Raw genomic sequence first — 137,826 nt, 5'->3', positions numbered from 1 at the left:
GGTATCCCAGGGTCAATAGCTCCTGAAACCAAGTGGGGATGGGGGATTGAATCTTTCTCCCTCTGAGAGGACACTTCTGGATTTGACAGGAGGGTGGGACACAGTCACATTAGGGAAGGAAGGCCTGTCAGCTGATGGGTACAACTGCTGATGCTGAGGGTAACTTGGCCTCAAGCCAGCAGTGGAGCAGGGAGGGGTAGCTCTAGAGCCAGTGTGCCCGGGGCTTCCTTGGTCATCAGTCTGCCCGGCCTCACTTTCCCTTGGAGGAAGTCCAAGAGTCAGGAAACTGGGGTGTGTTCACATGGTTGTTTTTTTTGGTAAGAGCTCTAATTGGATCCAGCTGGTGGGCTGCACCTCAACCTCCCCTCCCCACAAAGTCAGGGATTGGCTGGGTCCCAAATAGGCTGCTCAGATGTCAGAAGGAATCCTCACAAAAGCAGACCAAAGAGGGTGCCTGCTGCCCCTAGCCTCCTTGGATTCCTTGTCAATGCCCGAGCAGGAACTGAGCCCAGAAGACAGGTACTGCCGGCTCTGCTGTACTGTCATACACAGTACGGTCCCACAGCTCCTGGGCTGCTCATATGACTGCACGCTGCACACACCCCTGCTGACATTCTTTTCACTTTACCTCCCATGCTCCTCACATGATTCACCACACACACACACACACACACACACACACACACACACACACACACACACACACACACACACAGAGGCATATTGACAGCACTGAATATATTCTACCTCTGCCACACACAGGACACCTCCTGGGGTATCTGGTGTCCTTTCTTTGAACCTCCACAAACCCCACAGACACATACAAGCCTGATTTGGCCCAGTCCAAAAGGTGGTATAAGGGATTTTTGTTTGTTTTGTTTTTGTTTTTTGAAACAAGGTTTCTGGCTATCCTGGAACTCACTTTTTTTTTTTAAAAAATTGTTTATTCGTTTATATAATGAGTACACTATTGCTATCTTCAGACACACCAGAAGAGGGCATCAGATCCCATTACAGATGGTTGCGATCCACCATGTGGTTACTGGGAATTGAACTCAGGACCTTGGGAGGAACAGTCAGTGCTCCTAACCGCTGAGCCATTTCTCCAACCCCCAAGGTGGTGAAAGTTTATTCCACTAACACCCATTCAGCCAGGAAAATGAAGAGGTGCAGATCCTATATCATAGTTCTCTAGGCACTAAGTCCCCTTTGTGCCCCCGAACCATGAACTCTCTGTCCTCTAGCACCTACCTGTGTGTGTCCCCTTTTGCTCACCCATCTCCCCAGTGCCCTGAGCTCCCTTCTGCTGACCCTTGAGTGAAGCAGAACCTACTGGCTTGTCAGGCATGATGCCCTCAGTCAGGAAGGACCCTCCTTTCAAAGCCAAGCCTGTGGATACAGGAGTGTTCATCCGTTTAGGAGAGAAACTTCCAGAACTCAGCACCACCCCCAGGGCAGAAGCAAGTCCTTTTTGTTGTCATCTGCTGCTTTGCTTTCTAACCACCCAGCACTAGCTCTGAGCGTTCTGGAGCTGTGATCTGCACAGGAGGCCAGCGAGCAGCACACATTCCCTAGATCTCAGAAGTGGCTCCCTGCCTGGCAATGCTCTCCCATGTTCTTCTTGGCCCTAGTAGGGATGAGGGCAGTGCTGGCTGCTTCCCAGTGGTCAGCAGGTTCGTGGCCTTGATGTTGACTGCCCTTGTGCCTGTGAGCATGCAGATGCTACCAAGGCATGAGCATGTCAGAAGAATGGAAACAAAGTCCTGTGCTCAGGTCCTCTCTGCTAGCTGCCCTAGTTCTCCTGTGCCTTCCTTCTAGGGGAGCTGGCTATCCTGGCACAGAGAGTCCCAGAGGGGTGGTCAGAGGGCTGCAGGCCTGCTCCTGGCCAGCTTCCCTATCTTCCTTCTTGCCTGGCTTCCCCTCCCCCACTTCCACCCAGCGCTCCTGCCCCAGGCCTAACAAGCAGTCCATTGTGCCTCTGGGAGTCGGCACTGGCAGCCTGCAGGCGGGTGCCCAGAGTTGCCTGTTTCCTGGGTCCTTGAGCTCCCACCCAGCTGGCCATAATTCCCTCCCACAACCTACCTTCCTCCCCCACCAGTGGGTTGAGTCAAGAGGTCCCAGGCAGTCCAGCCCAGCCAGGCTTTCCCTTCCTTCCTCCTTCTCTGCAGAGTACACACGAAGGAGCAGCTGGCACATCCTGTGTCCTCCAACCTTGACCCAAGCATGCAAGGCCTCCCTGCTGGGCTCAGCCTGGATGATTTCATCCCTGGCCACCTCCGGGCCCATATAGGTGCATCTTCCCGGGGGACAAGGGTGAGTGAACAGCAAGGAAAAAGGAACGCTGATGGGCCAGCAGTTGATGGGGACACTAGTGGGCCAGGTGGGGGGAGCAGTGGACCGGCAGTCTGAAGGAAGCTCCAGAGAACCTCCATGGCTTCCCCAGGAGGCCAGACTCAGGCTATGCTCAGGCTGCCATTCCTTCCCAGTGGAACTCCAGTGGAACCTCTGGGCCCTGAGCTTGCTGCTCCTGGCCCCTTCCCACAGGTGCCTGTGATCCGGAATGGTGGCTCCAACACCCTTAATTTCCAGTTTCATGACCCTGCACCCAGGACTGTGTGCAACGGCTGTCCCCCGCCCAGGAGAGATGGTTCCCAGCATCCAGGTGGGTCTGCTTGGGAAGATCTGCTCTAAGAACCTTACGCAGGGATGGGGCAAGTTTCCTGTGCCATATGGAAGGGAATGGATCTTTGAAGGCCACGAGAAGGTCCCCAGGGAACTGTGGAATCAGCTTAGGGTACTCTGTGATTATGCAAATCTTGAGAAAGGAACCTTGAAGAGAACAGGCTGACACAGCATTTCCCTCCCTCTTGACAAGGGAAGGACATAGTCTTAGGGGTCAAGGGAACTGTAACAGGGCCCGAGATTCAAGTGGGAGGGTGAGAAGTCTCAGCTTAAGAATGGACAGGGACTGCCTGCCCCCCTCTATGCCCCCTCCCCTCCACATACACACCCAGGATTATCATCCAATCCAAAAGGACAGCTTAAGAGTCTGCCGTCTGGGCCCTAAGGTCTCTGAGCTCCTGGGGACTCCTCAGTACAATCCAGTACTTTGAGAAATGGTGTCCTTTACTGAGCATTCATTCCCCTGAGTCAGACATTGTGCAGAGGACCTCAGTCATTTAACAAGGAATTATTGAACCCTGGACAACACTGGACAGACATTTCGCAAGCCTAACCCCATCTAATCCATCTGCAGCTAAGCAAAGTCAGGGTAGGTTATGGGCATCTTCCCAGTGAGGATCCAGTCTCAGAGATGCTCAGAGGAGATAAGGTTGCATCGAGATCCACACCCTTGACTCTTTGGCCCTGTAGCATGTATGCTGTTATACTAAACTACTTAGAAACTCAATGTTCTGTGGGAAAGCTGGGGACACAGAACACATGCCTGGGGAATGAGTTTCCCACCTCTTTGGGGGCCGTTGTCTGTATGTGCTATGTCCAGAGGCACAGACTGGAAGTCACTGTGTCTTTGCTGAACTTACTCTCCTTCTGTACAAGCAGAAACGGAGACACCACCAGGAGGTTAATGGGCCTAAACTTAAACAATCAATCAATAGGTGGTAGAGCTGGAGTCTAAGTTTAAGTCTGTATCCCTCCAGTACCATCCCTCCCATCCCCCTGTCCCTGCCAATCCCCTACAGCTCAGAATCAGCCTTGCCACACCCTAACTGGGATGCCCCCGGCATTTACTTCAAGTAATCATTCCCAGCCCTCCTTCTGCAAACTCTTAGGAGCGTCCAAGGAAAACAGAATGGGGAGCGATGGACACAGATTGCTCCAAACAAAATCCTCTTAAAATTCACTTTAAGTAATAAACAAGCAGAGGCCTGAGGCGCTGCTTCAGACATGGAGGTTTGTGGTGTCTGCATCACCCAGTCAAACAAACAAGGAGGGTTTGAAACTTTGAGCTCATAGGGATTGATGTTCTGAGGAGACAGGCAAGGTCAGATGGAGACCCCACCTTTCAGTTAATGATCCTACACTCCTCTCACAGACCCAGCATGGTATCAGACCTGGCCAGGCCCTGGGAGTCAGCCCTCTGTGAGCCCTAAGCAGCCTGCCCCCCAGAATGCCCAGAACTGGTCAGCCACATGGACCAAGGACAGCAAGCGGCGGGACAAGCGCTGGGTGAAGTACGAGGGAATCGGGCCCGTGGATGAGAGCGGCATGCCCATTGCCCCCCGATCAGTGAGTCCAGGGCTGAGGGTCCCAGACAGAGGGGGCCCGGAGACCCTCCTAAGTTCGAACTCTATGAGATCTCTATGAGTATAATAGGGGTGGGGCACGGAGGCCGACACACCTTGTGTGTCTGAGTCACTTGGATGTTATATGGTACAGATCTCAGAGATGGAAAGCCACCACTTTAAGGGCTGAACGTAGCCAGATGCCTCTGAGTTCTGGCCTAGCACCCATACACTAGGTGCCTATTTACAGCTAAGTGAGTGAGATTGCCCTGGCAGGCAGGGAAAGATCCTGTAGTCCACATTCCACGGAGGATTACCGGGGCCCTGGCCTTTCATTGCCTTCATATGTTGGGCCAGACATATTTCCTCACAGTCACAATACCCTTCCTGCTTTGTAAGGTCTAGATGCGGTGGGTTATGGGAAATGCCCTCTCTCCCTACATGTTACTTGTGTTTCCTCGTGCAGAAAAATGTAGACACAAGACTGTGGAGAGCTCTGTCAGTAAAGTGCTTGCCTTACGAGCCTGAGTTCTCATCCCTGGAACTTATATATATATATAAGCTGGGCATGATAACACACATGCTTATAATCCCAGCACAGAGGAGGCAAGGCCAGGTGGGTCTCTGAGTTGGAGGCCAGCCTGGTCTATAGAAGGAGCTTGAGCCAGGACTACACAGAGAAACCTTGTCTCAAACATTAATTAGTTAATTAATGGACAGTGCTTGAGAAATAATAACTATCCCCTGTCCTCCATGTGCACATGCATGCACATACACATACAAACACACCTACACCCACACAAACATGCACACAAGTGCATGTGCTGTGCATGCACATACAGATAAATAAAATGAGGAAAATGTAAATCAGTCTCCATCTCATAATGGAGGGCTATCATGCTATACACTGAAGAGAGTTCTTGCATGTTTCGAATTCAGACACAGCATGCCACATGAAGCTGCCACAAAAGGAGCTGGGGAGAAGGCGCAGTGGGCAAAGCGTTTACTGCATGATTATATCATAGTTGGCTGCTGCAAGTATCTGTCCTCACTCCCAGAGCTGGGATTAGGGGCCACGGGCAGATCCAACAGCTTCCTGAATTAGCCGTCTAGAGGAAACACTGAGCTCCAGGTTCCCTGAAGGATCCTGTCTCAAACAAATAATCTTATTTTTTGAGGGGTGGTGGTGCCTTTAATCCTAGCACTCAGGAAGCAGAGACAGGAAGATCTCTGAGTTCAAGGCCAGAGCAATCTACATAGTGAGTTCTAGGCCGGCCAAAGGCTATCTAGTGAAACATTGTCTCAAAAATAAAATGAAATGAATGAAGGAGCTAAAGAGATGGTTCAGTGGTTAGGAGCGCTTGTTCCTGGAGAGGTACAGGGTGTGATCCCCAGGACCCACACAGCAGCTCACAGCTGTCCATAGCTCTGCTTCCAGGGACTCTTGTACTCCCTTCTGGCCTCTGAGTATATAAGCAAAACACTCACGTACATTAAAAACCCTTTAAAAGGGGGCTGGGGATTTAGCTCAGTAGTAGAGCGCTTGCCTAGCAAGCGCAGGGCCCTGGGTTCGGTCCCCAGCTCCGAAAAAAAAAAGAAAGAAAGAAAGAAAAAAGAAAAACCCTTTAAAAGATAAACAAATAATTAGGTACAGGGTTGGCGAAAAGGTTCAAGTGTACAGGCAGTTACCGTCATCCCTAATGATCTGAATGTGATCCCAGAACCAGTATGGAAGCAGGAGAGCTCCTACTCCTGTAAACTGTCCTCTGGCCGTGTGTGTGTGTGTGTGTGTGTGTGTGTGTGTGTGTGTGTGAGATCTGCATATCCCACCCCCACTAATAAATGAAAAAAAATATAGTGGTGTTCAATTGACCCCTGGCCTGACCTCTACATGCACAGAAACAGGGGTATGTATATGCCTGCATGCACACTGGTGCACACACATGCATGCACACCAGCACCAGAGATATTCCCCAGACCCCAGCCATCTGTAGGGATTTCTAGGTGTCCAGAGTTGGCTTGTCATTGGGGAGGATGGGTGAGCGGGGGTGAGAGTGTGGGTGAGTAAAGAGACCTGATTTTAATTTTCTCATCTCAGAGTGTCGACAGCCCCAGAGACTGGTATCGGAGAATGTTCCAGCAAATTCACCGGAAAATGCCAGGTTAGACACCCTCCCAGGGCCCAGTAGACTCCCAACTATCTAGAACTTGTGGGAGGGATAGGAAGGGCGATTTCTTTGCTTATGAAATGAAAATCTTCTGACTCCTGTCTCCGTGCTCTAAAGTGAGTGGTCCTGGAAACAGGCAAAGAAAAAAAAAAGTTGCTGCCTGTAACTTCTGGTGCTCAGAAGGCAAAGGAAGTGGGAATCACAGATCTGAAGGCCAGGCTAAGCTACAAAGTGAGACTCTGCCTCAAAAATCTAAAAAAAAAAAAAAAAAGAAAAGAAAATAGGCAGGGGGTTGGGGGGAGGAAAGAGAAGAGGAAGAGAAGGAGCAAGGAGGGAATTTCTCTGTTCTACCAATACTTGGGACCAATAATGGCCTCCAGACATACTTTAGTAGATGGCGACTAGTTGAAGTTTCCCAATGTCCTCTGAGGGCTTTCTGGGATCTCTCTGGACTTGTGATTAGGCTTCAGCACCACCTGAAGCATTGGTCCAAAGGCGGCCAATCCTGAGCTGCATATGAGCACTCTAAGGCCATCTGTGCATTGAGTCAGTCCTTGCTTATCTCTGAGGACTTCCTGTGCACAGAGCACTAGAAAGATGCACGATGTACAGATGACGGAAAGGGCTAGAATAACCAAAGAAGCTGGAGGGTGGCCAGGTCAGCTAGGCCACCCTTCAGCTAGGCCTGACCCAGAACTGGCAGAAAGGACCCTGTGAAGAGGCCCTTGAACTTAGCCCAGAAAGGTGGAGAGGAATGTGCCAGCAGAGGGCGCTTCAAAAACCCGGAGGGGAAACTGCATCTGGAAAAACAGGACCAGGAAACTCTGGACTAGGGTGAGAGGGGATTCAAGGTAGGAGTTGCAGTCTGAAAGGTCATAGGGTCAGGTCTTGTGAGGCTTTGGAGGTTCCTAAGAGGGCTTTGACTTTTATTGGACAAGAAACCTGGAACCTCTGAGCCATTCGAGCAGAAGTGAAGAATTCTAACAAAGAGGGCTGGGAGGATCGCCCACACTGCTAGACACAGAAGAGAGGAGGGAACAAGAGCACCAATTCCCCTGATTGGCAGAGGGGGAGGTGGGCGCACCATGAAAACCCTGCTCTTATCCAGTCTATACCTAGCAGTGACCCAGTCCAGGGCAGTGGGATGGGATGGGGTGGGGTGGGGTGGGGTGGGAATTCCAGGGGCATTCCAAGTACAGCATTGGGATCTGCTATAATTGAACAGAAGGAGAAAGAACAGCATGGAAAGTGAATGTAAACCTGAGCAAGTTGAAGGATGAAGCTGCTGTTTGACTTCATTTTATCTTTCAGACAGGGCCTCATGTATTCCAGGCTGGCCTTGAGCTCACCAGGCTGACCAAAAGCTCTCAGTCTTCATGTTTCAGGGGTCGTGGGAGCTTGCCTGGCTTTGGTGCTGACATTTTTTAGAGATAGGGAAGACTGCAGAGGAAGCAGGCTTAAGAGGCATTTGGAGCCTGGTGGGGTAGCACATGCTGTTAGTCCCAGCACTTGAGAAATGGAGGCAGGAGTTTAAGGCTAGCCTGGTCTACAGTGAGTTCTACCACAGCCAAAATTAGAAAATGAGTCCTTCTCTCTAAAAACCAACAATAACGAAAAGACTTTTGGTTTCCAGCATGTCACACCCAAGGGGAGTAGGTAACAGAATGCCCTGGGCTAGGTCAGGGGCGAGGTCTAAGGCTGCATGTGAAATACTTGGGGTGCTAAAAAAATGATGGGGATCTCTAGTCCTAGAGAGTTCTGATGTGTATAGCCTTGGCTTGACCAGAAACTAGACTTGTAGGAACAGACAGCACTGACCTTAGAGAGCAGCTCCCTGCAAGAACAAGTCCCTTGTATAAAATGCCATATCCAAAGCCACGGATATAGGGCCCCACGGTGGTGGCTTACTCAGGAAGCTGAGGCAGGAAGATTACCGTGAGTTCTAAGATAACTTAGGCGTGATGTGAGGTCCTATGACTCAGTGGGTGAAGGCTTCCAAGCCTGGCACTCTTCAAAACCCACATTGTGGAAGGAGAGGACTGATGTTTGTAACTTGTCCTCTGACCCTCACATGCTGTGGCACACATGTGTTCACATACACACACACACACACACACACACACACACACACACACACACACACGAAACATTTCTAAAACATGAACAGATAAAACAAAAAAACCCTGAAGGGGCTGCAGGGTTAGGTGGCTGCTCTTCTAGAAGACAAAGGTTCAAGTCCCAGCCCCTGCATGGCAGCCCACAACTCTGTAACTCCCGTTCCAGTGGATCTGGCACCCTCTTTTGGCCTCCATGGGAAACTGGTTATACATGTTGTTCACAGACACACGCACACATAATATATAAAATAAATGTAAAAGTACGATAAATTTAGGTATAAGTAGTCATATTCACACATACCTGTAGACATCCTCTCATAAATCTTATAGCGTCCCCCAGATTACTTATATTTAATACAAAGTAAATGCTGAGTTAGTAGCTATATGTACACTGTATTGTGCTGCTTAGGGAATAATGACAAGAAACAGTCCGTGTACATGTGCAGTACAGATGTGACATATTTTCAAAGTGGGCCTGGTTGAATCCATGGATGTAGACCCTGTGGAAACAAGGCTGAATGTATTTGAAAAACTTTGAGACTAGCCAAGATCACACAGGGAGATGGAGAAACAGTCTTTACAACTGAGCCCCCTGAGCATGTGGGTTCGGAGAATCCCCGCCCAGGTGAGGAAAGCAGCCGAGAGACTAGAGATGCTTCCAAAAAGAGACAAGGAGAACCAAATAGTCTCCCTGTGTCCAGATAAGAAAACGGAGTTTCAGAAGGAAGAGCTGTGACAAATGTTACCACTGAGTCAAGCTAGATGATCATAAGATGATAAGTCAAGACCATAAGGCTGGGTGCTATGGAGGTCCTGATTCCCCTGGGCGTGGTGGTTGGGGCAGCAGTGGTGGGCAGCAGGCCTACCAGGAAAGAGGACTGAGGGCTAGAGATAGGGTAGTATGGTTGCTGTGAGAAAAGCAGTCACCCAGCAGCAGAGGGAGGTGAAGGCAGGCTCCTGAGAACAGTATTTGGGTGTTAGAACCATCGTCTCCATCTCACCCCCTGAAAATCCTGAACACTGAGAGGAATGGGACTGGGCAAAGGGAGAAATTAGGCATTCCAGTTGGAGAAGGGAAAGAGAAAGGGGCTGGCATGGCCAGGGCAAGCCTACAGAGGTCAGGAGAGGGTCAGTGTGTGTGAATAAGCAGGAGAACCTAGAGAGTGTGGTTGCCGCCCATTTGGCTCTCGGGGCTAAAGGCTGCCAGAGGCAGGCATTTCAAGCCCTCCCAAGGGCTGCCTTCCTAATTCCTTCCCTCCCTCAGGACATTCTTCAGGCCCTGACTCAGCCCTCAGCCCTTGCTCCAGGCAGAAGGGAGGCTGGGAGTGGCTAGGCAGGTTCCTAGAGCACCCTGTCCTCCACTCTGTGTTCCGTTGGTGACCGAGTCCTTTCTGTTCCCCAGACCTGCAGCTGGACTGGACCTTGGAAGACCCACCCAAAGGTGAGAAGTGTGGGTTCATTAGTTGGAGTCTGGAGACGTGTGGCCTGGATTTGGGTGTCTTCCTGGGTGGTATGATTCAATGCAAGAGAATCTTAAGGAGCACATCTGGGAACACTAAGTCCCCTGGTAGGCAATGACTAAGGCTACCTTCACTGTCCAAAGAGCCCTTGTTTCGCCATCTGTTGACCAGGTTTCTCTGGGCCTCTCTTTTCTTATCTGTGAAATGGGCATACCACCTGTTCCAAAGCTGTTTTGAAGAGTTTGTGTTACAAATCTCTTGAGACAGTGCCCATGTCTGTCCCTGTGAACCTGTTATCCAGGTGTTAGAATGGCAAAGCTTAAAATAACTGCCTAACACTTGTCTTTGTCTGTCTTCATTCATCTCCAGTGGTTTCCTCACGTGCCTCTTCTGCAGACCCCAGGCATCCAGGGCCCCAACAAAGACCTGCCTCCAGGCCTGGCACAACTGGGACTTCGAGCGGGTGAGCTATGGCCAAGGCAATACAGAGACTAGTGTCCTCTTGTGGCCAAACCTGGCACAACCTGGGAGCGGACAGGAAAGGGTCTATTATTCCACTGGGCTCTAGAGGGGCTCAGAGGGGCTCCATAGCTGCAGATGCTCCAGCTCACCAGGCTCAAAGATAGCCAGGGACAGAACCACTCCTCTTGTGCATCAAAAGCCAGACCCTCACAGATCCAAAGACCATAAGTGATATGTGTCCAGGGCACTAGGGATGGAAACTGTTAAGGGCAGCTTGGACATGTGGCCCTTCCACTTTAAAAACTGAGAGGAGGGCTGGAGAGATGGCTCAGCGGTTAAGAGCACCCGACTGCTCTTCCAGAGGTCCTGAGTTCAATTCCCAGCAACCACATGGTGGCTCACAACCATCTGTAAGGAGACCCGATGCCCTCTTCTGGTGTGTCTGAAGACAGCTACAGTGTACTTATATATAAAAACTGAGAGGAAAACCTATAGCATGAGTGAACCCAGTTTTCTATCAGACTGTGGCTCAGACGTGCTCTCCAGAGAGGGAAAGGAAGAAATCCTGGCCTGAGTATTCAGGGGTGCTCTGCTACACCTTGGGGACCTGGAACTCTGCTTGGTGGTAAAGTACACCAGCTGTATGTGCCTATATGGGGTAGAATTCAGTTCACCAGCACAGCCATTACTGACCTGTAGCCTTTGTCATCAGTGAGATAATGACAAGAGATCCAAGTCAATGTACTGCCACTAGTCATTCGACCTTGAGCTTCAGTGTCAGTGTCTCCATCTTGTAAGTGGGGGTCATGGGGGTAACTGAGAGGATGGAGTAAGCAAACGAATGCATCTTGCATTATGATTGGCATATAGCAAGTCTGCCAACATGCTAACACACAGGTTCCTGTATGATGAGAGCTTCCTTCTATTGCAAACAGCACATTCCATTCTTATGAACACCTTTTTATTATAGAAACGAGAACAGACTCATAATTATAGGCAACAAATCCTCATCCCGTGGTCAGACATGCCATCATTTGATAAGCCCCATTCAGTCATTCCAGACTAAAGCCAGAGGCCAGCCAAGAGAGAAAGCCTAGGTGGATGGGGTACCCCAGTGACTGAGGTGGCTACACAGGTTTTATCACTTCATCCAAGCCCCATGAACCTGAGGCTCAGGAACCCGAAACAATTTGCCCAGGTCTCCTGGGTAGAGAGGCTCTCCAGTTTTCTTTGGAGTTTTTTGTATTCTTACATCCTGGGCCATGGTTTCTAAGACCACTTGGCCAGAGCAGTCTGCAAGCCAGCTGCACAGGTACACACCATACCAAACACATAGGCAGGATGCTTTTGCCCAAGGCTCCAAGGGAGATCCTGGCTATCCATAGAGCAGTGTTTGTATAGGCCTTCTACTGGACACCTAGCACATGCTCCCTTGCAAGTCATTCCCATTTTGCTGGTGTCCAGCCCGGGCTTGCATACACCTTGCCATGGCTCCAAGGTCTATGGCACAACTTCCACAGTCAGTGGGCAGGAAGGTTTCCTCAGTGGGAATGAGGAAAGAGGTAGAGAAAGGCACAGCCCCTTCTCCTTTGGTTACATTCTCATCCAGGTCTCAGTTTTCTAAGAGGAAGCTTAAGTGGTGTTTTCTCTTTCTTCAGAAGAAACTGGAACCACTCTGAAGAGACATCTAGAAATACCTTGAACTATAATCTTGGACCATCCTCAAGGCTTCATGCCTCAAATCAGGTAGACCATTTTGCTCCCCAACACCATCCTCAGCTGCATGTTCTCTGGCCACACGTATCTGCAGACACAGCACAGATCATTCCCTGATTTCAGCTTGCACACTTAGTAATGCATCTGTGGGCATATCAGGGGAGACAAGGCCCACCTTTAGACTCTAGATACAACCCTAGTGTCCCTCCACTCAAGCTAGTGGCCACCTACCTCTATGCAGGTGCCTAGACATCGAGAGAAAGTAGAGAATGTCTGGACAGAAGACTCCTGGAACCAGTTTCTGCACGAACTAGAAACTGGGCATAAGGTAAGCATATTAGCAGGGTCCTCTAGGACTGAAAACCACCCTCAGTTGGAGCCTGACCCAGATGGGTTTATGCCCTTTGACATACCCTTCCCACCCTACAGCCCAAGAAATCACTGGTGGATGACCCTGTTGAGAAACCTGCACAGCCCATTGAGGTGAGTGCTGCCCGATGGAAATGGGGGAAAGACACCAGAGTCAACAGTAAACAAGGATGACTCTGGGTAATGTGGTCTTAGTAGCCATGGAGAGAGGTCATAGAATCAAGGCTCCAACTTGCCCTAGGCCAATACAATTTCAGCTCTATCCCTAGCACCAAGGACAGTGCCTGAACTCAGTAGATGATTAATAAACACACACAGACTAATATAGGAAAGAGTGTAAGCAGAGAATGGGGCGGGGAGTGTGTACTGAATATAGGTAAGTGCACCTGCTCAGCTCATTCCAATACTCATTGTGTGGTGGGTGGTTGCAGCAAACCTGGGCCATGGAAGGCCATGGAAGCCAACAGAAAGGAATTGGGCAGGCCCTCAGGTTCTTAAACAAAACATACTCCCCACCCCCATCTGTTTTCCTCCAAAATAAAAAAGGCCAGCAAATACTAAAGCACTTTTGACACCCTGGAGTCTTGGGTTGGGGACTATGACAGGAATGAGGTGACACCTTCCCATTAGCCTTGAACCATGACTGCAGGCATCAAAACATGTCCTGACCCCCCTCCCTGAGGCCTGCCTCTGGCTGACCAGGCTGTCAGATCTGACCTCTGACCAACCTCTAATACAGTGCACTTCCTAAGAGGATCTTATCACCCAGGTCCTGCTAGAGAGAGAACTGGCCAAGCTGAGCGCAGAGCTGGACAAGGACCTGCGGGCCATTGAGACCCGCCTGCCATCCCCCAAGGTACTAGCCTCCGGAGGGCTTCTAGAGGAAGGCTTAAGCCACAGCAGCAGGTGACAGAGGGAAGCAGGCAGAACCAGAAACTGGCGACTCTGGGCGGACTTCAGCCTTGTCCGATTTACAAAATACTGGGCGTTGACTTAAGTGACCCCTGAGAACCCTTCCTGGCCAAATCTGGTTCAATGTTTCGGCTCCAGGGCCCCCTCCCTACCTGCCCCCGCCCCCAGTCGCAGCCCCAGGGACCCCAAGAACTGACCCGGCCCTAGCTTCCCAGGCCGGGCCTCCTTCCTTGGCGCCTCCTCCCAGCGCGAAGGCTCGCGGCCGCCTCTAGGACCCCACGTCCCGCCCCTCTCCGGCCTTCTTCCCTCCCGAGCCGCGAACTTTTCCGGAGGAGGTGGCCGCACTGGCTTCGGCTGCCCTGTCCCCGGGTCCCAGGCTCTGATCGCGTCCGGTGTCCCTACGCAGAACTCTCAGGCTCCACGACGGCCCCTTGAGCAGCCCGGCCCGGAGCAGCAGCCCTCCGCCCGGTAAGTGATAGAGACGCGGGCCGGAGCAGAGGGTCTGTTCCCCGGGGGAGGGGACGTGGCGCGGGCCGGGAGAGGGGGGCGATGGCCCTGCCCACGGTGGGGGACGGGCGAACCCGGAGGAGGGGCCTGAAAATCGGAAAAGTGCCTGGCCGCATCCCAACCGCACCTCTGCCCTGAGGCCACCTGTCCTAAACCGAGGAGGACTCTAGTGGTAGTGGCTGGCGGCGTTGGAGGTGGATGGTGGAACCCAAGGCCCGACACTTCCCGCGTTTCTTCGGGCGCCCTCCGCTTCTCCTAACCCAAGGCCTCACCCTTCCCGGCCCTCTGCTGCACGGGAAATAGGACATCCTGTTAAGAGCCCCGGACCTGGGAAGACGCCTGGGAAGGCAGGGGACGGGATGGGGGTAGTCAGAGGGCCTGGGAGGTCAGTAAAATGTGCCGACTAGCTCTGAGGGATGTAAAGTTTCAAACAGGTGACTCCCTGCCTCTGTCCCTGCAGACTGTCCTCAGCCTGGAGGCCCAACTCACCGCATGCACCTTACTTCGGTTCCTCCCGACCCCTGAGCCCCCACAGAATGGCAGATGGAGGAGGAAGCCCCTTTCTGGGACGTAGAGATTTTGTCTACCCTTCCTCAGCCCGAGGTAAGATAAATCCTGTTTTTGTTGGCCCTGAAAGGCCGCCTACTGGTTCTGGAAGTTCTCTTACAGCTAGCTATGTGGTGCCCCAGGAAAGGGAGGGTGGGGGCCAGGAAGGTCACAGAGTCCTTGCTTCCCTGTGCCTGACCTGGGTGGGTTGGGGGAGCATAACCCATCCCAACCCGATCCCCCCAGACATGACCTCCCCAAGCTGAGGTGGTGCTTCTCCACAGAGCCTAGTGCCTCTGAAAGGGGTAGCAGCCCTGCGAGGAAGGAGGAGAAGAAGGTAAGAGAGTCCCTAGGGTCAGGGAGTGTCTGGGTAGGTCCCTGTCTGTCTGAGGTAGCCCACTCTGTTCTCTCTCTTCTCTCAGAGGAAGGCTGCCCGGCTCAAGTTTGACTTCCAGGCGCAGTCCCCCAAGTAAGTGCTTTTTCTCAGCCCTTCCCCCTCCACCCTGGGCAGTCTGAACTGTGAGGGGAAGGGAAGGAGCTCAGGCTTCAGTTGGAAGAAGGCGGGAGAGGGAGGGGGTACACAGGGCAGTGTCTGAAGAAGAAAGTGTACCCGGTGCTGTACATTGCTCTCCCCTACAGGGAGCTGACTCTGCAGAAGGGTGACATTGTCTATATCCATAAAGAAGTGGACAAGAACTGGCTGGAGGGGGAACACCATGGCCGACTGGGCATCTTCCCAGCTAATTATGTGGAGGTGAGTGAAGGAGATAGGTTGGGAGAGACTTAGAAACTGCAGACTCCAAGTTTCCTGTAAAACCTTGAGCGGTCTGTGCTCTCTCTTGAATGTCTTTGGCCCACACATCACCTGGTCCAGGGCTTAGCCTGTTCTCCCAACCCAGGGACAGTTGAAGAGACACTCATCCAGAAGCTACCACCATATCAGGGCTCTAGATTTTAGCAAGATTCCATCTTTCTATCCTGGTCTTAACTAACCAGAATGTGAAATGTGTGACAGTTCACTTGCAAATGTATCACCTCTTTCAGGTGTGTTACCTGTTTGTTCCTCACACTGCCGGGTGTGTGTGTGTGTGTGTGTGTGTGTGTGTGTGTGTGTGTGTGTGATAATTATCTCACTTTAAAGATGGAGGTTCCATGCTTAGTCAAAGAGTCATGGCTTTATGAGACCTACAGGTTATTTTTAGTCTCTGTGTCTTAATTTGTAGCAAACTAAACCTCTGGCATAAAGTTGTTCATAATATTCCCTTGTATTTTAAAAATATTTATTCTTGGGTTGGGGATTTAGCCCAGTGGTAGAGCGCTTGCCTAGGAAGCGCAAGGCCCTGGGTTCGGTCCCCAGCTCCAGAAAAAAAAGAACCAAAAAAATATATATATTTATTCTTGGGGTTGGAGAGATGGTTCAGTGGTTAAGAGCATTGGCTGCTCTTCCAGGGGACCCAGGTTCAGGGTCACAGGTCATTGGCAGCTCACAACTGTCTGTAACTCCAGATCCAGGCCACCTGACACCCTCACACAGACATAATGCAGGCAAAACTACCAAAGCACATACAACAAAAGATTAAATAAATTATTAAAAGTATATGTAGTCTTGTATGTGTGGGTGCAAACCTGCTATGGTGCACATCTGGAGGCCAGAACACAATTCTGGGGTGTCAGTTCCTGTCGTCCACCTTAAGGCGGGCTTTCCTATTTGCTACTGCTCTGCTTCTGGCTTTTCTGTGGGTTGTGGGGTCTAAACTCAGGTCATCAGGTTTCTACCCCTCAGTGAGCCTCCTCCCTGATGTTGCCATTTCCTGATGTTTATGGCGTAATGATTGACCTCAAGAGTGAAAGTTTAGCCTTTCTTTTTTCCTTTTTCTTTTTTCTTTTTCTTTTTACCTTTGATAAGAGTGGCACAGCAGCCCAGGCTGGCCTAGAATCACTATGTAGCCCAGGCTGGCCTCAATTTTATGGCGATCCTCCCGCCTCATGGTAGTTTAGGTGATCTATAATAATAGCATTTGATACTGTAAGTTTCCCTCTTAACACTGTTTAAGATGTTTAGCTGCATCCCACAAATAAAAATAAATAAATAAAATAAAAAATAATTGATTTTCTTGTTTTGGTTTTGTTTTGAGATGGGATCTTATGTAGCCTTGGATGGTGTAGAGCTCACTCCATAGACCAGGCTGGTCTTGGATTCACAGAGATCTGCCTGCCTCTGCCTCCCAAGTGCTTGCCATCAAAGGCATGTGCCACCAGGACTGAGCAAATTGTGATGATGATGTTATGATGATTACTATTCTTACTGTTTCTGTTAGTTAACATAAACTGTTTTCTCATTATTTTCATGATGTCCCTTTGATAACTGGGTAGGCTGTCATAATTCAGGCTCTTGGTTTAATAGTTATTACAGATTCTGTCCATCCATACATTCATCTGTTTTCTGGAGTTTTACTGAGTACATACAGTCATGTAGTCCAGCAGTCATCTACAGCTTAGCGTGAAATGGTCCATTAGCTTATTGATTTTTTTTTTTTTTTTGGTTCTTTTTTTCGGAGCTGGGGCCCCGAACCCAGGGCCTTGCGCTTCCTAGGTAAGCGCTCTACCACTGAGCTAAATCCCCAACCCCAGCTTATTGATTTTTATGAATAGGGTTAACCAAGAAAGCATGGGGATTCAGAGCCCTGGTGGGACCAAAGGGCAGGAGGGACCAGGACACTTAAACCAAGGGCCACTTGGCCCTCAAGAGTGATAAAAGATAGAATAAATTGATCCAGACCTACTGGCACATGACTTTAATCCCAGCACTTAGGAGGCAGAGCCAGGTGGATTTCTGTGAGTTCAAGGCCAGCCTATGTTACTTAGTAAGTTCCAGAAACAGCATATATATATATGCTTCAGAACAAGTTCCTCTGCAGAACCCTTGAGACATCAGGAGTTAGACTGACTCCCTACTAGGGAGAGGGAGAAGGGCCATGGCTAGGTAACAGAAATGGTGAATTTCCAAGATGGTGGGCTTCTTCCTTACCCTCCTGACTTGAGACAAAAGCCTGACAACTTCACACACAGGCGCTGTAAGCCCTTGTCCCCCCCCCTAGCAGTCCCTGCTAATAGACTGGTAAGGCCAAGGCCAGGAGGACATGTTACACAACAGTTGTAGGCCAATCAGACGTCCTAGCTTTTTCAAACTGACCAACCCTAAATCAGGAGAGAAAGACCCTTCAGATGCTAAACTACCCCAGCCCTCAGACTCTTCAGCTTCCTGTGCAGAGAGGGTCTTCATCTCTGTGTGTTTGCTGCATATGTGTGTTTCTTCAGCCCCAAGAACACCTTTCTCCAACGGCTAATTCTGTTTGCTCCTGTCTGAGGTGCTTGATCTTTCTCTGCTGCTGCCTGCTGTGCTCAAGATTTTTCCTGCCTTTTAGTTCTTAAACTAGCAGACAAAACAAACCTAACCAAGACCTCTAGACTGTATGCCTTAGTCACTCTTCTATTGCTTTGAAGAGATCATGACCAAGGCGACTTTTATGGAGTCTTATTTACAATGTCAGAGTCTTAGTTCATTATCATGATGGCCGGGAGCACGGTGGCCTGGTGATGGAGTAGTAGCTGAGAGCTACATCCTGATCTAAAGGCAGAGAGGTGGGGAGGGAAGGGGAAAGAAGGGGAGGGGAAGAGAGGGAGGGAGGGAGGGAGAGAGGGAGGGAGAGAAAGTGAGAGAGAGAATGAGAGAGAGAGAGAGAAAGAGAGAGAGAGAGAGAGAGAGAGAGAGAGAGAGAGAGAGAGAGAATGAATATGAATCACTAGACCTGGCTGAGCTTTTAAAACCTCAAAGCCCACCCCTGGAGACTCACTTCCTCCAACAAGGCCACACTTTCTTTTTTTTTTTTTTTTTGGTTCTTTTTTTCGGAGCTGGGGACCGAACCCAGGGCCTTGCGCTTCCTAGGTAAGCGCTCTACCACTGAGCTAAATCCCCAGCCCCAGGCCACACTTTCTAATCCTTCTAATCCTTCAAACAGTGCTACTCCCCACTGACTAAGCATTCAAATATACGATCCTATGGGGACCATTCTTATTCAAGCCACCATTCTGTATCGCCTTCATTTGTATCTGTGACCCATATCTGTAGCTCTGTAGTTGGACTGGCTTCTATCTCGGCCTTCACCCTCCTGCTCTGCCTGTGCTATTGCACATCACTCCACTGGAAAGTCTTCCTCCAGGAACCCTTTGGATGACCATCTCATAGTGCCTGCCTGTACTCACACTGCCACTGGCTAGGCTGTATCTGGAGTGTGTGGAAGTGACGTCTGACCTGGGCCAGCCTTGCCCATGTTGCTTCCGTATGGCTCTCTCTTCGGGAGTATAGGTGTGTATCCAGTTGCTGTCTGGTCTGAACTTTTCTCACACCTTCCCTTCAGGTTCTGCCTGCAGATGAGATTCCCAAGCCCATCAAGCCGCCCACATACCAGGTGCTGGAGTATGGAGATGCTGTAGCCCAGTATACCTTCAAGGGAGACCTGGATGTGGAGCTGTCCTTCCGAAAGGTGAGGCCAGGCAGGGCAAAGTAGAGTCAGGCAGGGGAAGACAAAGGAGATCCTGCAGAAAGAAATGAACATTTTAAAAAACGTCAACTGTACTCAGAATTTTAGTTTTTTCCTATCTCTTGGAATAGATCTCTTGATCTTTTATTTTTAACCCCAGTACTAGTGACTGAACCAAGAGTCCTATCACACAGGGCAAATGCTCTAGTATAGCCCTCATTTTATTTTTAATGTTGAGACAGGGTCTTGCTAAGTTCCCCAGGCTAGCCTTGAACTCACTCTATAGCCCAGGCTGGCCTAGAACTCACTGTATAGCCCAGGCTGGCCTAGAACTCACTCTATAGCCCAGGCTAGCCTTAAACCATTTTTAAAAAACATGAGTGTTTTGCTTGTGTGTATGTGTATACCACACGTGCAATGCCCATGGTGGTCAGGAGTAAGCCTCGAACCCCTGAATTAAGAGTAGCAGATAGTTGTAAGCCTCTATATGGGTGCTGGGAATGGAGCCCTGGTCTTCTGCAAGAACACCAGATACTCTTAACTACTGAGCATCTTTCCAGCCCACAGGACTTGAGCTTTCTATATTCTTGCCTTAGCCTCCCAAATTGCTGGAGTTATAGGCCTGTGCCATGGCTTGGCCAAATTTATCCTATTTTTGAAAGAGCAACGTCTCACTCTGTCATTCAGGTTGGCCTAGAATTCACTGCGTAGGCCAGGGCAGCCTGGAATTTCCTGTAGTCGTCCTACCTCAGCTGCCTCAGCTGCCCAAATACTAGTATTTCAGTATGGTATGAGCCATCATGCCTGACCCTACCATTGTATCTTTAATTATCTGGTTGAAGATCATACTCTACATTTTTAAAGGACTAGAAATAAATTTTGTGTGCAAAGGGTACTGTATTGAACACGAGGCCCTATGTGTGCACATACATGTGTGTGTGTATGATTTCCAAGATGTTACTGACAAGCATATTTTGTGCTAGATTATGGTAAAGAAAGTTTGAAAAATTTCTTCAAGACGAGGAACCGGTCTTCCTTTGAATTTGGGGCGAAGGCCATAGATGCCTCTAGTGAGCACCCCTAAAAAAGGCTGACTCCATAAATAGAAGGGAAGGAGGTGGGGTGGGTGGCTGGGCAGGAGAGGACTGGGCAGTGAGGGGGAGGACATCCTTCTTAGAGTAGCCTGCTGACATGCTGGCAGTTCTATACCAACCTCCATCAGCTTGTGCCTTCTGCCCTGGGAGAGGGTCACAGGACATGTGAGTCAGGCAGGACTAAGTTGGTGGCTTGCTAATCTGTCCATTGCTACTTAAAAGGCCATGCTTGATTCTTTGTCTCATAGCAACAGCAGTGGTCGGTTATCCCACTTAACCCAAGAGGAAACCAAGCTTACAGGGGCAGAGCAGCTTGACCAAGGCCACATAACTTGGACTTGACACTGGGGAACTGTAGTTGGGGTTTGCAATTAGTGATTGGAGGTAGGGATTGATAGTGTTGTAAGCTTTGGCCAGGGGAAAGAGCTGATCCAAATCTAGCACTGCCTGCTATGGGAAGAACTTAGTCTTCTACTTGTTCCTGACTCCTTTTCTTTTTAGCTGTATGACCTTAGATAACCTGCTGATCCTTTCTGAGCCTGATCTCTCGTGCATGTAGCATTAGAACTGAGTGAAATGACCCAGGTAAGCCACCCTCAGGTGTGTGATGCCCAAGAAACCCCTGCTGACAAGAACTCCTTTCTAACTCCTCAGGGGGAACGCATCTGCCTGATCCGCAAAGTGAATGAACATTGGTACGAGGGGCGCATCACGGGCACGGGACGCCAAGGCATCTTCCCTGCCAGCTACGTGCAGATAAACCGGGAGCCCCGGCTCAGGCTCTGCGACGATAGTCCCCAGCTCCCTACATCACCTCACCTGACAACCACTGCTCATCTAGGCAGCCACTCCCAACCCTCCTCAATACCTGTGGACCCCACTGACTGGGGAGGTCGGACCTCCCCCCGACGCTCTGCCTTCCCCTTCCCCATCACCCTTCAGGAGCCCAGATCCCAACCCCAGGTGAGGTGGCCTGCTTTTCACACTGCCTTCCTATCCTCTGACTGGCCCACACTGGTAATTCTTCCTGAACAGCCTCCAGAGAAGCGGGAAGTTGGGCAGAATTTAGCATGGGCCCATCTTGCTTTGGCCCTCACTCCCTTGAGGTTCTGATCTTTGATCTTCCAGCTCAGAGAGGCATGGGCAGGCCCAGCTCGGATAGCAGGCTAGACTTGACCCTCCAAGAGTTCACACCTTCAATGTAGATCTTCAGCAAGGTAGCTAGCGCTAGGTTTCAGGGCTTTGGTATTTGCGTGCTGTGTGGCCCACAGACAGTGCTCCCTGTAGAAAAGCTAAGTTTCCATCGTGGGAGACTGATGAGGCAGGTTTGCGCAAAAGTATTTGGCAGCCCTTCTCAGTGCTCTTGACCTGGGTCCACATGTTCACCCAGCCTCTCTGAGCAGGTACAGCTGCTACTGGCTCCTCCTCAGGCCTGTTTGTCCTCACTGGTGCTTAGAAGTCCAGCCACTCACGGTGCCTGAGGCCTGGGCCCACATCCAAGTGCCGCTGAAGTGAGCGAGTTAGATCGCACCTTCCTGGGCCTGGGAGCTTTGGGAAAGGGCATGCAAGCTGCTCCTCAGCTTTCCCTGTGGGACCCCAGTCTACTACTTCTCCCTATACCTCCTCCTTATGCTCCTTCTTTCTTCCCATAAACCCCCAGAGTCTCAGTACCCCTGGACCAACCCTGTCCCATCCACGAGGCACCAGCCATCCCACAAACCTGGGGTCCTCCTCCCTAAACACCACAGAGATACACTGGACTCCGTGAGTACCAGCTGGGGGCTTGCTTTGGGAGGGAGTTGATGGCAGGCAGTACTAGGCCCCGGTCCTACTGTCCCTCACCTATAGGTTGGGGAAACTCCCAGGTAGAGCTAATCTTAGGTGATGGGAACAGGGCACCAGAAGTGACAGCTCTTGGTAGAACTGCCAGCAGGTCTGGGAAGGAGCCCGAGGCCTCTGGCTGCTATGCTGCCATTTCCACAGGTACCGGGCCATGTACCAGTACAGACCCCAGAATGAAGATGAGCTGGAACTTCGTGAGGGAGACCGTGTGGATGTCATGCAGCAGTGTGATGATGGCTGGTTTGTGGGTATGTAGCCTGTGGAGGGGAGGCTGGCCAGAGAGAGGGATCTTAGGGTCCTCCTCGGGACTTCAGTGGCAGTGCTGAATCAGTATTCATAGCCAGCACCCCCACCAGCCTTCCAAATTGAGAGCCTTCTTTCCTGTCCCGAAGAGAGGCACCAGGGGCACCTGCCTCAGTTGTGTGATCAGTGATAGAGTCACTCTTGGGACAGGATTTCTGATTCCCAGGCCCCTGCTGCTTCCTCTGCATACCACTGCTTCTTCAAGCAGGTCTAATACCGGAGTGCCCTCTCCCCTGCTCCCAGCACCTGAGAAACAACATAGGCTGTCAGCCTGCCTGACAGGGCTGGCACAAGGGGAGGTGGAGACAGGCCAGTTCTCTGTGAGTTTGAGGCCAGCCTGGTCAACTTCCAGGTCAGCCAAGGCTGTCCAATAAAACCCTATCTCAAATCCCACCCACCCCCAAAAGAGATCTCAGCCCTTCATTACTGGTCTAAGACATTGTACTTCAAGGCCTTCAGACCTAAAGCTTCATGCTGATCTTGTCTGCTGCTTACCAGACTCCCTAAAGCTAGCGAATCTTGTATACCTTTGACTCCAAAGGATAGGCCAGGGAGAGAAGAGAACAACTAGAAGCCCTGACTTCTAACAAGCTGACGTCGGGGCCCAAAGGATTGAAGTGCTATCTGGGCAGAGGAGGTCATAGGGTAGTATCGTCTTCCCTTTCTTTTTTTTTTTTTTTTTTTTTTTTTCAGGAGCTGAGGACTGAACCCAGGGTCTTGCGATTGCTAGGCAAACGCTCTACCACTGAGCTAAATCCCCAACCCTCGTCTTCCCTTTCTAATCTGACTCTCAGCAGTTCAGTGCCAGGCACGCTTCTCACACCATGGCGTTAGCCGTCTTCACTGCTTGTTTTACTCATGCATTGTAGAAAAAAATTAATCTCAATCGGGGGTTTCTACCCCACCTTAGATCATTCAGTTCCCAGATAAAAGACCCACAACTTTTATATGCACAATAAGCACTAGAGCTGGGCAGACATCTACCCTCTAAGCTACCAATAACCCCTATCAATAACCCCTATCAATAACCCCTATCAATAACCCCAAGTTACAACTTCCCATGTTCCATCTGGGCAGCTCTCACTCCAATTGGCCAGCCCTCATGATCCCTTACCCCGTGGCATCTCCCTTTCTCTCCTCCTCTCTCTTCTCTCTCATGGTCCTACCTCTGACTCCAGGCCAGGGGAAAACGAAACTCCACCTATCTCTCTCCTGCCCAGCTAGAGGCTGTAGGTGTCTTTTTCAACCAATAGTTTTAAATTAAGGAGCAAGATTGCACGCCATCACTTGGTGTACGTGAGGATTTTCCCATCCCTGGGGGTGACCAATATTTAGCACTACAATACATAGCGACAGACCAGACCTCCATACCCATGCACTTTTGCTTCGGCATTTCTTTTATACCACATATGAAGCTTTATAGACGTCTATAGACAGGAAGAAAAAGGACCCTTTTCAATAGCAGAGGCCGTAATGCTATGGGGAGTGGCTTGGACCTATGCCCTCTGATATGGTATCCAGTAGCCACATGTGACCAGTTAGGTGTAGATTAGTTAAAAAGAAGGAAAATAAAAATCCTAACCCCTTCTTCATACTAGCGCATTTCAAGGGCATTCCCTTCCTCAACCCCAGGACACATGCTTCTCAGGGGGTCATAGCAAGCCAGAAGCCAGCTCTATGCCTAGGCAGCTCAGTGGCCATCTTTGAAATGAAGATGGGTTCCTCCCCCCAGAAGGCCTGTGATTCATCATCTCAATTCCTGGTTTTCTTAAAGAAGCATGGAGTTAGTGTTGGGTGCAAAGTTGTCTTTGCCTCCAACAGTTGTTGGTTGGTTTAGAAGTGCAGCTTTGTTTGTACCGCTAGGGGGCATGAGTGAGGAGAGGAAATCAAGCCCTTTCTCCGAGAGCTTGCAATTTCAGGTACTGTCAGCGGAGGGCGCGCCCTAACCTGCGTAACATCTTTTTCAGGTGTCTCCCGGAGAACTCAGAAATTTGGGACATTCCCTGGAAATTATGTAGCCCCGGTGTGAATGGTCTCCATGGCAGTATGGAGCCAACGAGGATCGGGTGGGGAGCAGTAGCACTATGGGAGGGAGAGAGGCCCTCCATATCCTCCTCCCCCAGGACCTATGCTCCCAGCTTCTGCAGAAACCCCAGCAACTTTTCCTCCAAGCCTCCTTGAAGTCCCCTGGACTGATTCCCACCCGCAAGTCACAGGCATTCCTTTGACAGCCCCCTTCACCGCCCCTCAAATACAGACATCTGCTTTCATGTGGAGACTGTCTCCAGGCCTTATTGAGACCAGACCCCCCCAAGCCTCCACCCCCCCCCCAGCATTTCCCCTAATGGGGACTGGCTCTCGCTTCACCCCCATGGGGTTCCTCTAATAAGGACCAGCCTCCTACCCTGGTGAAGACCAAAGGCCTCCTCCAGTTTCTCACCAGCTTGCCTGCTACCACTTTGCCTTCTGGCCTCCAGCTGGGCCTGCAAGCAAGGTGGGGAACACCTCCTCAGTCTTCAAGGCCTAGTGAGAGACTTTGCCTCAAGGCCTCAGGGCCTACTGGGCCCCTGGGTAGGGCCTCCACATATACCTTACCCACTGAGGCACACAACTGCCCTGGCCTATCAGAAGATTTATTTACAGGGAGACAAGCTTGCTGTCCCAGTTCCCAGCTCTTCCCGGTGTCCTGGTCCCCTCTGGAAGAGAATGTAAAATAAACGTGGGCACCAGGGACCTGTCTGCATCACTGTCCTTCGGTGGACCTAGAGGGAGGGGCTGGGCTAGGGGAGTCTGTCCATTTAGGATTGTGGGATTTCTTTCTGTCATGGGTTGTAGTCCGAGTTAGGTGGGCCAACTGTACGAAGGAAGGGAGTAAATCACTAGTCTCCTGTCTCAGCAGAGGTGACAGGCAGAATGGAGCAGCTCTGAGGACTAGAGGTGCTGAGAAGTAATGTCAGTGGGGACAGGGCAGGGCCTGGTGGAGAGTCCAGAGCTGGGGGCTGATCTGTGTTCTGATTCTGGAGCTGTTACCATGAGGTTGGTGAGCCTGATGACATTTCTAACTATTCCCCACAAGGTTTTCCTTTTCTGTGCTCTCTACACCAAAGCCTTGTGGTTTTCTTCTCTGGGCTCAAGTCTTTGAGAATCCAGTTTGGGGAAGCTGGAAGTGGGTGGAGCAGAGGTAGCCAAAGTAACTCTTCTCACCCAAGATTCGGTGGCCTCTGGGGACATTAGCACATCCTGGGCCTAGTCTTTCCTCCAGAAAAGGAAAACTCCATTCTCTTTCTTGTTGAGTCAGAACCTTACACTATGACCCAGGTTGGCCTGGAATTGGAGGTCAAACTCCTCCTTCAGCCTCCACTGGAGCCACCTCAGCCACTGATAGAAAGCGCCATTCTTGGCTGTTGCTGACAGTTGAGCAGGCAGTAAGGTGGCGCTCATGTGTTACCTCACCCAAACAGTACAGCTGGTGACAGGAGAGAAGCTCAGAGATTCAGAGGCCACATCCTTAGCTGACTCCATCCTTAGTTGGAGTCAGCTGAACCTTATCACAACCTATCTACCAAGTGCCCTGCAATTTCTTCCCAGAGGCCCCTGCAGCAGGAGAATCACACAGGGCGTTGGGAGGGACGAGGGCTGGGCTGCCTCTATATTCTTCCTGGTAGTCTCAGTTCCTTGACCTGTCACTTAAGGTGTCCTAATCCCAGGCAGAGTTGGTGACAGGCAGAGTGGTGCACCTGGTTCTGTCAGGACAGGGGAAAGCCTAGGTGCACAGAGCAATGGCCTGGCCCTAGCTAGTTCCTTGAGCCTGGGTGTGGCTTGGACCCCAGCCAGGATGGTTAAACAGCTGCTAGTAGAACAAGACCTGCATGCCATTATGTCCTACTCCATTCAGCGGCTGTACCCAGGACTCATCTTGGCTTGGCTCTAGATTGGCAAGTCCAGCCCATTTTTGTCTAGAAATGATGATTCTCTAGGGCCTGCTTTTGATCCCTTAACCTAGAATTGTATGTTCCCTGGTACCCTCATGAAACAAACAGTTCAGGGTTGAAAGACATCGCCCCACCCCCGGCAGAATCCGAGCCTCTTTGATGAGGCCCTGGATTCTCCCTCACAGCCACCAGGCAGGTCTGTGCCGTGCCCACTTTGGCACCTTGACCTGGCAAAGAGAGCCAGAGGCTGCTGGGGTGGCCCACCCATCAGACAGATGAAGGATGTGACTTGTAGCAGGAACAGGATAATTTAGAACAGGACAGATCCTTTCTGCAAGCCAGAGCCATGCCCTTGATCAGTTGACTTTACAGTGGGATTTGCAGAGCAGGGTGACCGGCAGATTAACCCCTGTGTGTTCACAGAGCCTGTCTGGTCTGAGGCATCTTTGCGAGTCTCTGAGGACAGTATGGCATAGAACCTGACACACAGTCGGTGCTCAATAAATCCTTGTTAACATTGCTTGAATCATCGGATGAGCTGAAGGTGAATTCTCTTCTGCTACCTCCCTCCCTACCACACCCTTCAACCTTTCTGCTTTGTAATTCTTGAATTTCTCCTCTGGGAAATCATGTGTTTAGCAGGAAAGTAAGATGAACATTGCTGTACGAGGGTAACTGAGGCTCCCAAAGAGCTGTGGACACTGCTTTTCCTGGCTCTGTTTCCCAGTTGCTGTGATAAAATGCTGTCAACGTCAGGGTTTCTATTGTGATAAAACATGACCAAAAACAACGTGGGGAGAAACAGGGTTTGTTGCGGTTCCACTAGTCCCAGTCCACCATCACAGGAACTCAAGGCAGGAACTGAAGCAGAAGCGGTGGGGGAATGCTGCTTAATGGCTTGATCTGAAGCTTGCGCAGCCTGCTTTACTTACACCACCCAGGACCACCTTCCAAGGGATGGAATCGCCCACAATGGGCTGGGCCCCCAAGCATCAATCAGTCATCAAGAAAATGCCCCCCCCACACACACACATACCGACAGGTCAGAGGGAAGCAATTCCCCAGTGAGGGTCCCTCTTTCCACATAACCCTAGTTTGTATCAAGTTGACAAAAAGTAAACAGAAACGGCACACTACGGAACACCATACAGTTAAAGGCAGCTGTGGCACTTGAGAATCAGACAGTGTGAACCTAAGGCAGAGGCTGCCCAACCAGAGGTCTGCTCAAGAGATTTTCAGGGAACTGAGGTAGAACTTAAAGGGAGGTCTGGTCTGGGGCCCTGTGTTCAATATCCAGCACCAAAACAAACAAAAGGCTTCCAGACTAGCTGTGGAGGGAGAACAGGTGCAGCAGACACGGGGCCCCTCCAGGAGGCCCCTGGAATTAGTCTGTGGTAGAGCCATTTATCTGCCCAAGGGGAGGCTGTGGGAGGTGGGGCTAGGGAGGTGACCCTGAGCCACACGGAAAGCGCTTTGTAGGTGAGGAGGCTGGTAAGGGTGGTGAGGACAATCCTCTTGGGGAACTCTGAGAGAATGACTCACACCCAAGGCAGGCAGCTTACAGCTGGGTCCACAGGTGTGCTCTACGGTGTGCCAAGTTGTAAGAGCAACTGAAGAGGCAGGAGGCAGCTGCGTGGGCCCGGAACTCCCCAGGGCAAGAGTTGCCAGGTATAGCTCTGGGGGACCCTCTGGTCAGATGGCTCCTCCTTCCTGAGCCTGCACCTGCTTCCCCCTCCCCCTGTTCGGTTGGCTTGAGCCATGGAGCTTGGCATAGGAGTTGGGCAGACAGGGTCCTTGGCAGTGGTTGGAGCTGGCCCATAACAGGCAGGCTAGAGGGAGAGGAGGTGCCTGGTGACCCTGCCAAGTGTTCTCCATCTTCTCTAGGTCTGGGCATGTCTCCCTGCCTAGGGCAAGCTTGCGGGGTATCTGGTGCTAAGTCACTGAGCTGGCAACACAAAGCCACGAGTGGGGCATTTGCCTGGGAAGAGATAGGAGGGTGGATGGGTGGCCCAGGTTTGAGATTTGTGGGTATCGGGAACTATATCTGCTCCAACATCGGAGCCAGGAGTGGGTAGAAGAGTCCGGCGGACTCCATCAAGCCACCGGTTGCCTGTCAGAGGTCTGGGGACCGCGGCATCGAGGGTTACTTTCCTATTGTGGGGTGGGACGCAGACTCCTCCGTATTCTGCGCACCGTGGGGAGGGTCTGTCATTTGAACCGACTCCCTGTACTCCGGACAGTCCGGAGGATGTGGACACCTCGGAAGGGTCTCAGTCTCGAGGCTTCTTCCCGTAGGGTCTGCTCTCCCAGCACGCCCACTCCCAGCTTCCCCGCAAGGCGCGAGTCAGGTGGCGGCGCCCCTGTTCGGCAGCGCAGAGGAGGCGGCTTCCCGGGCCAGGGGCGGCGGCAGGGGCGGCCCCGGGATCACATGGGCGGAGGCAGGTCTGGGAGCCCCGGGCGAGCTCTCCCTAGAGTCGGACAGACGGCTGCGGTGGAACGGCGGTGGCTCCTCGTCCTTACTCCCTCTGTTCTTCCCTCCCTCTTTCCCTTTCCTGGCGGGCCTGGCCGCCCAGCCCAACAGGCAAGCGGCAGCCAGGTGAGGAGCGCGCGCCCACCTGTACCCTCCGCGGGCCACCGACCTCGGCGATCTCCGCCTCGCCGGACCCTACCCTCGGCCCAAAGCCCCTCTTCCCTCTCTTTGGCCTGGATACCCGGTGGCTTGGGTTCACCCCTGACTCAAACACTCGTCCTCTAGTCCCAGACCCCCCGGGGTATTTTGGCCTTGGTGGGAAGAAAGCTTGAGAACTAAGCGGTGCTGGGGATAGCCATGCTGGCAGCTAGGCAATTCCCGCGGCACTTGTAGCACTGAGTCCACTGGCCGGCTCAAAGGTCCGAGAATCTCAGGGAGTTTGCAGTCTGTGATCAGCCTGGGACACCGTGGCTGGGGCTGGGTGAAAGGGAAAGCCAGTTGCCTGAGGGACAAGACAGTGGAACTGCAGGCCTGAATAGCCCCCCTCCCTCCCCTAGGCCTTGATGTTCTTGAGATATTGGACGTTCTTGCTGACCCGTATCTCCCCAGGGACAGCCTGAGGATGGGTGCTGGGCTGGGTGGTGCCCAACCTGGCATAGCAGCTTCCTGCCTGGGTTGGCTCCTGGCTCCAGACCTAGAGGCTCAGGAAATCCTAGGAGGGCCTGGTCCACAAGGACACTCCCTTGTGGGGCAGAGGGGGCTGTGGACGAGAAGCTTGTGGCCAAACTGGCAGCATCATGAACTTGCCCTGCTGGCCAGTACCAGGGTGGGTGTGGGTGTGGGTGTGCTTCCGTTGGCAGATGAGCCTTGGCCTCCTTTCTCAGGCTGCTCAGAGGGCGCAGCAGCCCCCTAGAGGAGGCAGCAAGCTTCCTCTTGCTCGTCTGAACCCGTCAGGGTTGGGCAGGCAGCCAGGTAGCCCCTCTGAAGACCTTGGTCTGACATCTGCCAGTCCCAGCCCTGGCAAACTTCTTGCCATCTAGTGGAGCCACCCAAAGGCTTGCAGTTCTCCTGTGAGGAAAGCTCTGCTCTACAGAGAGTGTAGGAAGTATCTTGTGCCCATAGTTTTGGGGACAGGAAACAGGTAGTGAAGAGGGGCGGGGTGCACTTACCCTGCTAATTTCTTCCCACAGTCCTCTAGCGAGCCCTTGTGTGGAAGTCTGGCCGCTTGTCAGTGGGACTGCTGCCTGTCTTAGGGGATCTACTAATCTGAAGACCCTAGAAGGGGGAACTCAAAGTCTCAGGACTTCCAGGGTGGAGGTGGGGAGTGAAACTCTCAGGAGAGGGAGGGACTTAGTCACTTCCTCTATCACCATCAGCCAGGCCCAGGCCCTGCTGGGCTGCTCTGAGATCTGACACCCCGTCTTCTCCCTTTGCTTTGGGGTGTATTGTGGGAGTGAGTCCTACCTCCCAGTTTTCTCTTCCTCAGGCATGGCGTTGACTGTGAATGTGGTGGGACCAGCACCTTGGGGCTTCCGCATTAGCGGAGGAAGGGATTTCCATACACCCATCATCGTGACGAAGGTAAGGCTGTTTGTAGGAGATAAGGAGCTAGCTATCCCTTGAAGGGTGTCTTGTTCCCCATGGGTACTTCCCCCAATTTGTTCTGGAGTCTGGAGCCTGCTCTGGGCAATGCTGGCAGTTGTGCTCTGTTGCATGGATCTGTGGGGACCCCTTCAGGAGGGCCCTTAGAAGATGAAAGAAAGAGGGCCAAGGACAGGGCCTGTCCTGCCCTTTGCCCTACTGTCTCAAACCTCACACCTGTTGGCAGCCATTTAGGGTAGTTACACAGGACAGGTGCTTCTGCACGTTCTTGGGAGCTCGCTAGTTTCTTTTCCACCCAGGGTCAGGCCCAGGTCCTGACTGGAAAGTGTTCATGGCAAGGGTGGTGTTTAGGCAGCCACCCACAAGGTATGATTTGCACAGGCAGGGTTCTCTATCCAGAAGTATTCCCAAGCTGGGTTCCTGACATCCTGCCATCACATTCCTTGGGAGGCCAACGTTTGAATTCTGGTGTGTGTGTGGGGGGGGGCACTCAAGCCTGTAGGGGATTAGCTGACAAGCTGGCAGACCAGGGAAGACAGACAGAAAGAGGTACAGTCCTGTTTCTGCATTTCTCAGGCAGCAGGAGGACCCTTCTGCTCCCGTCTTCTCGAGCATCTCCTATTCAGGGTGGGTATTCACCAGCCAGCATCTGGTGCCTTGTCCCTGTAGGTCACAGAGAGGGGCAAGGCGGAGGCAGCTGATCTCCGGCCTGGCGACATCATTGTGGCCATCAATGGAGAGAGTGCCGAGAGCATGCTACATGCGGAGGCCCAAAGCAAGATCCGACAGAGTGCCTCACCCCTAAGACTGCAGCTGGACCGGTAGGTCTTCTACCTCCACTGGCAGGTCCTGCCACCTTTCCCTCTTGCGTTTGCCCGTCGCCAGCCAGGCAGTCACCCTCAACCCTGTGTACAACCCCAGTACAGTCCCATCCCAGTCTTCCAAGGCTCTTCTGGTATGTCCTCAGCTCTGGGTCTGGGGTAGGGAAAAGGAAGATATCCCAGTGACCATATGAGCATAGGTGGGCGCTGGGCTGGGCATGCAGCCACAAGCGAGGCGGGGCAAGCTGGCACCAGCTACCTGGAAGCCCGGGTTTGACTGGTTCCCAAGAGTGTGAATGGTACAGGGTGTGGGCATGGAGTGGTTGAAGAGAGGCAAGTTCTGGGCAAGGTGTACCCTAGCCTGAATCTCTAGTACCCTTGTAGCTGAGAGATGGATTTTGTTTTGTTTTGTTTTGTTTTTGTAGATCCAGGTAGAGATGGGGATTAGGGACTTGCAAAGCTTATCGTCTCTTCTTGTCACTGTTTTGGGCTCTGCCATTGAACCTATCACTCATAAGGAGTTTTGTGTGTTGGGGGAGGGAGGAGGGACAGGTGGAACATCGAAGTGAGTCAGAGTTCAAGAATGCTGGGAGATCCCTTGGTCCAAAGGCTCTCTGGGCAGGCCCACAAAGGAGTTAGATGTTTGCTTCTCTCTCTCTCTCTCTCTCTCTCTCTCTCTCTCTCTCTCTCTCTCTCTCTCTCTCTCTCTCTCTTCCATTGCCTGGCTTTTTTCTGGCCCTGCATCTGCAGCCCTCCTCACCTGTGGGCCCTGCTGGTAGGTAATACTGCAGAGGCAGGCTCCCATGGTACTGGCCCTCTTTATTCCACTCTGTCCCTGAGTGTTTGTAGGAGACAGACCTAGAGGAGGAGGGTGGAGGGGACCTCATGGCATCTGGGAATGGGACCAAAATCCACAGGAGATGGCAATCAGGGGAAGATCTGCTGACTTCATTGCTTACTGTTAGGTCCTTCTTGGAGGAACCTGGCCACTGGGGAGGTAGACCTGGCCAGCTCAACACCAGGAGAGCCAAGGCTCTGGATGTCTTCATTGTTTTGCCAAGACCCCTCCCCAGTCCTCCTCCTACTTTTCCAGGAACCATTCAGAGGAACCTCAGCAGTTCTGAGGCAGGAACTCCCCTCACCCTGAGACCCTGTACTGACCCAGAAAGGCAAAGGCTCCTGCTAGCCTACCTGAAAGTGACCAGAGGCCCAGGGGTGTAGTGATAAGGGAGGGCAGGAGGTGGCCTTGGTGGGAGCTTTTCTCACCTTCACCTCTCACCCCTGATGATCTCCCACTCTAGCTCCAGCCAGCTCTACCAGGAAGAGTTTTAGAAAGGGTCCACTTGGGTCAGAGGAGCCTCTCTTGTAACTGCTGTCAGCTGTAGGTCAGGCACTGGACCTTCTTGTAGCTTCAGTCTCCGAGTCCATCTGCCCGTTTAGCAGGGAAAGGAATCCTGGTTCCACCCCTTGTTTTCCTGGGGAAGAGTCTGGGAAAGGAATTCCCAGTGACTTTCCCAAAGATAGTATCCCTCAGTAGGGCAACTGGTAGGGACAAGCCTATCAGTGAGGTAAAGTAGGTATCTGGCTCAGCCAACAATGGGCTTTGGGACCTGGAACAACTCATTTTATTTATTTTTATTTTATTCTTCTTTTTCATTATTTTTATGTATTCACTTTATATCCTGCTCACTGCCCCCTACCTCCTGGTTACCCCCTCCCACAATCCTTCCTCCCTCATTTTCTTTCTTTCTTTTTTAAGATTCATATGTTTTATATATGAGAGTGTATCTTCAGACACACCAGAAGTGGGCATTAGATCTCATTACAGATGGTGGGAATTGAACTCAGGACTTCAGGCTTTTAACCACTGAGCCATCTCTCCAGCCCCTTATTTTCCTTCTTAAGGCTTTGGTTTCTCCACAGTTTAAAAGACAAAGGGTTATTTACATGGAATTAGCCATCTTCCTCAGAATTGATCTCAAGCAGTTGCTGTCCTGTGACAGCCTAGATGAAATGGAAGAAAGGAGGGACGTGGGTCATGTGAGGAACGGCTGATAAACTGAATTTATCAAGCATTCTGCTGAAACTCTGTCCTTTCTGTTATGGTGCTGAACCTGAGAGGAAGGGTGGTTGATGGGAGTTATTTGTTTAGAACTTAACAAAGTTAAAAGTCCAACGTCCAAGTGTCTTGGATACTTGGCTGATCTGAAGGACCAGGACTAGGAACAGTGTTCAGGAAGGGTGAAATCTAGGATCCTGTGACAGTCTCTTCTCTCGTGTCCCTCAGGTCCCAAACTGCCTCTCCTGGGCAGATCAATGGGGAGGGCTCCTTGGACATGCTGGCAACTAGATTCCAGGTAAGCTGATCTACATGATCTACAGCAAGTATGATGAGGGGTGCAGCCAGCAGGGTCATGCCAACTCTCTCTTGGCCCCTTTCTCCACAGGGCTCCCTGAGGACACACCATAACAGCCAGTCTTCCCAGAGATCTGCCTGCTTCAGCCCAGCCTCTCTCAGTCCCAGGCCAGACAGCCCTTTCTCCACTCCACCCCCTACCAGCCCAATTGCCCTTTCTGGAGAGAATGTGATTGGCTGTAGGTGAGCATTGCTGGGTACCCTGGCTAAGTGGGCCACCAAGTCTGAGCCTGGCCCCTCAGGGTCTCAGTAGTTCTGTGTAGATGACCCTGGGCTCCTTCCTTCCTGGGGCAGGCTGTGTGGGCGCTGCACCACACCGTTTCCCACATGCCTCCTCATTTCAGTTTCCAGAGTCTGACACACTCTCCAGGTCTTGCTGCTACTCACCACTTGACCTACCCTGGCCAGCCCACCAGCCAACAGGTGAGGCTTCTTAAGGGAAGGAGAGGAGAGACCTGTCTCCTGTGTCATCAGCTGCTGTTGGTGCTTCTGGCAGTCCCTGAGCAGCCTGTGGGACCATCCCCTAGTGACAGGTCTATTATACCTCTGAGCCTGAGAAGCTAGCTAACAGTGAGACCACTCTGCATTCTTCTTTCCTGTCACTCTGGCCCCTCCATGCCCCTGGCTCTCTCCCTTCTCAGTGTTTCTTTTGGGCTGTGGCTGAAATAGTTTTGCTGCTGTTGTTGGGGTGACTCCCTCTCTGCACTGGCTGCATCTCTCAAAGACATTCCTCCCTGTTCCAAGCCCCCAACTCCCCCCTCCAATCCCCCCACCCCCCACCCTTGATCTTCTTCCATGAAGCCCAGAGAGACTCTGAGGGACTGTGTGGTTCTGCCTCACACTGCCCTAGTCCTGTTTTCTGTCTCCTCCCTTCTCTGCAGGCCCCCTCCCCCACAGTCCCTCTGGCCACTGCTGACAGCTTAACCCCCAGGTGGTATTTCTCCTCCCCCAGGGACAGGGGCGGGGCAGTGAAACAGCTAGATGACAACAGTTCTGGCCCTCAGCTGCTGGGGGCAGAGTAGCTGGGGACACGTTTGGCCTCTTGGGTGAAGGGAACAGGGCCCAGCTGCTGGAATCTTACTTCTCGGTTGGTTCTGCATTCCAAAGAGCAGGGCCTTTTGGGATGGAAGGTTCTGCATTCCAAAGAGCAAGGTCTTTGAGGGTGGGTAGGGGAGAGGAAGTGGGGAGGGGGGGTCTGGAGAAGGAAGGGACTCAATTTGTGGTGCTAGGCCTGTGCCTACCCCAGGGCCAGCTGGGTGTATGATGTGGCCATGGATCCAATCTTTAAGGAATTTAAGATGGGGCTGTCGAGATAAGACAAACATGCCAAACAATTTTGAAACAATTAAACATGAAGCAGTGTGGGATTAATTACAAAGGCAGGAGGCATTCTGGAAGGCGAGAGAGACAAGTAGGTTGGGTAGCCTGAAAAGGCTCTGCTAGGAATTTTGCTAGACAGTGGAGAGAGATTTGGGTAGGGGTTTGATTAGAGAATGATGTTCAGTGGTCTGAAATTCTAGGAAGTCTAGCAGGCTGAGACAAGCTGGAAAGGACCTTGGCCTAGAGTTGATGGGTGCATCCCTTCTGTGAAATTCTAGGTTGCTGGCCTAGCAGACCATGGGTGCTCCATGCTTGAGGGCAGATCTTCCTGTGGTGTCCCACCTGGGCAAACAGGTGGTCTAGGGGGTGATTATGAAGCCACCAGCAGCCCCTGAGAATTTCTGTGGGAAAATGAAGATTCCCCAGACCCCTGCCTGGACTTGCTGCAGAGTGAGAATCGGGGGCTCAGAACAGGAACTTGTGTTTTTGTTTTTTCAAGACAGGATTCTCCTTGTAGCCCTGGTTGTCTTGGAACTCACTCTGGAGAGCAAGCTAGCCTTGAACTCACAGAGATCTGCCTGCCTTTGCCTCCTGGAGAATGGGAGAGCTGGGATTAAAGGCCTATGCTGCAGCTGCTGCTACCACCAGGCCAGGAACTTGGGCTTTGACAAACTTGTGTGCTAAAGAAGGAGCCAGCCGGGGTCAGGTGATAGGCAGGTGTGCCTGGCTAGTCCCATTGCTGCTAGGAAGTGCAGAATCCTCTTCCCCTGTGGTCTTCAGGGTCAGGCTAGATTGACCCTTGGGAACTCTCTCTCTCTCTCTCCCTCCCTCCCTCCCCCTCCCAGCTGCTCCTTCTCAAGCACCCTCTGGACTCTTAAGGATGCATTCATGGAAAGAAAAAACAAAAATCCCAGAGTTCCTAAGCTCTCAGGCTGGGCTGATGTCCAAGAGGTCCACACTTCCCTCCTGAGTCACACTCTTAGCACCTCAGAGGTCTGAAGACCACAGGAAAGAAACACATTTGGTCCGATTAGGTTCCTAACCTTGTTGTGCTATGGAATTTTGCAACAAGTCCATGGAAATATAAATGTATAAAGGGTTAAGCCTATCCAGGATGGGGCTGGGTAGGCCCTCCATGCCCTTCACACAGAGGATCAGGTCACACTCTGGGCTGGCCTTTCCTACTACCCTTTGAATTCCAGCCTCTCCTGCCAGCCCTACCACCACCTCCCAAGTGTTCTGAGCAGCTGCACTCTGTAAATAATCTCTGTTCGTGCATTTGCTCTGGGACATTGAAATCCAGATTTCTTCTTCACTGTTGAATCTAGAAGCCTGTTTCTAGCCTGCACCCTTTACACACCCTTTACACACTTATATTTCCGTGGCTTTGTTGCAAAATGATTGGCTTCTAGACTTTTTCTTTCTTTTTTTCTGTTCTGTGGAACAAGAGGCTGACCACATCTCTGGACAGGCAGCATGATCTAAGTGTGTGGAACATATCTAAAGGGTGTCTGTGTGGAGTCCCCACCCGATGTCCTTGTTTTGGTCCTTGTGGGATTCCTAGGTGTAGCTTAAACATTTGTGCATCCGAACACAGGCCTCTCTCCCCCAATGAAATCTCATCCATCCTGGTGCCTTGGCTATGAGGGCAGGACACAGGGTACCTGACACCAGTGGGTTGTTGGAGGCTAGGCGCCCCCTTGCGTTGATCTTGAGAACTGCAGCTTGTAAAGCACACGGAACAAGCTGGCCACTGGGGTGGGGGTGGGTGGACTGACTCCTCCCTGCTGCTCTCCTCCCACAGGCCGGCCACAGCAGCCCAAGCGACTCCACAGTGAGGGTGCTGCTTCATTCCCCAGGACGACCCTCCAGCCCCAGGTTAAGGTACTAGCAGGTCTTGTAGAGTTGGGTGAGTTCTTGGAGGGTCTGGAAGGGACTGGTTTCCTCGAGAGGGATGGGAGTCTCCACCCCTTAATTCTTTCCTAGTCAATTGCACCGAGGTGTGTCCCAACATCCTTAATAGGGTCCTTATCCTTAGTTGTCCCTTCCACAGCAGTTTGGACCTGGAGGAGGACTCAGAGGTGTTCAAGATGCTGCAGGAGAACCGCCAGGGACGGGCTGCCCCAAGGCAGTCCAGCTCTTTTCGGCTCTTACAGGAAGCCTTGGAGGCTGAGGAAAGAGGTGAGGCCTCTAGGCTCTGAATGATGTAAGGCCCCTTGGACTCTCTGGAATGAGGCCAAAGAGACTAAGGAAGTAGCTTAAGGGTCCTTAGCAGAACTAGGAATTAGGGGAGCATATGTCAGGCCCCAGTTGTCTTAAAGAAGCTTACATTCTGGTTGGGGTTACTGGGTAACTCTCAGAAGGTGGTGGGTGATACCACTTAGAACCAGGAAAACAAGGGAGTGGTAAAAGGAGGGACTCTGGGCTGGGTCTCCAGGGAGGGCTTCTTGGAAAAAGAGGGATTTGATTTGGCCTTGAAACAAGATCCCAGACTCCGACAGCCTTCAGCCAGTGGCCTGGCAGGAACACTGTGGAATGCGAAGGCCAGCAACCAGAGCTTTGGGTTAAGTTCACTAGAAACTGGCTTGGCATGGCAGCATGGGAGGGTGTCAGGGAGAACTAGTTGTGCTGAGGCAAGAGCCTTGGGAGCCAGAACAAAGAACACTATGCCACAAGCTATCAAGCCAGGCAAGATATCTCTGTGAACAACACAATACAGTCTCCTGCCAACTGCCCATTTACTCATTGGAAATACACCAGTATGTTTATCCAGTGGAGAGATGTTAGAGTCATACCTGACCTCGACCCCTGAGGACCTCCGATTATTGGAGATATGGCTCTGAGAAGTTCCCACAGGCATGCATACAGCAGCGGGATGCATGCTGTTCCTCCAGGAAGTCATGAACGATGCCCTTTATAGCAGCAGACAAGAGCACGGTCTTGTCCACAGAGAGGATGAAGCTGGCAGAACAGGCCTTAGAGCTGCAGAATGGCCAGTCCCCGGCAGCTGGTTACAACTCTGGTAGTGCTCGAGGGCTGTTTGCTGGAACATAGGGTGCTGAGTGAGAAGGTTTCAGAATAAATTCTGCCCATCCTGTCTCTGAGGTCTCTGTCGAGAACGGAGGGGCCTCAAGGAGATTGGTAGTGGGTAGGTGAGGGGAGAAGACTCTCAGCTGAAGCTTGGACAATAGCTGCCCAATGCTTCTGCGCTTCGTCTTGGTATTTTCGCTGGCTCAGACACAATGATGCATATAAACGTCCTTTGAAATGGCTGTACAAAGACACTGTGATGTTCTTATGACCTAGTATTATCTGTTTATATCATCATGACTGGCTCACAGAGAGAGAACAGCTCCTTGTCTATGTCAAATACTAGGCACAGACGTTCCCAGGTTGCTTTGGGAAGGACAGGGTTTTTCATCAGCTTTTGCCAAGCCTCTGCCTCAGTCACCTTCTTTACCATTTTGCATTCCCACTGGTGCTATAGAGGTCTGTGTGAAAGGGCACTTTTGCAACAAGTCCTGGGGAGGAACCGAGGAATGTCATAAAATGCCATTAAGTACTGCTGGATACCTCTGTGGTGGACAAGCAGCTCTCACGAGTCTGTCCCTGCCCCTCCCAGGCGGCACACCTGCCTTTGTGCCCAGCTCGCTGAGTCCCAAGGCTTCCTTGCCCACCTCCAGGGCCTTGGCCACGCCACCCAAACTCCACACCTGTGAGAAGTGCAGCGTCAACATCTCGTGAGTATTGGAGGGCTGCGTGATGAGCATATCTGGGGCTTTCAGACAAAGCTGAGCCATTAGTCAGGGACCACAGGGATCAGCGTAGCCAAGTGGCTTCAGGTTCAAAATGAATGCTTGGCTGCTTCCTGCCTAGCCCCATATTCTCCCCTCCCTGCAAAGAAATGAAAAATGCTACCACTTTTGGTTTTTTGTACAGATTCCCCAAGCCTCTGGAAGTCTGTCCTCAGATGAAGCACCTCCCTCCTCTGAGAAGAGCTTGCTCTGTTTTTCCCTATCTGGGGCTCATTTCTCAATGGGTGGCATTATAATGTAGCCTTTCTCCCTGGTTAAAAAAAATGCTGGTACCCCTCTCTTTCTCACTGCCAACACTGAGAGTCAGGTGAACTACTTTGGGCCATGCCTTGACCTTTCCTGGCTGCTGCTTTCTCATTGGCGGGACAGGATAGTGTCCTGTACTCTGAGGAACATAGGTAGGAAACTGATGTGCAGTGGCTCTCCCAGGAGCCTGCATCTGTCCCCGGAGGGCTTATAAAGCACAGAGCATACAACTAGCTCCAGGGTATCAGTTCTGATTGCATTGCCTTGAAATGCTGACACCATGAGTTCTGTATTGAGGGTCACTCTGAGAACCACAGCCCAGAACACATGAGGAATTTCGTCAGTGTGTGAGACGGGGTCTGCCTCAAACTATATCCTCTTGCCTTACTAATGCCGTGATTGGAGGCATGTACAAGCATGCCTGACTCAAGGTGCAGCAGTGTTATTTTTAATTAAACAATTATTTATCAGCGTATGTATGAGTGTGGAAGTAACCACGGCACACATGCAAAGATCAGAAGACAAAGTAGGGTGGTGGTAGCACAGGCCTTTAATCCCAGCACTTTGGAAGCAAAGGCAGATGAGTCTCTCGAGTTCAAGGCTAGCCTGATCTACAGAGCGAATCCCTGCACAGCCAGGACTACAAAGAGAAACCCTGTCTTAAAAACAACAAACCAACAAACAAAAACAGCTTTGGGGATTTGGTTTTTTCTTTCTACCATGGGTCTAAGGATGGTACTCAGGTTGCAGCAAACTGTTTTTAGCCAATGAAATCACCAGACTGGCCCATTAGAGGTCCTAGTCAGGTGTTTGTGCATGTGTATGTTGAGCTTTGTTGGGGATTGGTAAAATGAAATTCCCCAGAGAGAGGCTTTTGGGAGCCAAGTGCCCTGAGGTATTTGTGTCTGAGGTTTTGACTGGCTGGGGAGCAGGTTTCCTGGAAATGGTGGCCTCATGCCAGGCCCTCCTAACTGTCCTGCCTCTGTCCTGAAACTGATGGTTCTTCCTTTCTGCAGGAACCAGGCAGTCCGCATCCAGGAGGGGAGGTACCGACACCCTGGCTGCTACACCTGTGCAGACTGCGGGCTGAACCTGAAGATGCGGGGTCACTTCTGGGTGGGAAACGAGTTGTACTGTGAGAAGCACGCCCGCCAGCGCTACTCAATGCCTGGAACTCTCAGCTCTCAAGCCTGAGCCAAAAGGTGTCTGCACTCTCAGACTCTGCAGACATGACCATACTGAGCAAGCAGGGAAGGGGTGATAATAGCAGTTGATAGAACTAAGGCTGGGAGTCCCCTTTGTCCTTGCTGGGTGAGGCCAAGGGTTGGGACTAGTGGCAGATTGCTAGTGCTGAGAAAATTCCACTCTCTCTGGCCTTTCTCCTGCAGGCCAGGTTCTATACTACAGTCTGAAGTGGCCGCCATATTTGACAAGTTTGCATATAGGGTTGGGCACAGGTAGAAGTATCTAGAAGGGAAAGGTGGGCCTGAGGTTAATATATTCATGGTATGAAGTTTCTAACATATGAACTATATATACATGTGGCTAAAATTAAGTAGTGTCCTTTCTTCTCTCTTTCCCTGTTCCTGGGAAGAAAGTTTTTATTTATAGGGACTTTCTTTTTCCTCCCCGCTTAAGGCCCGCCTGCTATGCACCCCATTGCAGAGGCCTGTTTCTTCTTTTTCATACCTTTGAGACAGTATGCTAGCTACCTCAAACTTAAAATTTTCCCTCTTAGCCTTCTGTATGCTGGAGCTGTGGGCATGTGCTCACCACAGTCACTTACTTCCTTATGTTGGGGGTCTATGCTTCCTTAACTCTTTTGTAAAGGTGCTCCTTTAAAAAATGGTTGCTTATATTTGGAGGGAGTGGGTTTCTTCTCTGAAGCTAGGAGAGACACAGAAACGCAGGACCAGGAAGAGCTTCCTGGCAAGACAGCCAAACACACCATAAACTCAGCTGTGGGCAGAGCCGGACTGCGACTTGACTCAGTTGGATGCTACCAGCCTCACTGGTTACCAGTGTGCACAGATGGGCGGGCAGACAAGGGGGATCCAGTGATGTGTGGGTGGAGGAAGTTCATCCCTCAGGCTACTTGTGGGAACAATGATCCATCAACCCACGATAACCTTGGACCAGAGCTGCAGGGTGGCCTTGCTCAGGATGGGCTGAGACAGTCCAACAGAGTACTCACTCCAAGGTGCCACCCACCAAGAGCTGGGTCTCAGCCTGGCTGGTCTGCTCATGCTTGATTTCATTGATTTGAGGGAAATACAACAGGTGTGTGTCTGGTGATCAGCCTCCTGCCCTGTGTGGGGTGCATTTGAACAGAGAGGAGGTAGAGAACAGTGGTCTTTTGCAAACCCTTAAGTTTTGGTCTCATTTATCAGCCACCCTTAGTTCAATCTCAGATAGTTCAGAACCTCTTCAGGTGGCAGTGTGTGTTGCAGCCATGCCTCTATTCAGCCCCGGGGAGCGGGGTTGGAGGGGATGCATGTGAATCTTATTTTCATCTGGATCAAAGCTGGCTTTGGCTGGTGGGATCTTGATGGCAGTCTTTGCTACCTGGCTCTTTGGGAAAGTAATCTTGGCAGAGACTGTGTTGCCTTCTTAGACACCTGTGAACATAATTTATACCTTGATATAATCAGCTCACCTTTTGCCTGGATGCCTGCCTGAAGATGAGTTTGTGTTTTTATAGAAAAGATCAAGGCTGACTGGTAGGTGGCTGGGTGGGGAGTCTGTCAGGCTGAGCTGACTGTTAGAAAACTGGTAGTCTCTTTGGCGCCCTCTAGTGTTCAGTGATCTCACTGCAGGGAAACTGCTCACGGGAAGAATTCATCAGCATTTGGGCTTCTGCACAGTGGACAGGCAGAACGATTAAACACCCCCTCCACCCCCACACACTTTCCTGTAGATAATGTGGAAGTAGCAGCCGTGGGGCCGGCATCATAAAACACAGTAGCTGTTAAGGCTGTCTTGGAACACGCAAGGAGTGTATTCAAAGCTGTGGTCATCTGAACTAGGACTGATGCTGTGTTGAGAGCTGGGTGGCTGCCGAAGAGAATGCTTAGCTTAGAGCAGTGACTGCTGGGAAACCTGCACTGAGGTCAAGAGAGAGTGAATGCCAAATGTGATAGGAACTTCACCTTGAGTCTTGGGGGACGCTTAGAAAGTCACTTCAAGCAGTGGCAGGTTGGAAAGGGTAAGTTGGATTGTTGATATGGTTATATCCCCACCTGCAACAAATCCATATGGATCAAAATGTGCTGGAAGTGGGGAAGGGGGACTGGTCAGGCTCTGGTTTCCTCATCTTCACCGGAATCCAGCTAGTGGTGAGTTCCCATTCTCTCTGACCCACACATTCCTTTGGCACCACTGTGTTCTAGTTCTTTCTGTTTTGGAGAGTAAGTTAAAAAATGACAGATTCGTTAAGTGGTCCAAGAATCTAATGAACTTCCCTTCAAACAGCTGGGAGAGTGCCTTTCTAAGCCACACAGTCAGATAATGGTGGCTGAGATTCTAGGGCAGTGGTTCCTAATGCAGTGACCCTTTAATACAGTCTCTTATGCTGTGATGACCCTCAACCATAAACTTATGTTCATTGTACCTCTATAGCTGAATTTTTTCTACTGTTAGGAATTATAACATAAATATTTGCAGGATATCTGATATGCAGCCCCAAGGTGGTAGAGACCCACAGGTTGAGAACCCCTGCTCTAGCGCATCATTCTGCACATAGTAGGGATGCTTGAAACAGTCCATCTGCATCCTCACAGCTCAAAGGCAAGTCTTGCTGGCACCCTCATTCTACCAACGAAGGGACTGTGGACAGGGAGGACATCTAGTTAGTGAGGGGAAGGATCAGGAAAGGAACCAAACCAGAGCCTGTTGTTTTAGTTCTTGGTCTCACATCACTTGTCCCATGAGTCAAGCTTGGTGCTTTCAGGAAGCCAGCTTCCTGAATTTGGGGCTTCCCCACTGGAGGTAGAAGGACCATGGCTGTGCATGGACTGCTTGAAGCAGCCACAAACAGTAGAGCTGTGATGCTTCTTGCAGTTCACTCCAAGGGGACATGATTTTCCAGGTGGAGGTAGCCAAGAAAAGAGATGTAGGCAATGGCAGGTACTGCAGGGACATTCAAGGCTTTGGGTAATGAGGAACTGGCTGGGTTCTGAGTGAGCTTCAGTCAGGACATTAGATGTAGAGGGAAGTCTAGCCCACCACATCAGGTCCAGTTCTCATGAAGGCTGTAACAGATCAGACCTGGCCCAGCCATGCACAAAGGGGCGGGGCCCTACCTGTGGTGGGGAGTGTGTTGGGGAGTGTACTTAGTGAAGTGTGTGTGGGTTCTTTGTGCTGAGACACTGCATTCCTGCAGGCCTGGCTTCCTGTTTCTAGATGCATTCCTGCCCTAGTCACCACGGATACTGCTGCTTGGAATCTGGGCCCCACATTTTCCAAATTCAGGGCAAAATCAGGCAAAGGATCATCCTGTTTTACTTCCCCACAGTTTCACCTTGGGGGCGGGAGCCGCCTGGCTTGGCTGGGAAGCTTGCTTCCCTTGATCTTCTTGGACTTGGAGAAGGCAGTACAGCCAGGCCCAGCATCCTGTTTCCCTCGTGTTTAAAGGACAGGGATGGGGGTGGGGTGAGGCAGCCAGCAACCCTGGGAACTCACGCTGCAGGAAAAGGGCTTGACCTAAACATCAAGGTTCTGAAGATGACAGAGGACCGCAACTCCAGCTCTCATCTTGCATCTGAGCCGGGGGAGGGGGAAGGAGGGAGCTCAGTTTCCCAACTTTATAGTACTAATATTTGATTGTTGGTGGCTCTCTGACAGAGAAACCAGTGGAGAGCTTTTGGGGATGGAATCTAGGAAGAAGCAAGGAGAGTGGCGGAAGACTTCCACTGACTTCCAGTCACCCTTATCTGCCTCTAGGGTGTTTGAGGCCAGCTGAGATTTTCCAGTCCTTATTGGCTTCTGAGAAAGGGGATGTTTCCCTAGAAGCCCCAGTACCATCTGGTAGTTGACCATCAGCTGCTGCCTGGGCTCCTTTTATAATGGGGTTGAGGTGGAGTGGGACCAGGCCAAGGGTGGTGGCCGCTGGGGTCAGGGAAACATTTAAACTTCTGCTTAGCCTCCAGGCTGTGGTTCACCTCTTGCTCACACACTGCAGACCCAGATAAGACAAGAGGTTTGGGCTGGGTAAGGGGTTCATAAGTAGCTCTGGACACAAGTGCCTTGCAGTGAGTACTCGGTAGGTTTTCCGAGGGCACAGAACCCTTTCCCCTTTCTGAGGGTCCTGCCCTCAAGTCATACAGCTGTGAGGCCGGATACACTCTTAATCTGCCTTCTTCCCTCCGCCAGCACTGTGGGGTTCCATTTCCTTCCGGGCTGTTGTGAGTGCAGCTCTGCAGCATTAGTCAGGTTCCAAGCTGCAGCAGCAGGAACATGAGCAACGCGAGCTGTGTGTGTGTGTGTGTGTGTGTGTGTGTGTGTGTGTGTGTGTGTACCCCGCTCAGCCAGCCCGCTATAGTCCTTGAGTGGGTACACTCTCCTCCAAGAGCACTGAATTGAGAGACTGAATTGGGGTACTTCTGCTGCTAGGTCTAGGGGGATAAGATGCCTAGGGAACGCAGTTTCCAGACTGACGTTGCTTGGGTCAGCGCCCTCCACCTGCGTGCCGCGCCCCGCCCCGGCCCGCCCCCCGCGGGGAGTGTCTCGGGACCACGCCCAGCTGGGCAGGGACCGGCGGGTTGAGCTGCTTGAGCGCAACTAGGGACTTGGAGGACGCCCGGGATCACTCCGGTGCTGTTGCAGTGGTTTCCGCGTCTGAAACACGCCATGCTGAGCCGTCGCCGCGTCTTTGCGGTGGAGCAACTTGGCGGCCGGGGTGAGTCGCGTTGCCTCCTACCCATTCTCCAGACCCGCTCGAGCGACGTCCACCGGCCGCACCCCCTCGTTTCCTTGCTTTGAAGGAGTAGAGTGAATAGGCTTGGGACGCCATACACAGTGCAGATCCTCCGGGATTTGCGGTCAATCACCCACCACCCTTATCCTATTGGTCTGTGGTCTCCTTCCCCCTAATCCCAGTTGTGGAAGCTTCTATGTGAGGTTGGGTGATTCCGATATCCTTGCCCCAGCCAGCAGTCCTTTGGTGGCCACAAACTCATTCTCGGGGATGGTTGGCGGGCATAGGCTTCCTGGTACACTTTCTGATCCAGAGGGGACCGGCTGGCATCCTCTTCCCACCAAAGCAGCCCAAGCTTCTGCCTGATTCCTGTAGACCACCCAGACCATAATAACCCCTGGCACAAACGTGGTAATAAATGAATGCTAGACAAGGGGGCGTGGGGATTCGTGCCTATAATCCCAGCACTTGGGAGGCTGAGGCAGGAGGAATATTGGGAGTTCCAGCGCAGTTTAGGATACAGAGTAAAACACTATTTCAGAAACAAACTAAACCAAAAATCAGTTTCCTTGTTTTACTTAATTTATATTTAAAGATTTTTGTTGTTGTATTTAAAATTTGGTCTTTTGTTTGTTTTACCGGTGTGGACTGGCCAGGGAAGTCAAAAGAGGGGCTCAGATCCCTTGGAAATGGACTTAAGAACATCCATGTAGGTGTTGGGAACCCATTACCCATCTTCTGGAAAAGCAGTCAGTATTTTAAAATACTGAACCATTGATCCAACTCCAAAAATTTCCCCCATTTGTCACATGATCCTCCTTCCTTGCTTAAAAAGACAAAATTACCCTAAATGATTATAATTGCTATTATTTTTGTGTCTGCTGCTGCTTTTTGTTTTGCAGTGAGGATGGGACCTGGTGCCTTGTGCATGCTCTGAAAGCTCTCACATTGTCATATCCCAGCCCCAGCTGTTGTCATTTTTCTAGTGTCCTCATAAATTCCAGCAGATACCTCATCCTGTTTCCTGGTGTACCAGGGACTCCAGAGAGCACTGTGTAGCTCCGGCCTTCACCTTGTTCTTTCTCTTTCCCATATCCAAGAAGTCTGAGGCTCTTAGACTTGATTGTTTCAGCTGAACCTTAGTTAAGGGTCTGTTAAGCTATCTGCATCACTGATTGTCACGACTTGCAAGGACCTTGCCTACCACAGGCTCAAAGTGTAGGTTTCTGTTGGCGGTCAACAATTGTTATAAGAACACCATCTAGACTTATCTTCCAAGCAGGGGTAGAACTGTATATCAGTGGTGATGTGGATGTCCTGTGTCCTTGTTCACCTCTGGTACAGGACATACCTCCTCAAGGGAATGCTGGGAGCGTCGAGGGCATCCTACCCAGGTTGATACAGATTCTCCTTACAGATGGGGCCTTTGAGGACCTGGCACAAGGCTGTGTGGTGCCAGGAGTCACTTGCACCTACAGACGGATACCAGACAAAACTCACGGGTGTTCATTGGACTTCAGGGAGGGACGGAGTGAGCTGAGAGGTCTGGAGAGACAGATGCCACTTCTGAAATTGGCTTCCCAGGACTCAGGCATGGAGATGGTGGTTGGGGACAGCTCCTTGGCTACCTTATCAGGACTTTCTCAAGATTCTCTAAACCTTGAGCCCATGGGGAGCCCTGAGCTGCCTCCTGCCCCACTAGACCGGCTGCTGGCCAGACGAAAGCTGGAACAGGTGCTGGAGAGGTCTCGAGAGTTTCCCAGCTTGTCTGGGCGGCATGGCTCCCTGCAGCTACAGAACAAGCCTGTAGGTGGAGTGTCCATCTTTGTAGGAGAACAGGAGTCCACTGAGGCAGATACTGAGCTAGAGGCTAGTCTGGAAGAAGCAAAGGAGGTAAGTATTCATCTTGGCTAAAGTGGAGTGGAGTGGGGTGGCGAAAGCCCTGAGGTGTGGCTTATGGGGACCCTTTCCCCCATTTTCCCTGGAGCTCTCTCGGGGCGGGGCGTTCCTTGCCCCTAATTGATGGTTGTGTCATTGCTTTTTGTCTCACCTCTGCACACAGCAGTAGCCACCCCCACAGAGGCAGAAGACAGGTATGGCTGCCATGCTCAGCTGGCCACTGGGGAAGCCAGCCAAGTGTGTCTTTCTTGGCTTGTCTGCTAGGTCCTATTTTGTTGGCTCAGCACAGCCTAACTATCCAGAATGGGAGTTTGGCTGACCCTGAAGGTCTTCCTACCTTAATGTGTCCCACAGGTGGGTAGTATGGAGTCTGGAGCCTCTACCTGCCTCCCCGGACAGGGCTTGCGTTACCTGGAACACCTGTGCCTTGTGCTGGAGCAGATGGCCAGGCTGCAGCAGCTGTACCTGCAGCTGCAGACCCAGAGACCCTCTAGGGTGAGTGATGGACAGGTGCAGGTGGCCAGGTCACCTAGTGAGGGAAGTAGGGGAGGGGGTGGGACCCTGGAGCATGAATGCCTTCTGAACAGGCTCAGCTTTTGAGTGAGTCTCTGCTTGTTCTATCTCGCCTGTCTCAGGATCCTGAGGAGGAAGAATTGGCTCCAGTTCTTTCATCATCACATATCCCTGACAATAGGGTCCAGGGGCACAGAGAGGAGCTGAGCCAGACAAAGGATCCAGGTAAGGGGCAACTGTGTCTTCCTCTGCATTCTGCCTGCCTATGTGCCTGCCCGGGGTCCCATCAGCAGAGCTCCTGAACTGTAGCTTAGTGGGGTGGCTACCTGCTTGTTTCTGGCCCCAGATAATAAAGTTCTCTTCCTGAAGGTGCAGAGGCAGCTTCACTCCCACAGGTGGGTGTGCTTGTTGACAGCCCCTCCAGTCTGCCAGAGGCCTTGCTGGAACCAACCCACATCCTTCCACCCTCCCAGGAACACAAGGTAGTGATGGATCTATGTTAATCAGGTGATAGAATGGTACAGGGTAGGGAACATGGGGATGTGTAAGTGTCCCCCAAATCCAAGTTTTAGGAAAATGACAGGATTCCAGTTTGGAGCAGGTGATTTGCAGTTAAGCAGCTTTATTAGGGATGTATATAGATGCTTTTTATGACGAGCTCTTATTCTCTGTTCAGCAGGATCTCTCCCACTGGGATAAGGTCAAGGTTCTGCTCAATCGGATCCGTTGGAGGAGCCCTCGACTTCCTGAGCCTCCTGTTCCCCCTGATAGTTCTGGACCCAGGTGAGTCTTGTGCCTGATTCAGGTTAAGGGAGGGAGTGATGGGTCAGGATGTTGATATTGTCCTGTCTTGACAGTTGTCATCTTAGTCCCTATGGAATCGGTGAGACAAAGTATAGGAGAAGATGCTCCAAGTAACAGGAGTAGTTAAGATGCCCCATTTGTTGGTGCAGAGAGGGAAGACTATGTAAGATTGGGGACAGTGGCTTTCCCGAAGCCACAACCAGATTGTGGGCAGTGTGTTCATCCTCACCGGTCAAGGCCTCACTCTTTAACACTGAAATTTAGGGGCCGGTGAGGTGGACACACAAAGTATTTTATTGTGGGTGAAGTCTGTCACAGTTGGCAGCTTCTCCTCAGAAAGTAAACAATGCCTTCCTGTTTTTTTTTTCTTCCAGTCTGACTTTCCTTTGCTTTTCTATAGGATGGAGTTCAGGAATCTCTCTGAAAGGACTCCAGGCCATTCCCAACGGAAGATCTTTATTCCAACATTGGTCGTTAAGAAGCCACGAGCAAAAAATCTTTCTGTATGACCTCTTGGCACCTGAGTGGAGAGGATTTGCCAAGAAGTCCCTCACATTTTGGCTTACTGCTGCTTCTCTGCACTGCCAGGAGAAGCGATTGGTGCTTTCTCCTCTTCACGGTGAAGGCCAAGTCCTTCTCTAAGCATCGAGGCAAAGAGCCCTGGTTTCCCAAGAGGCACTCAAGTGCAGTTTCAGCACTCTTCCCGGGCTCTTCCTCTTTGTCATAAAGCTCTGGGCTTAAGCAAAGTGAACTGACTTATTTATCAGGTACTCACAGAGTATGTTAGTATGGGAATGTGTCTGCATGTTGCAGATGTATGTCTATGCTATCTTTGTTGGACTTTTGACTGCCTGAATCCAATCATCTGATGGAATAATTTGTCCAAAGGGTTGGTGTTTTGGGTGTCACTGGAAGGATGGCACTGATCTTCATTCCACAATGAACAGTTACTGATGTGGATTTCTTCCTCATACCGGAGACAGCAGCCCTAGGACCAAGAACAACACTGCCTTGGGTACCTTTGTCATAAGTCATGGCTCTGGAGCACAGCCCTTGAAGACTGAATGAGGAATTGGGGGGGGGGGCAGAGATCATGACCATTGTGAGGAACAACATATAATTTGCAAGGTCAACTCTAAGATGCTGTGTTGTATCCTGGAGTTTAGACCATAGCAAAGTCTCTTAATTTCTGAGCCACAGCTTCCTACTTGGGATGATGCCTGCCTTACCTACCTCATAAGCTTGTTAGGAGATAAAGTAACATTAAACCTTCTCAATGTGTGCTGTGACTGTTTAGTGAACAAGAAAGGGTGTGCTGCTGGAGAAAAACAGGAATGGAGAGATGAGAGGCTACTGTTAAAAGGTGTGAAAACAGCCATGTTTCTGGCAAGATTTTGGATAAGCCATTTTATTGAGATCTTGTACATTTCATATTTGGGAGTTTGGGCACATATTTCTGATATGCTTACCCCTTGCTGGTGATGCAGTCAATAGAAAGGCAAGAATAGGGACGGGGGTGGGGTGGGGAGGATCATTGACTTTAGTAAGAATATCCCCTGCAAATGGCCCCTGAGTAGGTATGCTCCTCCTCCAGCCAATGGAGGCGCTGCTTCTTTTGCTGCTGTAGTCTTGGGGGGTTAGTAGAACACAGCAGGGTGTATAAATGGTAGTCTCTTCCATGTGTTTTAGGGAGGGGTCCAGTTCCAGTCATTTTGAGACCAGGAACTAATGGTTCGAGACTACTTTTCTGATGGGACACTTGAGAGAGGACACCACCGAGCTCAGCTTCCGAAGGCATTATCGGATCTGGGAAGGCGCACTTCCGTTCCACAGTTGGAGCGGGATGGCAGGCTGGTGTGGGGGAAGGGAGAGGTCGATGGAGAAGAGGGAGGTACCATATCCGGGAGAGTGGCAGCTTCCGACCAGTGGTCGCTCTTCCGGAGAGGCGTTTCCGGTGGTGGTGGCAGCAGCAGCTGCGGTGGTTCCGGGTGTCTTTGTCCCCCTGGTGTCGTGGCCCTGGCCCGCAGGTGGGTTGGGGGCCTCTCGCTCTGCCTCTGCCTCTCAGTCTCTCTCGGGTGGCGAGGCCGCGGGGTCCGAACAGCGAAGATGCGCCAGTCGCGGAAAGAGCCGAGCCCCCTCAGGACTGCAAGCTCCGTCTCCCTGGCAACGGCCTCGGCCCTGGGGGCGGGCGGGAGGAGGAGAAACCTCGCGCCGTGGTCCTCCCACGGTGGCCTCTCGGTGGCCCGGCCCGGAAGGCTCTGCGCAGGCGGCTGCGGAGGCCGGAGTCTAGGGTCGGGACCTAGGAGGAGGGAGCGGCGTGCAGGCCGCTTGGCGAGGGCCGGCTGGACAGCTCCCTTCCCACCAGCGGGTCTGAAAAGACGCCTGGCGGTCTTCCGGGGAGAGGCCTGCATCACCTTCCCGCTACTCGCACCTCCATTTTTTGCCCCGGCCCTGTGTGGAGTGTTTTGGCGGATGTTTTTGAATGAATGACTGCCACCGGAGCTCTTCCAGTCCTCACTCCGCCAGCCTCTCTAAGGGTGCCAGTGGCATAGTGAAAGGAGTGCTAAGTTGTTGGGAGACCTGGGTGTGAGTCCCGCTCTGTCACTATCTGGTTTTGTGGCCTTGGGCAAGTCTCCTGATCTCAAAGCTCCAGTTTCCTTGTCTGTAAACCAGCATGTCATTAGCACCCACCGCTAGGTTATTGTGAGAACAAACTGGAGTAACATAATTACCTATTTCATTTCCTCTTCTACATCCTCTCCATTCCTCCATTTTAGGACCCACCTCTTCACCGTAAAGCTTTACTTCATTAAGATTTTTCATCTCTCCCCCTAGCCCCGTAATAGATGGAAGTTTCCCATTCTAGCTGTTAACTTCTTTCTCTTTTGATTGAAGGTTTCCACCCAAGACCTTGAAAGGACAGCATTCCAAATGTCCCAGTTTAAGCGCCAGAGGATCAACCCACTTCCAGGGGGACGGAACTTCTCAGGTGCTTACCTGCTTACTGGTTACACTCAGAATATGCTCTAGACTCAGTTTCCAAAAATATGGCTCGGGTGTTTCCCTGAATATCTGATTAGCTGGTTGGAGCCACCTAGACCTCTGGGATTACAGGATCCTCTGGCTATCTTCTAGCACTGAGGGTAGTAGGTGCAGTTGCTGGAGGTTGCTTCTCTGTCCCCATAGGCGCAGCTTCAACATCTCTTTTGGGTCCTCCTCCTGGTCTGCTTACTCCTCCTGTGGCCACAGACTTGTCCCAAAATGCCAGGCACCTTCAGGTATGTTGGGTGCCCTTTCTAGTGAGTTCGTTCCCCTTTGGGGTTACTGTAGTATGTTTGGATGTCTGTTGTGTGTTGTTTCTCGTTACAATGGTCAACATCCCTGGCTTTTTGCTTGTTTGTTTGGTTTGGTTTTGTCCTTTTGTCCAGTGTTGGGGATCTCAAATACCTCTTAGGTTGGGGAATCTTTAATATCTGGCTCCAGAGAGATCTTTTGGTGCCTTTTGGGATTAAAGGACTGAATATCCTAGAAGGAGGAAAGTCATGAATTAGCTTCTCTCCTCTTTATAGACAGGTTGTGTCCACTATGTTTCTTTCAAGGTGAATTTTCTTTTAATACTATGAGCCAGGTCCCTGTGGCTAGAGATGAGGCTCTAGTGGCATAGCATGGTTCTGTTCAGGTGGCTTCCTGTTGCTTTTGACCTATTCTTCTCTTGCAGAGTGGGGAGAAGCAGCGAGTCTTCACTGGCATTGTTACCAGCTTGCATGACTACTTTGGGGTGGTAGATGAAGAAGTCTTTTTTCAGCTAAGGTAGGCTTAAGGCTAGTCTCTGCTGAGAATGATTGTTGAATTCAGTTCTGTCTCCATGCTGGTGGGCCCCCTCTTTAAAGCCATTGCTTTGCTATTTTACTGCAAGGGATGAGAGATTTTGATGGAGAAGGTCTCCCTGGGGGCGGTCAGGATAACTTGTACAGGGTGCCTCCTGATGGGGCCTCCCCATTTGTGTGCTGGCAGTGTGGTGAAGGGCCGACTACCCCAGCTGGGTGAGAAGGTGCTGGTGAAGGCTGCGTATAACCCAGGCCAGGCAGTGCCCTGGAATGCTGTCAAGGTGCAGACGCTCTCCAACCAGGTATTTTTCTTTCCTTAGCATGCCCACTGCAATGGGAAGGAGAGGAGGAAGTCCTGTGGCCTGACTTTTGAGCACAATCCTTCCTTTTGTTGGGGGGTGGGGTGGGATAGATGTCTCTTCATGCTATCAACCTGGGGATCCCCTGAACTTACTGGCTATTTTCTTTAGCCCTTACTGAAGTCTCCAGCACCTCCCCTTCTACATGTGGCAGCTCTGGGCCAGAAGCAAGGGATCCTCGGAGCTCAGCCCCAGTTGATCTTTCAGCCTCACCGAATTCCCCCACTTTTCCCTCAGAAGCGTGAGTACTGGTGGCATGCAAGTTGGGGTGTGACTTTGTGGGTTAGTCTGGAGGAAAGGACTTGTTCCTTTCATATAGATGCTCTCAGAACAGAAGGGTGTACTTCTCTACACAGGAAGAGGAGTAGGAAGCTGGACAGGGTTTTAGGGCTTTTGAGTCACTGGCCATTTCCTTTCTTCAGCTCTGAGTCTCTTCCAGACATCCCATACACTTCACCTGAGCCACCTGAACAGATTTCCTGCTCGGGGTCCTCATGGAAGGCTGGACCAGGGCCGAAGGTAAGAGGATGAACAGGCATTACACTTCCTTCTAGGGACCATGTTCCACCTTTGACACCTGTTGATACTAACATCCCTTTCTGTGGACACACAGAGTCTAGTCCCTTTTCTCTGAAAGGCAGACACATTGAAACATACTTAACAAATACAGCAACTTTATACACTACCTCAGCAAAGCTGAGGTCTAATACAGTTTATATTTCAAAATGTCACATTGACAGTTTTTGTTGTTTTGCTCTTTTGAGACAGGGTCTCACTGTGTAGTTCAGCCTGACCTCATGGAGATCCTCTTTCCTGCCTAGTGCTGGGATTAAAAGTGTATTCGCCCACATTTGCCCAGCTAAAATACTTTATTTTTAATCAAGTCTTATGTAGCTTAGGCTGGCCTTGAACTCAGAATGTAGCTAAGGATGACCTTAAACTCCTGATCCTCTTCCCTCTTCTTCACATGTGCTGGGTTTACAGGTGTGCGGCATCACCCCTAGCTTGGTTATGCAGTCATTTTGCTACCTTTCTGGTTTGAGATATTTTGCATGCGCATGTGTATGTGTGTGTTCTATGAATTTGTATCAAGGTGTATGCAAGTGTATGTGAGCCAGGAGGTCAATTCTATGTGTCTTCTGATGTACTCTGCTGGTTTTTGTTTGCTTTTGTTAGAGATAAGAGTCTCACTGGAGCTTGCCGTTTTAGCTATGTTAACTGGTCAGCGCGGTCAAGAGATCCTCCTGTCTGCCCCTTCCAGGGCTGGGATCATAGACTGTGTTAGCTTTGACATGGATGCTGGGATCCTTTGGTAGCAAGCATCTTCACTCACTGAGCCAGCTCCTCAACCCCAGATAGTTAAAAAGTATATACTTTCGTCTTTGTTTGTAGTATTTAACACACAGATACCAAGAATTATTACAAGAAAATAGTAACATTAAAGAAGGGATTGTTGGTGTTGGGGATTTAGCTCAGTGGTAGAGCGCTTGCCTAGGAAGCGCAAGGTCCTGGGTTCGGTCCCCAGCTCTGAAAAAAAAAAAAAAAAAAGAAGGGATTGTTGCAAAATGTTTTAGTTCCTAATTAAGATGACTTCTTTTGTACACTTTGTGTAACAGTGTTACAACACAGAGGCTACAATATATTCAGTAGTTCAGGATTTGTCCTGTGCCAACACTTTTCTTGGCCTTAATGTGGAGCAAGAATGGTCTATTCAGGCACTTGAGACGTCCTGTGGTTCTTTATCATTGCAAATTTGGGGAATTTCCAGGAGCATGCTCATTGTGTCTCAATTCTCATCGCCTTTGTGCTTTACTGTCCTTGAGAGTTTTTGTTTGGCTTCTTATAATAGAAAATTCAATATATGCAAAGGAAGTGGAAAAAGAAAACGAATCTTCAAGCTGTTACCTGATTTACACAAGCAGTATTACCTGTCTTCTTTCTTGTTTTTTTGTTTTTTTCGGAGCTGAGGACCGAACCTAGGGCCTTGCGCTTGTTAGGCAAGCGCTCTACCACTGAGCTAAATCCCCAACCCCACCTGCCTTCTTTCTTAGTTCTATTCCTCCTTTATCTCCTTGTTGCTTGAATTTGTCTTGTTTTGGTTTTGTTGATAGAAATCTTGAAACTGATTTAGATTGAAATGTCAGAATCTTGACTATACATTTTTGATCTCATAGCACCCTGCTTTTGTAAGACTGTAGAAAGTTCCCTTGTGCTGTGATTTCTTTGAAATAACTACAGAAAGGGAACCACCCTCTCTTCCATGTGCTGATAAGAACTGAGAAGTACTTCAGTGGGAAACACTTGGAGTAAGCATGGCATAACCTGAGGAGAGTTCAGGGGAGGTGATGTAGCCAGTGCCTGTGCAGAAGCTAGCATTTGATCTCTGGGAAAGGCTGCTGTGGATCCCATGCAGATTGCCTGGCATTGTTCTCTACATGGTCTCCACTTCTCCATTCCTAAACTCATACATGGCTTGCTCCTAGTCTGTGAGCTTATGAAAGCCTCCAGGACAGACCCATAGCAAGTATCTTGAAGGTTTAAGATACCACTGGTTGGAAACCATTGACTGTGGGCCTGGTGTTTTCAGTTGAGTTTCCACACGTAGCTGCTAGTCGAATTTGATTGCCTGGCTCTGGAGTACCACCTGCAGTGTATTACTTTGGCCAAGGTGCTTCAGGGTTACGGTTTTTAGAGAATAGACTGAGTAGGAAGAGTGGCATCAGGGAAATCTGCCAATTTATAAAGGATTTGACCACAGGGGTGGTTTGCCCATTAGACCAGCTTTATGTTAAACTCCCAGCTTTGGGATGCAGGATGACACTGCCATTGGACTGCTCTTGTGAGCAGCTGAGGTCTTGTGAGCAGCAGGCCTGGTCTCTGCTGCTCCACCACTAACATGTTTCCTGCTGGAGGTGGGTCACAGGTGATTAGGAACGGAAGGCCAGCCCAAGCTACTTAAGACCTTGTCTCAAAACAAAAAGAATAGAAGGGCAGCATTGGAAGGTAAAATTCTAGCCTTCTGAGTGTTCTATTGTTGACAGGGAAGTAAGAGTTTGGCAAGTGTTTTTTGCATGGAAAACAGTCGTGTTGTACCTTTCTTTGACCTTGCTAGTTTCTTTCTAGCTAGTACATGGTCTGTGATATTCAAAGTCCCACACTGTAGCATGATCTTTAAAGGTTTGTTCTCTCACACCTGTCAGATATCTAAGTACGCTTTGAGAAGCACACTTTGATTACATCTCCATTAGCCTACTGTCCTCTTGCCCTGAACGTTCCTCCCCTCTACCTCTTTTTTACAAAAAGAATATTCTAAATTTTCCCTGACAGTTTCATGATGCATACAAGTCTCTCAGTCATACTACTCCAGTCTTCCGCTCCTCCAACCTCCCTAACAGTATCTGCTTATCTTCACGTTCTGTTTTTTTTTAACCTACTGAGTTCCAGTAATGCTACCTGAATGCTCCAGGTGTGGGGCTATCCACTGGAGCATGGGCAACCTACTGGAGAACACACCACCACAGAAAAATTGCTCCCTCTCCCGATACTAACTCTATGTCCTTTTTTGGCTCACTACACTACTTAGTTTGTTATTTAGGGGTTGCTTACATGACCAAGGGTGGGTGTTATTTACTGGAGCAAGTTCAGCTTACCAGTGGCTATACTACTGAGAACTAGGACTTTCTTGAAGCTTCATCTTGGTGACTGCCTTCGTGATTAAATCATTATTATAGTTAAATTCAGTTGTCAGTGAGGATGCATGAACTTGATTATATGGCTTGGTATTTTTGCTTTAATCTGCTCCCCCCACCCTCCCCAATTTCTTGGAATAGTTTTTCAAGGGTAGAATTAATGGAGCAAAAGGTATTGCTTTGTTTTCTCCTCCTTTTTCAAGTTAAAAATATTTGTTTTTATTCTTTAAAAAAATTGAGTTGTGCATGGTGGCACATGCTTTTGATTCCCGCACTTAGGAGGCAGAAACAGGTGGAGCTATGTGAGTTTGAAGTTAGCCTGGTCTGCAAAGTAGGTTTAGGACAGCCGAGGATACACAGAGACCCTGTGTTGAAAAACCAAAATAAAATAAAAATTATTTTGGGTCAGGATTGGTGGTGTATATCTTTCATCCCCACACTTGGGAGCAGAGGCTAGAGGATTGATGGCCATTAGTTCAAGGCTAGCTTGGGCTACATGGTAAATTTGAGACCAGCCTGGGCTACAGAGTAGAAGACTATCTCAAAAATTCTAAAACATGGGCTGGAGAGATGGTTCATCAGGGAAATGCACCTGCCACTAAACCTGATGACCTGATTTGATCTCTGAGACCCAGAAAACTGAAGGAGAAAACCAATTTCCACATGTGTATCGTGGCATGCTTATGCACATGCATAAACCATAATAAAAATCTAAAACACTAAGCCTGCAGGACACTCAACAGGTAAAGAAAGGTTCTGGAGCCTGTCTCTAGCCATGATATTTAAATTTAAAAGATTTATATTTATTTATTGTTGAGCATGTGTGTGTGGAGATCAGATGAATGCAGAGATTAGGCCTTTCCTCCCACCATGGGGTACGGGATCAAACTCAGATCACTAAGCTCTTCCTCAAGTGCCTTTATTTGCTAAGCCATCTTGCTGGCTCATCTCTCAGTATTTTAAAGCTGTTCTTTTTTTCTTATAATAGCCTTTTGTATATATGCTGTACCTTGCATTTATATTATTAAATTATTAGAGTTTACTTACCTATTTTAATGTTTAATAATCTGTCACATATTTGCTAGCATGGCTTCTTTTTGTATGTGTGTGGTGCTGGACTTGAATCCAGGGCCTCCCATAGTTTAAGCAAGTGTTCCACCACTGAGCTACAGGCCACCTGTATTCATTTCTTTTTTTCTTTCTTTCAAGATTTCTTTATGTATGAGTGTTCTATCTGTATATACACCTACGTGCCAGAAGATGGCATGAGATCCCATTATAGGTGGTTATGAGCTACCATGTGGTTGCTATGAACTGAACTCAGAACCTCTGAAAGAGCAGCCAGTGCTCCTAACCCCTGCACCATCTCTCCAGCCCCTGTATTCATTTCTTAATGTTGAGGACTCAGGTATTTTCTAGTTCTTGACATACTGAATACATGTGTAACAATATGGTTTCTTATTTCTGCTGATGGGTCAACCTCCAGTGACGACTATGACTCGAAGAAACGCAAACAGCGGGCTGGTGGAGAGCCTTGGGGTGCTAAGAAACCTAGGCATGACCTGCCTCCTTACCGGGTGCATCTCACTCCCTATGCTGTGGACAGGTGAGTGAAGGCTGGGGAGGGCTTCAGACTTGCACAACAATGGTTTTTAGGGTTAATGAGATAAGGTCTGTTTGGACACATGGGAATGTGTGTAGTCAGGTGGCCTTTTCTACAGCTAATTGACCAATCTGTGGGAACCTGCTGCACATGGCTTGGTGTGTCTTCGAGTAGGTTCTGTGTTAAGCATATTAGTGAATCTTGTTCTGTATGTATGCATGTTCATTTGTTCATGTGTGTTGGTTCACATGTGTCTTTGGGTGCATGTGTGGAAGGAGGCCAGATGATACCATTCAGATATCATTCCTCAGGTGTTGACTAGCTTTGTACTTTGGAGACAGGGACTGGCTTGGGAGTTGCCAGGCAGACTCAGTTGTCTAGGAGCTGCTTGTTTCTGCAGATGGGAGCTACCATGCCAGCAAGTTTTCTTTTTGAGTGCTGGGATTAAAGGCGAAGGCAGGTGCCACCATACCTGGCCTGGTTTCTAATTTTGATAGCTATTACCAGTTTTCTTTCAGATGCTGTGTCCACTTACATAGCCACCATGGTGCAGGGCACAGTCTTTGTCTGCTGTACCTTTGCCAACACTGTTTTCATATACCTTTTCTGTTTCTGTTTTTGTTTTTCTAGACAGGGTTTCTCTGTGTAGCCCTGGATGATCTGGGATTCACAGTGTAGACCAGGCTGGGATTAAAACTGTGCACCAGTACACCCGGCCTTCATGTACCTTTTCATTGTAGATTTGCTGGTGAAAAGTGCTATTCTGGTTTTCATTTCTAATTAGCAGTGAGTCTGACAGTCTGTAAAGAATGTTTTACATTTATTAATTTTCATGAGTGTGTATTCACGTTTGGGGGCTACTGTGAGGAAGTCAAGGGGGAAACTCTGAGGGGTTGGTTCTCTTCTTCCAGCATGTGGGTTCCAGGGATTGAATTCTGCCGTTAGGATTCTTTTCCTAGGCTTTCATGTCATCTGTGTTTATGTTCTTGGGAAGGACTTGTCATGCAGGTTTCAGTTTTTCCTAGGACCTGAGATTTTTGTTACTGACTAGTGAGTTGTTTATCAAGACCATGACCATTTCTGGGGCTTGAGAGATGGCTCAGTGGCTAGGAGTCCATACTGCTCTTTTGGAGAACATGAGTTTAGTTCCAGCATGCACATGGAGCAGGTAACAACTGCTTGGAACCTCCAGCTCCAGAGGAATCTGATGCCTCTGGGAACCTGCACACATGTGCACATACCTATACATAGACATACATAATTGACATAAACCCTTAACAAAAAAGGGACTTGACCATTGTGACCGAATATTATGATTTCTTTTTCTTTCTTCCCCAATTTTGCTTTCTTTGTTATGGGGATTTATAAGTCAAGTGGTCATATGGGGTCCATCCTTACACCTAGGGAGATCCCTTATTAGAGTCTTTTTTCTCAAGCCGAATAAAACCCTGTTGTGGTCTTTTGCCGTTCTGTTTGTTCGTTCATAGATTCATTCATTCAGTGTGTCAGTGTATGTTGTGGGAGGGGTTGGCACACATACCTGCCAGTGCACATATGTGAATCAGAGAACAACTCTAAAGTTGGTTTTCTCCTTCTACCTTTGCATGGAGTTTGGGGATGAATAGGCTTGCACAGCAAATACCTTTACCCACTATAAGCCATTCTGTTGGCCCTGCAGATTTGTTTAAAAGAAAACTTTATATATTTTATAGTTTGTGTGTATGTTTTGCCTACTTGGATGTATGTAAGTGTATCCCATGTGTGCTTGGTGCTTACAGAGGTCAGAAGAGGGTGTCAGATCCTCTGGGACTGAAGTTGCAGATAGTTGTGAGCTGCCATGTAGGCTCTGTGAACTAAACCTGGGTGTCCTCTGTAAGGGCAGCAAGTGCTCCTAAGCTCTGAGCTTTCTTTCCAGTCCCTCTTCTGACGCTGGGTGTTTGCTCAGTAGTTTCCCTTACTGTCTTTCTACAGTCCCACCTGTGACTTCCTAGAACTGCAGCGACGTTACCGCAGCCTGTTGGTCCCCTCAGATTTTCTTTCCGTTCACTTGAGCTGGCTGTCAGCCTTCCCACTGGGCCAGCCCTTTTCCCTCCACCACCCGAGTCGGATCCAGGTCTCTTCAGAGAAGGAGGCAGCTCCAGACACTGGTGCTGAGCCCAGCCCTGAGGACAGTGACCCCACTTACAGTTCCAAGGTCAGTTGACTAAGCTCTTGTGACTTATCACCTTGCTAGGACAGAATGTGGCTGAGCACCTTTTCCTCTACACAGGTGCTGCTGCTCTCCTCCCCAGGCCTAGAGGAGTTCTATCGTTGCTGCATGCTGTTTGTGGATGACATGGCTGAGCCAAGGGAGACACCAGAGCATCCTCTGAAGCAGCTAAAGGTAAGAACTGGCTTATAGGAGGCAAGACATGCTGGCTGGTCAAATCTGCCACATTTTTAGCAGCTAGGCTCCTGTGCATTAACATAGAAATTCGGTGTTTCAGAGCTGAAGGCCCTCACTTTATACAGGAGGATAGTATAGAGATGCTTCTTCTGAAGAGGAGTCAGGTGGCTGGTTTGAGTGAATGGCCCTAGAGCCCTAGGTGGTAGTCTTAACTACCTCTTGCTGGGCAGCAGCCTTGCCTTACTGTGGGAGACACAGGCCATGTTTCATTATTCCCAATCTCTCTGCAGTTTTTGCTGGGCCGAAAAGAAGAAGAGGCAGTGCTGGTTGGGGGTGAGTGGTCTCCTTCCCTGGATGGCCTCGACCCCCAGGCAGACCCGCAGGTGCTGGTGCGCACAGCCATCCGCTGTGCACAAGCCCAGACTGGCATTGACTTGAGCACCTGTACCAAATGGTGAGTGGCCTTCCCCATGTGGCCAGCTCGCTGTGGGGTGTCAGGAGCCTGGCTTCTGCCCTCTGGGTTCTCTCCTGCCACAGCTCATGCCTGCCTACTCCTAACTGCTCATAGATGACTGAAGAGCCCAGGGCTGTGAGCATTGATGGCAGCTGACCCCCAAGCCACACCCAGTACTCCTCAATGCCTTGGTGCTCCTATGTGCTGTCTGCTTACTGCGTCTCCCTGCTGCCTAACCACTGAGGCCTTGGCGTGTGGCTTTATGTCTGTGCTCATGGCCTGGCATGCAGCATGTGTGCATGGAGTGCTGACTGGAAATAGAAGTACTTGTCTGTGAGTGCAGTACCTGTGACTATGTCACAGTTAAGGGCTTTCTTTTCCTTTTGCTGTGACCAGGTGGCGTTTTGCTGAGTTTCAGTATTTGCAGCCGGGGCCGCCCCGGCAGTTACACACAGTAGTGGTGTACCTGCCAGATGTGTGGACCATCATGCCCACTTTGGAGGAGTGGGAGGCACTGTGCCAACAGAAAGCCACAGAAGCAGCTCCCCAACCGCAGGAGGCATCAGGGGTAAGGCTGGGCCTTAGAAAAATGCAGAGAAGCTGGGCATGGTGGCACAAGCCTGTAACTCCCACACTGGGGAGGTGGAGGCAGGAAGACCCATAGTCCAGAGTTCAAAGTTGATTTCACCTTCATAGTGAATCTGAGGTTAGCCTCTGCTACATGAGCCCCTGTCTCAAAAGTATGTGCCTCGACTGCAAGGCCCAGAGGGTCACATCTGAGCTATTGTCATAGGAGGCAGAGGCTACTGAACAGGCTCCTGACGTGTCAGAGCAAGCAGACACTTCTAAACAGGACACAGAGACAGCAGAGGCCACCACACAGCAAGATGTGGACACTGAGCTCCCAGAGGCCCCTCCGCCTCCTCTAGAACCTGCGGTGATGGCACGTCCTGGCTGTGTCAACCTGTCTCTCTACGGAATTGTGGAGGATCGGAGGCCAAAAGAAAGGATCTCTTTTGAGGCAAGTGCAGGAGAGAGCTCATGAGTGAGATAAAGGAACAGTGTGGCATACTTGTCCTCTTCCCTGATGCCATGCTCCCTGCGCCTCTCCTAACAGGTGGTGGTGCTGGCCGAGCTGTTTGTGGAGATGCTGCAGAGGGACTTTGGCTATAGAATTTATAAGGTGCTGCTGAGCCTTCCAGAAAAAGTTGTGTCTCCTCCTGAACCTGAGAAGGAGGAGGCAGCCAAGGAGGATGTGGTCAAAGAGGAGGAGGCTGTCAAAGAGGAGGCAGTGAAGGTGTCCAAGGATGAGGTACAGAATGAGGGCACAGCTGCCGAGGCAGACAGCCCACTGGTGAGTACTGCTCTCAGCCATGGGCTGGACTGAGGCCCACACATTCATGCTTAGTAGGATTCAAGCCCCCATGTGTGTCAGGCACTGTTCTGGGCACTCTGCATGTCTGCTTGCATTGCTTCTTTATGTTACCCAGTTTTGGGGGATGGACTGAGACCCAGGAATAGGAATCTCTGCGTGTAGCCACACAGCTAGGAAGTGGTGTGTCCAAGGTGAGGGAAGTGTGTCTGATAGGCCATGGCGGCATAGAAATGACAGTCAGAATGCTCAGGAATTAGGATTACCTGTTAGGACAAACTGGCTTTTAGCCATTTCTAAAATGTAACTCGGCTTCTTGTCCAAATATGTCATGTACACGTAATTGCTTAATTATGTGTACAACTATGACTGACTCCTGAGAAGTACCTCAGGGGTCTGTGTGTGCCCTTGCTGATCTGAATACTGGTATGGTTAAATCCCCATGAGCATGTAGTGGGTCAGAGTGCCCACCAGCACTTGAGTGCCCAGCTCATACTTGAGTGATAGCAACTGTTAGTGTTACAAGAGTCCTGCTCCTTACCACCTTGGTCTGCTTCTCTAGAAGGAGGATGGGCTTCTGCCCAAACAGCCCTCTGCAGGGGGAGAAGAGGAGGAGAAGGCCCGGGGTGAGGCAGCTGAGGACCTCTGTGAAATGGCCTTGGACCCAGACCTGCTGCTTCTGAGGGATGATGGAGAGGAAGAGTTTGGTGTGTCTGGGGGTAGTGGCTCTCTGGGGCTGGCTGTGGTAACTTCCTCTTAGGCAGTGGTTCTCAACCTTCCTAATATTGCAGCCTTTAATATAGTTCCTCATGTTGTGGTGACACCCCCCCCCCCCCCCCAGCCATAAAATTACTTTCGTTGCTACTTCATTATTGTAGTTTTGCCACTGTTATAAATTGAAATGCAAGTATCTGCTGTGCAGGACAGCTAAATGCAACCCCTGTGAAAGCTGTTCAAGCCCCAACAGCTTCACAGCCCAGGGTGAGAACCGCTGCCCTTATGGGTGTAGCGCATCATCCTTGCTAGATGCTGAGCTTGGGATTTCTGTAGCAGGAGCAAAGCTAGAGGAAACGGAGGTTCGCTCTGTTGCCTCCAACCAGTCCGAGATGGAATATTCTTCTCTTCAGGACATGGTAAGACCTTGTCTCCTTTTGTACCTGGTGATGGGAAGCTTAGCCCTTCCTGGGTGAGGGTTGCCTACCAGTGACTTCTTCCCTAGACAGGAGACCAACTGTGTGGTTCTTGACTCATGGAGAATACTCCATTTTCCCAGTCAGGGTAGATCAGAGAGAGATCCGCTTAGGGAACACATCATGTTCTGGAAATGTGCCCACAGAAGCCTGTAGCCCCAGCTCCAAGCTTCCACTTATGAGGTCTACCTGTTGCCGTCAACCCAGCGCCTGGCTGTGTGTGTACTATGCCCTTTAACTTTGAAAGAACTGTTTGTAAGCCTGTTTTTCTGCTTTGTAGCCTAAGGAGCTGGATCCCTCAGCTGTGCTCCCCTTGGACTGCCTTCTGGCTTTTGTGTTTTTTGATGCCAACTGGTGTGGCTACTTGCACAGGCGAGACTTGGAGAGGATCCTCCTCACCTTGGGGATCCGGCTCAGTGCAGAGCAGGTAGTCTCTTCTGTCTCACCTGTCCTTCTGGAGGCCTTTTCAGAGCTCTTGCAGGCTTCTGGTCTCCCTGACGCAGGTGTGTGGCCAGTAGGTGTCCTGTGTTTTCTGTAGGCCAAACAGCTGGTTAGTAGAGTGGTGGCACAGAACATCTGCCAGTATCGGAGCCTTCAGTATAGCCGTGCTGAGGCGCTGGATGACGGGCTTCCAGAAGACGTGCTCTTTGGTACGTCTTGTGCTTTGTGGCTGTCAGGGAGTGGGGCCATGGTGGGCCATTCTCCTAAGATCATGCATATCTTTTCTAGGAAACCTGGATCTACTGCCTCCTTCAGGAAAGAGCACAAAGCCAGGTGCTGCCCCCACAGAGCACAAAGGCCTGGTGCCCCACAATGGTAGCCTCATCAATGTGGGAAGCCTGTTACAGCGTGCAGAGCAGCAAGACAGTGGCCGCCTGTACCTGGAGAACAAGATTCACACACTGGAATTGAAGCTTGGTGAGTGTGCTGTCACAGCCACTAAGGGGACAGCACTCTTTAGGCCTCACACTTTTGTCCCAATGCACCAGCTGACTGAGCCTTCCTGCCATATTCTCACCTACCTTTCAGAGGAGAGCCATAACCGATTTTCAGCCACTGAAGTGACAAATAAGACACTGGCAGCAGAGATGCAGGAGCTGCGGGCTCGGCTGGCCGAGGCGGAGGAGACAGCCCGGACAGTGGAACGACAGAAGAACCAGCTCCAGCGTCAGATGCAGGACTTCCGCAGACGCCTGACCCCACTGCACCTTGAGATGCAGCGGATCGTTGAAAAGGTAGGATGGCTAAAGGATGGCCATGGTTCCTTTTGGTGAAGCCACAAGAACCGTAGAGTGGAGCTAGCCTGTGTGTGGAGACAGCTGGCCCTTCCTTGCTGTACTGGTCCTCTCTCCACTGGGCTCTTAGGAGACTGAGCTGCTCCCAATGCTCCCTACTCTAGTGGCAGGACATGGGAGAAGCCTTATCCTCATCGTTGCTACATGTGCTCACACAGGCTGACAGCTGGGTAGAGAAAGAGGAGCCAACGCCTAGCAACTGAGTGGCTGCCTAGTGAGGTCTGCGATGGAGCCTGATGACATTAGAGACCTTTGGGTACCAGAAAGCAGCTGGAGCAGGGCCTGGGAGCCATAGCAGGGGTGGCTTGAGTTCTGTGCTCAGCCTCTGTAGGGAACATCAAACTCTCAGTATGGGGTTCGTGCTGTGTGGATGGATGTGTAAGGAACCCCAGTTCCAGCTACAACTAAATACAACATCTTTTGCACCCCTAGAATGTCATTTTGCCCTCAATCTTGGAATTTCTCCCAGGGCCCTTGTAGTCTTGTGCTGTCTCCTGTCCTTGTCCATTTTAGAGCAAGATGGGAGGAAAAGGCTTTTCCAGCCCAGAACAAGGTCTAATGCCAATAAATGGGAGGAATGGGTGTAGAGTCGGTGCAGCCAAGAATGTTGGTCCTCTGGGCGGCATGAGTCCCGCAGGCTCTGTTAGGTGATAGAGCCCATTCTGGGAAGCACTTGGTGTTGGGTCAAGGTCGCCAATAGAACACTGTGTCCCAGCTGCCCCAACTTGCCAGAAGAACCAGCACTTCTCTCTCCAGCTCTTATGTTCAGATGTGGTATTGGCCCTGGCCTAGCCCTTTCCCATTTCCCACAATTCTTGCCTCTTTCCACAATTCATGGTTTCAGTTTGACTTTGTATATAAAGTTGTTGTTTTTTTTTTTTTTTTGGCTTTTTGTTTTTTAAATAAACCAAAGTGAAAAACAAAACAAGTGTCTGTCCATGTAGCTCTCCTCTTCAAGTTGCCTGTGCCCTCCCCGTTTGCCGATTCTCACTTCTCTCTAGAAGGTAGGCGGGCAGTGAGTGCCACAGGTTGTGACTGAGTGAAGGCCCTCTGCCAAGTTGGGTGTGGCAAAACTGTGGCAGCTCCCTCTTGGTGTCAGTTATAAAGTACACTATTGTTTTACTGGAAAATTTTACTTGAAAATAAAATTCCAATAACAAGTGAAAATAAAGCTCCAGTAATTCAGGTTAGACAGAAGCCTTGCTCTGAGGGCAGTGGCTCAATGTGTGCCATTTTCTAGTGGACAGATAGAGACAAAGTCCCAGTTCAAAGGAAGGTTAAACTCCTGGGGTTTGTCCCTGTACTGGACCTAGGGGGGACCAGCGTTGGTTGAGTTGGTGTGAAGGGCCCATCAAGGCTGAGAGACCAGAGTTCTGCTACCCAGGGCACTGTGCCTCACCCAACAGTCTAAAGAGTCCTGAGGGGATGGTGGCTTTCCTAGAGTAGGTCCTCTGGAGGTAGACAGCTAAGGCCTCAAGTTACACAGGAAGCCCAGGCCCTTCCAAAGGCTCCTGTTGGCCAGATACTATACCACACTCTGGACGGTTCTGGAAGTAAAATGGCCCCAGGGTTTTTCTACATTGCTTATCAACATTGGACACAGGGAAACAGCAGCCTGTGAGGCTCCTAGTATCAGGCTCAAGGAAATGGAGACATTTAAGTCAGAGAACTGGCAAGGTAGAATAGTGGCCACCTGTCTCCAACTGGCTGGCCATTGGGAGGTCCATGAATCCATGCCTGCTAGGATGCATAGGAGCAAAGCCTATGCGAATGCCATCTGTGTCCCAAAGAGTCCAAGGACTCCTGAGGGACAGGGGCTCAGTCATCAGCCACGATGGAGAGGGCTCGGAGCTCACTTAGTTTGGTCTCATTTTCCCGTTCTCGATGCTCATCCGAATGGCCTGGCTGGTCAAGCTGCTGGGTCAGGTCTCCAAAGATCTTATGCATTTCCGAGTAGTAGATAACCTGGGTAGGAGGCAAGAGCTGTTGGCAGGAACCAGACTCGCTTTTACATAGCACCCAGTCAGCAAAGCAGCTGAGAGGCACAAGCAGGGCCTGGTTCTGGGTCTATGGGTTGCTCTGGCTGAAGTGGGTGGGGTGTGTGTGTCTCTCACTTGCTCCATCACTACCTCTCAGATCTCACCCTATCCCTCAGCAGTCCAGAGATGGATGGGGGAACCACAGCTGGGGCTTTTGGAAATATTTACTGCAGAGAAAGGTTTGTTAAGACCAAAAATAACTAGATGGGGCAGGGAGACTATGCATTTGAGGGTGCCAGAGGGCAGTATGTGGGTAAGGGCAGGCCTGGGGTTTATTGCCTTTACTAAATGAGGAGAGGAGCCAGTGGCTTTTGGTCATGGAAAAAGGACACAGCAGATACTGGCTCCTCAAGTCTTGAGAGCTGGTTCTAGAAGTCAAGTTAAGGGAGGTGTCAGCTCCCCAGACTCCACCCCTTCCCAGTCTTGCTAGTTACTGCATGCATGGATGACTAGCAGCATGGGTCCTTAAAAGCGCCCGTGATGCAGTGAGAGTGACAGGATGTGAGGCAGGTCCAAGAGCCAAGGGGTTTCTCTATATGATGGATGGTGACTTTTCCCTAGAGGTCAGAGGCCATTTCTGCCTCAGTTTCCACTTCTTGACATGACAGAACATACTCATCAAAGTGTCCCACGTTCTTCAAGCACCTCAACTTTGAGATGTCTCTAGGATTCTCCTTCCATCTGAGAAACTAGAAGATGGGGACTGGGAGGGTGGCTGTGCAGCAAGGGCCGGTGGGAAGTGGTATCCTAGGAAGTCTCTTTAGAACCCCTGGCTAGGTTGCACTGGGCTGTACTGGGGGCCCCGATTCACTGCCTTACACAGTGCCTGGTGAGTCACGGGAGTGCTCACTTCTCTAATGACTAATAGCAGTAGCAGCTGGGTGAGAAGGAGGCTGGCACAGGGGGGAGGCGGTAAACAACTCTGGCTATCCTGCTGCTTGGTTACAGGGTACCCCATAGCCTGGGCACCCTGCAGCTTCCTCTAAGGACTTGGGGGTGGGGATGGTGTATGCAGCTCACTGAAAGCAGAGGCAAGTGTCAGTGAAAGAGAGCAGGCCAAGATCCTCCCCTCTAAATCCACGCCTCATCCAAACAGGGTGCAGGCTGGAAGGCAGCCCTCACCTGCAGTCACAACAGGAGAGCATCCTCCCCTTCTGCTGTCTGTCTCACTCCCTAGAGAGCACTGGACTGAAAACACGGATCATTAGCAAGTCCAGGCTCCCATCCAAACCTTGCCTGGGCTTCTTGGTGGGCATTCTACTGCACCGCTTTGAGTGTCATTCCAAATGAAGTCTGGTTAGTGGGAACCAGGCTTTACCCATGGCCACGGTGACAAGAAAGCAACAAGGAATGATGGTGCCCACTGGAGGGCAGCAGAGGTGCAGCTAAGACCGGAAGCGGAGCAGGCAGAGCTTGGGGATGAGAAGCCTTAGCTGGATGGCCAGTTAGTGTTAGAGTCTGAGATGGGAGCCCGCACTTGTGATCAGTGAGGAGGTCTGTGTGGAGAAGCCCTGCTCCCCACTCCAGTGCCACTGCCTCTCCCACCTTGCTAGTGGGGAGAATGATCATAGATAACAACTGCCTGAAGATGAATGGTGAGGGGAGGGCAGGGGCTGCATGCCATCCCAATTGGACCCAGCATCTCAGTAGCAGGAGACACTGGGCTCCTGTGTCCTACTCTCCCTCTGGCTGCCATCACCATACCAGCCTGCACACCATTGCCTTTCCACTAGGGGGCACTTCATATCCAGTGGCCAGCATTTCAGAGCCTGTTCAGGACCCCTCCCTAGGAAACACAAAGTTAGGACTCCTGTGGTCTCTGGCTAATGGAATTCTCCTGTTGGGTTCTCAGGCAGTTAATCTACTGGCCTCCCAACCACCCCTGCAAAAGACCTGCTTAATTAAAGTAGTGGCAAAAGATGCAACCTGGGCTCTTGCTGCTTGCTTAACTAAGCATGGGAGGAAGAACTCAAGGGGTAAAGAGTTAAACAAAAAGGAACCCTATCATAGGGTTGGGATTGAGTGGATTGCCAATGGAGGACGTCCAATGGAAATTCCAGAACAGTATCAGTGCTAGGCACCAGGGCTGACTGGGACACCACATGAATTTTCATAGTGCCTGGGGCAGGGAGGCACTGCTGTCTGTGCAGAGCATGGCTACATCTAATGGGAACTGGGTTCCTACAAAGATGATTCCCCCAGGGAAGAACCTTGTCTCACCTGTGCCCGGATCAGGGACTCAAAGCTGGGCTGGAAATAGTCAAGTCGGCTGTTATAGAATCGTGGCATCTCATCCAGGAGTTGTTTGTTCTTAGCCTCAAAGTCTTCCCGTACAGGCCGTAGCTCTTCCCGGGCCTGGAGAACAAGACCTTGGAGTGAGGGTTGTCACTGAAGGGGCAAGGTGTGGTGGGCATAGGTAGTGTCCTGGTTCTGCTGGCCCTGAAAGGAGGACCCAGTGGCAATGGCTATCCTGTTACCTGGTGGAGCTTGGCCAGCACGGGACCAGTTTTCTCCTTTTCCTCGTACTTCTCCACCTTGGCCTGCAGCCTGCCGTAGTCCTGCAAGGCCTGCTCCCGTCGCTTCACTGCCATGTTAAGGCTTGGGAATATGCTGCCGAACCTGTTGGGTACAGCCTGGTCATGCGGGGGTGTATCTAACAGTCACTACTTACTCAAGAACATGTGCGACACACCTACTATGTGCTGGCCCTATAAGGCTCTGAGGCTTTGGGCCTTGTACAGGTGGGGTGACATGGGGAGCAGCAGACAGTACTGAAGGCTCTCTCCAGATCCAAATGGTAGGCTGTGACTGACGGGGCTCCTTGTCCTGCTGCTGGTTCCCTACACAGGTCAGTAGGGCTGGGGTCCACCTGTATATACTAAAGCCCAAACCAAACCAAACCAACAAGGGAAACCAGGGCCACAACCAGGTAGTGACGGTCTGGAAAGGACTATGAATATCCAAGTTTGTCAACACCTTTTCTACTAAGTCACAATGCCACCGACAGGTGACAAAAAGGAATCAGGTCCTGGCTAAGGGTTCCTTTACACTGTGAGGAAACACAAAGGGAATGGTTCTTCCACCAAAGAACAAATGGAAAAAATCACCTTCTAGAAAGATGGTCCTAGCCCCTCCTACCCAACATGACTGAAAAGGAATATGGTGTGACCACTCAGATGACTGGCCATGCGGAGAAGGCTGCATTTGAAGTGTTTTGGTGTTCGAGTGTAACCATCATCCATCTTCCCCATGAAAGGCCATCTATCTTGGACAGGCCCAGGGGAGAGCTACTTTTGGGGGACCCAGGCAAGAGTAAATGTTCTTGACACAGATGAGGGGTGGAGGTGAGGTAACTCTGCACAAAGGTCTCTTGTGAGTGAGAATTGGGGTAAATCCCTTGATTGCAAAGCTGTGAGGACATGTAGTTGGCCTTAGTGCTGTGCCAGGCTTTCCTACCATACCATGTGGTGCCCACTGTGCCAGCCAGGAGCTCTGACAGCCTGGTACGACATAGACAAGCAACCAAGAGATTCAACACCTCTGGTCACTCAGATGGAGAGACACAGCTGCTGACCTAGGACCACAAGAGTCAGCGTATCTAGGTGGAGAGTGTAACAAAACAAACGGAAGTCAGGGGATGAGCATCTCTTCTCTGGGACACCAGTCAGTGGCTGAGGCCAGCCTTTCACATGCTCCAGAGCTGAGAGGACATCAGAATGCTTAGGCTGTCCTCAGTAGGTTCACAACCACAGGAGGCACGATTCCTACCTTTGCTTCTCATAGGACACGATTGTAAATTCGGTGCTGAAAAGCCTCAAGTCAGGGACACACAGATGGGAGTAATGAATATAAACTTGGCCAGGCATCAGGGGAAATGTGCAAAGTGGATGTAGGGACCAGGTCCCACCAGGTCACACTGGGAGGAGCCAGTCACACTGCCTATGTCAAGACAGCTGTACCTAGTGATTCAGCTGCTCTGGAGCCCCTCTCCCTTCCTGGGCAGCTGGGCAGTGTGGCTCAAGGGAACAGGTGCCTCACGCCTGAGAACCTCCTGCCCTGCCCCTCCCTCTATCCCAAGAGGACAAAGGATCCTAGCAGCCTGGCCTTGCTGTCAAAAGCAGCCTGCTTTTTGGGTGGCCTCAGGGCCAGGGTCAGAGAAAGGGTAAGAATGAAACAGGCAGAAGGCAGAGGTGGAAGAGTTTTCTGTCCAGTCCTCACAATTTCTCCTTTGCACTGGAATTCACCTATGGGGAGTGGGGTATGTCACAAGGAACAAAACAATATGTGAAGGGTATCCTGCGGGTGTGAAATGGCCTAGGTGCAACGTTAGTTGGTCACACAGCTCTAGATGCATTGCTAGTCTCAGCAGAACTTAGACCTTAGTCCACAGTCCTGGCCCCTTTCCATGGTTATCATCTTCAAGACCAAGTCACACCTACCAGGAACACTAATACTATATCTATCACGACTTGGCCAGTTCACAAAAGGCACAGTGGTGCAAGTGTGCATGAAAGTGCAGAGCTGGGAGACCAAGGCTGCTACAGACCAGGGACTACAGGGGAGTGGTGTGTATACAGCGCTACTTAATCAAGACCACTACCCTCTGCAGGTGCGACTGGCTCTGCTGCCCCTGCTAGTGGCTCCTGACTCTTGGGAACTCGAAGGTCTTCCTTGGGCAGTACTTCTCAAATTAAGATTTGATCGAGATCTGAGCTTTGTTAGTAGCTCAGGCAACTGTAGATGAATCACTAACAAAGGGGGATTTAGGTAGCTTTGGACCAGGGACTGGGAGCCCCAGAGACAAGGGACAGGTGTCATGTTCTTTCCATCTGAGGGGGCTATTAATGTCACTCGTAGAAAGAGTGCCTGCCCCAGGTGATGGGGGAAGGAAGTCCTGCTCACTTTGTTTTTTACTTCTTAGCTGTGGACAGGTCTTGCCAGGTAGCTGATAGCAGGATCCACTCTACATGTGGACTAGCTAGGGCTGGGGTGCTAGTGCACAAGGTACAGGCTTGTCCTCTGTGTCTGGACTTTCCCCAGGTTCTAGCTGACCTGGTAAGGATGGCACATGGCCCAGCTCTCCTTAAAGCACAAAGCTTGCATTTTCTACTGTCTTCTCCAAAGATATATGGTGGAAAAGTCCAACCCTCTGCCTCAGCTATCCCTTGATAATTAGTGGTAAGAGAGGGGCCGTACTCTGTTCCCTGGCCCTGCTCAAATCATACATCTGCATGCTTCATGGTCACTTAGTTCATCTAGCCCTGCTTTTAGGTACCAACTCTACACCAAGGAATCAGTTTGGCTTTCTTTCTACTGAGGAAACGGACTCAGGCCAGCGTGGGTGGCTGGGACGCTCCTGCTCATTGTGGCAGCAAGCACACCCGACCCACCTTCCTGAGTTCCAAGTCTGTAAGTGCATAGATTTGATTCACATTGGTTTTCAAAGATTTTCAAGGATGGGAGGTGGGCCTAGGTCTACATCAGGGCTTCAGGGAGCCCAACCTAGGAGGTACCCGTTTCTTGCCTGGCATAGGATTGAACACCAAACTCACTCCCCAGGGAGATAAAGCATGGGGTGAAGAGAGTGGGGAGGGAAAGAGGCCGGCTGGGAGGTAGGCTGGGAGCAGCCGGCCTGGTGGGGAATGCCTGCCATTCCTCATCTGTGCCCACACAGCCGGGATCTTCCACCCACCAGGAAAGGGAAATTGAAAGCATCCCCATCCGACATGTGAACAACCAGGGGCTGGGGGATTAGAGACCGAGCCCCCTTTGCGGGGGATACTGGGGGCGACATGGTGGCCATGATCTTCATTAGAGGACAGGAAAGCTCCAGTTTCCGGTTTCCAGTGCTGGGGTCCCTGGGAACTTCTCTCCTGGCCCGAGGAAGCAAGTGGGGAGGAGGGAACAGGCAGTGGTGGTTTATGTGGTCATGGGGGATTGTATGCTGGCTGTGGGTTGGAGAAGCCAGCCAGGCAGCCAGGCCTGAGGCTCATACAGAGGTCAGCGGATCCATGGCGGAGATGGTGGCCGCCCCCTCTGCCACGCCCCCACCTTCCTGGCAGGTGGTGGGCCCGCTAGCATGGTGGGAAGCAGCCGGGATTTCTCTCTACTTGGCTGAAGAAGCCAGGGATCCGATTTCAATGCCGCCTCGTTGGTTGTGAAATAGAGAAGGGAGTCAACCCCCTAGTTCTCTGAGCTAGCAGTCTTGCCATATTCTGCCAACTCTGGGTGCATACAGCGGCCTCTGGGCCCCTGCATCTCAGGCACACCAGGGTTCTGGGTACAGAGGCACTTTTCTGAGATCCTTCCGTCCATCTGTAAGACCAGACCAGACCAGACTCAGGTCCTCATGAAGGGTTCTTTGGTTTGGAGATGAACTCTAACTGAGAGGCAGGGGTGCAAGAGCCCAGGCTGATGAGGCTGGGGTGGTGGGCATGGATCAGGCCTGGCCTTGTGGCAGCTGCAGGTGCTCTGAGTGTCATCCTGTGTTGGGCAGGGGCATTGACAAAGCTAGGAGGGCTTGTCCTAATCCTATGCCTGGACCTGAACAGGGAAGCAATAACTCTGCACTCCCCAACACACAAAGACTGTAGGATCAAAACCTGCTTTCTTCATCTCCCTCCAGCTTGATCTTAGCCTAATGATAATGAAGCAGAGGCTCATTCATTGCCCGCCCTGGCAAGGCAATTGCTAGGGACCACCACGGAAGAGGTAATAAAGTGCAGCTGCTGGGGCGGAGAGGGAGCCTTTCTAGGTCAGAGCAGGCGGGGAGAGGCCAGGAGAGAGGAAGCACTCCAGAGCTTCAAGGCAAGGCTTGGGCCAGTCTCCTCCCCTGGGGACCCACGGGACAAACCTGTCTGATCCTTGACCATGGCCTGCAGGACCAAAAAATGAGTCTCACAGAATTCCTTGCTCTCACAGGTCATGAGTGAGGGAACCTTCCCAAGCAGGATGCGGCTGCTGCTGCTGCTGTTGCACCCTTCCCCATGTGCGGCCACCCCCATGTTTCCAACACAAAGTGCTGCAGGCAGCTGCATCCCAGGCCGGCTGTGAGATGAAAGGCCTTGCTCATGTCTGTTGAGTCCTGGCCAGACTCTCTACACGTTGAAATCAGCCAGCACTGGGCCTCCCGGAGCCCAACCAGAGGCAAAAGGGGATGGGGCCTAAAGACCACCAGGGCAGTGTCTGGCACCATAGAAATTAGCAGTTCCCTGCCCCCAGACTGTGACTAGAACAGTGCTGGTGCCCCGGAACAACCAGGAGCCTCAACCACAGGACAGGCTGTATGCTGGCATCCCTGTTGCTCCTTGTCATGGGAAGCTATGGACACACTGCTAGGCATGCTCCTTAGTTTCCAAGTGGTTAGCTGATCTGCTGTCCCCACAAGTACCTTGAGGCCCATTTCCTTGGATGATCTTACTCACTTTTTCAGGGGTTCAATCACCGTCTTCTGGATCTGGTTCACCTGTCAAAAGAAAAATACAGATTTAGACTCTTCCTAAGAGAGGAGGTCCCAGGCTCCTCAGAGGCCACACTGCTAGACTTTGTTTCCAAGTGGCTAGCTGATGTGCTGTCCCCCGAGAGCTGGGCAAGGGGATGGAGTGGGACAGGCAGTATAGAATCCATATTCTGCTGCCAGAGGTGGTGGAGAGGCCAATCCTAAGGGCCACACCTAGGGCAGAGTCTGGTTTCAGGTTAACACATTTCCTGTCAGTGTTCCTGGCAAAGGTTTGTAATGGCTTTGCTCAGTGTGGGAGGATGGATGGGTGGACAGAGCTGCTGTAAGCACAGGAGACATGGGCATCTGAGCAGCCTGGTTTGGGAAGAGTGGGCTTGAGGTTATCAGGCTTCAGAAGGCTGAAGCCCAGTACCACTTTCAATCTATGGTCACTGCATCTAGCTAGGTCCAAGGGGAAAGGGGTGAGGAACATAGGACACTGGCAGCAAGACCTGGTCACCTTCTCCTGGTTGAAAGCATCCATCCGCTTCATGGCTGTGTCTAGGGCTGTCACCATGCGCAGAAAGTCCTGATCCTGCTCACACAGCGGGTTGGAGAGGAGGTCCAGGGATATCTTCACAGCAGATTTGGACATGGCTGTTAATAAGTTAACAGCTCTGTGAGCTCCCAGAGGGACATGGTTGAAGGTCTCCTTAGTGTTCCTTGACCTCAGAACCTCTGCCCATGCTACAGCTACCAGAACAACAAGGTTCCAAAAGCCACATGACATGGTCTTGAGTGTTTCTCAACTCCTATGCATGTAGTACTATATTGCTGGATAGCAAAACTCCTAGGCTGTTCTAGGACCAATCAGGAGGATGGTATGCTGTGTGACACATTTCTGCTCCAAAGATGCTAACTCAATAATTCCAGAATACAAGAACCTATACTGTAGGCAGGCTGCTTGCCCGCTTGGGACTCTATACTCTACTGTACACTGGGCTGGCCCACTTATCACACCTGGACAGAGGGTGAATGCTTGAGGTATTGTGGGCTGTCTGGAAGTCACAGGGAGCACCAAGGAGGATGGAGACCCCTTGGAAGCTTTGGGGTTCTTGATCTGGGGCTCATTTTAGCACCCCATATTTGCACATGAAAGAGTAGGCAGAGGGCCTAGAGAAGGACCTGGCTCAACATGGCACACATCAGTTTCTGAACACATTTGGCTGAGTATCAGAGAGGAAGACAAAAATTTTGATATGATCTTGGCCAAGAAGGCTGAGAAGCAGCAGAAGACAGATGTTTCTGTTATTGCTGTTATCATTTCTTTAAACTCCACTGGGCACTGTAGTCCAGGTTGGCCTTGCTATGTAGCCCAAATGGACCTCTCATCTGCAGTGATCTTCCGTCTCAGCTTGCTCAGGGGTGGCATTACAGGCATGCACTGCCACACTTGGCTGGACTTTTGTTTATTACTCGAGTGATGCAGCATTTAAGATGCTATTGATTTTAAGGCACACTGTTACTGCATAAACCACTGAGAAGGAAAAATAATGCTGATCATCGCACCACCATGTTAGCCCGTGTGACAGAGCTGTGGTTGTAAGGACACTAACCTGAAAAAGTGTCTTAGAATGGATACAGAGAGACCCATCTCTAGCTGATTACAGGCGGGGCTTCCTTGCCACCCCATGAGTGGAACAGATAGCCCACCTATGCCCAGTGCCAGCTCCCGGAGAAGGGCCTTGTGGGAGCCTAGGCCCTGCTAGAAGTCCCCATCATGTTAGGGGGTTACAGTTACCAAGCACAGAAAGCCTACTGTGTGAGGGGACCAGAAAGGTAAACTTCTCAGAAATGCTGAAGCAATAGATTCTCAAACAGTTATGAAATGATTACAAACAACCTTGTCAAAAGAAGTCTTCTCAGAACTGCAAACATCTGAAAATGTCTTCTATTATTATTCTTTCCCCAGTGTGTAAAGAGAACAAAACAAAACAAAACACCCAAATACCAAATCAAAACTGTAACAGTCACTGGCTAGAGGAAGGTTTTCTCCCCACCTATCCTAACAGTCTCACATTCTCAGGCCTCTTCTTGCTGGAGTCACATGGAGTCAAGGTGCTGCACTCACTTGTGCCACTTCCCTGGGCACAGCCAGGTCTGAAGTACAATGCAGCACAAGGTTCTGGATCCCAGTCCCAGGCCACAGCCCTTCTGCCCTGCAGGGACCGAGTAGTGAGTCTCTGGCCCACATGGTCTACCACCTGGAACTGGCAGTCTGACACTTGGGGAAACTAAGGATCCTGGACCTCCTCTTGTGTTTCTGAGGTTCTCACTGCAGCTTCCAGATGAAGCCGTCAAGTCTTCAGAAACTGCACTCTGGAAATTCCCAAAATCTCATCATCTTACTGAAAGGAAGATCCTCTGTGTAGACCACCAGAGAGGATTTTTGGACCTGTCCTGGAAGCCTGGGAGAACCTGAGGTCAGGAAAGGCATAGCTCATTTTCCTCAACTGTTGGGTCAGTGGCTCTCAGTATGTTCCTAGTCCTACTGTAGTGGTGTCATAATGTGTCACAGACATTCCTGGCCTTGTTCTGGACCTCAGAATGCTAAAGTCAGGCCTGGTATCACTAGTCCTCTAGCACCCTTGCTTGTCACCCATGAGCCTGACCCTGAATGCACACAGTGTGTGCTAGTGGAAGCTGCCCTTCAGAAGGGTGCTCTGCTCCTTGATCTGGACCCAGTGGTCCTAGGCTTCAATAGTCACCCCTCGGTCCCAATTTTACTGCTGGACAAGTCTTTCTTCAGCCAAGGTGTCTGTCTCACGGAGTCCTTATGTCTACATGTCTGATGTCTCCCTATGAAACACTCCATTTCCACTCTGCTATCAAAGCTGTCTGGAGAGCATGTCCCAGTGACTCCCTGGATGAGAGGCAGTGGGGAGCGAGGCAAAAGCCCTCCATGTAAGTCAGACCCAAAAGTCATTTAACAGATCTGGCCCCAAACGTGACCCCTGGCTCAGGACACGCCTACTCTGTAGACAGGAGGGGTCAGAAGGGAGGTGGAAGCCATGTTCAGACTATCCCACATCCTTGGGGTTGGCAGGGAAGCTCAGCAGCACAGACAAGGGGGATGGCTTTCTGAACACTGGACGGTGGTTCCAGCAGGCCCTTGGCAGCAGCTGCTTCCTGGGGAGGCATTTCTCTTTCTCATCAGACGCTGTTCAAAGTGTCTACTGAAGGAATAAAGGTATAATTAGCCAGCCAAGGACTAGTACCTGGCAAAAATGAGGCAGCTCCAGGTCTGTGGGCCCTTTTCACTGCACAGCAAATGGAATCACAATAGATTCCCAACCTACCCTGTGCTGCCTATCAGCCTATGACCTTTCAGATGGCATCGGGATACCATGGTGCTACCCAACTGGGATTCTACTCCTGGGGCAGCTGGTCAAACAATGAGACAAGCCTGGTTAGTGCAGTGAAGACTCCCTTGGCTGCTTTCTAGCTTAGAGTAACCAGGAAAACAGACAAGGCGTGGGCAGGCGGGCTTGAGAGATGGCTCAGTGGTTAAGGACACAATTGCCTATAACTCCAGCTCCAGGGGATCTGATGCTTTTTGCTGGCCTCCATGGGTACCAGAATCTATGCGCACATACCCACATGAACACACACATAATTTACAAAATAAAGAAATAAAAGAGGATTAAAAACAAAACCAAAAAAACCTTCTGCCCCAAGATAGGTGACTGACACAGTGAGCCCCTCTTTTTAATGGTGGACATTTCACATGCTCTGCCAGTCTTGAATTTAGAAAACACATGCAGGAGGTGGAATTCCTCTGAGGCTGTACAAGCACTGTGGCCACCACAGACATCATTACATGGAGTGGCTGAAGGAACGAAAGATGGGCCCTCAAGCCTACTTCTGCCTTTGAGTCAGTGAGTACAACCACTGAGGTAAGGCTATATTCTACCTCAGGGCCTTTGCTGAAATGCTCTCCAGGCACATCTATATAGAGTACTCCCTTATCCCTTTAGGTATATGGCACTCAGGAGAGGCCTCCCTGTTCACCCCACTTCAAGCAGCACTCCATTACTCTCCATCCCTTTATGTTCCTCCACTGCCCTGGCCTTTGCATGGTGCTATAGTACACACACACTCATTTCTCACATGCCCTCCCTCCTAGGACGGAAGCTCCTGTCTTGACCGATTATTGAATCCCTAGCACTGAGAGATGGTGGTTCTCGCTGGTCAGACCTGCCTCTCTCAAGTCCCTATCATAAAGTAACAGGCAGATACGGTCTCCCTCTGGAGGGAGAAGCTGTGGAGGTCCATCTGGCAGGAGGCTTGCTGTGGCTCCTGCTGTGGATGTTGGTGGTAGTCCTGCTGCTCTGAATAGAAGCATGCTGGCGATCACACTGCTCTCAGGGCTTTACACCAACACACAACTGTACCATTGCAGCAAGTTACAGGGCCGAGGACCAGCAGATGTGGGTACTTTTCAGACAAAGCACAGAGAGCTTAAAGGGCAGTATCCGGTTAGAGACTGTTAGGGCAGGCAGTATGGGAATGCTCTCTTCTGTTCTCTGTCACTCAGTGACATGGCCTCTTAGGCTCCCTGACCTGAGCTACCTTAATCGCTGGGCCCCTGGGCCTAGTTCTTCCTGAACTTCAGCCAAGAGCCCTCCCTAGCCCTGGCTGTCTGCTAGCACCTGCTGGTTCCTCACCACTGTGTCCTCAGGAATGACAGAGTGATCCTGGTTTCCTGGCTCAGCTTTAGCTGACCCTCCTGATCAGCTGCATAGCCCCTTCGGCTGCTGTTGTCATGGGAAAGTCATGCTGCTGACTTCTGCCCAGAAGGCCATGCTGTCTTTTTTCTCTGGCTCTAACCCTGAGGCAGAAAAGGCCCTTGCAATAGAGGCTTCTGCTGGCTGCAGTGCTATCCTGACAGGAACCTGGGAGCATCTGTTTTCCTACCCGACTAAGCTGGAGAGTGGCAGGACTCTGTGGGAAGTGGTGATCTGATCAGAGAGAAATGATCCAGGCCTCCTCTTAGGGACAGCACTGGGTGTTTTCCGAGCAGTGACTTCTGAGTTAGCCCTTAAGGATCTGTGGAACAGGGCATCCTATGCCTGCTGCTGCCTCAATGGGCATGGGGATGGGGGCACTCACCCAGGTCGGCATCGGTGCTTTTCTTCATGTCCTTCTGCAGGCGCTTGGTCTGCTCTTCCAGCCTGAAAGTGAGGGGGTGGGGATGGACACTCACCTTCCAGTACTCAGGCCTCACCTCTTCTCTGCCTCAGGGAAGCCCAGCAGGGAGGAAGGGCCTCTCTGTGCAACACCAGCCACAGACCTCTGTACCACCTCAGGCTCTGCAGGAGGCCGATCACCCAGAGACTGTGCAGGAATGGCCTTCCTATAGCTTATCAACCTGTTAGAGCTGTCTTCAGTTCCTAACTGTAAATGGACAAAGGACACAGGAGAGGCTCCCTGACTGAGCCTGAGCTGGCCAGGAGGAGGCAGGGATTGAGCCCTTTCAAGAAGCATGTGCCCCAGCTACCTCCCATCTCACCCTTCTGGAGTTTGACACTCACTGCTGCAGTTTTCCATACTCCCTTTCAAAGTCTCTCTCCACCTGTAAGGCAAGCGGTAGATAGCTCAGTCAGTGGGGCAATGACAACACAGTGGAAAAAATCTCCCCGCTTAATGAAACTCACTCCACACCCTCCCCCAGCTTGCAGCAACAGTGCTGTCCAGTCCTTACACGCTCCAGCAGATCACTAACAACAGTGTCCCTGTGTTCCCAAACTAATGAAGTGTTTGACTTAGGGAGAAGGCCTCTCCTTCCAGAGGGGCCAACCAGTCAAGCTGGCAAGTCTCAGCGACTGTGCCTCGGCTGTCATTCCAGAATGAGGCACTGCTTAGTGCCCTTCCTCATCCCAACTCTGGTGGCAGCCAAGGTGATCTGACAGAACTGGACCCCACCTAGGAGTGAGCTGGGCACCAAGGAAGAGGTGGATCTAAAGTAGGAGAGTTCTGCCATGTGCTAGCTGTGAGGTCTGAACAAGTGACTTCCCTTTGCAGCCATAGCTTCCTCACAGGCCCTGTTCATCTCCTGTGGGGTACATCAAAAAAGATCTTGTGTGGGATATCAGGTGGGTTCTTGCTTTAGAATGAAGGGTCCCTGAACCTGAGCCTTCAAGGAGTGCACTTCCAGGGCTGTTCAACTTGTGGCCAGCACGCAAGGCTGGCTAAGAATATAGCTAAACAGAAAATTGTAAACTTATGAAATCATGAAGTATTTTTGTAATTAAAAATTTATTATTGCTATCATTATTGTGTTTATGATGTATATGCAAGGGTGGGCATGGTGTATCCATGGAGGGCAGAGGACAACTTTCAGGAATTTGTCCATTGTGAGTTTGGTGATCAGAGGATGTCAAAGCCTTCATAATGAGTGCTCTTACCCACCAAACCATCATACTGGCCTGTACTTTTTTAGGGGGGAAGCAGTAACTTAGCTGTGTGGTTCTTGAAAGTGAACTCTGAAGATGACAAAGACATCTTCAAAAGGCTGGACCAGCCTGGTTATTCCTCCAGCACATGGTGCAGGAAGGCAGTCGAGAAGAGTGAACGGAGGCAGGGAGAGAAGAGGTCTAACATTAATAGCTTCTAGTATCTTTGAGAAGAGTGATCTTACTTGGTCATTGCTCCTTAAGGGAAGGTAACACATGGCCAGGTACCCGGCCCACAGTGGAGATTACAGAGTGTGCATTCATGTTCTATTGCTAGGCCACAGCAGCTTGGAGAAACAGACAGGGATGCAGAGAGCAGCAGCCAGAACTACTTGGGAAATGGCAACCATGTAAGCCCTGATGTGGCTAAGTATGGAGCCTCATGCTAGCCAGTGTCACCGTGCTATGGCCATTATAACCCAGAGGATGTGGCTGCTGAGTATCTTATTTTCCTTCATATTTGATTTATTTCCAAAAAGACAAAATGAAAACTAAGTATTTCTTAGTCCAAGTCAAATTCTCCTAGAGACACACCTATGAGCCTGCTCTTCTGGGGTGGTGGGGGCTGAGCCCCTGTGCTGCTGCCTTTGGCTCCCAGCCTTGTCTTTGGCAATGCCTGAATGTGCTGATGTGTGTGGGATGCCAGAGAGCACCTGGTCTGCCTGGCTGGGGATTGCTTGGGCTTGTACGGAGGGGCCTTCGAGTTCCCAGCCAGGTAGAGTTGTTCTGGGGGAGGAGAAGCTCAGTCTCATGCTGGGGTGGGCAAATGCTCCGGCTGGATGCCACTCAAGGCTGCCTCACAGGAACTTGGAAACAATAACTCCCCTGCTTCCAGGAGCCACAGTTAAGGGTCCCACATCTTTCTCCCCAGAAGACAGAGCCACTTGGGGGTTGGACCAGAATTCCAGGCCCTCAGATTATGGCTGATAGAATAAAGAGACACACTGAAGGCACATTCCAAGGTACATGTCTTCTGAGAGAAAGGGCCAAGTGGAAAAGATCTGAACATTTCTGAATGCTTGATGCCTTTGCCAAAAGGCAACTGGAGGCCAGTCAACAATGCAAGTGTAAACACATGTGCATGCACTGTCAGGGGATTGGGCTGGGCCAGGCTGCTGGAGGCAGCACAGGGAGAATCAAGCCCCAGATGAAGCTCCCTCCTTTCTCCTGGGCCCAGGGTGCAAGGGCAATGCCTAGGCCAGCCTGCCCAGCATGAGCAAGGCATTTGCCAAGGGAGTGAACAAGCTGAGTTCCTTCCAAACCCAAATTCCTGGTAAAGGGGAAAAGGAGGCCGCAGGCAGGGCTGGGGCTCTGGTGCCAGGACTAGGGTGTGTCAGGTCAAAGTAAGGCAGAGAAGGCATTCAGAGACCCACCATGCAAGGACAGACTGCATCTGCCCTTCAGTATGCTCCAGGGCTAAGGAGTATTAGAGAGGCCAAAGTCTGACATTTGCTTCTGTTAAAGAGGCTCAATGTAGCTACTTGTCTTTGCCCTGGTTTTGTAAGGAACCTACCTAGTTAGGAACCTAGGCTTGAGTTTACCTGTATACATAAGACCTTGGGAACCCATGCTTGGAGGGCATGGGAAACCATGTCTTCAAGAGCTCCAAGTTAGAGTGTGTGTGTGTGTGTGTGTGTGTGTGTGTGTGTGTGTGTGTGTGTGCATGTTGGTATGTATGCGTGTGTGATACATAAGTATGTGCATGTGGTATGTGTCTATGTGTGTGTGGTGTGTACATGTATGTGTGTCTGTATATATATGTGTGTGTGTGTGTGTGTGTGTGTATGGTGTGTATGTGCGTGTCTATATGTGATATGTTGAGTGTGTATGTGTTTCTATGTCTATGTCTGTGTTCTCTCTCCATGCTAAGGCACTCTGAGGCTCCAGAGAGAACTGGCAAAAGTTGGATCAAGAGGTGGAAGCTGTGGTCCTGGTCTCAGTGCCAGTGGTCAGCCCCTGTAGAGAACATGCCATTCCTGCCACAGCCCCAACAATCACGGAATACGTGTTGGTAACCTGAGCGCAGGCAAGCAGTGATAGCAAAGACAATGTTTTCTTTGTGGCTGGAAGCTGGGCACCCTGAGCCAAAATCCTTCTGAAAATCCATGAACATAACATGAACATTTCTTCCCATGACAGGGCTGCCATGACTTCCAATAACCTGGGCAACCACATCTATTCCTATCCCAAAGTATGTCATCAGTGTCCAGGGACAGCTGCCAGAGATCTGGAGACATCTGCACAGTCCAGGCCTGTGTTAGGGGTGGAGAGGTGAGCAAGGACCCATCCAGAAAAGGCAGGGTCCTGCTACTGATGCTTAAACACCCCCAGGGAGCTGAAGGGAACAGGGTGAGCAGACAAAAACTCTATTCTAAGCCACCCCTCAGCTTTGACTGCTGGTGAAAGATCAAAGGCCCTAGCCTACAACTTCACTGAACTGGGGGATGGAGCTGCTAGGACAGGCTGAGTTCTTGTTGGCTTTGGAGGAAGCCAAACCGGCTGTCAATGAGGGCTTCTTACAGAGCAGACATGGACTAAGTGCCTGACCTGCACTGGTTGGTGTGAGACTCTTCATGTGTGTGACACAGGTACTAGGGTTAGCCTTACCTTACACATGGGCAAACTAAGGCTCATAGAGGCTAAGGCATGTGCCAAAAGTCTCAGACAATAGAGGCAGAGCCAGGTAGAAGTTCAGGAGGTCAGTCCCTTACCTGGATCCTTAACAACTACTGGATACTTGCTCAATTTGGAGGGAAGGGACAACACAGACTAAAGGATGACAAGTCCCCAATGAGGACATAGGTGTAGGAAGAGGACAAGGGAAGCTATGGCGCAGGGTAGGGTGTGGGGAAATTTGATCTTCCTTGGGATTCTTTGCTATTCCTCAAAGTAAAGGATTTAGGATCTGCTACCATGATGGATTGAGACCCTTGGAACCATAAGCCAAAATAAACAATTCCTTCTCTAAAAAATACCCCCAGGAACCAAGCCCTTTCCACCAACAGACTCTGCCAAGGAGCTGGAAAGTGCACTGTAGCCCATCCTGCTCTGTGGGATCAAAGCCCCATCGACGAAAGATAAAAGTCATGGTGGAGGGAGGGATTTCTGTCTTCTTGTTTGTGGTTGTGAACAAAGGGGGAAAAGACCCTTTTCAAAACCACTTTTCTTTTGGATCTGCTGAGATTACTCTCTAGAGGCTCAAAGCCACACCCTCTCACTTCTTGGAGCCCAGCATTTGCAGACCCAGACTTTCTGGGTCTTAGCAGAGAGGCTCCACAGATGGTCAGCTGTGGAGGCGACACTGAGTCTGTTACAACCTGCCATTGCATGAGGCTGAGGGCGACTCTTTTAAGTTGAGCCCAGCTTTTTTCCTGTGACCTAACTTTGGACTTCCTGAAGATGGAGACATTGGTCAGATGTGCTGAACTTCCTGCCAAGCCAAAACAGGATCTTCCCTCTAGCTCTGGCAGCTGAGCCAAGGAGAGAATGGGGGGAGACAAGGACCTCAGAGGATGGGCATGGGGGCCTCTACTGCATGGACAGTGCTGGAACTTGAGCTGTCTCCATGGCGTTTGGTCTTTACATATAGGATCACTCCTGTTAAAACCCAAAGCCTGGCTTGTGTGTGAGGAACTGAGAAGGCTGCTCTGGACAGACATGGCTACATAGTGGGAGCAGAGCAAAGCAAAGATGGCGGAGTGGGCAGGGCCACAGACCAAGTGCTGACTCCAGCTCTTCAGGAGAGTATTTTCAGTTCTAACATGTCTCAACTATTCTATGGGAAAACCAGACTGAGGCCAGACAAGGTCCATGGGCTTCTAGTTCTAATGTTCTGGGATCTGTGGCTCTTACTCTCCCACTTCAGACATAAAACAGGGGTAAATATCATGGGTTCAAAGATATTACCAGTGCACAGAGTGACTGGATCATGGCAGGGACTCACCTGTCTGTGCAAACAAAAAGAAGTGGACCACCCGGAGAACCTGTCTGGTCTTTTATGTAGTTGAGGTGGCCAGAAAGAAAGGCCTTCGGCACTATTGAGGGGTGTGTGTGCAAGGAGAGGTGTGTATATGCAAATGTTCCAGAGCTCTCCCAGGGATAGGACTGCTTGCGTGGAGAGGGTCTACAGCTGTCCAAAGTTGGAGAAGCAACCAACAGGACTCAGAACAGGAGGCCCCTACAAACCCCAGGTTCTACAACCAATGACGGGGAATAAAGCTCAGGGTTCTGACTTCCCAGCTCCCAAATGTGCACTGTCAATGCTCAGGTTCTACCCTGGGAAGGTAGTTCACTGACAGAACACTTGTCTAGTATGCACAAAGCCCTGGTACAATCTCCAGTACTGAGATAAAAAAACCAGGAGGCTGAGGTTCCATGCACAGGTCATATGAAGCACAGTTGAGTCTCAGGGCATAAGAACTAGGTTACTCACTGTTTTGGAAACAATCTGTTTCTTGGGCTGCCCGATCTTAAATGGAATCCTGTAAGAGGAAGAGACAGAGAGATGCTGTGAGACATGGGGTAGGCTGGGCTATAGGACTGGATGCTCAGAGGGGACCAGCACTTAGTCCCCTAGCCCTCATGGCCTGGGGATGTGTGATCTAATAGTACCCAGTTGGGTTTTGGGACAGATCATGTGCCATGCAGGCTCTTGGTCACTCCTGCCTGCGGAAAACATAGTTCCTATTAATGGTCTGTCACTTAAACACATGGGAAAAGTGGCGGAAGAGAGACACCTTGAGGATCTGTAAATCTTGTTTGAGGAACTACTAAGTGTAAAACATGGCTCTCTATTCTTAAAAACACATCCTTGAAAAAGTCTACAACATCCCTCATCCTCTGTAAGAGGTACTCAGTTTCCCCAAAGGGACCACAATGTATCTTGTGAGGTTTCTGGGCTAAGGGGAGACAACATATTACGGAGCACTTATGACTAATTAAAAACAAATGAGATCAAATGTGGCTATTTGATAAAGAATTTGCCCAAGCCTGCCTTGAACTTGCTAAGAAGCTCTGTTTACCAGGTTCCCATGCTTATCTGGAAGTAGATGAACCTAACAGAAGATCTTGGGGGTCAGGCTGAGAAGGGGAGCCACAGCCCAGCTTCCAACTACTTTAGCAGGCTGCCTTAAGGCCCAAGTAGCTGCCCCAAGACCCTTTCTGGCTCTTAGGAGTGAGTAGATTGACCCAGGCTACTAAAAGATGTCTTTCAGGTCCTGACAACATGAACCCGTTAGTCCGCGTTGGTGGCCAGGGGTAAGCATCAATATGGTTCATCCCAGTGGTAAGAAAAGTGGTAATGTGTTTCTCCTACCATTCCTGTCTCCAGGAGGTAAGTAAATCTAGGGACTAGCTCTGGGAAGAAGCCCAAAGCCAGCCTCTCAATACCCGCCTCTGACAGACCAGTGCCAATTATGTTATCACCAACCCTTAGGCTCCACTCCCATTCTTTGCTTTAGCCATTCTCCTGTGCTGCCTCCACCTGGCCCAAGTTGACCAACACTGTGCTAACCCCAATGGTATAATTAACTACCGATAATAACCCCCAGACAGCAATCTGGTTGAGGGGATGGGCTGGCCTGAGTCACGGCGGTTTAAATTTAATTTCTGGAGGATATCCTGTTTATTGTTAACCCAGCCCCATAATTTGGGAGAGTTAACCCTTTGGGAACTGGCTGAAAACAAAGTGTCTTGAGCTGTGTCATCATCAGACAAGAAAGGTATGCTGTGAAACTGAAAAGGGGAGAAGGGAGCTGTTGCTTTTCTCTCAGACCTACAAAGGAAAAGGCCCAGGGAGCTGGGTTTTCTGTCCCAGTCCTCATGATGCTCTCCCTGAGACTGGAGTTGATGGATGATGGCACAAACCTCCGAGGAACACTCTGGAGGCAGCTGAGGTGCTGGGGCCACACATCACTAGGGTTCTCTGGGAAGGAAGCTGTAGTGGGACAAGCTCTAACCAGGAAGCAGACCTGTCTCTGCCTCACTGGTTTGGCCATTCATTGAAAAAGTCAGTCTCTCTGAAATCTAGTTTTTTCAACTAAGAAGCCAGTGGGATGAGATGGCCCACTTGCTCACCTACAAAAAATTTTTGCCCCAAGAATGTGGGGGAGTGGGCCAAGGACCCTGAAGAACCCTCAAAGCAGTCTCAGTCTGGAATGGCAGCCGACAGCTAAGGAAGCTACAGTGGGCAGATGTTGCCTACAGAGCCACGGCCTTGCTAAAGCTCAGCTAGGAATCGGAGGCCTTTTAGAGGCCGGGCATGAGGGAAAAATTTTGCCACTTTGACCTTCTTTATTACTCTGCAGGAAGGAAATGTATCTTGAAGGAATTGAAGACAGGCCCAGGGTCACTGTGCTGCTTCCCCAGGGCCCCTGACTTCTCTTTGCCATTCTCTAGGGTTGTTCTCAAAAGCTGTTTTAGGTACTTGACGCCTAGAGTCTGTGGGATCAGGAGGGCTAATGGCTGAGAGCCTGAAAATGAAGCAGAGCCGGTGTGGAACCATGTGCTTCAGCACAAAGGGACACCGGTTCCATGCAGTCAGCCAGGTCTCCACCAATCGATCGGACAGGACTTTATCAGACTTCTGTACTATGTTTCAACTTGCTCACTCCAAAGCCATGTCTACCTGCTACAACGCCTTTTAAGTAAGAGAAATATTTATTCTAGATTTTTAGGAAGATTGTGAAGTGTAATTACTATGCCTCCCTGCCCTGTTCCCTCTTATGAACATCTTGCATTAGTATGGTTCACTAGTCATGATTAATAAACCTGGAATGACATATTAAATCTGTGGTTTATTCAGATTGCCTTAGTTTCTCTTCAATGTACTTTTCAGAACCAGGAACCCATGCAAGCTACCACACTACATTTGGTCCTTAAGTGCCTCTTGCTGTGACAGTGTTAGACTTCCCTGGCTTTGATGGCATTGACAGTTTTAATGGGGAATGGTCAGTTTATAGCTAGAATGCCTCCCCCACACCCCTTGGGATGTAAGGCTAGAGAGATGGCTCGGTGGGTTAAGAGTACTGGTTGCTCTTTCAGAGGACCAGAGTTCAGTTCCCATCACTCACATGGGGAAGCTCACAGCCACTTACAACTCAATCTTGAAGGCATCTGATGCCTTCCTCTGGCCTTAGTAGGTACCTACATACATGTGCCATACATTCATGCAGATGCATAAGTAAAAATAAATCTTTAAAACAACAACAACAACAACAACGAACCCCATTCTTGTCACGTCTCCTCACAGATATACTGCAGACATGATAGAGCCCTGCTGTCCCCACTGAGCCAAGGCTGAGGAAGTGTGTCAGAAGTCCTGTGGTCCCTCCCTTCCTCCTTCCCACTAGGGAGTCACTATTTATTTTCTTATTTAGGCCATCACTCATATCAGTATGAACACATGGATATTTTATATTCTAGTTCAGAATCCAATGCTGTTTTGTTTTGATACTCAAAACTGCTTCAGCCGGGCCACTGAGGGTACTACAGTTGGCTTGTGTGACCTCCAGACACATTCTCATCAGTGCATGGGCACATGCCTGAGTTAAGTCGTTCTTTTAATACAAGATACTCTGGCTTACCGTGAACCACCCCTACTTCAGCCACATGGCCATTTCCTACCTTCTCTGAATCTATATTTATTTCCTGTCCCAAACTGGGGGATGTAAGTAGTCAGTGCTGCTTAGACACAGCTACACTCAGACGGAGCCTCCCGTTCCTGCCTTACTAGGACATGCTCTAAGTCTAGAGCTTTGCTTGCTTAGAACAGCTTCACTGGATTTTCAAGGAAAGGGGGAGAAAGAAGAGAAGACCCCTGCCAGCCATTATCTCCACCCAAGGTTACTGTTTCAGAAGTATGAATTATATATATTTTTACATGGGCTGAAAGAAAACGAGCTGAGGCAAACGGTGCTGCAGTGTCCGTCCTGGGTGAGAGACTGTGGCTACTGTTTTCATCTTTGCACTTGATGGAATTCTTCAAGTAAGCCAAAAAACACCCCACCCCCAAGGAAACCAACCAACCAAACAAGCAAAATAACCCTTCAGGTTTTTTTTTCTTAACTATAAAAATAGCACCTGATTAGTGTTAGAAACTTAGAAACACGGAGAAATACACATGATGAAGGACACAACACCTGAACGCTCACGTACTGCAGAGGCCAAAACAAGCACTGAGATACTGAATTACTGCATGGACACACATCTGCACACGTGTGTATATGCACATATGTATTGATAATAACCTTTTAAAAAGAAAATATACATAGCATGAAGGTTTTTGATACATCAACATAATTTTTAAATCTAGCATTTAGAAATTACTAGTTTAGCAGACAAAGTCATGGGTCTCTTTACAGCATTGCCACCCGTCTATAAGGAAATACTTTGGCCTCACTTGCTCAGTTCACACTGTCCCCCTCCTCCTAGTCGGTTCCCTGTCTCCCTTTAGTCTTGCTTCAGCTTTCCTGGTATGTGGATCCCAGCACTCTACTCTATTTCCTACTTCGCCTAAGCTCTCTCTTCCTTTCATGATCCCTTTTCTAATTCTGTGATACACACACACAGCCTTTTAAACTTAGCTTCTGCAAGAGGAAAAACACACATGGGATTTGTCTTTTGGAGTCTGGCTTATTTTGTTTAACATAATGACTTCCAGTTGCAACCATTTCCCCCCTCCCCCTACAAATGTCATGATTTCATTTTTCTTTATGTTTGCAACAAACTTCCCTGTGTCTATGTTCTACATTTTCATTATCCACCTATTTGTAGGCAGAATCATAGGTTGACTGCATGCCCTGGTTTTTGTGACTAGTGCAGGTATTACTCTGGTGCACTAACCCAAGAGGCGAGTAGCTGGCTTTTTTTTTTTTTTCCTTTTCTTTTTTCCGGAGTTGGGGACCGAATCCAGGGCCTTGCGCTTGCTAGGCAAGAGTAGCTGGCTTATATGGTAGTTCTATTTTCAGTTTTCTGAGGAACCTCCATACTGATTTTCACAGTGGTGGCACAAGTTTACACTCCCAACCAGCAGCAGATACAGACTCCCCTTTCCCCACATTCTCACCAGCATTTATTATTATTCATTTTCATGTAATATGCCAATATAGTTTCATCATTGATTTTTAAAAATATTATACATTTACTTGTGTGTGTGCATATGTGTGAATGGTACATGTGTGAAGGTTATAGGACAACTTGATGAAGTTAGCTCTTTCTACTGTGTGGGTCTCAGGGACAGAACTCAGGTTGTCAGGCATGGCGGCAGGAGCCTTTGCCCACTGAGCCATGCCATCAGTGTCTACTGTGTTGTTTGTTTCTCTGTGGAGCTCTGGCTGTCCTGGAACTCACTCTGTAGATCACACTGGCCTCAAGCTCACAGAGATCCACCTGCCCCTGCCTCCTGAGCGCTGGGATTAAAGGCATGCCCCACCACGCCTGGCTACACAGTGTTTTAAGTCAAGGTTTCTCTATTTTCCCATGACCCTCTTTTTTTTTTTTTTTTTTAAGATTTATTCATTTATTATATATAAGTACACTGTAGCTGTCTTCAGATACACCAGAAGAGGGCATCAGATCTCTTTACAGATGGTTGTGAGCCAACATGTGGTTGCTGGGAATTGAACTCATGACCTCTGGAAGAGCAGTCGGGTGCTCTTAACCGCTGAGCCATCTCTCCAGCCCCCCTCCCATGACCCTCTTGCCTCATCCTCGGAGTCTGGGATTACAGGTGCATCACATGCCTGGACAAAATTTCTTTTCGAAGAAAGAAGTATTACTTTTCATCTTCCAAGATCCCAGTAAGTATGAAGTCTCTGTGAAATTTGAAGCCACTCTGATTTTCTGCCCCTTTTAGTGGTCCACTTTTCATTTTCTTTTTGCAAGTCCAAAGGATGGTGGGTTTGTCATGGTGTTTCCTTAACTGTACATCCTGGGTCTGTTTTCATCTGCTGTGCTGGCTTCTCCTGGGCAATCTCTAAGGCTTGATTGGCATTGACTTCCCCTCTACTGTCTGACACTTGCTGTGATCTTGCTGATCCCTCTTGGTCTCGGATTTCTCTACAACATTTTCTTAATTTTATCTTCTAATATTTGTGCATGTCTGCTATCAGGATTTACTTAATTTCATGACTTTAATCCCAGGGACATGGCTTTAATTCAGTGTTTTGCAAAAAGAAATCCAATTGTTAATAATAGTAACATAAAACACATGGCTACTACCACCACCTCAGTGCTGAGACTGAAGCCCAGGTTTTCTTCTGTATTTTCACTGAAAGACCCCAGCTTAGCAGCAGTAACGCCATTTTGCAAGGCTGTACTTAAGATGACTGGTTCAGGGAAAGGTTAGAACACTGAGTACACAGCGGCTGCCAAGCAGGATGTGTTTGGTTGAAGGCCTGGCAACAGGACGACTTCGGTTGAGCACCTGACAATGAAAAAAAAGCCCCGAGAGAGGTCCCACACCCTGGTGGGGGGCCGAGTCAGTCGTTATGTTCCAAGAAGGTAGCTAAGAAACTTGCCCCCGGGCTGAACCCTTGCCATATTAGAATCCACCAATTATATCCCTGTAACCATGCATCTGCTTCTGTATGCTTGCTTCTGCTCCCCAAAATCCTATAAAAGCCCATCCTTGGTTCCATGGGGCGCGCCAGTCCCCCGAGTGACTGAAGTGCCCGCAGGTGTCTGTGCCTGTGTATCCCGACAATAAACCAAATCCTCTTGCTGATTGCATCCTGTGGTGTCTCGGTCTGGTCTTTGGAGTTGGAGGGTCTCCATCCCGAGGGAAAGTTCTCCCTGAGAGCTTTTCATCACCACTAGTGTATTTTTAATTTCATAGCTTGACTTTTTGGGTTGTCCTTTGTGGTGTTGTTTTGGCTTCCCAGTTGGCTCATCTCTCTATGGACTCTAACAGCTGCCTAAAGTTCCTTCTTCCTGTCCAGTCTCTCTTTCTAGTCTTTATGGATTGGCCTGATATGTCTTCCTTGGGACACCTCACATATATGACTTGGGGACAGAAGAAAATTCTGAGGCACATAGGATGCTGGTTGCTCATGAAGAGCCATCTGACTAACGTTTTTGTGGGGAATCTTCTTGACATGTAGTTTTCTTTTCTCCTGGGAAGGGAAGAGTCCACTAGTTTCCTGCACTGGGAATAAAGGCCACCCTGCTCAGCATTCTGGGAAGCTAGTGGGTGGAGCAGGGTGTGTGTGCCTGGCAGGGAGGGGCGTGTCTTGGCACTTGGCTGTGGACATGCATTTCACCCTCCTGACTTCAGTGTGGTCCTCCTTCCCTTGACTATGTTCACTCTCTCAGAGGTGGTTAGGGACGTGTAAAATTTGTTAAAGAACAAAATATAAAACAGGTGTGAAAGTGAAAACTTAAGTGTAGAAAAAGGCTTCAAAAATAAAAAGTAAAAGTAAACAAAGGAAACAAAAAAAATCAAGGCTAACTTTGCAGTCGTATTAATCCTCTGCCTGACACACTGGTATTTTTTATTCCTACTATTTTGGCTGTACGGTCTTTGTCTTTTTATATGACAGAGTCAGTATCATTTTCTCGAAGGAAAAAAATTCAGTTTTTTTCTCTAGTAGAGTTGGCTGAATTTGTTTCCTACTACTTACAATTTAGAAATAAATAGTATTTCCATGCTAACTGGTAACACATAAGTATAAATTTTAAGACTGCTATAAAATTTAAGAAAATCCCACATTTCTTTTGTAAATATATGGTAAGACTTCAGGACATGGTTCAAGATTTCTTGTACAGTGATTCATCTCAGGCTCTTGGAGCTAGTGACAGTCACCATGCTGTCACTGATGTCCTTGTAGGAGACACATCATGAGTACTGTTATCTTTGTTGTGTTGCTCATGATCAATCCGCCAGAAATTCCTGTCTTATCCATGTGTTCATGCGACTCGCTCCTGTTTACCAAATGGATTCTCAAACAATTAACATTGAACACTGATTTTGTCTCCTTACTGATGACTAATTGGGTACAAACTGAAAATACTGTTCTATTATTTGATTGCCACTGATGTAACTGCTCACCTTACCTTTATCATTTCTGTCTGACTCATTGTTAAATCCAACTTCCCCTCATTTTTTATGGGGATCGAACCCAGGCTCACTAGGAAAGCCTTCTACCAGTAAGTTACAGTGCTCAGTTTCTCCCTTAATTTAAAAATTGAAGGCAACTTTCAATTTCAGAGGTACTTTTTGTATACTTCAAACTCAAAGCTAGTCATTTTTTATTTGTTTTATTAAAACCATCCAAAAATGCCTTTACAAACGCAAATACAATCTCAACTCAATCTCCCAGTCCCACCTGAATAAAGGCACAGGCCAAGTGACATTAGGGATTAAAAAAAAAGACAAAGTGAAAAAACAAAGGTTTACGAAAACAATAAAGATTAATTATGATGGAAATGCTTTCAGTTTAGAAAAACAGGACCATGAAGCTATGGTTCTTTCTAAAGGGGCTGGACAGCATTCATGCAAGACAGGGTTCCTGAGGTGAGGTTTTTATTAGTTTCACAGAGTAAATCCACTTGTATGTGCCCTAGTGTAGAGAGAGCTCTCTTTCTTTTTCTTTTTTTTTTCTTTTTTTTTTTTTTTTTTTTTCTTTTTTTCGGAGCTGGGGACCGAACCGAGAGAGCTCTCTTGAGGGGAACTTCCGTCCTCTGCTAGGGCAGAGCAGAGGCTTCTCCCAGTAAAGCAGAAAGGGAAAATGGCTGGGCTCTATACTTTTCTTTCTTTCTTTCTTTCTTTCTTTCTTTCTTTCTTTCTTTCTTTCTTTCTTTCTTCTTTTTTTTTTTTTAAAGAAGCATCTTTCATCTGATTTTGACCTTGGGGCCAGCTTCACCCAACTCTAGGGTGAAGTCCTCTAAATACTAGAGCTGCCAGACCCTGAGCTACTGTGGGCTGGAATGGAAGCTTGGGTGATGGTTCTTGGGACTGCCCAATGCCAATTTAGGGTCTAGCTCTTTTCCTCCTCCTTAAAGGCTGGTGTGAAGTTCACTGTGGCTTGGGTTTGCATCTCTCTCATGATACTGAACATCTTTTCCCTTTCATGTGTTTGTGAGCTACACGCATACCACTGGAGAAACACATCGGGCTTTCTTTATTCCTGTTGAGTTGTGAGAGGTCAGTTTACATTCGGAGTGTCAGCTCCTCAATTTCATTCCATTAATCTACTTGCCAGTTCACCCTGTCTCTCTTTCTGTGGCTTTAGAGTGAGCTTTAAGACTGGGAAGTTTCTTAAGATTGATTTGATTATCCTGTGTCCCCTTCCTTTCCATAGGGACTTTAGTGTTTTGTTTTTTTAACTTTTAAATCTTGTATCCATTTAGAATTTAAGTGTGTGGCTAGAGAGTTGCTTTAACAGGAATTAAAATTTATCTTTTGTTTCTTTATAATGCTAGATGTGTTTGTACACACTTATAACTTATCATCCCAGAGCTGGAGTCAGGCAGACCCTAAGGGCTTGCTAGTTGACCAGCTCAGCCTACTTAGAGTTCCAGGCTGGTGAGATCTTACCTTAAAAGATACAACTCCTGGGAACAACAGCTGAGGTTGTTCTGGCCCTAACACACACGTGAAGTGAACGTGTACTATACTAAACAATTTTTTTTTTGGTGTATGTTTGTGTGATTTTTTTTTTTAAGATAGGTTTTCTAACTCTGTAGTCTACATTAGCCTGGAACTTGTTCTATAGCACAAGCTGACATTAAATTCACAGCAAACCTGCCCCAGCCTCCTAAGGGCTGGGATTACAGGCATGCACCACCAGGCATGACTTAAAAAAATGTCTTTGAGAAAAAAATCATGTATTGGTGTTTAATATTCCTACTGTTTCACAGATAAGTAAAAAACTTTAACATTCAGTAAAACTAATTCCTTTTCATTGCATGACTTTCCAGGTAAATATTTAGGGCTATTTTTGTTTTATTATTCAAGATGAATCACCTGCTGTGTCCTCCCTCCACACTAAAGTCCTATAAATACATATTTAGTATCATTAGAGATGCATCGTACTTTAAGTGTGTGAAGAACCTACATCCATAGACACATAAGTTTACACCTAGGTGGTAATATTTCCATCTGCTCATTCAATCTTTTTCTTGTGTCCCTTAGTCATAAGACTTGATTCTTTGTTTTGTTTCCATTACCCTCTCTCCCACTCCACCCCTCCCTTTCTTTCTTAAATGGGGCCTCTACATTTATTTTGTTGGCTATTATGAGCCCAAAGTAATATTTAAATGTAAATTTTTTAGCTCTATATGTTCCATAGTGGTTATTTTTTTACTCGCATAAAATGGGATTCTTTTTCATTTTATCTTGCTGGATACATTTTCCTTGCAACCACCCACCACACCAGCATACCTACATACTTAACCTGTATAACTTAAGAAATTCACCTGCAGGGCTGGAGAGATGGCTCAGTGGTTAAGAGCACTCACTGCTCTTCCAGAGGTACTGAGTTCAAATCCCAGCAACCACATGGTAGCTCACAACCATCTGTAAATGGGGTCTGATGCCCTCTTCTGGTGTGTCTGAGGGCAGCGACCATGTACTCATATATAATAAATAACTTAAAAAAAAAAGAAATTCAACTGCAGAAGGGAGCTAGGGTTTCTAAACAGCTATAGGAAAATGATAGTGTTACCTTTCTTCATGACTACTTGACCCTGTGCTTACTTCTTAGTTACTGTGTTAACTAGAAGTCTTTTTCTTTTTTGTAAGAATAAGATGGCTTTGCATTTGCTCTTTCATTAAGAAATATGAAGGGAGTCACTGTCTTCAGCCAGAAAGCCTGTGAACAGGAAGGAAGCAGCTTTCTGTTCCTAGATTACTAAAAGATACAAAGACTGCATTTTTGGCAAGTCAATTTCTTGACAGCATGCTTCTGGGTGAGCCATTTACTCTTCCTCCTATTTTTTGTTTTTCTTTTTTTTTGGAGCTGGGGACCGAACCCAGGGCCTTGCGCTTGCCTAGCTAAATCTCCAACCCCTCTTCCTCGTATGATGTACCACTGTGACAGAGTTAGCAAGTATGTTTCCTAATACTGAACTACCCTATCATTACTGATGAGTTCTGCTTGGTGACGGGTACAGGTTAGTTAACGTCTATGTGTCTACATCTGCTTTCCGATCACAATACATAGCTTACCAAAGACAGAGGCTGAATGCTTTCTTCTTTGCACCCTTGGCAGGGACTGTTTTAGGTACAGTGCAACGTTCTCAGCTTTGTGGTAAATGTTTACTGCATCCTTACTAAGGGGCACCTTCTGTGCCAAGTGCTATGCTGGGTTCGGAAACATTAGGACAAATAAGGAAAACCCATGCCAGGGTCTCATGAACCTTTTATGTCATCCCAAACTGATGCCTGATTAAACCAATGAGCAAAAGGAATGCACTGTTCCACACTCAGGTCCTGCAGAATACTATACTGTACTATGATTTAAGATTCCTGAAAAATATACAAAGAAGTCCCACCCCCCCCCCTCGTCTTAGACAAAGGTGTATAAAGAAGAAAAAGGAGCCTTTGGGCTCCAATTGACAAGGAATGCCAACAGCCAGCTCCAGATCAGATGTGGCCTTTGTCTGGGTAAGTTACCAGAGCTTGAGTCAAGAGAATATATCATTTTTATTTTATGTGTATGAATGTTATGCCTGTATGTATACACATGTATACAACGTGCCCATAGAAGCCAGAAGACGGTGTTGGACATCTGGAGGTCGAGTTACAGATAGTGGTTAGCATCCTTACAGTGCTGGGAACTGAACTCAGTTCCTCTGCAAGAGCAGCAATTGCTCTCAATGACTGAGCCATCTCTCCAGTCCCCAAGGAACTGAAGAGATTTTGAGGATACTATGAAGGGAGATGAGTCTTTTGGGTAAATTTTTTTTTATATAACCCCGTTGTGCCCAGGAAATAACTAAAAACCAGGGGCAGATGGAATGCTCCTTGGCACTGATATGGGACATACTCTCAGTGGGCAGAGGAAGGTGGCAAGGAGGGGACAAAAGGAAAGAAGCTGAAGCCTCGAGACACTTCGCCAGGCTCTCTGCTTCTCCTTCCCGGTGGCAGAAAGGCTAGGAGAAGTTGCTATTCTGGGAGGTGGCAGCATGTGAGCTGTTCCTCCTGACCCAGCTTTTTTCCTGTTCTCCCCTGGGGATTAGCGGGGCAAGCAGTAGCCCAGAGAGAAAGTAGGGTCTGCTATCCAGAAAACCTCTACGTTCTGGAAGCAATCAAGAAGCTTATAGTTCCCTTTCTCACACGGCAGGCACTTCTCAGTCCTGCTGGCACTCTATAAACATGAGCACCAGAGGCCAGGGGAAGGGATATTTTGGTCTCAGTAACAAAATGGAGAAAAAAACCCTCAACCTCCAACATATCTCACCTCGGAAAGAAGGAAAACAAAAAACAAGTTCCATGTGTACAGAGGGGAAGGACTATTTTTTTTTTCACAATAAAGAAGTCAACAGGATGTTCTCCGAAGCTACAAATACACTTCTCTCAAACAGTAAATATCTCTATTAGCAGCATGATGCCAGTTGGCTAATTCTGTCTGTCTCAGTAAAACCTTCCAAAAAAGTTCCTGCTCTTGTGTAACATCTATTTACAAAACAGCTATTTGCATTCTCCATTTGCTACGTTTCTCAATCTTTTGTTTCCTCACCCGCCCCTACTGCGGGGACAGAGATAAGAGGCTGACCCAGATGGTAGCTGGGTGGGGATCCCCTGAGTCACCCCAGCACATCACTCAATTCCCGCCTTCTTGGGAGCATCTCTTGCACTCATACGCAATGACTGGGAGTTCAAACCTCTGTATGCTCTGTAACCTCTTTCAGCTTCACCTGCCTTTCCAAAATTTGTTTCTAGTAAATAGGAATCTAGGCCTTCGGGTAGAGAGAGCCCCCAGAATGAATCAGCAACGCCCCCCCCCCCTGTTCTGTGTCTTTGGATATCTCCAGTTGGGCAAGAGACTCACAGAACTGGGGTTGGGGTGAGAAGAAAGAAAGGAAGGCTGGGCAAGAGTGGGCAGTGGTTGATAGTGGCTGAAACCCTGGCTCCCCAGAGAGTGGTCTGGGCCTGAGTCACTGTCTCAGCAAGAGAGGAAGGTGGGCGTGAGGCAGCAGCTTCTCCAGTGGGCTAGGACTGGCACTGCCCCCATCTTCAGTTACTGTCTTTGGAGTCCTGCCTGCTCTGCTCTGGTCCCACAAGGCCACTGCCTCTTTAACAATCATACAAGCAGAGGACCAAGGCCAGGCAGGGTTTATGGAGTCATGCGGCACTGCTGGAACAGGTGCTCAATGGATCTCTTTTCTAGTTGCTATGCTGAAGGCCAGAGAAAGGTCAGTCTGAGAAAGGGAAGGATAGACATCCTTAGAGGCTAACAACCTGGGCTGAAATCATTTACTTCAGTTATCTATGACCACTGCCTCCCGCCCTAGCTGTGCTTGACACGAATTAACTGCATCCCAAACCAGAGCATTTGGAACATGACCCTGCCCTGCCATTCGTTAGAAGAGGCTGTGTGCAAAATTAAAAATAAAAAGCATGACTCTAAGTGACTTGGCTGACTTGTATGTGGGACCAGGACAATCCACCGGCTCATCTGTGATCCCTCCTTCCCGCTGTTCCCCAAGCTGCCCTCTGAAGGGGAGACAGAATGAACCACATGGTGTTGGGTCATGTAAACAATGACGCCACTGAATTGAAGTGAGCATTTATCAAGCATCTACTATGGCCAGATTCTGTGTGAGATGCTTCTGATATAGCCATCGACTCACAGGAAGCACTCTTCTCCTGTAGTTCACAGGGATGGCACAGGGGGAGGCCTCGTGTCAGAATGCTGGGGTTCAGATCCTGGCTGTGCCCACCACCAGCTGTGACATTCACACAAGTCACCTCAACTCCCTTACCTATAAAATAGAGCAAACATCTGCTTACCCTATAGGGCTGCTGAGGGTGCTAAGTAAGTTTAATGCTTGAAATAGCTCCTGATACTCAGGGGTCTGGAGTTTTGGTGTGATGGTGGTGGCAGTGGCACTGTGATGATGACCAAACTGAGGCCTAGAGGGAGGGCTGCAAAGTGACAGAAGTAACTTGGGAGTGGACTGAAGACTTCTGTGCTGTTGCTGAAGCAAGTAGCTCTCCTGTAGCAGACTGTACCACATCCAGGGTCAAGCTAGTCCCCAACTTCCAACCCAGAGGGGATTTCTCCCTAAACACTGCAAGGATCTGTGCTAGCAGCTTGGAGGCTGGCATGTGCTTAAAAGCCAAGAGATGAGTAGATAAAAAATTCAAGGTGCTTAGTGATGACTGTCTGAGAAACCTCTAGTACTTGACAGACACGTCACCATTTATTCTCATTCTAATCAGCAAGACTTGAAGCCAGGAGACAGTGGGTGCCCAACTTTATGGATGCTGGAGCTCTCAAGCCACTGAGTCTTGTCCTTTGTGTGTTGTCTCTTCTCCCTCTCTCCCTCTCTCCCCTCTCCTCTTCCCCCCGCCCCCCCCCCTCTCTCTCCAGGGCTTCTCTGTGTAGTCCTGTCCTGGAACTCACTCTATAGTCCAGGCTGCTTCTAACAGAGATCCCCCTGCCTCTGCCTCCTGAGCCGCCATCACCCGGGTGATTTCTTATTCTCCTCATATGTCCACTAGACGTGTCCATAAGCAAATCCTAGTATCATTTTTCTGGTCCAGATGTTACGTAAGCAGCACGATGTCACTGAGACGCCAGCTTTTACATTCAGCTGTATACTTCTGAGACTCATCCATGTCCACATACACTTAGACTTCACTTAGTTCATTTATATTTTGAGACAGAGTTTCAATCTGTAGTTCAGGTTGTCCTCAAACTCATGATGCTTCTGCCTCAGTATTCCAAGTGTTGGGATTACACTATACCTGGCTATGTCACTCATTTAACATGTCACTTCACTGTGTGTGTGTATACATACATACATACATACATACATACATACATACATACATACATACATACATGTATACATATACATACATATATTTATCATATCTATGTATGATATCATAGTTGCTGGACATTCACAGTGACAAAGCTGACTTCTGGCATGTGGTTCATCTGAGGTCCTGGCTGCTGTAGCTCCACTCTATCTCAGGTTTACGGATCCCAATTTGCCCCTCTAGCGCCCAACACCCCAGTGGGTTCCCACAACTCCTCACTCTCAGACACTTCTTGCCTCTATGATGGCTGTGAGGTGGCATTGGTCTGTTTGCCTGAAATCTGCTGTCTCTGTCTCTCTTTTGGTACTGGGGATCGAACCTACAGCCTTTGACATGCTAAATGAGTGTTCTACCACTCACGGATTTACATCCCCAGCACCTACACTTTAAAAAATTTTATTTTTATCAACATAGCAAGGGGCTGGAGAGATGGCTCAGGGGTTAAGAGCACTGATTGCTCCTCCAGAGGTCCTGAGTTCAAATTCCAGCAATCACATGGTGGCTAACAACCATCTGTAAATGGGATCTGATGTCCTCTTCTGGTGTGTCTGAAGACATCGACAGTGTACTCATATTCATAAAATAAATAAATCTTTAAAAAATGAAAAAAAAAACATAGCAAAACTAGCTAAATAAATACCATATTCACACTGCTGAAGTGACAAGCTCTAGTTTGTAGTTTGAATATTTGTGACCATACTCCTGCACAGTCAGTTTTCAAACTGCAATCCATGCATTCAAAATACCTATCAAGGGGTTGGGGATTTAGCTCAGTGGTAGAGCGCTTGCCTAGGAAGGACAAGGCCCTGGGTTCGGTCCCCAGCTCCGAAAAAAAAAAAAAAAAAAAAAAAAAAAAAAAAAAAGAACCAAAATACCTATCAAATTTCTTTCTGGGGTGCTAGGTTCTAAGCCAGGACATATAGATCAATTTAAATTGTGACACATTATATATACATATATTTATATTATATATATTATATTTATATTTATATTATTTATAAATAAACTAATATACATGTATTCTGGGACCCTGTCTCAAAAAACAAGGTGGGGGCCACCTGAGAACAACAAGATTGGCCTGGGAAGCTATCCTCCAAGTCCTTTCATGACTTTCTCCTTTCTGAGTTTTGCAGCCACAGCCACAGTAATTTAAATCACTGCTTTTGCTATGCGACCTCTTTGCTTAAAAGCCTTCAATTTTCCAAAGGCCAGGCTCAACTTCAACTCCTCAGCAGGGCACTGACAGACGTACAAAACGGGGCTTCAAAGCAGGGTGCCAAGCCCCAACCCTGGAGCCTCTGCCCAACCAGTCTGTACTGTGCTGGCCTCCCTGCCGACTGGGCGGACAAACCCTGCCAAGCACCCTCTCCTACCACTTTTCCCACACACTTCTTCTCACCTGCATTTTGTTCTCAGTTCTCCTTGGAAACACTAGGCACTTGCTAGGTCAAAGTTCAATTAAAATCTGCTTGGAACCGTTCCTGACATCTTCCTGACATGTAATTTCCAGTACTTCCAGGCACTTGCTAAGGACAAGTGTTGACTCTTTCAGCCTTCCAAATGTCCCTCAACATTCAGCGTCTTTGTTATGTCTAACAGCATTTAATCAACAGATATTGGTTGACTATCATCTGTGGGTGTCATACTGTATAGCTCCATAAAACCATCAGAACTGAAAGAGGCCTTAAGAGGAAAAGGCATTTACTGACACCTAATTTACCAGACACCCTGCTTGTGGGACATCAGCTGTTCACCTTCCAAACACACTGCACACTGAGTCTGGGGAATATCAATATCTAAGAAGGCAGTGCATGAGAAGAAGCCTAAATGTCAGAAAGAGGCACACAGTTTTCATACGTACTAGCAGACTCCTGTGGTAGAGTATGGCCTGGGATTAATCTACTCCATGTTACAGAGGGAGAAAACAAGACCTAGAAAGGCTGACTAGCCACCCTGTGAGTAATAGAACCTGGACTTAAATGGAATACTTGGCTTCCTAATCCAATGTTATCTCTATTACCCTTAATCCCTTTCCTTCTCAGATGACTCCAGCACCCCACCTTATCCTGTCATTTATACTTCAGATTATTGAGATGCATGGATTCAGGAAAAGCTATAATTCTTGGAGATGGCTAGATTAAAGTCACTGTTCTTGTTTTTGATACAGGGTCTCAATGGCTATGCCTGATCGGCCTGGAATTTACTATGTAGAGTAGTTTGGCCTTGAACTCAAGGAGATTCACTTACCTATGCTTCCCAGGAAGGTGCTTGGTTAAAGGTGTGTGCCACCACGCCCGGCAATTACTCCAAGAGTGGTTAGTTCTCTCTACATACCATACTGAACACATGTATGTTTATGGGGAAACAGGTGGAGCAGGGGTGATGACAAAGTGGAGGGGGGCATTTGATTTGGGGCCAAGAGATAAATTTGTGCTCTGAGAGGCAAATATCCAATGCTTTCCTCCAAATAGGACAGATCACTGAGTTGCCTTGCTGGAAGGCTAATGAGTGGGTAGGTGGGTGGTAGCGCAGGTACTCACTAAATAAATGGGGTTATGCAAGCTGCCTGCACCGTGAAAGAAACAAAGATCTCTTACTCTTTATGCAAAGTCCACAGTGTGCAAAGGGCATCAATATTGGACATTTCTCACTGTGACATTTTGAAAGTACAGCCTAGTCCAGAACAATGGATACCCTTTGGGCATCATGGGCCACGGCAGCCTTAGGCCTTATTTAACTATGCTCGGCATAGTCCATGTACTTGGTGAACTTGACCTTGGGTATCTGCCTTCCATGATGGCTCTACGTCACTCTGGTCTCTTCCCCGAGTGAAAATTCCAGTTGCAGATGAATGGACGGATTCATTCTGGGAGCAGGAAAACCACGCTGGGAGTGAATCAGAAGGACCCAACCCTCGTTCCCTTGCCAGCCATTGAGCTAGGAACTGAGTGTGATTGTGTGCCCAGGCATTGGTGTTGGGCCCCTCTCTGGGAGAGAGGGTCAGGGTCCACGCAAGAGATGACGTAGAAGCCCTCGAAGCAGGAAGAGAAAAAAATCTCATCCTTCGGGGACAAAGGCATGCTTTTGGTTGTGACCCTCAGTCCAAAGAGGTACTAAGTTATGCTTGTACTGATAAATTAGTTCACAACAGCCTCAGCCCTGTTAGTTACTGCCAATTCTGGTTCTCTCCAACCTGATGGGCACCGTTGAGGAATGGTTTGAAAAAAAAGGCTAGTTTTTCAAAAAAGGAGGAGGAAGAGGTGGAGGAGGGAAACTTTCTGGAAGACAGATGAAGACACTTGCCTCAGCTCACCTCTAGTGGTCTCTGTTCCACTTCTATTTTTTTTTAAATTATAAATATCAGTCTAAACAGAAAGCACATGTACTTCCTGCTTTCTATTATAAGAAATTAGGCAAGAGAGATCTAAAGATTCAAGGTGCATAAACCAAGATGACTTCTAGTATCATGAGGCTGAAGGTACACAAACTGAAGTTTAAAAGAAAACAATTCCACTTTAGGAAATTTCCCTTTAGGAATGGGAATTGAAGAAGTGCCTTTTGATCTGTCACTGGTTAGGCTAAAACGAGATGGGGGAGGTTAGCTTTTAGGGGTTCCAGTTTTCTGTTGGCCTCTCGGAGCAAGAGGTTGAGGGGAAATGAGTATCTCCTGCTGGGGCTTATTAGAGCATGGCAGGGGGCTTCCCTTTACTGCTTCCCCAGCTGGCTGACATTTGTCCACCAATTAATCTCAGTCTGAGAAGCAGGTGGAGGAAGGGGCAGATGTGGTTTACACTGTACATTAGAAAGCTATCCTTGACATTGACTGACATTAGCTGCTTGTGGCTAAAGCTTGGTCTCCACTGGTGGTCAAGAGTGAAAGCCTTCTCAGAGGGTGTCTAGCTAATTTTATTCATTCACAGCTGATTATCATGCACTTATTTTGCATAACAGGCTGGGCTCTTGAGCAAGTATTGCCCCTACATTAAGGCACCTTGGGATCTAAAGAGGGCTGATTAATCTCATACTTCTCTGGAGGTCAATTTATTCATACAAATGCACTGTAAACAGTTGGAGTTTGTGAGAATGGGGACTGGGGACACACAGGCTCTTGGGCCTCATGGTAAAGTCCTCGACATGGGCAATCTTTACAAAAGCCCTAGGAATAGACATAATCTATGACTTTTCCCCTCTGCACATTAAAAAAAAAATCATCAGAGCAACAAACAAGGACTAGCTTTTGGGGAAAGAGGTCTTCCCACAGTAAGCTAATCACAAACATTAGGGAAAATCTACCGTGAATTCTTGCAGCTGTGACGACACTCCAGCCTCTATGGCTCCTTGGTTTGAGGATCCTCATAGTTTAAGCTATGTCTATAGCTATAGAGAGAGGGCAGTAGGTCACAGTCCTGGAAAGATTCAAACAGTCCAATCACACATTAAGAGAATGTGTGTGGTGCAATTCTGATCCCTTTCGTGTGAGAATCAACGTTTAACTTTTTAAAAAGAATTTCGTCTTTTGAGGACTGTTAGGTAATGCTACTCTAGTTGTCTGAAAGCTGCTGGTTTTTGATCACAGAGCTGTGCCTAGACTGCCTCGGTGAGAAACACAGCTCCGGAGCGGATAAGCGCGGGGTAGAAATGCCCACGGGAGCGAAGGAGGACATTGCCTCCACCTCGATGGATAGCTGAGAGAAGAGAGAAGAGGGGCTCTTCAAGCCAAGGAGTTGAAAGGAAAAGCGATGAGAGAAAGGGCAGGCAACAGGATCAGACGCGGGGTCTCAGGCTAAGGGATCCTCGGAAGCCTGGCCGAGAGACGGAGCCTCCGGGAGGGCACCGAGGAGGCTCCCGGAACCGCTTAGAAGCGGGACTGTCAGGCCGCTCTGGCTCCAGCCGACGCCACCCGGCCTCACTCACCAGCTCATGGTCCTAAACTCACGCCGACTGCCGGGGTCCTCTGTAGAAAAGTAGATTCTCGAAGATCACTTCCGGATTCGGCCAGTCTCCAGGAAGTGATGTAGGACACGCCCTCTTTTGCCCGGAAGAGGCGGGAGGGAGGCGGGCCCACACGTTAACACTTTCTTCTCTGTTTGAGGTGGAGTTTCCTTTGCGCGACCCGGTTGCGCCCCGGGCCGAGCTAGGAGCATCTTCACAGGCTAGTCACTGTTATTTCTCTGTCTGATACGGGGTTTCTAACTCAGAGACACAAGCAGTGACTGTCGTGGGGAAGGAGCTAGAGGAGACGTAGTAGACGGGAAGCTTACGCTTTGCTCTAATGTTGCAAGAACGTTGCAAGTCTCACATACATCACCTGCTACAACAAGGGTCTTCCCCCCTCCCCGCCCCCTTCAAGATGGTTCGGGGTTTGAATGGAAGCAGAGTAAGTGCTTTCCAGGGTGGAATATTCTGCGAAGCTATTCAATGAAGGAAGATTCAGCCCGGGGTGATGACTTGTACCTGTAATCTTAGCGCCCTGGAGGTTGAGGCAAGGAGGGACCATGACTTGGAGGTTAGTGTAGACAACATGGCCCATCTGGGCTTCATAATCAATCCAGTCTCAAGAGAAAACAATACAACAAAGCCTATCAAACAAACAACAGCAACAACAAAAAGGAAGAAGTCCGCAGCAATGTTAGGAAAGATCCCAAGTTCTATTTATTTGAATGTGCTAGGTACTGTGGTAACCTGGAAAGGGAGAGAGTATTGGCGTGGGGGTGGGGATACGGGATACGGCCTTGAAAAAGAGTATTGATCTTGTTCCTGTGCCCTCCAAATAGCTACTGCCTTGCAGGTAGAGGTAACAACAGTATTAATAATAACAAGGCAGAACAAGTTGCTGGACAGGCTGTTATAACTGGACATGGGGTTTTAAAAGAATAAGATCTAAGCAAACAGCTTGTCTTTGACCTCAGAATTCGGAGCCCAGTGTACCACAAACTACCTAGAGTTCTGCACTGAACTAGTTTCTCTGCCCAAGTTCCTGTTTTAGAAGAGAGAAACTCAAGCAGTGATTCTCAAGAGTGAACCATTCTAATTCTCTCCCTTGACCTCTCTAGGAATTCTCTTTGTTCAAATGGACCTTGAGGATTGTAGGCACAGTCTGGGGAGCAGCCAAGTTCCTATGAGCTGGAGCAGAGGTATACAATGTGTCCCAAATTCCCAGGGCACAGGGGATCAGAGTAGGAGGAACAAGGGATGGCTTTTAGTTTTAAAAGACTTTCCAATAGGAGCTGGCTCCCTCAAGACATCTCCCGGACCATCACCCTGCTATTTCTTCAGGAAAGAAGCAGGAGCACAGGAGTGGTCTTGAAGAGAATAGAAGACCAGAATCTTTGAAGAACAGCTCAGACAGAGAGCATGGGTCGGGGAGTCTTGAAGCTTTGCATGGGTGAGATGAATGTAAGTGGGTAGCATGTGATGTGAGTTTCTTGGTGTTCCAGAACCTGTGGATGGCTCTGCCCCATTTCCCCCTGCTCCATACTCAGCCTCCCTCAGACATTGCCAGTGGTGATAAATATTTTCAAAAGTTTTAGCATAGGCCCCTGTGTACATCAAGGGAAGGCCATTTTGGCGGCTGTTGGTTGGAGTAGTAGACATATCTTGCAGGACAAGAATGAATGAGAGCTGGACTAAGAGAAGAACTAAGGGCTCTAGTCCTGTCTTTGACAGCATGACCAATTTCACAAAAGTCACATCCCTTTCCTGGGCCTTGATTCCTCGTCTATCAGAATAGGGGCAGATAACACTGCTGTTGAAGTCCCCCTCAGCCAACTTCCAAGTGCACTGTTATATTGGTTCTCAACCTTCCTAATGCTTTAATACAGTTCTTCCTGTTGTGGCGGCGACCTACAACCATAAAATGATTTTTGTTGCTATTTCAAAACTGTAATTTTGCGACTGTTATGAATTATAATGTAAATGTCTGATGTGCAGGACCTGCAAAGGGGTCAGACCTATCATAGCTTGAGAACCACTGAGCTAGAGGCTCTTGGGAAATGGGACAGAGGAGACAGGACCCGAACAGAGACAAGACCAGAGAAATGAGCAGGTCTGAGCAATTGTTGATGTCTGAGGATGAAGCTAAATATGAATCTTTAGAGAGAAAAGGATTCAGTCTGAGGCCTAACTGGGACTCTTTGCTTATTGCCGACCTCAGACTTTTAACATAATCAGCAAGACCTTCTAGGTTACTGGGGAGATTGTTGGCTTCCCAGGGTCTGTCTGGGAAGTGTCTGGAAGTCTCTGAACTCAGCATGGCCTTCCTTCCTTTCAGCAAGCAGGACCTTAGGCATAGGGTGGATAGTCAGGTTCCTTCATGTTCTGCACACCTAGAAGCTTCTCTCTGTGACCCTCCGGGTGAGTGAGTGGTACTCCTCCCTAGGTAGCTGTGCACAGGAACCCACCTAGCGCACATGGTCTGCAGAACTACAATCTGTGTCTTGCCTTTCTATAACCAAAGAACAGTATAATACAGGTTGATCCTGCCTCTTCAGGGATGGAAAGGAGCAAGGTTGGTTTATAAGTAGAAGCTGAGACTGGAAGGGCTTCAGGCAGAGGTGATGCTCCTGACTGAAAACCTGGTAAATATTGCTTCTTCCCCAGATGGCAGATGGCAGAGGTCTGTTTAATGAGCAAAGCTATAGAGGAACAGATCTATTATTGCCCCAACCTCTCCTCAGAGTCTTTAACTCAGGAACTTATATACAAATGCTCTGGGGGGGGGGTGTCTCAGAATATGTTACATCTTGCTTTGTCCTAGCCTTTCCAATATGAAGTTTAGGGATGGCCCAACTCTTTCACAAAGCCTCATGGAGGCTCCTGAAATGGACCAAGATCCAGGCCTTCAATGTTCTCCATGGACCTCAGCTTGCTTCTCCATGCTTTTCAATTGCTTAGAAGGGTACCACTAAATCAGAGTTCCCCAAGAAGCCAAGAGCCAATGGTATGAAATGGCAAGCTAGGGTGACAGAAGATGAGGGTGTCAGAGTAAAATTTTGTGGAGAATGGGAAGCCCACATTGGCTACTTAAAAGTCATATCTCAAGCCAGGATGACAAACAGCAAGTGACTGGATGAGGAATCTCTACTAGGCTTTGGCTTTGCCTCCAAGGGGTTAAGAGTTACTTATTTCTTCCAATGGGCTTCATCTTCCTTGACCACAGTCTAAATCAGGTTTGACAAATGAGTGTCATTCCATGTGCCAATTTTGACTGTTTATTACTAGCTGTCTAGACTACTATATTGAGGATTCTGGGAACTCACTCTGTGAGTCTGATGAAGACATTCTGTGATGGATTAGTAATGTCTGCCATGAATGAGCAAAGGGGCTAAGATGGTATGTGTGCCATCTTATTTTGTTATTCTGACAAATAGTTAATAATCAATCAACTATGCATGCCATACCATGCACTTGTCTAGGTAACCAATATTTAATCCTTACAACAATGCTGTGATGTAGGTGATGCTATCACTGATGCCATCTTTACAGGTATGAAGCACAGCCATGGAGTGATGAAGAAGAATCCCAACCTGGGTAACCTAGCTCCAATTCTGCTTTTTTTTTTTCCACTTGAGTATATCACTTCTCCTTAATGACTTCCAAAGTTCTTGCCACCTTCTGACTGTCTTTAGCTCTGTTGAGGTGCAGTAGGCTCTCAGGCCAGCATTTGGAGCCAGAAGCAGCATGAGTACTGAAGGGCCAGCCTATTACCAAAGCCCGTAACTAAGAGCACTTTAATGCTTCCTGCCCTTTGGAAAGCTGGCACCAGCAGATGGCAGCACCTGGTAGGGTGAGAGCAAAGGGCACCTCCTGACTCAGCCTGGAAGACCTTCAGGGAGCCCATAACCCAGATGCCAAGGGAAGCCAAGGCAAACAAAGATGCAGAGGAAGTTTAGCCAGGGCACCAAGGAGTAGGGCCGCAGCAGACCTTAGATCTGCAGGGAGCCCCCGGAGCCAATGCTTTGATTCCACCTAGCAGTGGGAGCCTCTCAGTTTGCATTTCATGGTGCTTGCTGTGGGCTCCCCCCCCCCCTTCCTCCACTCTGGAAGAATGACTAAGTTTAAGGACTAAAAAAAAAGTGTTTTGATTACACTGCCTTTTCACCAACTGGGAGCATTAGTCACCCAGGATTGCTGCAGATAACGGGGAAGGCGAGCAGCGTCCCCCTCCTCCCCCTCCTTCTCTCCAATTAGCTCACAGGCCCAGGGAAGAGATGAGTGAGTGAGTTGGGGGGGGGGAGGATATCAGGAACAAAACAATCCCCTTTGGATGATCCCCAGGCACTGGAGTGTGAGGTGCCAGATGAGGTCAGGGGAGACCCCTGAGGTAGGGGTCAACCCACAGCAGTAGGTCCTCACTGTAGATAACTATCAGGACAGTATTAAGCCATGGCCAGCTGGCCCTGAGAGACCAATTTCCCCAGGTAGGTCCAGAGTACACTGGGAATGGGAAATGTAGGTAAACCATTAAAGACAGGGCTCCTGAGGGGGGGGGGGACCCTGGTGGGAATGCTGTTAAAGTGACACAGAGTAGGACTAACAACTGTCCCTGGATGGGGCCCTGAAGCCTTCATGTGGAGCTGGAATTTGCTGTCAGAAGAGGCAGCACTCACATACTATTCTTTGGAATAGCACCCTTCTCTGTTCCCAAGGAGCAGTATTTGCTGTGTTTGGCTGCTTTTATCTGATTTTTTTTCTGCTCCTACCTTGTTGCTGTGAAACTATAGGGCTAGGACATTCTCCTGCTCTGGCCTATTGGTCCAGGGGAGCAACTTTGGGCCCTGTGGTAAGGGCCTCTCATCAGGGATTGGGGTGACTTTGGCCCCTTGGCAGAGTTTTATAGCCCTTTCCTCCCATTCTGAATGGCCTTTCACATAGTAGGACTGTGTATACTAGCGTGAAGAATTTAAAATACTTGGATACACATAATTTTTAAATGCTAAAAATACTGGAAAAGGCAGAAACAAAACATTCATCCAACTTCTCCTAGGAGCAGGGTTTCGGCTACACATTCATTGCAAACACGGAATCGGTTTGGGACATTTAACATCCGCAAGTGCTAGGTATACTCTGGCTTCCAGAGCTTACAAGGCACTACTTTGGAGTGAATAGAGTTCAAAGAGATAGAAGCAGCTATTCTTAGAACAGTGGTTCTCAACCTTCCTAATGCTGTGACCTTCGTATGGTGAGCCCCTCAGCATAAAATTATCTTTGTTGCTACTTTCTAGCTGTAATTTTGCTAGTTATGAACTGTAATGTAAATATCTGGTATGCAAGAAACTTGCTATGTGATCCCTGTGAAAGGGTTGTTTGATCAGCAGAGGCGTTGTGACCCACAGGTCGAGAGCCACTATGTTACCAGGCAGTATCTAGGAATCTCTCCTGCTTTTGCTTTTCTGAGTATCTTTAGGCTGGTGTCAGGAAGCTCCCCACCCCTGCTGTGCCTTCTACAGTTCCCAATAACCATAATTACCATTGGAGAGTCTTGGTAGCACCAGGCAACGAAGTCATTCTATATCTATTAGATAATAAAACCCCGCATAGCAGTTCAGCAATGCAGTTTTTCTATCTCCTTTTGTTTTTTTAATAGATGGAGAAATCAAGGTTAAACCAGTTATCCAAGGCTCTAGTTTTGACCATGAGGGCACACATTTAAACCTAGGCTGTCTAAATTACCTTCGATTACAAAAAGGGGAAAAAAAAAAAAAGCAAATGGCACTTATGGAAGATTTACTCTCAAACACTAAGCCTTTAGTGTCCTGATGAAGGTGGACTGACAGTCAAAGTTCCTCTTGCTTGGTGACTGTACCTCCCATTGGCCAGCTTGCAATGGAGTTCCCTGATATCGGAAGACAGCTTGTGTTTTGGGCTGACAATGGTAGAATGAATTAGTTCTGAGACTTTTGTCCCTGACTAGGGCCCCATCCCCCTCAGATGAAGCCATTGGATGTTCCGGGTGAACCCAACTCCCAGAGGCATGTAAACTTCCTAGGGAGTCCTTGCAGGTCCCCTGAGTGGCAAGCCAGGGTGTGGGCAGGACTGCCCTAACCTGACCTTGCTCCAGGCCTGGCTGTCCCATGTCTGCTTGCTGTTGCTGTGGACGAGACAGCCCCCAGACACGGGCAGGACAGGTGGCAATTATCCCTGGGCACTGATTATACCACAGGGCCAGCAGGGCCTCAAATAGCCCAGCAACCCAGCCTGGTGCTGGGAGTGGGGAGTGGGGGAGGAGAAGGATCCTGCTAGAGAGGAAGGGGCAGGACAGTGCGGACATGGGTGTAGGTGTGTTGGGGAATGGCTGTGGAGGCAGGGAGGTATTTCATCTCCAGGCCTCCATCTTTTGGGTGGTCTAGATCTATCAGAGAAAGGGATGCAGTTTTGATAAAGCAGGCTGATTCTGAGTAACTGGACAGGGCACGAGCCACTTAATCTGATCAAAATGGAAAAGTTGTGCCTTGGATGAGGGACACATGGGAAAGGTTTCGGTCCTCTAAATCAGTAGCCAATAATATCACTGAGTCAGGCTGGATGTTACCCCTCTGCCTGCACTGATCGTCCTCACAGAAGATATGCAGCTTGGAGGAAGAGCGTCCAAGCTAGGATGAGGAGGGTGCTGAGGACTCCCAGTCCTCCACTTTGGGAGGACCAGGCCAAGACACTCCAGTCCTCTTTCAGCCTCAGCCACCCTTGGTCTTGTGTGGGACTGCAATGCTCAGCTCTAAGACACCTTTCTCAGTGTTCCTTTCAGACTGAGGCAAAGCCACTAAGCTATAGGCATCAGGGACACCAGGGGATGGGGTGGTGGCTGGGGTCACAGCATGTTGGATAGAGCATATTGTAGGAGGGTGCTTAAGGCCGGGAGGCCTGGTATGTCACCCCTCTGTTTTTATTTGTTCTACCCTCTGCAAAATGTGTCTGTTATTGTTCTTATACCTCAGTTTCCCTAAGCTGCCAGAGAGGCCTGGAATTCTTCCCATTGGCACCTCTACATGGAGAACAGGGGAGGTGGGAAAGCCCAGTGAGGTTCAGGACAATGGCCTTGGAGGCAATTGGGTAAAGCTAGAGAGGTTCCTTTGGGAACCAATCCTGAAATTGGCTTCTTTTGAGACCTGTTTCTTGACGAGCAGTATGAGTTTCTAGCATGGCAGTACACAGGAGACTCTGGGACAGACAAAAAATAAAAAATAAAAGAGAGAAGCCCCTTTGTGATCTGCCCCCCACTTCTCCCTACATAGGCACAGATTCCTACACACCAACCTCTCTAATTTGAAGAGTCTGCATGTGTGACAGTTTCCCAGTCTATGAGGGCCTCCTAAGGGAGGCCCTCAACTGTTGGACCCCATGACCTCAACCAGCTGCAGACAACCAGGCCAGGGGCTACTCTTATACTGGAGCCCAGGCAGGACTGACTCTGGTTCTCCAAACACCATTGAAAGGGTAGCAGAGATCCATGGTGATTGGAGGCTGTTCTCTTTCCCTTTGCCTCAAGGACTCTACCCAACAGGTGTACATCCTCAAGTGCCACCCATAAGTTTGGGAGACCAAGGCCAAAGCAAGAGGCTGTCAGTGGCTCCAAACCACCTCCCCTAGCAGCCCTGCTAATCCAAATAAGATAGGGAAAAGGCAGTGGGAGGAAATGATAGTTTCATGGTTATTTTCAGAAAGGAAAGGAAAGAAAAAAAAAGCAAACAGGAGCACACCCTGCATTTTGGTACAAAACCTAGGAGTCTCGTGGAAAAGAACCCGAAGTTCTTCCTTCCTCTTGTCCCTCTCACCAGATGCTGGAGAGAGGTGGCTGGGTTGCGGGGGCTTTAGGCTGCTCCCCTCCCCTCATCCAAGGAAAGGGAGGTGAGGGGCTGCAGTGGACAGGTATGAGGGATCAGAGAAAAGAGAAAGAGGCAGCTTTGTTTTGTGGGCCTCCGGGGACCCACCCTTTTGGGGGTGGAGGAAGTCAGTGCAGGTTCTGGAGCTGGGGCTTGTAAAAGCACAGTGGCAGGAGTGGGATTGGTGGGTTGGGAGGGTGTGTCTTGGAGGCACAGTGCAGAGAGAGGAGAGAGGGGGAGGAAGAGCAGGAGCTGCTGAGTGCTTGTGTGTGCAGGTCGTGAGCAAAGATGGGGGGTGCATAAGCCTGAGATGCATGCAGAGGGCATCACCAAGGGCCTTGCCATCTTCAAGGTACTGTGTGTACAGATGGCAAAGCCTAGTCCCTTGTCCCCAAAAGGGGCTTGGGCTTTTCTGTCTAATCTGTGTGTTTCCCTAGTCAGGACAGGGTTGGCTGAAGAAGGAACCAGGGCCCAGGATTTGTGGGAGCTTTTTTAAAGGACTATTTGGTGGGTGTCACACTTTCTGAGATTCCTACAGGGATCCCGAGAATAGGATGTGAATGGAAAGGAGGGGCTTGCAGCATGGATAATAAAGATGCATTGAAGTCTGGTGTAGTGGTGCACACCATTAATTCCAGCACTCAGGAGGAACAGGCAGGCAGATCTTAGAGTTTGAGGCCAGCCTGATCTACAGAATGAGTTCCAGGACAGCCAGGGATACAGAGAGAAACCCTGTCTCAAAAAAACAAAACAAAACATAACAAAACCAAAAGGATGCATTGAACCAGGACTCTCTAAGTGTTCGTGGAGAAAGGATTCTTAGAGCAAGAGGGAAGGGCGCCCAAACCAAAATTAGCAAGCATATGCGAGTGGCAAGAAGTTCCTGGGAACTAAGCTGACCCTGTGTCCTGCCCTGAGGCAGAAGTAAGATCATCCCCATTTTATAGATGTGTCATCCAAGGCTGAGGTTTATGGCTAGCTCCAAGTTTCCATGACTTGTCAAAGAAAGAGGTGAGTGAGGAGACCGAGGGAGAAAAAACTCAGGTGTGTTGTCCAATGATCTGAATGGTGAAAGGGGCTGTTCCAGGAAAAACCAAATGAGGCTGACTGTCAGAAGAGACGGTAGGAGGCTCCCGGGCTTAGAAGCTAGAAGCACAGGAGGTGGAAGCCTGCTGAACCAGCCCAACCCTGGGACCTGGGGAGGGCTGGGAGGAGAAGGAGGTAATGACTCAACCTGTCCGACACTGGCTTGACCTAGGGAGGTTGAGTAACCCAGCAGACGCCACAGCAGAGTAGGAATGGAATAAATGGCTGATGCTAGAGATAAGGACATGAGGGTGTGCCAGCAGGGAGGGACCACTGGCTCCTGGTAGCTGCCTCTGGGAGGAGTGCATTGGACTTTGGGGATGAGAAGCATTGAGGTTCCCAGACCTTTGTGAGAGGCAGAGTCTTTGGTGGTTGGTTGGGGTTAACAACCAACTCAGAGGACTTTCAGCAGTAGGGAGCAAAAGATGGCTCTGAGGTAGAGGTTCTGAGCCTCCCAGGACCCTGCTGCTCCCTCATCAGGGTAGATAGATGTTCCCTTTTGGACCCTTCTGAGGCAGATCTGGACAGGGTATTGTTGAATGTTTCTCGCCTGGGCTTGAATGTGACCTCAGATTACAGATTATATCTCCATGTCAGTTTCTATATATTTTCAAGAAAATATAAGTGAGAAGGGGGTGATAAGCACATCCCAAGAAGCAAGTACAGACTAGAACACTGCCTTAGGCCAAAAGGATCTCAAGTCAGGAAGCCAGGTGCCAGGACTGGAAGCCACAGGAAGCCAGGGGAGCCCCCAGACATCCACAGAGGACAGAGTGGTTGGTGTTTCAGAGCAGAGGGAAGAGGGGTATTGAATTTGGGCCTTGCCTGATGTTTCTGAGCCTAAGTTTAGCTCTAGCTATGAGATAGGAGGGGGCGGGTCTTGTGTATGGTGTGACCATCCTGGGACTTGCAGGTGGCAGTCAACGGGTAAATTGCTACAGTAGCTTTTCCAGTGAGGCCTTCAAGACCCAGAGAAGAAGTGTGACTCTGCAAATGTCATACCTCTTTGCCCCAGTGTCTGAGCCAGGAGGAGAAGCCAGGTTTCCTAACTCCTGAGGCAGTGGAGCTCAGAGGTGCAGACCTGTTACATGAAACATCTTCTCATTGGATGAAAATTTCTGTGCCCTAACACCTAGAAGATGCATTTCCACAGAGAAGCGGGATTGTTCCCAGGTTTGTCACCTCTGAGCCATCTGGAGCCTATGTGGCTTGTTTACCTGACCTGCTTAGAGTTAGACCTGGCTTCTAGAATATTCACCCACAGCAAGAGAAGTGTCCCCATTTGCCTTTCCCAATGGTCTCCAGGCTTCTGGACCAGGAGAGCTCTTTTTGTAATCCTACATTACAGCAAAGCCTCTCTACCAACAGCTAGCATTATGAATGTCAATCCTGGCCCAGCCAAGCGAAGAGACTAGGTTCCAAAGGGTCAGGTTTGTCTTCTGGTAGGGAGGCCTGATCTCAGCAGCAGCAGCAAAGGAAGAGTAACAGAGTGGCTGGGCTGTGAGAGAAGTAGGGGATGGTTTGTCCATTCCTTGCATGGTTGAGGAGCTTCCCTCCTTGGGTCCCACATGGAGGAGGCTCCCACCTCCCAGAGAGATGTTCTGCTTGTCCCAAGCACATCTGAAGGCATCGTGTCCTTTCTTGGCCCTCTCCTAGCTCCAGAACTCTTCCCTGTAGCCAGAAGAAGCAACCAGAATGTAACACAGGGACATGTCATCTGGGTTGGACAACCTCCACAAGCCAGCTGTCCACACTCTAGAGATGCCAAGCTGTGTGTTGCCATCCTGGGGCCCAGAGCCACTAGGGTTTTTCTTTTCTTACCTTCCCCCCCCCCTTTGGAAAAAAAAGGACAAAAAGAGCAACCCACAGGCCACCAAGGGAGGATCTTAGAAGTCCTCACTACTTGGAGTGCAGTAGGATCCTTCAAGTGGCATCCTCAGCCCAGCGCATGGCATATAGGATGCTCTATAGGATGTGGTTTTGTACTATGGGAGACCTAGAAGAGGACTTTCTGAGATTCTCCAGAAATTCCTTTCCCCTTCACAGCTTCCCCAACACTTGCCTTCCTACTGCCCATTAGATTCTGACATTAGTGTTTCCCTACTGGAGACCACCAGTTCCAATCTATTGAAATCATCTACCCCTATCTCTATCTGCCTCCCTCTTATCCTCTAAATCCTGGAGGGCAGAGACAATGTCTCCTTTATCCTTGTATCGTGTCTGCCTTCTTCTCTAAGAGCTAAGAACTCTATGTGGTTTAATAAATTTTTATAAGTGAACAGATGAATGAATGAACTGTGACACAGTTCTGATGGCACTGCACAGCCAGGGAAAGATGGAGACTTGAGGAGAGGCATGAAATAGAAGACCCCAAAACAGCCAGGGATGAAACTCTTATAAAAGCTATAGAAATGAATCTACAAGGCCAAAGTTTATATGAATCCAGGCACTTGGCAAGGGAATCCAAGGAATACATGTTAGATCAAGATCTTTTAGGGATGTCCCACTTAACATGCTCAGGGCCAAATTTCAGAGCCTGGCTAAGCTTTGGCCAAAGCAGGAAAATGTTCCTCCAGCCACAGACGAGTTGACTTTGCAGGACCCATTTATGACTGAAGTTCATTCATTCTCCTAGGCTGAGGAGCAGGAAGAGGGGTTATCTATCCCACTAGGAACTTGATACACTGGCAAATGTCAACAGGAGGATGGACTTGTGGTTCTCAAGGGAGGCAGTTCTGATGTCCTTTAGCAAAGCTGTGGTGTGCAGATCACCAGGGACCTGTGGCCTCTCAGACAGGAAAAGGAAGCTAAGAAGGTCAGATTCAGAAAAACCAATGATCATTGAGAGAGATGGGGTCTTTGGAAGTGGAGAGGGAAAAGCCCAGGGAGAAGAGTAAAGCTTAGCAGTCCAGTTGCATGTTGGAGCTGTTCAGGGCTTTCAAGACTTTTTTTTTCCTCTCAATTTTTTTTTTTGGCTTCTTTTGGATGTATGAATTTCTTTTAAGAAGCTGCAATGATTTTGGCCCCACACTGCCACTCTTGACTTCACGTCTTATTTCGGCTGACTTCCTTTCTCTAGGCACTCTGGCTCCCAGAATTCCTTTGAACATTCTAAGACATCATCTCCTTAGGACCCTTGCACTTGTGTATTCTGTTGCTGGGTCTGCCTCACTCCACTTCTTGGGCCTGTGCTTACAGGTCCCCTCCTTGTGAGGCAGTCCTGGACCACCCATCAAGCAGTAAATCCCTCCCTCCAGCATTCACCATTCCTTTTATAAGCCCGCTGTGTTTTCACTCCACATCTCATATCAAGAGGCAGCCACAACACATATTTGCTTGTTTGTGTTTTACCTGTCTCGGCCATGGAGAAGACAAGCTTTGAAAATTTAGGGCCTTTTTGTTTCGCCATTAAAGCCTCGATGTCCAGAATGTGTTACATGTATTTACTAGGTCATGAATGCTGGTTCCTTGGAACCCTCCACTGACCAGAAGAGGATCTGAAATGGCCTCTGCCCTTAGTAGCTGCGTCGGGACAAATCTCCAACCTTTGTGATTCCTATTTCCTAAGAAAAGACCATGTTCGGTTAAATGATCACAAGTTGAAGAGCACCTAACCCAAGAAGTAGGATTAGAGAAGGGCCTTGATGCCTGTGGTTATCTCAGAGGAAACCATGCCACCAAGCCTCAGGAATTTATTCTGTTCCCAAACTGGGGCTGGGTAAGGGGGCAATGCCACCAGACTTGTAACTGGAAGCTAAGAGCTGAATTCAAGGGTGGATGACTAAGAACCCTGCTGGTATCAAGAGTTAGGGATGGACAGAACAGAACTGGACCAGCTGCGTTTTATTTAAATCCTTGATAAGAATCAGGAAGCAGGCAACAGCTCAATGACACATTAGTTGACTTTGCAGGTGATACTGGATCAGGAAGGTGTTACATCCACCCATCTTGGTGAGAGGACAAAAGAACCGAGGAGGGGGTTGGGAACCAGGCCAGGAAACAACAATGTTGAACCTTAACTTTGGCCAAGAGGGAAAAGCACTTGTGCTCTCTCTGGGTGGATGAGGGTTTTGGGGAGTGCAGAGGATCTATGTTGGTAACCCTCACCTGTTCAGTGGATGTCCAGAGCTGGTGAGGCCTACACTGTCTTCTGGATGTGTTTGAAGTAATGTACTGATTCCAGGTTGGACATAGAGACATTTACTCACAGTGATGTTTAGAAGGTTGGGGCATGGGATAGGACTCAGAGACAAGACTAACACCGATAGTTAGTCTTCAGTGAGCCAGCAACATATAGATGACCTTGAATGAACTCCACAACAGCTATGAAAAGACAGGCAGAAACTAAGCTTCACAAAGACAAGAACCCAGTCTGGGGTATACAGCTCAGAGGTATACTACTTGCATAGAATGAGAAACCTGGACTCCATTCCCAGCACAATAAACAGTAACACTATCCATTTGTAGCCACACTGCAATGAAGTGGCTAAGTTGAAATTTGGATCTTGGATAGAGGTCAAAATTCCAAAGCATGTTAAGAGTCAGAGGGAAGAGCAGAATAGCTGCTGGGTTGTCACATGACCTAATTTTTGAATTGAGAGCTGAAGAAGAGGGCCCCAGAGGAGACTTTCCTTGGGATCCTGAGATCCCGTGGGCCAACTAAGGTTTTGTTTCTCTTGTTGGGGTGAACGGATTCTCCTAAGCAGCAGGGGGATGGGGAGGGGGACAGGGAGCAATGAAAGACAGGAGAATCTGTCTGAGAGGCAAAAATGCTAATTGTTGATCAATTCAGAGCTCCTTTGAGAAGATACCAAAGGGCCTGGAATCTCAGTTCTGTCCTGGTCACTAGTCTGACACTTTGGTAGGGACAAGGGACTGAGGGATCTGGCCTGATGGACAGCACCCAGTGGAGTGTGCCATTCAAATGATACAGACCCAGGGATAAGAGCAGTGTTCTCTGAGGAAGGATAAGGGGCAACCCCACCCTCAAGAGCAACGGACTTCTCTTTTCCTTTAGGGAGGTGAGAGCCGGGAGACTTTCTGGAGCTACAGAGAACAACTCAGTGCAAAGGACAGTGACATTGGCGGCTGAGCAGTATATCTCTGCATAGGTCATGATGGAAACAATGAAAAGTTCAAGACAGTGGGCCTGGGAAGCAAGGCAAGAAAAGCCAGCTGGAAGGGTTGGTGGCTGTGCTTCATGTGAAATTATCAAGGCCCTGACAACACCAGTGGATCACTGAGAGGGGAAAGAATGATGGAAAACACGGGTTCTAGTTGCAGAGTGAAGGAAGAGGTTGTAGGGATAGAGGGGGAGGCCTAGGTTTTGAGGAAGACATCTTTAGGACTCATAGAAAGGGCCTTTTCCACTGGACCCTGTGTATTGACCCTGAGAGAATGTTCCGAGGACCTCTTGAAAGGGTGGCCAGGAAATAGGTTAGGCCATGTTAAATAAGCCACTTAATGGGTCTGATTCCAACCCAGTCTAGCAGTTAAACTGTTGAGAGACCTGCCCTTGTTTGCAGCTTTGTGGCCGGCCATTTTTGTTTGTATCAGTGCCCTGTTGAGATTGCTGACAAAACTTTGAATTGTATCTGTTTGTTAGTTGGAAAGAAATTGTGTGTCTGCCCTAGAGTTGGGAGCTCTTGGTAACAGATGGGTGGCAGAAACTGCCTCAGGTCTAAACTAGAGAGAAGCCAGGGCCATGCCTAGGAGAGTATCACTTAGGAACACATCAGACAGATTACTGCTAATGTGGAGAAGCCTTATCACACTGCATCCACCCTGTCCCACTCCTGTTCTTTCACTGAACTGTAAAGATGACCAATTTGGAAACAGCAGAGCAAGGGAACCTTTAAACAAAGGACAAAAAAGCTTTAAGAGCTGGAACACAGAAGCTACAGGTCCCAGATGTTCTCCTGGTCTCCGTGTTTGATGATGAGTGAGACTATGTCATCTGGAGTATCCTAGGGACAGTCTGGCTGAGGGTCTCTGAACTATTCCTTTTCCTTCTGGAACTCTCTTTCCTCTCTGTACAAAGACTTAACTTTCTGAGATGACCCCTTGGGAGCCATGTCTAGGATGATATCCGTATTTTAAAGTTCTATAGTATCTTTTTTTTTTTTTGGAGCTGGGGACCAAACCCAGGGCCTTGCACTTGCTAGGCAAGCGCTCTACCACTGAGCTAAATCCCCAACCCCCTATAGTATCTTTTAGAAGTCACATTTCCCTTGCTAGTCACTAAGTTTTGCCAGTCTGATCGCTAGCTTTTGGAACACTTAGAGGTCTCTTGCTTTATCAATCAGGAACACTAGGGAAGTTCATCAGGGCCAGCAGAGGCAGTTCACAATTCTCTCATCTATGCAGGCAAACCCTGAAATATCAAAGAGGGAACACTGACAACTATCTAGAAACTAATACCTGTATCCACCAAAATCCATCCTGTGGTTCCTTTTTACATACTTGTAAATGTACGTACGTGTGTGTGTGTGTGTGTGTGTGTGTGCGCGCGCGCGTGTGTATGCGCTCGTGCGCATGCACACACACATTCATCACTACCATACAAAAACATACTTCTCACAAATTCTTTAAGCGTCTCATTTATGCCCAATTACTAAGTAAAATTTCACACTCCTCACTAAATAGGCTTTCACAGCCACTCTGTGCATCAGTGTGCCACAACAGACGCAGTTCGTGTTACGCATGCAATGCCCCTTCCTTCTCCCCAGGCTCCTCAAACGTTTGGAACAAGCCGTGGCACTATCTGTACCTTTATGCCTCATTATGTCCATTTTGTCTTTAAGTTTCAGGATGGGAATCTCTTCTTCACTTACAAAACCCAGGCAGGTTGGGTAGCTAGTTTGATGATATCTGGGGCAGCCTTATCTAGCTCGCTACTAAGTTTGAATCACTGATTACACCACACTGGGTTGGTGCCAGCCAGGCGGGCTGCCATATTGCCAAGTAACCCAGTGGTTGAACTAGGCTGGGTTGAGTAATAGCCACCAATGGGAAGTGAGTTTATTAATCATGCAGCATAGTATACTGTTGATGAATGCACAAGTTCGAAGGCCTGGTTTGGTTGGAGAAGATACAAGTGGGGCCGGATGCTAACTGTGAAGACATGTAATGATAATATCTTCAGCTCCGATAAAACTCACCTGAAAAAAACCACACAAATCTGGAAGGAAACATCTAGTTCAGCAAAGAGGTGGTCTATAGGTTCAGTCACTGAGACTTTTAAGCCACCTTGGACTCATTCTGTTAGGATAGCTCCATGCGGTTGTGTATAATGCTGGAGTTTGAAATTATTAGTGTCATAAGGGGAGTGAAAGGAATTCAAGATGGCGGCTAATGAGTGACTTAGAACTGTGTGGGTGCAAGAATTTAAGATTACACGTCGCATTCTCTGTATTCATCTCACTTCAGAAACATTCTTTTCTAGGGCCACAGCCCACCACTTCCTCCACCCAGCTCTGGCCTTAGCTTACTGGTAACTATAGCCAACCTGAAATGACATTCTTATTCTTTAGTGAGACAGGTCTGCATTAATAATTAATAGCGAGAACGGTTTCTCTGACGCTGGACTGGCTCCGTGTGTGAGTATGTGTATAGCTGAGACACTGACTCCCCATTACAGTCTGGTGCTATGTTGCCATAACCCAGAGCAGATCGTATGCCAGATACACAGAATTTTCTATAGGGCATGCCAGACAGAGAGGGAGAGGGGATTGAGTTTTCTAAAGACTGGTCTAGAATAAGAAAGGATTCCAAGGACAAGAAGAAAGGGAACAGGAGATACAGACAAAAGCAAAAAATATTCTCTTAAGAGCAATGGCAAGGGTTGGGGATTTAGCTCAGTTGTAGAGCACTTGCCTAGCAATCACAAGGCCCTGGGTTCGTTCCCAACTCCGGAAAAAAAAAAGAAAAACAAACAAACAAACAAACAAACAAACAAGAAACAAAGAACAATGGTGAAACCCCTAGGCTAGCCAGGGAAGTCAGTTAAGGATGAGAGAGATAGCTTGCAGGGGCACAGATCACTGTTTTCACGGGAGACAGAAATCAAGATATACATGGGTTGACATTATACAAAACTTTCCCTGTTCTGTGTGTGCTCTGAATCTCAGAAGTCCTTTCTCCCTTAAAAGCATCAAATCTCTGAATCCTTCATAAGACATTCTAAGGACTTTCTTAGACATTGGCAAGTAGTGAGGACTCTGGAAACCATGTTCAAATGAGATTAAAGCTGGAGGACTTTAAAACCAGCCTCCCCTCTCCCCTTTGTCTGACCACAGAAAAGCTGCCAGTCTCCCTAGTTATCTTGCCAACCCTGAAGAACCCCTGTCAAGTTTCTACCTGTCTCTCAGGCTTCAACAGCTTAAGCAAGAGAACTTCTCAGTGCTGTTCCAGAGGCCTTTCAGAGTCTTGTCCTAAGACCAATGAGAAATAGTTTACCAACAGATTCACCCATGGAAACCACAGAGAAGGTTCTAGATTTAAGTCCCTGCTCTGACTCTTGTGAATTTAGTTTGCCCATCCCGTTCATCTGATAGATTGGCTAGTCTGAGAATCCCAGAAGGGTAGAGTAGAATCCTCTCAGAATCAGGACTCAAAACTGGATTAGAAACGCCAGAACCCACACGGAATTCTGAGCCCTGTCCAGGGACATTAGTTCTGCTCTGACTGTAGCACCAGACTGTAATGGGGAGTCAGAGCAAAAGGCATAACTCCAGGCACCACAACCTATCAACCAGACCTCCAAAGCCCCAAACAAAACAGGACAAAAAGACCCAGGCCAAACCAAAACTTTATACCGTGAAAACAAGAAATAAAAAGAGATTTAAAGCCCGGCTGATTGTCAGCAAACACAATATATTTACTGTATTCGCATTTGCTCACAGGGCAAATGGTACAACATTACACCGTTTCAATAATTGCTTTTAAAAATGCTGTTTTCATTAACTATATTATATTGGCATAACAATGTGACAAGAAGTAAATGAAATGTTGGTGAAGAATCTCACCTTTTCACAATATCAAGCATTTTTTTAACCTTAGTATAAGGTACTATAAATCCAAGAAATAAAAACATCCACAAAATATATTACATCTGGTTCGTCTTTTTCTAAGTACTCAACTGTATACAAAAGTCTTTCAAAAAATATCATTCCCCATGGGTTTTTCCTTTTTAAAACCTGATTTTTTTTCTCTCAGTTCACATAAGTTAGAGTGCATTTTCTTTTGTTTTTTTTTTTTTTTTTTGTGTTTTCAAACATGCAGACATATAAAAAATTGGGATAGCACAACCTTTTGGCAACAAAGTTTTTTTTTTCTCTTAGTTTAGCTTAAATGTCTGAGAACAGTTTTATTAAAACAAAGGAAAAAGTCAGAGTTACCATGCAGTGCCATGCATACTCCAGAAGGAGGAAGAAAAAAATATTAAAGGATATTTGATTCCTCCTTCCAGCTTTGAACTGACCAAATTGTGTATTTTTAAATAATCATCACATTATAAAAAGTATTCAGCAAAATACTGTCTCTGCAAAGAAAGATTTTACCCTTCAGCTGAAAAAATATGGGCCCTCCTAGCAAACTTCTCCTTCTACAAAAAGCCCGAGTACCTGGAAACTCACAATCCCCCACAATCCCCCCAGGATCCCCACAATCCCCGCTCTTCGAGTCTTTCCTCCCTTGCACTGTAGTCCGTTTAGTATTATTTATCCACCACCAAAAGACGGTGCTTTTTTAATTAAAAAAAAAAGTGGGAAACGCATAAAGTGACTTTAAAAACAGACATTCTGTAAACTCCAGACCTTTGTCCCTTCTCTTTGGGCAGCTTACTGGCCACGGGAGAAAGGACGCTAATAGGAACAGTACATTCAATCAAGACCGTGCTGGAAGCTGTGTCAAGGAGCACCCTTCTCTAAGTCTCCACGTCAAAAGGGCCACCCTGTGTGAGGAAGGGCTGGGCAGGACAGCTGGGGTAGAGGGCTCCTGAGAAGAGGTGAGGTAGGGTGGGGAGGTGCGATGGGGCCATGAAACAGATGTGCTTCATTCAGCAACACAGATTAATGCAAAAGTCCCCATCTAGTTTTGAGGAAAATTTGACAGAATGTGTATGCATATATATACACGTGTGCAACATATATCCACACACACAGGTAGATAATAATCTCATCAGTTTACCTTTTCATAAAAATAAATCATTTAAGCTGTATATGCCTACAAATTCTCTTTATTCCAGTGCACTGCACTGGATAACCAAATGCCTTAGATTTGATTTTGCTAGGAATACAGAGTGCATGTTATGTAAACATATGTGTATAAAGAAACACACACATACATCTACATACACACGCCAACATCATATACATACACTTCGCTTCTGTTGTGTTGGTGATCACAGAGGGCAAATGAATAGAGCCAGCCTTCCCAGTAATGGGGAATGGGTATGTAACAGAGACAAACACTTGGGTGGTTGAGGCCTGCCTTCTGGGTAAAGATGTTGAGAGACGCAGTGCGAACCTGAGAGGGAAAAGGAGAAGATGGGGCTCGCGCGGGGTGGGGTGGGGGAGGCAGAGGCAGAGGGCAAGCTTGAGAACACAGGTTTTGAAAAGTGGGGCTGAGCAAATGATTTCTTTTTTTAAAAAAAAGGTGGCTCTTACTCCCCCAAAGATCAAACTGCCCCGAGGCCTAAGAGGGAAGCGCTCGGAAAGGGAGGGGGTTCTACGGGGTCAAACCCGATGCAGCAGTAGCTGCATCCGAGGCATTTCTGTAAGAAACATTAAGGAGCAGATGGAAGACCATCTCCTCCGGTCACTTGCTGGTCCTTAGCTTGGGACATCTCCCAAAGGCTTGGGGACCTTCTGTGAAGAAGAGTTTAGGAGTAGACACAGCCCAGTTCAGCTCAAGAGTCTCACACACACGTGTGCGCGCGCACACAACACACTCACACACATACACACGCACACTACACACAGGCGAGCACGCACACACTCGCGCGCATCACCGCACGCAAGCGCGCGTGCGTGCGGCGGGCAGCAAGCTCTGCGCTTTGGTGCGCTCCTTACCCCCTCCCCCTCTCGGGTGTTCGAGGGGGAACACAGGGAGACACTGGAGGGGGAAACAGTGAGGTGCTTGGGTCTGGCGAAGGTTGCATGGGCCCCGCCTTCAGTCCCCCGCAGGTCCTTGGCGTGGCCCAGCGGCCCCTGGATCAAGGCGATCCTAACTGAACAAAGCGGGCTAGACGCCACCTTTCTACCCCCACGCCTTGGTTAAGAGGGGGCAGCAAGGAGAAAGTGCCTCTAGCCCTAGCCCCCAACCGCCGGCCGGTGTGAAAGGGTGGAAATAGGGGGCGTCGAAGAGGAGGCAAGGGGGCCGCACGTCCAGGGCGAGATCAGGGCGCGGCCCCTGCGCCTCGGTGACTGGCTTTTCCCGCTGCTTTCAGGCGACCAGCCAGGAGGCACTGGAAGGGAAAAGAAGGGATCTGAGAGGCGGATCCTCAGGCGCAGGTGGTGACCACAGGGGCCAGGGACACGGTGGGCGCCGAGGATGCAGAGGGCGCACCCCCTTTCTCCGACTTCTTCTCCTTTTGCTTGAGGTGGATCTTGGCGTGGCGCTTGCGCTCGTCGCTGCGCGCAAACTTGCGCCCACAGAACTCACAGGCAAAGGGCTTCTCCCCGGTGTGCGTGCGGATGTGAGTAGTGAGGTGGTCGCTGCGGCTGAAGCTGCGCATGCAGATCCGACACTGGAAGGGCTTGTGGCCCGTGTGGATGCGCAGGTGCCGGGTCAGCTCGTCCGAGCGGCTGAAACGCCGGTCACAGCCTTCCGCGGGACACGCGTGGGGCCGCTCGTGGAGTGGGGTCTTGCTAGGCCGATTGGGGTACTTGCGGGGCCGGATGGGCTTGAGAGTAAGCGGCGGTTGGGGCAAGCTGCCGAAGCCCGGGTGGATCTGCTTGTCTTTGAAGGCCTTGATGGTCTCCAGAGGGGTAATAGGGGGTGGGTTGACCCGAATGGGGTCCATGCCCTGGAAGGGCTTGTGTTCTGGAATGGAGCCCATGTCGTTGGGGTGGTGATACAGGTTGTAGTCAGGAATCATGGGGAAAAGATTGCTGTCCAAGGCCGGCTTGGCCGATTGGTAATCCTGGGGGGAATAGGCGAGCCCTGGGTTCCCCTGGGGGTCGTGGAAAGACACCGGCTCCGAGTAGAGGTCGCCGCAGTTGGAATAGGGGGGCAGCGCCGGATACATGGCCTCCACGTCTCCCTGAGGAGGCTGCACCATGCTAGCCGTGGTCGTCTGCGTACTGAGCGCCCCTGAGGCCGGGGGCACCCCCAAGATGCCGGCACTCATGAGGCTAATGATGTTGTCCTGGCACCAGTTGGAAGGAGAGTCGAAAGCGAACTTTCCCAAGTAGGTCACGGTCTTGTTGCCTGGGGCTGGCTGGAAAGAGCCCGAATAAGAGAGTTCCGGATTGGGCTTCTCGTTGGTCAGACCGATGTCCATCACATTCTCTGCGGAGAGCGGGGGAGAGAGGGGAGGGGTGAGTGAAGCGGAGCCGGCTCCGGGCCGCGGCGCCCAGGTCCTTGCCCAGGAGTAGAGGGTGCGGCCGGCTGGAGTGCGCAGCGCGTGGGGTAAGAGGAACGCTGAACCCGGCGCAAAGCGGGCGGTGCCGCGCTCCCTGGCGCAACCTGGATACAGCAAAATACTACGGATCGGGGTGTGGAGTGGCTCCGGCACACACACCGCACACGCCGCGCACACACTCACGTACCACACACATACACGCACGCGCGCGAGAGAGCATTGTTGTTCTTCCCGAGGTGGGGCGGACAGGTAGCTGCAGCTACAGGTAGTTTCAGACCCGGAGCGCGCCCGGCTCTTGCTCTCCAGCACACACAACTCGACCTCTTCCCCGGGCCCTGTCTACTCCAAGACGCCGCGCCTTCATGCCCCAAGAGATGTCCCCCTACGCGCGCTGAGCCCGGGTGGCCGACCCAAAGAGCTTCGACGCTTTTGTCCTCGGAGCGCAGAAGGGTGCCGCCCGTAAAGGGAGCCTCTCCCGGCCCTAGTCTCCTCCCGGCCTGAAGGAGCTTTCTGCTCGGGCTGGAGGAGAAAAGCCTAAACCCAGCTAAGGAGAGTGGAGAGCGGCGGAAAACTGGCCGATGTCTCCACGGCGGGAGCGGCCACCTTCCCAAGCTCCCGGGTCCCAGGATCGCCCCCGGTGGCAAACCCTTTCCCCCGCCCCGTGGGTGAGCCCCCTCCCTCTCCCCGCCGTACCCACACCCCCAATGGCTTTGCTGAACGCCCCGGAAAGGCAGCGTCGCAGTACCTCTCCCACCGTGGGGACTCCACGCCGCACATGGCTCCATCCCGGGTGGGAGGCTGAGGGAGTAAGGGGGGAGAGCGCGGGTGAAAAAGACGCTAGGCTCCTCCCGAGAAAGGGGGCTACAGTACCACGCCTAGAGCGCAGCCCAGCGATCCGGCCCCCTGCGTGGGGAGGGAGAACCCCAGAGCTGCTCGCACCTACCTCCCTCCGGTCGGCGGCTGCCCCCACCCGGGAGAACCAAAGCCTCAACCGTGGCGTCTCCAACCAAGCCTTCCCGATCTCGGAGGGCGGGAGGAGTGGGTGGGAAAAGCAACTCGCCCCCCAGAAAATTCCCAGCGCGCCCCCCATCTTTCCATCCGTCTCTCCATCCATCCATTTCTGCATCCATCGATCTATGCATACATCGCTAGCTCTCTCCCTCCTCCTCGTCCTCCCCCTTTCCTTTCTCGCTGCCTCGCCGCCTCACGGCCACCCTTACCTGTAGCCATCTGAGTGTAATGGGCTACCGAGTCACTGCTGCCGGAGAAGAGGTTGAGCGCGCTGGGGATCTCCTCGGGGTACAGATTGTCAGGCAATTGATTTAGCAAACTGCTCATGGTCACCGGCAGCTTCTCGGCGAGTTTGCCGGTCATAGCACTCCCGAGCTACAGCCGCCACCGCCGCCGCCGCCGCCACCGCCGCCGCCTGTTCCTAACGCAGCTTCCAGGCTAGCGGCATCCGAGAGGCGATCCGTGGTGCAGGGGAAAAGCATGCGAGAGGGAAAGTTCGGGGGGAGGGGGGAGTGAAAAGGGGAAGGGGTGGGTCAGGGGAGGGGATCTATTCTTTTTTGGGGAGGTGGGTGGGAGAGGGGCAGAGAGGGTAATCCTCTCGGGTGCCTCAGCTGGTGCCGTGCGACGCTGGGTCGTGGGGGTGGGGTGGGGCGTGTGCGGGGAGTGGGATGGGGGCTGGGCTGGGGGGGATCTAGGCTCCAGGGGGTCAGACGCGGCTTCAGTATTGATCTCACAGACACGCGCCCGCCGACCCCCCCGCCCCCCCGATCTGCCACAGCCGCCGCCGCCGCCGCCGCTGCCGCCGCCACCTCCTCTGCTGCTGCTGCTGCTGCCGCTGCTGCCACCACCACCAACCAGCCCCGCTGCTTCCTAGCTAGCTCACTGCTGCCCAAAAGCTCCCAGCCAGGGAACTCCACCAGTCTATTTATCTGAGCCCCGGGAAAGCTCCGTGACGTAGCTGCCCATATATGGACAGACAAAGCCCAGCCGAAGGGGCGCGACGTCACAATGGAAGCTCCTCACAATGGAACATTAGAAAGCAGGAAGCGGGCCGCAGCCAACGTGCAGCGCCCGCACCGCTCGCCGTTCTTTATGAAAAAAAAAAAGTCAATTAGAAGATTAGAAAGAAGGAAAGCGAGAGGAGAAAAGAAAAGAGGGACGAAGCCGAAAGCAAAGCACGCGATGCGCAGTAACTAAACCTGTAGGTTTTTATTTGAGGGCTGCATTAGAGACAGAATTTAGCGGCTGGAGGGGTGGAGTTGTTTGCAATTGGCCTCCAGCACTCCAGCAGGAAAAAGAGTTCAGTACACTAGGGACAGGTTCCTTAGCAGTCTGGGAATTGTTGGGAAAGGGGGAGATGACCGCTTCAACCCAGGTTCCCGCATATAACTCCTGCCCTTCATTCAGCATCCTATCTTGATTGGACTCATGGAGAGAGGGAATACTTCCCTTTGGAGAAGGGGTTCCAATGTCCCAAGGCTCCTTAGTCTTGGACAGCTAGAACTTTTCGAGCCGACTTCATTCCGATTCACCGCCCACAGACCCGGCCCCTCCCTTGGGGCTCCTGACCCTGCACTGACTCTCAGTTGAACGCAGTGGCGGAGTAATGTGTAGCCGACTAGCTAGTTTCGCAGTGGGCAGAAGCTCCACACTTCTAGGGACGAGGGCATGAGTTTTTGGTGGAGATTAGGAAAGAGTGAAGTTTAGGGGGACAGAAAACACGTGCACCAACTAATTACCAGATAAATTCCCTAACGGTTCTAAAGCAAACCCCTTTGGCCACAGGATGGCAGGAGGGCCCAGCAGGCCGGGGCACAGTCGCTATCTACTGCGGCCGGCGAAGGGCTTGTGGCTGAGTTACAGCAGGAAGATGCGAAACCCACAGTTTCTAGCCGCCACGGCGGTCTCCCTTAGTCTTTACTCTCTCTGTCTCCCTCTGGGTTGTCCTCATTGCTGCCTGAGGGTGTCTTGCAGCCAAGGGCGGCCCCCTGTGCCGACCCAGGGTGCTGTCACCTCAACAGCGGATCCCGGGGGTGGGTGATGTGTTCCCTGAGGCCTGCTCCTGAAGCGCGCAGCCTGGCTGAGAGCGAGGGGGAAGAGGGGGGGGGGAGCACGGAGGCGCGACCCCAAATCACACCGGGTTGGCGGGGGAGGATTCCCTCCTCAGTGGCGGCGTGGGCGCGGTGAATCCCGCATCCCCCGCTGGAGAGTCAGGGTTGGGGGAACTTGCATCCCTCAAGGGGAGTGGGAGTGTTGACAAGGAGGAAGAGAGGATCCCGGGGCCTCACGCCGTGGGAGGTCCATGCGGGGCCCGGGGACGCGTGGGAGGAACTCCTGAGCTGTGCATTGTGATGGGGGTGGATGACAACCCTACTCCCTCTTCCCTCCCCTCAGTTTGGAGGAGAACATTGGGTAGGAAGGGCCAGACTCCCCCGGATCTCCTCCAGTTCTTAGGAAAGGAGGGATTCCCGCCGCCCGTAAGCCCCCTTTCTGCCACCCCCGCCTCCTCTCCCTCCAGGCTACCCATTCCTGTGCTCTAGAGGCATTGCGCCCCCGGGTTCTCCTCCGCCCCCGCGGCGCGGGGAGACTGCGCGCTGCAGCGGTCCCGGGCTTCGGCCGGAATCAGGGCATGCAGCGCTTCCCGCCCCCGGCTCCATCTCTGGAGGGGGGAGCGGCCGGTCAGGGGCGTGGGTGGCGGTGTGAGCCTAGCTCGGTGCGGGAGGGGCCTCCGCGGCTGCAGGGAGGGTCGCAGGGCAGCTGGCCAAGCCGGGAAGAGCCATACAAGGAGTGGATCCGGTGACGCGCCGGCCGCGCCCCTTCTCCTGCTCTATTTGGCTGCAGATTCCGGTCCCCGGATTTGCATATTTTGGCATCCAGTGGAAAAGGGAAGAACGGAACCCGCAGCCTTTAAAGGAACCGCACAAACTGTAGCGTCACCTAGGGAGGCGGTCTTTGGGGGGGGGGGCGCGTGAAAAATTAACCTCGAGCTCTGGCCTCTGGCGGGAGGGCCAGGCAATTGGGGCGGGGAAGGGGTGCCCGGGATACCCGCAAGCTTTGGGCGCTCCTCTGCATTGCTTCCTGCTGCGCGTGCGAGGGGAGGCTGGCGGACTGGGGTGGGAGCGGCGGGGTGTCTCGGTGGGTTCCTGCCTTTTGCCTGGACTTGCCGCGAGGTTCTCGGCCCTGGACCAAGCGGCATGTCCAAGCTTAACTGCAGTGCCCGTGTCTCCCCGCGTGAGGCAGATATCAGCCTGAGGGGTGGTGGGAAGGAAGTGGAAGGCCTTCGGCAGCGCAGCTCAACTAGCAAGGACCCTACATACCATCCACTTTCCACCTGTTTGACTCCCTCCATAGAAGGAGCTGGGGGCTCTGTTCTTTTTCCATATGGACCTGTGGTGGGAAGCATTTGGGATACTGGAAGACTTTTCGCACCCAGTGTCAGCTATTGCTTCTCTAAGCTTCTCTAAGCCAGGAACACTTCCGAGGATAGTTAGCTTGTTGCCTCTAAGAGGGAAAGCACATACTGGCTTGCACTAGGACTTTGTTGCTTACCAAACAAGACCTGAAAGGCTGTCGGCCTGTTTCCTACTAGTTCTAATTGAATGGAAGTTTTCTGTAAGCTTAATATATTTATCGGAACTTCACTGTGACAAGGGAAACTACTGAGCTTCTTAACTGTTGACTGAGGTAGCAATACAGACCTCCTAGGATTAAATCAGAGAATTCTCATAAGAGCACCAATACCAGACCTCTAACAAGCGCTCAATAAACAGCAGTCACTATTATTAAACTATATTCACTCCCATCCGGCTGAAGGACACACTCCTTGTGTGCCCCAAGGACACATTCAAACGATGCAACTGCTAAGAAGTGCCCAACGGGGAAAACCATCTCTTCCAGCTTGTCATGTAAAAGGAATATTGTTTATTTACAGAGAAAAATAAATTACTATTTGGGTGCCTGAAACCCGGGTCAATCTAGTGATGCTTAAGGAATGGTCCTCTTTCTGCCTGAGCCAAGACATGAATTAAGATCTCAAGAGCTGGTGGTGACAGGACAACGGCTATAATGGTCCTGAATCATTTTCTAACACCCTGGAGTGCCTGTGGCTCCCAGGATAGGGTGGAGAATTCTGGGGCCTTCGTGCTGCCATGAAAGAATACTGTGAGCATAGGCCTTTAATGACTACTTTCTATTCAGGTTGTCGTGCCAGCAGATGCCCTCTGTCACCCTGGATGACGATGGTAGACGGGAGCTATGGTTCTGTGGCCGTAGACACAACCAGGAGTTTGGAGCAGCAAGGGGTGTTTAGAGCAGTGGTTTTGTAGGTTTCTGCAGTTTCCTGGTTGTTAGGGGTGGAATTCAGGGTATAAAAAAGTTCTCCTCTTCCCCTGTTTTCCCTTCCCTGAGTGTTTTTTTTTCCCCTCCTGGAGAGGGGCTAAGGGTGTCTCAGGTTTATTGGCAGGCTCCAGAGATTGCCAAGAGCTTAATTACCTGAACCCTAAGCCCTGAAGTGGTAGGGAGCTAGTAGGCACAGGTTCAGGGAGTCCTCCCCTGGAGCTGGTGAAAGGTAGGTAGGCCATCCCTGTAAAAGAACCAAGTCTCCCATGGAGGGGACTGGGTGTCTTTGTTTTGGTGAGGATGAAGAATATGTAGTCCTGGGAACCCACTGTAGTAACAGGCACAGTCCTGTCCTGGATTTTTGTTCCGGGCATCTGTGGACTTCAGTTTTCTTTTTTACTAAACAGTCTTCTGTTTTCCAAGGGTTCCTTCTTTCCCTCGTTAAAATAATTCCAACCTGGGATGTTAACCATTTTATGTCTTACAGATCTTAGAGGGCATTTGCATTTATTTGTTTTCATGTATATGGGTGTCTCTTATGCCCTTATGTGTGCAGATGCCTTAAGAAGCCATCAGGGTCCCTAGGAGTTCCAGACAGTTGTGAGCCTCCCCGTGGGAGCTGGGAATCTGGTCCTTTGCAAGAGCAACCAGTTCTCCAAACTACTGAGCCACTGTTCCAGTCATAAGGGAATTTGCATTTTAAGTGAAAATGTTTAGGATTTGAGACATACCTCAGCGGTGAGAGTGCCTGATCAAGGCCTGGTTTTTTGTTTTAGTTTTTTGTTTTGGTGTATATGTTATTTGTATGTGTCTGTTTGTGTGAGCTCTCTCTCTCTCTCTCTCTCTCTCTCTCTCTCTCTCTCTCTCTCTTTCTCAATTGCTCTTTACATTATTTTTGAGATGGAGTCTTATTAAACTTGGATTTCACTGATTGGGCAAGACTAGATGGAGAGTGAGCTCCAGAAATCCTCCTGTTTCTCAGTACTAGCATTTCAGCTGTGTGCTGGAGATCCAAACTCAGAACTCAGGTCTTCATGGCAGTGTACAGTTTTCTATCTTAAGTCACCTCCCTATTCTTTTTCTTTTTTTTTTCCCCCCCTGAGGAGCTTTTTGAATGTAGCTGAGAATGGCCTTAAACTCTTAAGTGCTGGGATTATGCATGGCTTCCCTACCTAGCATTTGGAGGAAAAAAAAAACTTAACAAGGGTTACTAATATTTTCTGAAGATATTAAGCATAATACTCGAACGTCACTTGGGGCATGGGAGCCCTCACTGATGCTGCTAGAATGGAAGTCTGGTTGTAGGACATCAGACCCAGTGATGAGTAATGGGGTTGTTCAAATCACACCAAGACTCTGTGGAGAGGACCTGCCAGTGGTGGCACTGTTTCTGAATGCCAGTTATCTTGAGGGTCTTCTGGGGTTTTCCACTTTTGGGTACCACCTGGAAGGGTCACTGGAGTCCTACTGCTCCTTGGTGAAATCTCTAGAAGTCACTGTTGATTCTTTGGTAATGGCAGCCAGCTTAGAGGAGAGTCTAGGTAGAAATTTCCTGGAAGTTTGCAGAAGAAATGTCTTGGTACCCAGTGGGGTCAGTGGACTTCATAGGCCCGGATGCTGGTGCTTCTGGTGGATGCTGTATCCCCAGAACATTAGGCCGCTAATATGAGAATTACAGATGTTAGCTACCACATGGGATTGGGGTTGGGGGTTGGGGGCGATGGTGTGTGTAGGGTGACTGAGTCCTCAGAGTAATGAATGCTTTTATCCACTAAACCATCCCCCCCTCTTTCCCTCCCCCTACCCCATGTGTATTCTTGTGCATGGGCACACACATGCATGTGTGCACTTGTGTGAATTCAGCACCTGCAGGTATCCTTGGTGATGAGAAAGAGTGGGTCCCCTGGAATTGGAGCTGCAGGTGACTAAACCATATGGATCCTGGGAAACAAACCCTGGTCCTCACCTAGAGCATCAGGCACTGGTGAGCCATCTCCCCAGTCCTCTTAGTCTGAAGTTCATTGATGTGGCTAAGCTGGCTAGCCAGCCAGTGAGCTCCATGCTGCCTGTCTCTGCATGGGCTTCTCTACAGCTAGACTCACACATGCCAGCTTTTCACATAGGTCCTAGGGATCTGAACTCAGACATTCTTATTTGCCTGGCTTTATCTATGAGCCATCTTTCCCACTGGACACACTTTCCTCTTACAATCTATCCGTCTAAATTAAATAAGCTTATTCTAATCATGTAGAAACAGGATATTTGGGATCACACTTTAGGTAATTTCAGGGTGGCTGATAACCAAAGGGAAGAAACATTTGTTACAAAGTACCTCTTTCTGAGAGCGTGGGAGTAGCCACCAAATTCCCAAGGTTGTTGATTCTATAGATCTCTCCCAAGACCCCAATGAGTCTATAGAACTAATTAATCACCACAGGTAATCCAGAGGATGAGCATTCAGGACTGAGCCGGGGTGGGGAGGGAAGGGAAATGTTAAAAGTCAGAGTTGAGGAAAGTGTACATTGTGGGTAAATGTCAAACAGGAGCCAAGGCCTGGGAATCAAGGGTTTTGATTTCCTTGATAAAACTGCCTGTGTATGACTGGCTATGATTAGTCTTATTAGTGAGCTTCAAGAGAACACTTTTCTGTTAATTTCAGCTCTAAGTTTGGTGAATGAATTTCTAAGGATGGGGGTTGGTTAGGGGAGAGGGAGGGAGAATGAATGACCCAGGCCCTCCTTCTCAGCTCTCTGGGTTTCTGACTGTCACAAGCAGGTTTGGGAGGAGTATGTAGAGGTTCCTAGTTACAGTCAGAGGTTCTAGGGGGAGGGGCTGAGTTCCTTGGCAAGGGTGGTGTGTGTGTGTGTGTGTGTGTGTGTTGGGGTGAGTGGGTCAGGGGATGAGGGCTTGTAATGGGAACTTTGCTATCTTAGCTCAGGGCTCATGAAAAGTTAGTGAAGTCATGTGCTCTAAGGGCCTGCCCCTCCCCTGGGACCCACTGTGGGGTAACCCCTTCTCAGGAGGGATGGTGTCTGCATAGAGGACTCTCAGGGGATACTGCTTTTTGGAAAGAGGAACTTCACGATTAGAAACATTAGAAACGAAGCAGAAAAGGTGTGAGTATGTGTGGGGAGGGGCTGTGGAGAAGGCAGTTGGGAGAAGAATGAGCTAGAAAAGAAAGTGGGAGGGACTGTGGGTAAGTTCTGATCTCAGTGGTTTGCTGTGTACCTGCTTTTGCACAACAGGCTTTCTTCATAAGGCAGGGGCTGATTCCTTTCCTTCACCCTCATAAGAGCTCTAGGTTTTAGAGAGCTTTGGTCATGAGCCTTGAACCCTTGTCTCAGTCCTGAACTGTTAGCCCCTTTGTCTCATTCACCCCAGAGAGGATGGAGAAGCATGCCTTTGGCTTTTTTGCTGCCATGTGGCGTGCATCTAGTCAAACTGGATTCAGGGAAGCCGTTAATGACTCCAGAGTTCTGAACTCTAACTCTTCGTATTAGTATTCTACCCTGTGAACAGCTCAGGAGGGGCTTCCTGCCTCTGTAGGGCTGGCTGAAATAAACTTTGGGGAGTAGAGGGCTTGAGATCCGGTCTCACTGGGTAGCCTAAGATGGGTTGGTATCAATCACTCTTAATCCTCCTGCCTCAGCCTACTGAGTACGGTGGTTACAAGTGTGAGCTCAAAACTGCCTGTAACTCCATCCATCCTTTTACCCACACCAACCACCTCATCAGAGACACCATAAACGCTCGTTCAAGAAGGAATATGGTAAATGCTCTACGGGTTCTGATTTTGAAGGAGGGGGGTTGCTAATTACCAGTGCGAAACCAGGAAAGGAGGATTATGAGAAGGGGGGAACCCAGAAACAATGCAACAAGGAACCACTTTATGATCCCAGGTTGGAGGCAGGGGTGCGGTAGGAGTCATCCAACACAATCTCCAGAGGTAATAACCCCGTTAATTGGGAGGTAATGACCCTTGGCATTTTTCATCTTCAAAGCCAGGAACAAACTGTAATTAATGCTCCCACCACCCGGGGGCAGGGTGGAGTGTAGGGAACCTTGAACTACTGCTACTTAGGGAAACTGAGGCACTGGCAGAATTTAGGAAAAAGGATTGGAGCCAAGCACAGCTGGGATCTCTGGGGAGCTTGGAACACACCAGAGCATTGCCCTCTCCAAAACTTAACAGCCTGGTAAGAGTAGCAGGGAAGCCAAGACCGCCTGCTGGGAGGAGGATGGGAGAACCTGACAGCCTATACAGGCCTCGCCACAGGTGGTAGCAGGGTAACTGGGTTTGTTGGTGGCCAACCTCAGGAGAAACTGCTCAGACTCAGACTGTGCCTAGTTTCCCATAACAGAGCCTGGGATGCTTCAAGGATGGACTTGAGCCTCCCTGCCCTCCCCCCTCCCCAGCGTGCGGCCATCTCTGTAGAGTGGGGAGAGAGAGAGAGAGAGAGAGAGAGAGAGAGAGAGAGAGAGAGAGAGAGAGAGAGAGAGAGCAGAAGTTCTTCGCACCCAGAGGCAGGAGGACTCCCAGCACATTCAGAGTGACTCGTCGGGCGACTCCGAAATGCCTCCCGGTTTCTTCATCTCAGTCTGGATGCCCCAAGCCCAGAGGGAGCTTTTCATTAGCGTGATTATCCTGCTGTTGTTAAAAGCTGGTAAATCTCACCCAGGGACCGAGGCCGGGAGCTGCTTCTGAACAGCAATTGGAGTTCATAGGTCCCCAGCTGTGGGCCACCAGCACTAACTCCATCTCTCCTGTTCAACCCCAAATGTCCTGGGTATCAGGGGCAAGACCCACAGGCTTTGTGCGGTCTCAGGGACCTGTCGTGTCCCATTGTAGTCGTGGTGGTGTCAGTAGTGTCCGTGGTATTTCTCTCTCCCCGCTTGCCACCCGCCCCTGCAGGACCACTCCACGGGCCAAGTTCTCACCAGTAGGGCATACAGCCAGGTTCTGTATCACTCTTTAAAGGATAGGGTGGGGCTTCACAGCTTTACAACTCAGTCAGCATCCTTCTTGGCAGGAATGTTGTAGAGATGCCTGACCCACTCGCTTTCTTACTCCTCCCCCACACCCTTGTGCCATCCTTTGATAAATGTGCCCCTTGGACAAGTGCAGAAGTGTAACTTTGATTTTGTGTAGATTACCATTGCACCCCTATCTTCCAGGCCCCCACACGATCCCCATTCCCTGGGCACCAGCATCCAGTGTCTAGTAGGCCTTTGCCTGCTTTGAATTACTAAGTCTTCAGGGGGTAAATGAATTGTTTACTGACCTCTTGTCCCACCATTCCTTCCCCAGCATTTGGAAGTTATTCATTGTATACCCACTGCAGGGGTCACATACTGGGGTAAGGCATCGGAAGTAGCTCAGGTCTTTGCAGTGGGGGAAATGAAGGTTCACATGAAGTTTCAGGGTGGACAGAGAGAGTAAGCAAATAGAGGCGATTTGATGGTAAGGAGTATGGGTAAAAATAAATTAGGAAGAAGGAGGTGAGGAGTGGTGGGGCTGATCTTGTCAGCTACTCTACGACCCTTGCATTTGGAGATATGGCTTGGTCTGCTGGCTTGCCTATCAAAGGGCTGAATTCCAGTATGTGGATCAGAGTTTTAGTGCAGTTATGTCCTGACTCATCAGATGCTCTGAAAAATTCCACACGAACAGAATCTGTGTTTTGTTTTGTTTTTAAATCTCATCAGGGCCTAGTGAGATGGCTCGTCAGGTTAGGGATGCTGCTAAACCCAACAACATAAGTTTGATCCAAGTGAACTGACACTGAAAGTTGTCCTCTGGCTCCATGCTCGTACCATGTTACATGTCTATCCGTGAGTGTGAGAGCACACATACACAAACACATACGCACAAATGAACACACACACATGTGCACACCCATATACAAATACACACACATGAACACACACGTGAGCACACACATGCACACACACACACACACACACACACACACACTCACATCAAACAGAAGCACATTAGAGACAGTCAGACTCTGAAAGCAGTTGCCACTTGTTCCTTGTCCCAGGAATCAACCTCTCTTCTTCTGGATTAGCTTCTTGCTCTCCTACCAGATGGCCTGAGGGAAAGAAATTCTGACTGTGTTGTCTCTGGGAGCCCTAGTCCTTCTTAGGCTGGTGGGGGAGGGGTGGAGTGGAGTAGTGGGGGGAATTTAACAGGGCAGCAGATCACTGGTGATGGTGGCTTTGTGTGCCCCACCCCCAAATCCCAAATCTTGGTATCTGTTGGGCTTTGGGGTAGTGCACGGGGAAAGGGAAGGTGGAGAAGTTTCTTCTAGACCCCAAATGAAAGAAAAAGTAGTCATGATGGAAACTCAAACAAATTTTTCCCCATTACCCTACTTCCCTCCCGTGGTCACACTTCCGGCTGCCACCACAGGGTATTTTAGGCTCAAAAACAAAGCATCAGATCTATTTGAGCAACTTTTGTTCCATCAGTGTAGAAGCCCAGGGGCCTGTGGCTGCCCTGGGCTAGGCCACTTCCCCAGGGAACTGACGCGTTTCCCCTCCGCTGCCAAGGTTCAATTTAGCAACTCAGTCTGGCCAGTTTTGGCTTCTCCTTTCCCTGGCTGGGCACTACACAGGCAAGAGGCCAGATGTAGGCCTGCTAGAAGCATGGGTCTGTGTTTGGAGGCCTTCCTCATGAGTTGAAGGGGAGGCCTGGTTCCCTTCTGCTAGCACCTCCTCCCCTCTTTCTTCCCCAGTCACACACAAGAAACTTCCACTCTATCATCAAAGCTCCACTTGCAGTGACAGGAGA

At 49.6% G+C, this 137,826-nt stretch overlaps 6 protein-coding genes and 1 pseudogene across 70 annotated transcripts in view; 5 read left to right on the top strand and 2 right to left on the bottom strand.

Annotated features, from left to right (window-relative positions):
- Sorbs3 (sorbin and SH3 domain containing 3) overlaps positions 1 to 25,012 on the top strand; it is a 32,431-nt gene extending 7,419 nt beyond the window's left edge. For 5 of the 25 annotated variants that reach the window (XM_087585103.1, XM_087585102.1, XM_087585104.1 and 2 more), the window contains 20 exons: positions 2,169 to 2,313; positions 2,545 to 2,662; positions 4,055 to 4,248; positions 6,343 to 6,406; positions 9,932 to 9,970; positions 10,359 to 10,452; positions 12,110 to 12,197; positions 12,409 to 12,495; positions 12,597 to 12,650; positions 13,306 to 13,392; positions 13,855 to 13,916; positions 14,416 to 14,558; positions 14,786 to 14,838; positions 14,924 to 14,970; positions 15,141 to 15,255; positions 18,920 to 19,045; positions 20,791 to 21,099; positions 21,797 to 21,900; positions 22,120 to 22,226; positions 24,249 to 25,012. In XM_087585103.1, the coding sequence (XP_087441229.1) occupies positions 2,169 to 2,313; positions 2,545 to 2,662; positions 4,055 to 4,248; positions 6,343 to 6,406; positions 9,932 to 9,970; positions 10,359 to 10,452; positions 12,110 to 12,197; positions 12,409 to 12,495; positions 12,597 to 12,650; positions 13,306 to 13,392; positions 13,855 to 13,916; positions 14,416 to 14,558; positions 14,786 to 14,838; positions 14,924 to 14,970; positions 15,141 to 15,255; positions 18,920 to 19,045; positions 20,791 to 21,099; positions 21,797 to 21,900; positions 22,120 to 22,226; positions 24,249 to 24,310 (2,098 nt within the window). In that variant the 3' untranslated portion in view covers positions 24,311 to 25,012. Of the gene's footprint in view, positions 1 to 2,168; positions 2,314 to 2,544; positions 2,663 to 4,054; positions 4,249 to 6,342; positions 6,407 to 9,931; positions 9,971 to 10,358; positions 10,453 to 12,109; positions 12,198 to 12,408; positions 12,496 to 12,596; positions 12,651 to 13,305; positions 13,393 to 13,655; positions 13,917 to 14,025; positions 14,303 to 14,415; positions 14,559 to 14,747; positions 14,839 to 14,923; positions 14,971 to 15,140; positions 15,256 to 18,919; positions 19,046 to 20,790; positions 21,100 to 21,796; positions 21,901 to 22,119; positions 22,227 to 24,248 lie in introns of those variants that run through there. The other 20 variants (XM_087585112.1, XM_087585111.1, XM_087585113.1 and 17 more) reach the window with 11 other exon arrangements.
- A 2,801-nt stretch (positions 25,013 to 27,813) lies between these two features.
- Positions 27,814 to 40,458, top strand: Pdlim2 (PDZ and LIM domain 2). Of its 34 annotated transcripts, none has more exons than XR_015637936.1 (10): positions 27,814 to 27,881; positions 30,170 to 30,264; positions 30,955 to 31,106; positions 33,394 to 33,463; positions 33,554 to 33,705; positions 33,867 to 33,945; positions 36,647 to 36,751; positions 36,896 to 37,023; positions 38,465 to 38,582; positions 39,920 to 40,458. XR_015637936.1 is itself a non-coding variant. In XM_087585325.1 (10 exons), exons 2-10 carry the CDS (start codon positions 30,172 to 30,174, stop codon positions 40,095 to 40,097), a joined length of 1,047 nt encoding a protein of 348 aa, XP_087441451.1. In that variant the 5' UTR covers positions 27,814 to 27,881; positions 30,170 to 30,171; the 3' UTR covers positions 40,098 to 40,458. The 34 variants fall into 34 exon arrangements, 28 of the variants coding, with proteins under 28 accessions (XP_087441451.1, XP_087441444.1, XP_087441459.1 ...); XM_087585325.1 differs by having other exon boundaries at positions 36,647 to 36,726; positions 36,899 to 37,023; XM_087585318.1 differs by having other exon boundaries at positions 36,647 to 36,726.
- A 4,206-nt stretch (positions 40,459 to 44,664) lies between these two features.
- C15h8orf58 (similar to human chromosome 8 open reading frame 58) lies at positions 44,665 to 49,315 on the top strand. 3 transcript variants are annotated; one of them, XM_087586180.1, is made up of 7 exons: positions 44,665 to 44,799; positions 46,235 to 46,710; positions 47,071 to 47,211; positions 47,352 to 47,454; positions 47,599 to 47,711; positions 47,906 to 48,012; positions 48,434 to 49,314. In XM_087586180.1, exons 1-7 carry the CDS (start codon positions 44,751 to 44,753, stop codon positions 48,540 to 48,542), a joined length of 1,098 nt encoding a protein of 365 aa, XP_087442306.1. In that variant the 5' UTR covers positions 44,665 to 44,750; the 3' UTR covers positions 48,543 to 49,314. The 3 variants fall into 3 exon arrangements, with proteins under 3 accessions (XP_087442306.1, XP_087442307.1, NP_001128043.2); XM_087586181.1 differs by having other exon boundaries at positions 46,880 to 47,211; NM_001134571.4 differs by having other exon boundaries at positions 44,677 to 44,799; positions 47,909 to 48,012; positions 48,434 to 49,315.
- A 658-nt stretch (positions 49,316 to 49,973) lies between these two features.
- On the top strand, positions 49,974 to 65,133 carry Ccar2 (cell cycle and apoptosis regulator 2). 4 transcript variants are annotated; one of them, XM_087585782.1, is made up of 21 exons: positions 49,974 to 50,060; positions 50,929 to 51,022; positions 51,220 to 51,311; positions 51,752 to 51,843; positions 52,048 to 52,162; positions 52,331 to 52,460; positions 52,642 to 52,738; positions 57,395 to 57,514; positions 59,483 to 59,705; positions 59,781 to 59,894; positions 60,188 to 60,351; positions 60,748 to 60,919; positions 61,145 to 61,372; positions 61,469 to 61,705; positions 62,286 to 62,430; positions 62,777 to 62,856; positions 63,194 to 63,340; positions 63,452 to 63,563; positions 63,643 to 63,831; positions 63,943 to 64,148; positions 64,367 to 65,133. In XM_087585782.1, exons 2-21 carry the CDS (start codon positions 50,965 to 50,967, stop codon positions 64,409 to 64,411), a joined length of 2,766 nt encoding a protein of 921 aa, XP_087441908.1. In that variant the 5' UTR covers positions 49,974 to 50,060; positions 50,929 to 50,964; the 3' UTR covers positions 64,412 to 65,133. The 4 variants fall into 4 exon arrangements, with proteins under 4 accessions (XP_087441908.1, XP_087441909.1, XP_087441907.1 ...); XM_087585783.1 differs by having other exon boundaries at positions 49,974 to 50,619; XM_087585781.1 differs by having other exon boundaries at positions 49,974 to 50,619; positions 62,774 to 62,856.
- Positions 65,134 to 65,322: 189 nt separating this feature from the next.
- Bin3 (bridging integrator 3) lies at positions 65,323 to 104,191 on the bottom strand. Its single transcript, NM_001013186.2, has 9 exons — positions 104,106 to 104,191; positions 84,633 to 84,681; positions 79,280 to 79,320; positions 78,858 to 78,919; positions 74,206 to 74,342; positions 73,672 to 73,712; positions 68,725 to 68,866; positions 68,468 to 68,602; positions 65,323 to 66,173 (listed from the first exon to the last, which is right to left on the bottom strand). Exons 1-9 carry the CDS (start codon positions 104,111 to 104,113, stop codon positions 66,027 to 66,029), a joined length of 762 nt encoding a protein of 253 aa, NP_001013204.1. The 5' UTR covers positions 104,114 to 104,191; the 3' UTR covers positions 65,323 to 66,026.
- A 17,695-nt stretch (positions 104,192 to 121,886) lies between these two features.
- On the bottom strand, positions 121,887 to 127,593 carry Egr3 (early growth response 3). 3 transcript variants are annotated; one of them, XM_087584982.1, is made up of 3 exons: positions 126,902 to 127,593; positions 126,427 to 126,479; positions 121,887 to 125,608 (listed from the first exon to the last, which is right to left on the bottom strand). In XM_087584982.1, the coding sequence occupies exons 2-3, from the start codon at positions 126,464 to 126,466 to the stop codon at positions 124,599 to 124,601; spliced, it is 1,050 nt and encodes a 349-aa protein (XP_087441108.1). In that variant the 5' UTR covers positions 126,467 to 126,479; positions 126,902 to 127,593; the 3' UTR covers positions 121,887 to 124,598. The 3 variants fall into 3 exon arrangements, with proteins under 3 accessions (XP_087441108.1, XP_087441109.1, NP_058782.1); XM_087584983.1 differs by lacking the exons at positions 126,427 to 126,479; positions 126,902 to 127,593 and adding an exon at positions 126,625 to 126,881 and having other exon boundaries at positions 121,950 to 125,608; NM_017086.3 differs by lacking the exon at positions 126,427 to 126,479 and having other exon boundaries at positions 121,953 to 125,608; positions 126,902 to 127,183.
- A 1,460-nt stretch (positions 127,594 to 129,053) lies between these two features.
- Positions 129,054 to 130,078, top strand: LOC148001023 (uncharacterized; annotated as a pseudogene).
- Positions 130,079 to 137,826: the final 7,748 nt, after the last annotated feature.

This window comes from Rattus norvegicus, chromosome 15, assembly GCF_021556685.1.
Source record: "Rattus norvegicus strain SHRSP/BbbUtx chromosome 15, alternate assembly SHRSP_T2T, whole genome shotgun sequence".
In the NCBI taxonomy this organism is placed as follows: Eukaryota; Metazoa; Chordata; class Mammalia; order Rodentia; family Muridae; genus Rattus; species Rattus norvegicus.
This window is presented reverse-complemented; position numbering and strand designations above follow the sequence as displayed.

Coding starts and splice junctions, on each gene's coding strand:
- Bin3 (NM_001013186.2), bottom strand. Junction 68,867..73,671: donor GTGATTGAACCCCTGAAAAA/GTGAGTAAGATC, acceptor TGTACCCAACAG/GTTCGGCAGCATATTCCCAA. Junction 66,174..68,467: donor AGTCCCTGATCCGGGCACAG/GTGAGACAAGGT, acceptor CCTCCTACCCAG/GTTATCTACTACTCGGAAAT.
- Ccar2 (XM_087585781.1), top strand. CDS start 50,965: ATGTCCCAGTTTAAGCGCCAGAGGATCAACCCACTTCCAGGGGGACGG. Junction 61,373..61,468: donor AAGAAAGGATCTCTTTTGAG/GCAAGTGCAGGA, acceptor CTCTCCTAACAG/GTGGTGGTGCTGGCCGAGCT. Junction 61,706..62,285: donor CCGAGGCAGACAGCCCACTG/GTGAGTACTGCT, acceptor CTGCTTCTCTAG/AAGGAGGATGGGCTTCTGCC.
- Egr3 (XM_087584983.1), bottom strand. CDS start 126,823: ATGCATAGATCGATGGATGCAGAAATGGATGGATGGAGAGACGGATGG. Junction 125,609..126,624: donor CAGCCGCCGACCGGAGGGAG/GTAGGTGCGAGC, acceptor CGCTCTCCGCAG/AGAATGTGATGGACATCGGT.
- Pdlim2 (XM_087585315.1), top strand. CDS start 29,481: ATGAACTTGCCCTGCTGGCCAGTACCAGGGTGGGTGTGGGTGTGGGTG. Junction 31,107..33,393: donor CTAAGACTGCAGCTGGACCG/GTAGGTCTTCTA, acceptor CGTGTCCCTCAG/GTCCCAAACTGCCTCTCCTG. Junction 37,024..38,464: donor CTTGGAGGCTGAGGAAAGAG/GTGAGGCCTCTA, acceptor TGCCCCTCCCAG/GCGGCACACCTGCCTTTGTG.
- C15h8orf58 (XM_087586180.1), top strand. CDS start 44,751: ATGCTGAGCCGTCGCCGCGTCTTTGCGGTGGAGCAACTTGGCGGCCGG. Junction 46,711..47,070: donor GTCTGGAAGAAGCAAAGGAG/GTAAGTATTCAT, acceptor TGTGTCCCACAG/GTGGGTAGTATGGAGTCTGG. Junction 47,712..47,905: donor CACCCTCCCAGGAACACAAG/GTAGTGATGGAT, acceptor TTCTCTGTTCAG/CAGGATCTCTCCCACTGGGA.